Raw genomic sequence first — 110,423 nt, forward strand, 5'->3', positions numbered from 1 at the left:
AAGAGCCAGGGCCCTGCCAGGTTTGCCTGGGCAGCAGCCCCAGCCCGGCTGGTTTTGGGCACCGCGCCTGCCGTGCCAGCCCCGCTCCGCGCATCCCGGGCGGGCACAGGGGCACTGCTGGCACCTCTGCCCGGCCCGGCAGCGGGGCTGAGCTTGGCGCTTGCCTGCATGAATCACCGACTGCTCAAATTGAGAAGCGTGCATATGCAAATGGCGAATTAAAGCCATTAGCATAGTCAGTTAGCCAAGCTGCAATCGCAGCCGGATCTCACAGCAGCGATCCCACACCCATCGGGAGCGCTGCCTTCCCGGCAGCTGCGGCCAGAGCCTGCTCTAAAACCCATTTTTCCTCGTGCAGTTCCAGGAAGGAAAAGGAAGAGCTGGAGTTTGCCAGCAGCTTCCTGAAATCCTGGGGAACGGTACAAACCCAGGAGCTGCCGGGGATAGCTGGGGGATGACTGGGAAGGATGGCAACCCAGGCACCCTCTTCTTTAATCTGCCCATCTTTGGGATTCTGTCAACCCAAACAACGTGGGTTTCCCTCTGCTAGCAAATACTCTGACACAGGAAAAGACTATGTGCCAGATTTTGACTTTATTTACATCGAATTAGCTGAGATAGAATCTGAAACTAGAAACTTTCTTTATAAAGCTACAAATAGCTATATTATGCAGTTTTAAGGGGTTAAGAAAAGGAGGAAATCATAACCACAGAAGTCATAAAGGCAACTTATCCCAAGCCAAATAGTTTTGTTTCTAATGCAGGGCTTTAATTATAACATGTCATATAATGATGACATAGTGCTATAATAGGCAAATATAATGCATTAATCTGATATTATATTCTGGCTTTAACAATAGGTGCAGCGAACCAGCCTTAGTGGATAACTCATTCAGAACCTATCTGCACACTCCACCTAGATACTTATCTGCCTCTTTAATTAAGTGGAGGGAAACTTCTTGAAGCCATACCCATAAAGCCAGTCTCTGATGATAGCAGAGTTACTGGAAGCCTTTGGTAATCGTTTACACCCACGTTTTGTGGTTAGCTTCCAACCTGGGCTCTTTCCTTCTCACTCTGGAAGCACCTATTTATCCCGCAGCGTAAATCCCCGGCTGCTCTCACCAAGGGGGCACAAGGACTGCAGGGCTTGTTTGAGCAGCATCAGCAGCTGCCATTGCCCCTCAGCACCGAGCCAGGCTTCTGAGCCACAGCTCTGGAAAAAACCTTTGGCACATTTTCACTTACCCGTGGCTGCTTGGAGCAGGGCAGCAGGGGAGGGCAGTGCCACTGCCCAGAGCACGAGGTCCCAGGCTGTCCCCAGGGACACAGAGCTGCAGTGGGAGCAGGACTGGGAGCCCTGGACAAAGTCCTCTCTCCTGATTCATGGGCCCTGCGTAGCTTTGTGTCCACTGAAACCCACCCTTCCTGGCTTCTTCAACACAGAGAGCTGGGAGGCTTTGCCCACTGGGAGGGGAACAAAATGTAATATAAATTGTCTCAGAGAAGTGGTTCCTGAGCTGCAGTGCCTGCTCTCTGCTGGGGCTCTTGGAGGGAATATCCTGCTCTGAGGCTGGAGCATCCAGAAGTCACAGACCCAGCAGGGGATGGCACCGGGGAGGAGCTCAGGGACAGCAGTGCCGGGGCCATGGCAGCCAAAGGCCAAGGTGGCAGGAGCACCCAACCAGTGTGACAGTCCCTGCAGCAGCACAGGGCCACTGCACGGGGTCCCTGCACTCCAGCACACCTGGGCTGGTCCACTGAGCGCAGCCAGAAGGGCTCCAGCAGCTGCTGCCTCCTTTTCCTTTTCCTTTTCCTTTTCCTTTTCCTTTTCCTTTTCCTTTTCCTTTTCCTTTTCCTTTTCCTTTTCCTTTTCCTTTCCCTTTCCCTTTCCCTTTCCCTTTCCCTTTCCCTTTCCCTCTCCCGGGGCTCACATCTGTGCCCTCCTCTGGGCTTTCCCGGAGTGAAAGGCTCTGCTGCTGCCCTTTGAACAGTCCGTGTCGAGAATGTCCCTGCAGAGCTCCTTAATCTCATGGTGGCGCCTGGCTAATGCGGAGCTGGGCACTGAAATGCTGAAAAACAGAGAGATAGTGAGATAAGATTAGATACAGAAGTAATTTAGTCACTCATCATACAGAGCAGCTGACATAAGTTCGTTTGTAAAGCCAACTGCTAAAATTGCTTTAGAAGCCCTTACATTTGAATTCTGTTGAAGGCAGAGCTTTGATCTGAATTGTTCTGGTGGCATGTGCATTATTTGAATGGAAGCTCACCTGGGCAGGTAGTACCAGACCGGTCATTCCTGGCATTCCCTTCCACGGGAAGCAGTGTCCATGCAAATCCATCCCTTTGGATAGCTCGGGGCAGGCAGATAACTGAGCATCGTGGAGCAGACAGACACTGAAGGCATCAGCTCCGTGCTATGCTGATATGCAGAATGAATCATGGCTAATAAAAGGTTCAAACAACCATATATATGACTAAATGTAACCCCAAAACACTTTTAAGTTAGGCGTGATCAGAAAATAAAGGCAAAAAATTAATAGATAAGTGTTATTCCTTTTCTTTTTCATTAATATTTATTAAATCACACTGTGGGGGAAACGGAGGAGGAAGGGAAATAAAAGAGACCTGTCCAATTCCCTATTGTTTATACCACTTCTTTATTTCTTGCATTCATTGCAGGGGAAATTATTTACATTTGCATGTTATGTTTTGTAATTTGGCATTAAAAATTTTCAAAGACACTTCCCGGGGCAGTTTATTTTTGAAGTGGGTTATTTGTTTTCACCCTAAATATGAGGCCACACAGAAGCATTGCCAGCTATGGAAGGGGCAGGGGGTCAGAAGGTGTGGAGCTGCTTGGTGCCTGTGCTCCTCTGAGGGGTGTTCCCAGCACTGCCCCGTGCAGGGCTCAGGCCCTCCGCAGCAAAAGCTGCCAGGTGTGGGGATGAACCACAGCTAGATCACTGCAGCTCTTAATTAGTGGCTGCTGAACTCTCGGAAGATTCTGTGGCTGAATTAGGATAAGCACTCAAAGTTCAAATGTTAGGCAAAGTCTCTTTGGTTATAATGCTGGAAGTCACTCTGGAGCTGGCTCGCTCATCCCATTTTTAATATTTCCTGGCTGAACCACTGCACAAACTGCAGCTGGCACAGAAGGCAGCTCCCTGCTTCGTGCCCACCCAAAATCGGTGATTGCAGGCATGAGCAGCAGTCTCCACACAGCCCTTCCCACAGGCTTGGACCCTCCTGTGACAGGGGCTTTAGGGCTGGAGGGCTTGGAGCAATCCCACTGAGCATCAGAATCCTCATTTCCTCCGATTTGGGGAGCTCAGCCTGTTTGTGCAGGCACTTGCCTCTTGCAGTGACAGTGACAGCCAGACCCCAGGTGAGCATCTCACTTTTGTGCCCGCACGCTGGGAGGACCAAGGTGCAGCTGCCTCGGGGATGCTGATGCTGGGGTGGCCCGGCCCCCGCTCCCCCCGATGGGATTTGTGTCCCCCTGGGACAGAGCCCGTGGCTTTTCCTGCACGCGCTGCGCTTCGAGGCACTGCAGCATGGCACAGATTGTCTGCACACAATGCCCACGGACAGTGGTCCTGCAGCCCCTGGCACTCAAACCCACGTGTGCCAAGCGTGCCAAGTGTGCCAAGCGTGCCAAGTGTGCCAAGTGTGCCAATCAGCGCCGAGCTGCCAGGATCAGGCCAGGATGAGGCCAGCAGCTACAGGAGCTGCACCCATGGGCGCAGGGCCTCTGCACAGCAGCAAACACTGCCTTTGCTGTGTGTGGGTTTGACATCTGCAGAGTGGTTCAGCCTGAGAGTAAATGCAGTAAGTGTGTTTTCCCCTGGTGCTCTGTGTGCCAAATATGTGCTAATGGAGCACTAAAGTCTGCTATTGGCTGAGGCAAACATTTAAAAATAGGTATTATGTAGTAAAGTAAAAGAACATAATATTAATTTAATTTTCAAAATTGCCAAGCAGCAGGCGGCTCTTGTTTGTTTAGTTTTGGGTTTGGGTTTTTTTTTTTTTTTGAGAATCAGTCACTCATTTCTGCCTAGACTTTGGAACATGATTTGATATTCCTATTTATTTGAGGAACATTGGCCAAATTACTGGCTGTCAGCTAGGATCTTTATCAGGAAATCTGTAACTGAACATTCCAGGCCAAGACGCAGAGAAACCAAAACTGGGAAGAAACTTGCATGGTGTAGTGGCAGTTACACTGGAAGCAATAACTAGGATTAAAAATTCCAGTTCCATTAAAAAGCCACGTTCAGGAGAAGCAGCAGAAACATATTTTTGTGAACCTGGAATGTGTGTTTTTGTTTGCAGGGGTAAGAGCTCTCCTCCTCATAACACTGTGACTTCCAAAGCTTTGAATGAATAACCGTAGCTGATGAATAACACTACCTACAAATGAAATCTTAATTGCAAAACAAAGGAATAATAAAGGAAAGTTAATACATTTTTGATTTTATTTAAAGCCTAGAAAAGTTTAGGTTGGAGTTTGGGTGAAGGTTTGCTTGCTGCCTTTCCCCCTTTTATCTGAACCAGCTCACTCAGACCTAATCTTCATCATCTAAACCACAGGATTAACACACAAAATAACTTTGGAGCAAGCCAGGTCCAAGCAGGAAGCTGCAAGTGCCATCATGTCTTCATGATATTAGCCAGCAGAATAACTGTGGTTTCTTCAGTTTTTTGGTGGTGTGTTTTTCTGGTCGGTTGTTTTTCTGGTTTTGTTTTGGTTTTGTTCTAATTCACTACGTGTATGTTTTCCTTGAAAGGGCCTGCAGTTTTTGTTTCTTTGTGTTGGGAACATTGGGATTCCCAGACTCCTGGGGGGATGCTGGTTCTCTGGGCAGTGACCCCCAGGAACAGCAACGAGCCCAGGGCTGTCCCTGCTGAGCTCCCGGTGCAGAGCAAACCTGCAGCCCGGGCACGCCGCTCCTGGGGGGTTAAAAGGGAAAGAGCTGCCCCTGCAGCCAGAGGGGATCGCTCCTGCCGCGCTGCATCCGGCCTGGAGGCTCCTGGCCCTGGCCCGGGAAAAGGAACGCTCCTTTCCTCCTCCCAGCACCCCGGTGGGCTTAGGTGGGAACTCTGCACCAAGCTGCTCCGATCCCAGCAGCTCTGGGCATGTCCAGACACAAAGCTGCTGCTGCTGGAAGAAATGTTATCCTGAGCAGGGAGTAACCTATGGAATTGTAAGTGCTTAAGTCCTCTTTTGCATCTGGCCCAAACTTGCAAGAGAGGAAGGGCCAAGTGCTCAGAGGCAGCTTCCATTTTATGGCTCCAAATTGTGCAAAAAAACTTCTGGACTCGAACACTTTGCACCTGTGTTTGTGCTGGAGTGAGGAGAGCCCCTGCCAGGCACGGGGAGGCTCAGGCTCTCTGCCCCTCTCTGCTCTGGGAATTCAGAGGGGAGGGAGCCTCCTGCCAGCCAGCCCAGTCCCATGTGCCTCCCATGCAGAGCTCCGTGGTTGGCACACTGGGTGCTGGCTGGGCACTGGCATGGAGCAGCCTGGCTTCCTTGGAACGTTTCCTCTGCATTGTACTGTTCCTTCCAGCATTTCACAAACCGCCACAAAGGAGACGACAAAACAGAGGGGGAAAAACCTTCTCAAAATGAATTGTGTGTCCCTTCCCTCGCTACCCCAACAGCCTTGGCAGGCTCATAGGAGCCAGGCAGAGCTGGTCTCTGCTGGCTCTTGCTCTTTGCTCAGTTTTATGATAATCTGGGGGAGTTTGGTCATGGAGTGGTAAAAGCACAAGGGGGGAATACTTAGCCTTCATTCCTAGCTCTGCACCAAGACCTGTTTTTATTGGGATGACATGTTTTGGTTGTCCCATTGGCACAAACCTTGTTTTATCCATTTGCTGCTTGCGTTATTTCCAGGGCTTTCTGAGGCTCAAATCAAAACAATAGCAAAACATCCTGATTCATCTGCAAAACAGAGTATAAACCTGAGAGCTGTGACCTCCTTGCTCTCATTCAAAGGCTACTAAAGACAATGCAAAGGCATCCTCTGACTCCTGTGTGCTTTAGGTTGCAGAGCTGCCCTTGATCAGATGGAAAAGAGAAGGAAGGCCAGGAGAAATCAAGGGAGAGTTGGAAGGGCTACAAGGGACATTAATGAGAATTAAAAGACACCCTCAGGGGATGCTGGAGGCAAGGCTTTTGTCAAAGCTTGGCTTGAACACACAAATTTAGGGACTCAGCTTTTGCAGCTTCTTGGCTCATCCCTGGAAGAAAACAGCTTCCTGTCCTAACCTCTTAATGGGAGTTCAGTTTGCCATTCACAGTACTTTTCATACCTGAAAGAACAACTCAGTTCTGCTTTCATGGCAGAATTCCCAGTGATTTCATTGCGAGCACAGCTCACATCCTCTTATTCTCTGCTGTTCAGTGCTTTTCCCATCTTCCCATGCTGTGAGGCTTGACTGGTCCCCTCCTCTCTCCTGCTCGTTCTTGGTATCTGTTTCTTTGACACAGGTGCTAAATCCATCTAAAAATCATATTTGTTTCTGTAGCAATCAAAAGAGTAAAAAGGGGAAATGAATTCAGTGTCTTCTGCAGCTGTTCAGCACCTCTGCTGAGTGTGTTCCCTCCTGGGCTTTCCCAGCAGCTCCAGCTGTTCCCAGATGGGTTATGGGGGACAGGGCCCCTGGACTGCCCCACAAGCAGCTGCCAATGGAGCACATGAACAGCCCAAAGCACGGATACAAAAATGGAGAAAAGGAAGAACCAGAAAGGTATGGCTGTTCTTGAGAAGGAAATCCCAGGACTGCATTCTCTGCACTGCTGTTTCAGCAGGGTGGGTTCCACAGCAGCCCTGGCTCTGGGCTCCTGCTCTGAGTGCCTGGGGTCAGTGCCTACAGCTGCCCTGTGTGCCTCTCACCATCCCCTTTTCTTGCTTCCAAATTGCTTCCAAACAAGTGTCAGGTTGTACATAAAACCTGGAAAGTTTATCCAAAACCAGATTTTTCTGAAGTTATTCCAAGGCTTTTATCTAAACAAACCCTGCAAAGATCTGTAACCACGATCCTCTAATAACCATGTCATGCCTAACCCTCATGCCATCAATGACCACCTTCTGTCATGGGTGATGGAAGTGGAAGAATATGAACACTGATTATAAAAGGAGATGCTCTGAGTTGTGATCAGAGATGGTTCGGTTTCTAGCAAGATACTAAATTGGATTCACTAGCAGCAGTGACATAAAAGACATTTGATAATTTGATCCAAATATTTAATTTTGCTTTAAGGGTTTTTAAAATACAATTGAGCGCTAAACTAAAATGGAAATTAAATCCCAAAGCTAAAATATTTCACTTACAAAATGTAAATTTGTTCAGAATCTCGGGGTGATATAACCACACCAGTCAGCTGAAACTGGTGCTAGTTCCCCAGGCTTTTTCATTTTCCTGGATTTGACCATTCTGGCTGAGATTCCCTGACGGGAACTGGGGGAGGAGGTGGCTGGGAAGGAGCAGGGTGTGCCAGAGGCAGGGTCTCCGTTCAGCAGGCAGGTGGCTGGCGCAGGGCAGGGAGCTCCAGCCCAGGGTGGAGCTGCTGCACTCCGAGTAAGTCACGCTCTGCTCCGGTGTGTCATTAGCACGGCAGAGTCACAGCCAGCCCAGAAACCCCACCTGGCAGCACAGCACCAGGCACATTCTGCTGCCACAGAAATAAAGGGCCGTAATTAGAACTGTGCTTCTTTTCCCTCCAGATTTTCTTTAGGCCTGTCCCCAGAACTAATCCCAGGCAGGTGATTTATTGTTTATCCACGTGACATTTAAACTCAGTTTAAATGTCTCAGTTTAAACTGACTCAGTTTATCCATGTGACATTTAAGCAGCGTATTTAATACAGTTGCAGTTCATACTTTAAATTCAAACACAGCATCAATCCAACAATTTTTGGCAATTAAAAGGCAGCAATGAAGTGTCAGGAATCCAAGGAGACCCCGACCTAATTTACATGGTGTTGCTCTCAAAAGCTGGCAGCGCAGAGCGCATCTTTTGAAAATGTTTCTATTAGAAGCTGATGTTTATGATCACTCTCAGCTTGGCACAAAAACATTCTTCTAAACATTTACATTTCGCATACTTTAGGACAGTTGAAAAATGTTGGCTTGCAGTTATCCACGGTGCAGAGAGGCTGTGAGGAATGTTATAGTAAAGCATTAATAGCCTTGTACTTTTCTTGTTCTTTGATTTACTGTGTGGTAGTTTTTATCCTGGTTGTGTTCTTGATGTTGCCCGTGCTGAATTGAGTTTCACTCAAACGACATGAGCCAGCATTTATTTTTCTAGCTAAAAAACCCAAAGTCAATTAATTTATAAACAATAATTTATACTCATGTTATAGTCACCATTTGGAGACATTCCCATTGGAATATATTTCCTAGATACTCTTGCAAAACTCCCCGCAGAGTCAGAAAGGGAGTTTTTCCAGGAGATGCATCCACGAAGGAAAGACTGGTGCCGTTCCGGTTGTCCAAACAATGCTGCCATGTTCTGGTTTGCCTCTGACTCTGATCACAAGGTACAGAATCAGCACCAAAATTAATAATACAGCAGAGCCCTGGTCAGTGCCTGTGGCTCCAAGGTGAGCACTTCCATGGGTGACTGCCAGGCTGGGTAAGGCGTTTGTGCTCTGGCTGCCGTGCAGGGCGCTGGGAGCTCCCCAGACTGTGCCATCAGCAGCTGGACTGATGGCTCCTTCCTGCTGCTCCCTGCTGCTCCCGGGCTGCCCAGCCCCACCCAGCCTCATAGCACGGCAGAAATGCTCAAAAAACCAGCATTGGCTTCATCCTTCCCCAGGAGAACCGCTTCCAAAGCTATGTTTTTAAAGCACAACCAAATTGCAGACTGGATGTGTATAACTGTGCTCAGCGTGTTGCCCATGTCCCAAATCATTTCAGGATGTGTATGGGCACAGTTAAATGGATTAGGACTGGTACTTGGAAAACAACAAGGCCCTGAACAGTGCCAGCTGCTGGGCAAGGCACTGACCACTGCTGGTACCTGCAGAGTGCAGGATGGACGAGTGCAGGGATGCCCCCACAGATGGAATGAGTGCAGGGATGCCCACACAGATGGAATGAGTGCAGGGATGTCCCCACAGATGGAACGAGTGCAGGGATGTCCCCACAGATGGAACGAGTGCAGGGATGTCCCCACAGATGGAACGAGTGCAGGGATGTCCCCACAGATGGAACGAGTGCAGGGATGCCCACACAGATGGAACGAGTGCAGGGATGCCCCACAGATCTCCTTTTCTGCAAATGCCCTCCATGCAGTGCCGGGGCAGTGCCCGGGCGAGCCCGTCCTGTGGCACAGTCGCTCCTGCCCCGGGGAGCTGCAGGACCAGGCTTGGTGCTGCGTGCTGGACACCTGGGCACTGTCAGTGCCATTCTCTTGGCCCAGCTGGGGACAAGCCCTGCGAAGGGACACGGAAGCCACGGTGGCTTCAAGTCAGCAGCTTCGGCTCTGCCCTTTGTGCTGCCAGCTGGAGACGGGTGCCTGCTGAAGAGCTTTGTTCTATGGCACTGGGGGAAAGAATAAAATTTGCTGTATGCCTTGTTGGCAGCAGTAGTAGAGAACTCCAGGCAAGGGAATTTTACAAATTGTGAATACAAATTGTAGGTGTGAAGTCTTAATTGCTGCTCATAATTAGGCAACAATACAAACAAACTGTACACATATAATGCCCCTCATCAGAGGAATTCAGGCAGCTCGGAGAGTTCATTAAGGTCTCATGAGGCCATGTTGTGGCAGTGCCACAGGAGACCCCCTGAAGCAGCTGTAAGGCACCTCTCCCTCTCCGGGCCGTGGCACCGAGCCTGGCACTGGCAGGTCAGGAATGTGCTCGTTCCGGCAGCTCCCGGAGCTCCCGCGAGCCCAGGGCTCGTGGTGTTCAGGGAGAAGCTTTTATCCAGCAAGATAAAAGCTGGGACACTCTGGCTTGCATCAAACTTGTTTGGGAATATTTGCAAACTCATGGAAACAAAAGACAATGTCTCTTGACAACACATTTTAGTGTAATTCTGTGCAAGAACACTCTCATTCCAGAATGAAAATGACCACACAAAGACTGACTCAAAACTAACTCCCTGCCAGCCTTTAGAAACTGAAAGTCCCATTTTAAAGTTGAAGGCATTTACAAAAAGCCCATGTTTTTATTTAGCTTGTTGTTTCCAGTGTGTTCATCCCCCAGAGCAAGCACCCCACATCCCAGCAGTCGGGGGGCTCTCGAGGGGCCCAGGGGCAGCTGCCTCACTTCAAACAAAGCTCCCAAAATCAACACAGCCAACAGGACCTCGAGGTGCTCAGTGGCTCCTTTCGGGGCAGGCAATAAAGGTGAAGGTGTTTTGAGGGGTTTTCAGAATTTTAGCCTGAAACTGGGAGAGAGGATGAAGCTGAGCAATTGCTGCACTCACAGACAAGTCCTGCCAGAACAACAGCTAGCGATCAATAATCTCTGTTCATACAGAGGAGCACATACAGGAAACTCCTCTATTGGAAACTGGTAACAGCACAAGCCATAAGTTACTAGAATCTGTGTAAGCAGGGCCTTGAACAACAGTAATAACTCTGCATACAGAAACAAAGGGAGCAGCTCAGAGTGGGTGGGAAGCAGCAGCCAGCAGGCTGGCTGGGAGGAAGGCAGAAATAATAAAGCACCTGGTTCCCAGGAAGGGCCAGAGGTGTATTTACAGCAGTCACACTCCTGCTGGTCAATTAAGTCTAAACCCAGGGGAACCGCTGCTAAAGTATCCATTGCTGCTGGCTTTGGGAGAAGTCAATTAGAGACCCATTTATATTATAAAACCTAATTTTAGGAAATAAAGGAGTGGAGAACTTCAAAGGGTTGTCCAAAGAAGGCTGGAGCCCAGTGTATGTTCAGCCTGGGACCAATGGATGCCAGTCTCTGAGCATGTGAGCACTCTTTGAGACTCCAGGGGAGAGCGATTAAAAGACTGGCCCCTGGTTGCAAAATTGAAGCCAGAATTGAAACATTTTATATTTGTTTACTTCACATTTTACTTGTTTACTTCCTCCCTGCCTAGTATCTAAATGCTTGATTTTAATTGTTTCTAAATAAACACTTGCTCAGCCTGGCCTTGGGGGAGAGGTGAGTGGAGCCAAAGCTGTGGAGCTCTCGGGCAGGGAAAGCACCACACACAGACAGCCTGGGCAGCCCAGCACAGCCCCGGCACTGGGAGTGGGCTTTGCCAGGCTGCACAGAGCCAGTGCAGGAGCTGGCAGTGCCAGCTCTGCACAGGGGGGCCTTTGGTGGCCCTTTCCGAGGCGCAGGAGCCTCCCCAGGGCTCCTCCAAGTGCTGCTGTACCACGAGGAGATCAAAGCCATACCACGGGGTAGTGACAAAGCTGAAAAGAATCCAGATTGCCAGCTCCCTGTCCTAAATACCAAATGTGGTCCTGCCTTCCCTAGGATAAAAGCATAAGGAAAAATATTCTAAAAGCTTTCAAGAAGGAGTGTGGATTTTGCTGTTAAAAGGAGGAAACATTATCAAAGGATCAGAAAATTCCACAAAGTAACACAACAGTTACTATTGCAAAACTCTGGGGGATCTCTTCTGTGGTATGGAGTTATTCAGTGGCTCAGACTCACACCAGTGTTTCTTCGTCCTCCACAGTCATAAATTCTTTTTCCTGTTTTGGATAAGTTCAATAAATTCAACCCTTTTGGCTTCAATGAGAGGCAGACCTTGCCCAAAATGTGACATTTTTATTGTCCTTTCCCTAGAACATTTACGCTGTGTTTATCAGGTTCATTTCTCTCTTCATTAGAAGTTAATCGCAGCACCATTAGCACAGCTTTAATGTCATGAGAATCACACTCTGTAGGGTGCATCCTATGACTGCCTCAGAAATCTCTCCCTGTGGATATTTTGTCTCTGTGAAATAGTCTGGTTCCAACTATTCATCTTTGCCAAGAAGAACAATGTTACCAATTATTCCTACAGTGAAAAATAATCAGAACAATCATTTGTTTTCCTGCAGTTGGTTGTACACGTCCTTCATCAGAAGAAATTCAGCTATGAATTAGAAAAATGTTCTTTCACCTTCCCAGGCTCTGCAGTCTGTGCAGGATTCATGGTATGTCTATGCATCAGATGAGTTATTTTACCTGGGAGGTAGGAATTGTTCCAAGTTCATACCTGCTCCAGATGTAATTCATTTTTATGAAGGAGACTGGCAGAAAGCCTATCTACAAAAAATCTCCACTGTTATTATGTAGAGCGTAGAAGAGTTAACAGTGACCCAGTAAAGGAATATAAAGGTGGTTTTGTCAAGAGAAAAGATCTGTCATTACTGAAAAGAAATGAGATAAAATTACTGAAAGAGCATTTCTGATCATGCAACCAAGGAAATGTAGAACAAACTCCAGAGCATAAGAGGGGCCTGTGAGTCCTAGCCTGGGAAGAAGGTACTACAGATTCTTCTTCAGAAAAGGCCATCTCAGAACCCAGGCCTGAGCTCAGAGACTCAGACATTCTCAAAAAATGCAACCAGATCATGTTCTGGGACACGAGCAGCTTTGGAACCTGGCTCTGGGGTTCTGCTTGGACATGCCATTCATACAGATAATCCCCAGGTGCCATCCCCTGGCAGCTCTCAGGGTCGGAGCAGATGCACCCAGGTCACCAACAGCTGCTCTCTGCACTCAGGTGGGAACAGTCTGCTCACACAGCTCTGCATTTCCTTTCTCTGTGCCCAGGGCTTGTGGAGGTGTTGTCCGAGGTGCTGAGTCCTCGCAGGTCACTGCAAGGCTGGGGCTGGCTACAGGTGCCACTGAAAAATCTCGTCATTGCCTTAATCATCACCAAAGTCTCATTAGCAAGATTTGCAGCTGGTATCCAGTGAAATCTGAGATAGCAGCTAGTTCTCAGTAACTAGTAATACCAGTTTTTCTAGAAAATTAATAAATGCAAATGTTAAGTGCTCTAAATTCACTTAATAAACAGGTCACCTGGAAAGATTTGTGGTTTTCATTTGAACAGAGAATATAAATAGAAGAGGAAATGGAAAGTCTGATGCTTGGTGTCCAACAAACCCCACGATGTGGCTGAGCTTTTGCAGGGCTCACTGGGCATGCAATGAGATAATTAGCAAAATCTCATTGCAGTCTTCAATCACTGTAAAACAGATTTAAATGCTTTCTAAGAGTGCAGCCCACTAAGGAAGTGACTTCAGTGCTGGGCTGGGGCTGCACTGCCCAGGGCAGGAGCACGGGGCTGAGGAGCTCCCAGGAGAGGTTCTCATCCCAGGAGAGGTTCTCATCCCAGGAGAGGTTCTCATCCCAGCTGGGGACACGGGCACGGGAGGACACTGCCAAGTGTCTCATCCCACTGAGCCAGGGTGTCCAGGGCCACTCAGACCCCTGGCCTGGGGCTGAGTGAGCAGAGGAACCTGAGGTTCATCCCCAGTGCTGTGCTGAGTCCTGGTGCTGCTCCCAGTCAGGCTCTATCCCCAGTACCCCAACTGGCTGCCCTGTAACTGGCAGATCAAATTCCCAAGAAAAGCTTTGCTGTGAGTGCTCAGTGCTGAAAAAACCCCTCTGCCTCTCCTGAAGTTGTCTCTTGGAGACAAGCATGGATTCCCCTGGAAATCTGCCCAGACCTGAAGGTGCATATGGAAATGGGTGTTATTGCCTGCACTCTGTGTTTGTGACCAAACGCTCCCTTGCCTGCATTTTCCAGATTTTTCCTAACTTGGATGAGATTGTAAATCGATAATAATTGGGTGTCATCTTGATAATGAATTATGGATTGAAAATGAGTCTCATTGAAAGTTTGAAAAATTATGCACTTGCCTCCAAAGGAAAAGGAAAAAAGACACACAAGGAGAACGAACCTCCTGTATCACAGACAAAATGTCTCAGCAAAACTAACTCCAAGGGCAGATTGTTTTGTGAATCAGAGCTCCTGCAGTGCCTCGCCATGTGCCACCTTGGACCCTGCTCGGCAGTGTCAGGGAGCAGCTGGCACGTGTCCTGTGCCCAGCCAGGAGCCCCCTGCTCCCCCAGGAGCCGACTCCGCTGCAGCTCGGCGTGGGCAGCAGCAAAAATGACCCCGTTGACCACCAGAAGGAGTGCAGGGCCCAGCTGGGAGCATCAGGTGTCCTCCTGGAGTTCTGCAGGGCTCCCTGAGTCTCCCTCCCCCTCTGCATATCCCTCTGCATCTCGGCACTGCAGCAGGAGCCGCCGGAGCCAGCCAGGAAAGCCTCGTGTTTGTGCTCTCCATGCAAATGCCTCTTCTGCCTATATATTAGTTACTGTGTGTGGGTTTTCTCTCTCACTCTGCCTTGCCATATGTGTGGGAGTTGATGGCATCAACTTTATGAAATCTCAACACATGCCAAGAACAGCTGGAGAAGTTGAAACAAGTTCTGGGTGAGGTGAGTTTCATGGGCAGGGACTGGAATTAGCCAAGGTCCCGTGGCTGTTTGCCATGTCGGGAGTCTCACATGGAGCACGTGGGCTTTGCTCGCTCCAAAAGCAGATTCCCCATGGAAAAAAGGGTTTGATTCAACTTAGATAGTGATAATGGCAGAGATAACTGAGCTATAAGAATCTGTCCACCAGGAGAGACCATCTCTGCACCTCTTCCCCGACTGGTTCATTATGTAAATATAGAAATTTAATCGTGAGGCTGAGCTAATTAAGATCTTTAGCCAGCATGTAGCACTCCTCATCTTCAAAACACTTTACTAACATTAATAATTAATCACCACAACACTCTGGGAAGGCTATCATCCCAATCAATGGGTAAAGTGAGGCACAAAGATCTGAAGTATCACAGCAGGCCTGTGTGCCAGCCTGTGTCCCAGAGCCAAGCCACCTGATAGGCTTTATGATAAGGGACAAACCACAGGGAATTCCAGAAGGGGAGAAATAGAAGTCCCTTCAGACTGCACAGAGCCTGTTGGCCACTGGCTGCTCCCTGCGTGCCTCTGCTCTCACACCCAGGATGTCTGTCCTGCCCCTGGAACATCCCCCTGCTTCTGATCTCCCTTCAGCAGTCCCTCAGTGAGAATTCCTGATGTGGCAGATACGCTCTGGTCTCAGCCTCGCCTATGACTCAGTATTTACATGCTCTTTTTTTGTATAGTGTTAGATTATAAGGAGCTAATAATATATCTGATGAATTTTAGTGTTATATATCATTTAATAGCTAGCATGTGTTTTTAAAGCACTTTACACATCTGTCCTTGAAGAATGTCCAGGTTTTGCCACAGTCTCATATAGAAACATTTGAATCTGGTTCAGCATTTGGTCTTAAGTTGTTAATTTTCAGTCAGCAAGGCTAGCTCAGGCCAGGAAATGCAGCTTTTCCTGTACCAGTTTCTGCCATTAGTCCCACCTGGATGTCTCCCCCAGGTAACACGTTATTGCTTAGGTCTGGTGTTCCCAGAGAAACCTGTGCAAGCAGTGACCTCCCTGCCCAAGTCAGAAAATGAAGCTTCAGCTCAGCTTACAAAACACAGAAACACACAGAGCACATCTGAGAGAAAAGGCTGCTTGTCTTGAGGCTTCATGAGAGGGATCTGACAAATGTGGCAGGCTGTCATTAAAAACAATTAACCTAATCAAAAATCCCTTTTCTCTTCTTTCTGCCTAGTCAGGTGAATATTAAATACTAGATTTTCCAGGGACACAGAGAAGAGGAAATCAGCATCTGTGTTTTCAGTCCAGCAGGTGCAGGAGCAGCAAGTACAGATTTGCCTCTGTCTCCCCAAAGCATGCATGTCATTAGCTGAGTGCAGGGCAGCCACGGCAGCACGGCCCCTGCTCGGCTGGTGGCACTGCCAGTGTCCCCTGCTCAGCTGGTGGCAGTGCCACTGCCCCTGCTCACCAAGGTGGCAGTGGCAGTACCCCTGCTCACTGTGGTGGCAGTGCCAGTGTCCCCTGCTCAGCTGGTGGCAGTGCCACTGTCCCCTGCTCACTGTGGTGGCAGTGCCAGTGCCCCTGCTCACTGTGGTGGCACTGCCAGTGTCCCCTGCTCATCCTGGTGGCAGTGCCACTGTCTCCTGCTCACTGTGGTGGCAGTGCCAGTGCCCCTGCTCACTGTGGTGGCACTGCCAGTGTCCCCTGCTCATCCTGGTGGCAGTGCCACTGTCTCCTGCTCACTGTGGTGGCACTGCCAGTGCCCCTGCTCATCCTGGTGGCAGTGCCAGTGCCCCTGCTCACTGTGGTGGCAGTGCCAGCGTGCAGCCTGGCTGTCCCGGGGCACTGGGCACAGCTGCCTCTCCCCAGCCCGGCTGCCCTGCCCTGCTGTGCCTGTTGGACAGTGCTGGCACTGCCCAGGTGGCTCTCTGGCCTGCTTGGTTCGGAGCACACTGCCTGCCCGTGGTGTCGCTCCCAGCCTCACCAGCACCAGCCCGAGCACAGCAGTCTCCTCTGCGCTCCCAAACCTCTTTTGGGTTTCCAGAAGTGGAGGAGGCAAAGAGAAACCCTGGTTCCTTTGAGGTGGGAGCTCACCCCCGGGGGGAGGAGAGGGAAGCTGACCTCCCTAGAGCATTTACTGATCGTATTTATTTTTAAAGGCACTTAGCCATAAGCCTCAGCCTATGGCTCTGCTTCCTGCAGGCACACCCTGCTTGTGGCTGTGCAGGTACTCACTAAGCACTAGGAACACCCAGCATTTATATAGGGCTTTTCATCTTCAAAGCACTTCCCGAACGTCGTTTAATTAATGAATCCTCACAGCCCTCTGTCAGGTATGCACAGTTATTACCCCCACATTTTACAAGGGAGGAAAACTGAGGCAGCGATTAGCTGAGGCAACACTGTGGGAATTGGGGTTAGTGCTCAGAGAAGCGGGGGTGCCTGGACCCCCGTCCCGCACAGCGATTGCCCGGCTCGCTCACTGGGAAATAAAAGACTTCTCAGTCCACTGTAGTACCTTAAACACAGCCACTGCTGACCCCTGGCTGCATCAGCATTTGGCCTTCCAGGCACGCATGGGTTTTCTGTGAAAAAGAAAGAAAATTTATTTTTCATCTTCCAGGGCAAGTTGCAGCTGCTGCTGTCACCGGAGAGCAGATTGAAACACGGACACTGGGACTGAGGGTCTGGCAGAGGACGGCCCCGGTTACCTATGGCAGCACCTAACAGAATGAGTGCTGCTTTCACAGAGGTTTCAGAGGGACACAGGGGGGACTTTCACCCAGACACCCGAGCACTGGGTGGACAAAGGACGGTGCTGCAATCCCCGATCCCGGGATGGCTCTGTGCAGTCCCACCCGGGCTGGGCTGCGGCTGAAGGTCGGATGATTCACGACCCTCATCCCACATTCACATTTCAGTGAGTTTCACTCACATCCTCCTCAGTAGCTGCGGGTTCCTCCCTCGAGAAGCCCCAGGGTATCCCAGTTCCCAGCTGACAGGGCAGGAGGGGCTCAGACTTCCTGGTGGTGGTGGCAGCAGGGAGGGTGAGAGAGGGCACCAGCCATGGGGGTTAAACCTGGATGGTTCAACCTCGTCAAACCCGAACATCCGAGAGAACCTGCAGGGCTTGGTTCCTTTCCAGCCCTGCAGGGCTCTCACGGCCCTAATTATGATTGTTGTTGTTGTTATTGTAACAAAACATTCATATACTGCCATAAAACACAAACTAGATAATACACGTTCTTGGCCTGAAGAGCTCGGGCTTCAGACGGGCTGGACACTGCAGTGGATCCCGCAGGAGGGACGGGGAAAGCACAGCCCTTTCCCAGCAGATTCCCCTCTCAGCTCCTTCCCACTGTGAGGGGCAAGGAGCAGACAAGGAGCTGCCCGGGAAGCGGCAGAAACAGCACAGCCACAGCCTGCAGCTGGAGAGGGGAGAGGGGCTCAGGGCTTGGGGTTGGCACTGCCACAGGACTGGCGACTAGGCTTTAACTGGGGAGACTGGGCTTTAACTGGGGGCACTGGGCTTTAACTGGGGGCACTGCCACAGGACTGGGGGCACTGGGCTTTAACTGGGGAGACTGGGCTTTAACTGGGGGCACTGGGCTTTAACTGGGGGCACTGCCACAGGACTGGGGGCACTGGGCTTTAACTGGGAGCTTGCTCCTGCCTCTGGCTGCAGCTCCCAGCTGGGAGCCAGCCCTGAGCAAGGCTCGGGGTGCAGGGGGAGCAGCTCCCAGCCCCCCAGTCCCAGGGGCTCACAGGGCACTGCTGTCCCCGGACCGGCCGTGCCCGAGCCCCATCCAGCTCCTGGCTCCGTCCTGCCCCGGCTGGGCATCCCGGCCGTGCTCCCAGAGCCCCCGGCCCAGCCCACGGTGCTCAGCTCACAGCGGGCACTGCCCTGAGCGCCCAGGGCCACCCGGGGGTCACAAATGCTCTTCTGGCTGAGCCTGACGCCTTTTCCCATCTGGGAGATCCCTTCTGGTCCCTCCTGACAGCATTGCCTGGTCTAGTCTGCAATGCCATGAGATATGCCAAGGGAGAAGTGGAAAATGTTGCAATTGCTGAGCTGCACTTTGAAATGGAACAATAATACTTGTAAATAATAGTAAACTCTAATGGGAAAAAAAAAAAAAATCCCTGTTTATTGCCATAGAGCCGCAGGTAGCAGCAGGGTGCCAGGCTGGACAGACTCACCCTCCTGACCCTGTGTCACTGGGCATGGTCCTCAGCAGCTGCACCAAAGCCAAGACAAGGAGCACTCGAGGCCCTTGGTGTGTCTGAGCACCAGGGAGTGACCCCTGGCCAGTCTGTGCCAGCTGAGGGCTCTGAGCCAGAAACTGTCCCCGCCATTGATATCCATAACTCATAACACAACCAACCAAACAAACAAAAAAACCCCAACAAAACACATTCATAATGAAGAAAACATTTCTCAGAAGTGCTGCTGTTTCCAATCCCTGCAGTGCTCTGTGTTCCAATGCTGTAATGTTCCCTGGCTGTTTGGGCACAAGAACTGAGCAGACACTGCTGAAGTGTTTGAATGCTGAATCTGACCTACCTCAGGCCTGGCACAAACCCAGAATAGGGGCACACCCGACACACTGTTAAGGGCTGTAAAGTTAAAGTTCTGATTATTGTTGAACCCTAAAACAATTCTCATCACAAAACCTACCCAGCGGTGGGGGAACCTCACTGGACACCCGGCATAAGGGCAACAACCCCACTGCCCACCCCTAAACCAGTTCCACTTTTCCCTGTTCTCCATGCTCCTTGTCTGTCCCCCCACCGGGCTGTGTTCTGTCCCTGGGGGTTTTGCTCCTACGCACAGATAATGACTCAGGGCTCAGTTTATCCCAGCTGCTCTGCCCCTTAATGAGCAGCCAGCCCCAGACTGTCACATTCCCCTGGAGGGCTCCGGGCTGGAGCCCTGCCATGCTGCCACCCTTGCCAGCCTGCTCTGCCCACTCCTTGGCTGGCACCAAGGGACCCTTTGCCCTGCCTGTCCTTTGGTGGCACGGCCCCAGCAGCTGCTGAGTGCCAGCCACGGCCCTGCCTGTGCAGGGACACCTGCCTGCAGCCCTGCACACACTGCTGCATTCCAACACACCAGCAAAGCAGGATTCCTCTTTTTCCCCACTGCAGAGGTGACCCAGACAAAATGGCTAATTTTGAAGTTAGCTCCTCGTGGCTTTTGCTTCCTGCCATGGCAATAGTTGTCAATCAGGCAGAGCTTAATCTTAACTCAGGCATTGGCTTGAACACAATTAATTCTTGGCAGCAGACAGCGAGGGCTGTGAGCCCCATCTCTCCTGATGGTGATAAGGCTGACTGTCAGGACAGGCTCTGCATTCACTCCTCAACTTTAGCAAGAGTTAGATCAAGTCCATACAGACTAACAAACCAAATTACATTGCTGGCATCAGCAAGTGCCACTCTAAAAGAGTCAATTGGTTTCTGCCTCATTGTGCCAACCAGGCCCTTCCTCAGCTCCCAGAGGCAGCTGGGATTTTCCCAGTAGTTTTCAGGAAAGCAATTCACAGTACAGTTGGGTGAGCATAAGGAGTCCACCACTAATTATGTGGGGGCAAATATTTTGAGAGGGATCCACAGGCAGAAGCACCTTCCTGTTATTGGGGGTATTCTGCCCAAATATATCTGACTGGGGGGAGGCAACGACACAAGCTACCCAGGTGCTAAAACTATGATATTTAAAATTAGTTGTTACATTTCACCTCCCTTTGGAGGACTGCTTGGTCAAAAGGCCATCTCTTCCCACAGAAAACCAGCAGGATTTTTTTTCTGCCCATTGTTGAACAGAATCTTTACTGAAAATTTCATTTGATTTGTCCTGCAAACAATCCTCAAGTCTGCCCTGTTTTATAGAGCCTTTGGATATGCTGGGAGCTAAGGTGGCTGGTGCCTTATAGACTGTGTCGTGTAAGGTGTTGCCTACTTCTATTTTGCACATTATTGCAAATATGTTTTTCAAATTACTGAAACAATAAACTGATAGAGTCTCACTCATGAGAAAGCTTTGGAGTGGATGTGGGGAAAAACACAATATTATGATTTTCCTGAAAAGAGTTTTGATGACTTTTATTCTGAAAAGCACTGTCTTGCTAAAATTCATATGGATAAAAGCCACATCCACTTTCTGAACTAATTTTGACAAGCTTCAAATCCAGTACATGCCTGCAATGATGCTCAGTGCTGCTTCCAGAAGTGCAGTTCTGCAAGTGGCAGGATGGCCATTTCAGAGCTACTTCACTTCTGCTGAAACAATTGATGCAAAAATCACTTACGAAAAAGCACTTTGTCAGTTTTTTATTTCACAAAATTATGCAGCACTTGCCTTAAAATTAACTTTTGTTTGTAAAATCCCAAATAAATGCAGATAAACAATTTATCTTATTCAAGAAATTAATTCAGTTATGAACACTTTCATGAGTTTAAAGATGTTTGGGAGACAGTTAATCCTCAAAAATAGTCTTTTTATCTAATACACCATATATATGTGAGTGAGGACAAAGCCCTACAGCACATGAGTTATGTAATTAACCCTTCGATAAACAGGGTACATACATTAGTTCAACTAGAAACCAGGAGAGCAGGCATGTTATATTTGCTGCTTTGCAAGCATTATCTCCAGCAAAATAACCATCAGGAGCACAAACCCAGATTTACAACTGAAGGCTTCGTAGGGCTACTCCCCTTCCACAGACAGGCAGGGCTTGCTCTCAGTGTTCCAGTATTCCAGGCTCTGTGTCCAAGCGTGTATTCTTGGTTTACATCTGTGCTGGGCCCTGCTCCCCTGGGCTGGGCTCAAGGGAGAGGTCCTGGCACAGCTGCACTGGAGCTTTCCCTGCACAGGAGCAAGCCCACCCATCTGCAGAGATCACAGATCTTCCCCTGCCTCAACAACTGAACTGTGGAGCAGCACACGGAGCTGTGCTGGGATCCACTGCTCCTGGGAATTGCTGGGTGTGTGTTCATGGGCAGCTCAGGTGGCAGAGCAGCCCAGAGTGGTCTTGCTTTTACTACTGAGTTACTCCGAGATCTTGTTCATCTTTCAGTATCTCATTTGGTCCTCGGTAGCTTGGGGAACAGCTCTTATCTGCTGCACTGAGGTCTGTAACAATAACTCTGACCTGTTTGATAAGAGATGCTACTGAAAGACAAAAGTGTATTACTGCAAAATTTTGTGGGTTGGCAACTTATCTAGTGGCACTGTATTGCTCCCAGAGCCCATTTGGCTCCTCACAGTGAAATGAGAGTGGGGGGAGAGGAAATCAGGTCAGAGTTTTGGCAGACCTGTTCCAGGTAAGCATAATCCAGCTGATTCATTATGTGCCGCAATCATTTCTGGCAGAGGCTCTGAGGTAAAGTAGCCTGCAGCCCTATTGCAGCTCGGGTCTGCGTGGGGGTGTCCATGCTGCACACCAGGGAAGGGCGTCACTGCTGGCTAAACCCAGGGGGTGAGGGCTGCACTAACAACAAAAGGGCTCCACACAAGGGAGCAGCACCAGCCTGGCGCTCCCTGCCGAGCAGCCCACCCTAGGATGCTGCTCCCCCTCCCAGCAGACACGGAGGACACCCCTGAGAAGAGCCTTGGGATGACTCGCACCATCTCTGTCTCATGAATCACTGGCACTGGGATGTCTTTGTGGCATAATCAGAGCGCTGCTTATTATACTCATTGATGATAAAACAAGTAAACCTTAATGAGTTGTGGGAAAGGAGACAATAGGGCCCTCTGCCAGGTCCCATTTACCTTGACAACACGCCTACAGCCCAAGCACAAAGATCCCCATTGTTTATCCTCAGGATTTGTGAAGGGGCCAGACAGTTCTCATTTCCCTCAATCTGAGGCTGCTCTCGTTATCTCTGCCTTAGCATTTCTAAGGTCCCTATCGCTCGGCTATCTAAGCATCTCAGCTTTAGTCCAAGGTTAAATTTATGGTAAATAAACCACTTGGACAGCCTTTGAAGGTGAAAACTGATATATAGTTAAATAGTGGTAAATGATCCCATTTACATAGAGACTCTTCTTTGACTAAAAGGACAAGCAAAGACTTTGTTGTTCACGTTGTAAACAAATCCTCTGCGTATGATTCAGGCGCTGAGGACCTGTGTCTGTTAGCTCACAGCACAGCTAAGCCATCACCTGCCAGTAGCTCTGGCCCAGCTGAGCTGGGAGCTCTGGCCCAGCTGGACTGGGTTCCCTCCTGCCAGCCTGCCTGTCATGCTCAGGGTTACAGCTCACCCCACTCCTGCCCAGAAGAGCTGCAGCAGCGGGATTCTACGGAAAACAAAACAGATAGGAGAAAATGGGCTCTGTCCCTGGCAGTCAGCGCTGCTGACCTCGCTGCAGCTGCTGGCTCTCCTTGCCAAGCCAAAGCCCAGCTCGGCATGGCCTGGGAAAGCTTCACTTCGTCATCTGCAGCTGCTCGGGACTCTTCAATGGAAAGGACTTTTAAACAGAGGAAAGAGATCTCTATCAAGCTGCATTTCTGTAGGTATTTTTTAAGAAAGTGGTGGCAGAGAAAGGCTTCCCGGCTCCCAGATGGATTAGGAAGAGCAGCTCCTGAAGGACACTTGCCAGGGGAAGGGAGAACCAGCAGCAGCAGCTGGCGTGCCCCTGTCCCAGGAGCACCAGGAGCTCCTCTCAGCAGCACAGGCGTCTGCCCTGGGTGCTGTGCAGAGCATGAGAGCATGGCAGCTCCAGCTCGGTGTGAATTCAGGAACATTCTCCAACTTCTGAGAAGCTTGTCAGGATGGCAAAACGCTTCCCATTCAGATCTGGAGATAAGGGCACATTTCAAGCAAGAAACAAAACACAGACCCTGACATTTAGCTCTCCCAGTGAATTCCTTGGCACAGCAACAAGAGAAAAATCTTTCTACTTGTGCCGTAACTAAATCAGAGCAGTTGCTGATTTATAATGCTAAGCTGAAGGAGCATTAAAAATAGTCGTTTTCCCCCTCGATATTGCCAGCCTCAGGGAACTGCAGCTAAATTCAGGATTGTTGACTGTTGGCCTCTTCCACAGGGTTTTGTGTTGCCACATGTTCTCGCCCTGGCTGGTTTTGTTGCTGTCAGCTGGGGAGCTGCTCCCTGACTCACCTGTGGAAAGACAGGTGACAAACCTTTCCCTAAGGACGGGGCAGTGTCACCTCCCCACACAGCTGTGTTTGCCCCCAGCAGGGGCTCCGTGCAGGGTTGATGTGATGTTGGTGCTTTTCTGGTGCGCAGCAGGAGGGACAGGAGGGGACAATGACCAAGGAAGGTCCTGCAGTGAGACTGCAGCCAGGTCCTGCAGCAAAGCCCTGAGCAGGGCACACGGAGTGGCTTTGGTGGGGAAGGTTGTGTAATCCACCAGATGCTCTTCCACCACATGGGAACTCACCAGCCTGACAAGGGAGGGGGCTACAGCCCTGCAATTTCCTTCCTCTTTCCCTTAAGGAGTCCATCGCCGGGACAGGCTGCCTAAGGTCATTTCTCAAACGGGAGGACTTGCTTGTCTCTGGATCCTTGCACAGAGAATCCTCCCGATCACATTCTTTTCACATACTGAACACAATTATTTACTGATAGAAGACACTCGAGAAGTAGGAGCTTAACAAGAGGGCTGAGTAAAAAGCAACCAGGCTAAAATGAGCCATACACTGCCCCAGCTTGCTCACTTCTCTGAGCAGCAGCAGCCTGGAGTCTCTTTTCTCTTGCATGGAAGTAAATTAAGCAGCTCAGATAAGATTACAAAGCTTTCATGAGTTACAGGAGAGTCAGATCCACTGTGTAAGCCAGCAAAATAGTTTTAGTGCTCTCTCATGGAGCAGTGACCCTCCCAGAGCATTTAGCAAAGATCCAGAGAGATCCAGGGCATTTCTGCTCATGGAGGACACAGTCCTGGGCAGGATCCTGTCCCTGAGTCACTCAGAGAGCAGTGCTGTGTGCTCCACAGGGACACGGAGCATCCTGTGGAGTACAACATTCATCACTGCTTCCAGGGACCAGGCCAGTGCCAGAACAGGCAATGGCCATGGAATTCAGTCCTCACTTCCCAGGGAAGCTGGGAAAGGGCATGTCTTACAGAAAGGTAGCTGCTTGTGTCCACAGACTGAGGCATTTCTTTCCTGACATCCTCTCATGCCAAATAAATTCACCAGACTACACAAAAACCCGGGGCTGAGCACTTGCCAATGTGTGCATGCAGCTGGAGGTGCTCAGTGTGTAATTGCATTTGCCATCGGGGTAATTGTGCATGCAAAAATTGTGCAATAAGTATTTTCTACACATGCACATGCTTTTAACTTTCTTTCTTTTTCTTTTTTTTTTTTTTTCTCCAAGAATCAGGTACTGTTTGAACAACTAGTCAAGTAAAATAGTTAAAATTATTGAGCATTATTCTGACTTGTTTTAATTATGAAGCCAAAAGTGAACCACAATACTGTGTACTTGAATGACACAAGAGAGACACACCACATCACTGCTGGGTCATCAGGATCTGTGTGCAGTTCTTTAATTTGCCTGCAGACAGATGGATTCCTTGGACTGAGGCTAATTTGTTACACATTGTCTGGAATCGAAAGCCAATTAAACACTGATCATTGTTACTACACAGTGCTTGGCAATTAACTTTTTTTTGAGGATTCATTTAATTTTATAGCTGGGAAAACCAGGGAAGAAACCCTTCTGCCAGAGGAATTCCAGCTGTGGCACAGAAAAGCCCAAAGCACTCAGATCTACCCTGAGGTAGCTCTGTACAGTGTACAGTGGCTCTGTACACTTACAGAAAATAAAGCACAATACAGACAGATCCAGCAGATCAAATGAAGACAGATTTCTACAGAAAATAAAGCACAATACAGACAGATTCAGCAGATCAAACGAAGCCCAGTGATTGCTTTCTCCAAGAGGAGAATTCCCAGCTCCAATAGGAAATTGCCAGACTGGACAGGGACATCAGTGCCTGGCAAAGCCGGGCTCTCAGCACACAACCCAGGGACAGGAATGAGTGCCACAGGCCAGGCTGGAGAGTGCCACTGCCCCTGCACGGCCCCGTGCCATGGCACTGCCCAAACAGCCCCAGAGGGCACCCAGGACACCCAGGACACCCAGGACACCCAGGGCACCCAGGACCCTGACAGCCCAGCCTGGTGAGGTGGTGCAAAATTCCCTTTTGCACTGGAGAACTGTGGTTATCCTGCTCCAGTCAGCAGCTCGGATTTGCACAGGCTTTTCACGCAGCTTTATTCCTTTGCCAGTGGTCAGTAGGAAAGGCAGCAGCATTCCCTGCCGTGGAAAAGTCCCAGCCAGCGCTGGGCAAGCACCTGGGCACGTGCAGGCAGCACATGCACAGAGCCAGAGTCCTGCACTGCCCCAGCACAGCACACGCCTGGCACCAACCCTGCGGGTCCCACCCACGGCTGCTGCTCCTCCCGGGCTGCCTGGGGCACTGCAGCGGGCGTGCACACACCTGTCTGTGCACACACACCTGTGCTCACAAACACACCTGTGTGCAGCACACACCTGTCTGTGCACACACACCTGTCTGTGCACACCTGTGCTCACAAACACACCTGTGTGCAGTTCACACCTGTGTGCAGTTCACACCTGTCTGTGCACACACCTGTCTGTGCACACACACCTGTGCTCACAAACACACCTGTATGCAGTTCACACCTGTCTGTGCACACAGACCTTCCTGTGCACACCTGTGCTCACAAACACACCTGTGTGCCCACAGGATCCCGCACGTGGTGGGACGCACTGGGGGCAGCACTGGCAGCCTGGCAGTGCCTGGCACGGGCACACACTGGATCTGTCCCTGACACACCCGAGCTGTCCCTGGCATGGAATCACTCCAGAGCTGTCCCTGGCACACCAGAGCTGTCCCTGGCATGGAATCACACCAGAACTGTCCCTGGCACACCAGAACTGTCCCCAGCACACCAGAGCTGTCCCCAGCACACCGGAGCATCCTCGCCGCAGGGACACGGCCGGGCCGGTGCTGCCCTGCCCAGGCAGCTCCCGGTGTGCCGGTGCCAGGCTCGGGCACACGCCCCGTGCCCAGCCAGGCCCTGGTGCTGCCGGGCACCGCTCGCTGCTGTTTGCACATGGATCCTCATGTCACTCCGTCCTGCTCCCCAAATAATGCCGATTCCCTCTTGTGCCCAGCCAGAACGCCGGGCCCGAGTCACTCTCTACATCCCTCTGGGCCAAGGCAGTCGTGTGTTGTGAGGAGCAGGGAGGGTGCAGGTTGGGTTGCTCTGCGTGTCCCTTCACCCCTGTGGGCTCTGCACATTCTTGCCCAGTGCTGTCTCTCCAGTGCAGGGCACGGGCTGCCTGGTTTATACAGCCCCAGCTTCTGCCAGGCTCGGGCCAGCCCTCACAGCTCTGCCCGGGACTCCTCTGTGCAGGGCCACGTCCCACGGCCACCCGTGGCACAGTCCTGGGTACACACAGCTCCCAGCTCCGGGAGACGGAGCTCCCTCAGAGCACAACCTCCAGAGAGAGCTACTTCCACTGCAGTCTGGCAGTTTAGCCCCTCATATTCTCCAGCTTCCCTTCCCCTCCGTGCCCCCGAGCCCCTGAGGATGCTCTGGGACACGGAAGCTTCCCAGGGCTGCCTGGACTCTGCAGATTCTCAAGAGCAGCAGTTTCTGGGAAACAAACCCTGCTGGCAATCTCTCCAACTGCTGGGAGCCTATCCAAGCTGGAATGAGCAAGAAGCAAGAGTAAGGAAGGATGTGTGGGTTCTCTTAATCCAATCACTTCACTCTGTATTTTCACACCCATACAGCTATCTCTACAGAAAGACCCCAATCCAAACCCATAAATATCACTGAATTAACAGGCCTAAATTAACTTGCCACAAGAAGTTACATCGATAAAGGCCCCTTAAAGGAAATGTAATTAGAGTTATCCTACTTTATCTGTAAAGTGATACAAACAATCCCTCCCCCTTCATGTCCAATAGGTGTTTCTTCAGCTAAAGCTGTGGGCAGAAACTACAGTGAGTGCCACCCCACAGTGTCACCCAGAGCAGAGGAGGATCTCAGAGGTCCTTGCTATAGACTTACCTATGCTATAAAAAGCATATTATCAGCCTTGCTGCACACATCATCAGAGCGCAGCATTTGCTAGTGTTCAGTAATTACCATGAATGTTTCATAATACTGAGTGGGAAGAAAAGAAACATGAAATAGTTCTAGGGATTTTTCTAGTAGCATATTGCTAGGAAGATCTGTTTCCCATGGCTAAATTAGAGACACAAAGCAACCACTGCCTTAACCACTTGAAGGGAAGTGAGCCCAGGGCAGCCAGCCGAGGAGATGACAGCAGTAACACAGGTTGAACGTTGGCTCTCAAACACAGCAACAGAAAACAAGACAATTTTCACAGGTTTCAGTGATTGCAAAACCCAAGTCAGAGCTTTCCTTCTAAAACAGACCTTAATGACACATTTTATTGAAACAACTAAGTGCTTAGAAACAGAATACTAAGAAGGGCCATAGCCAGAAAAAAAAGAAAACATCTCAGCATTTCCAGGGAGAGGAGAGCAGGTGGGTTAAAGTCCTTTGGAGTGATTGCTGCTTTGGTGATAACAAGTTTTCCTACTGAGCTCTGCTAAACTTCTAGACCAGCTAAGCAAATTTTCCCAATTAATTTATGAATAAAAACACAACTGAAGACATATTGTCACTCTCTGTGTTCACCCCAGCAGTGTAGCAGGGTTGTGTACATTCAGCCTTAGACTCTTTTGTTACCCTACCAATTCCAAGAAAAGCATCCCAGAACTGGGAATTAGTTCATTCCATGATCCATGACAGTGCTAAGAACGCCTGACTCTGAATTCTCATTCTCAACCTTCCCACTTTGGTTGCTCCTCACTCTCCTGGGAAATGGATGTTGACACGCACACTCCCATTAATCCGTTTAATCCTCCAGCCCCACAGGAATTCCAGCTCACCATACCTGTACAGTCCTTCATTAATATGCTTAGTGCAATAACACTGACAGATTAACAGCAGTAATGGGATTGCAGAGGTTTTGGGCAACCCTGGGGTCAGTGGGAAGGGACTGCAAGGTTGTCTGCTCCAGTTGGTCAGAGGTGCCTTGGCCTGTGTTTTGTCATTCCTACTGCACCCTATCTGCAGGGCAGGAGAGGGAGGTGATCTGCTGCCTCAGGTTTAGTTTTAGTCTCACATCAGGGCCTTGTTTTAGCCACTGCAGCTGACATTCAGTCTCTGTGACACAACCTCAACTGAAAAGAAGCACCAGAGATTGAATATTTTCCAATTTGTAAAAAAATAAGGTAGTTCTAGAGCATCTTCCAGTACCAAGAGCAGGCTGCTGCAATTGCAAACACCAAAAAACAGCCACCTGCACACCTATACATCATTTTAGAATGTATTTTTTGTAAGAGCTTTTAGCTAAGTCTGATATCCCCACATGACTGCAACATGGGGACACTTCAGAAAGTGACTTTTGCATCCAGAAAAAGTCTCTTTTACTGTAAGTTAAACCACTTTCTTCCTGCAAAGTACAGGTACATGATTTAACCCCAAAGCTGTTTCTATCATAGAATCACAGAAATGTTTAAGCTGGAAAAGACCTTTAAGGTCATCATGTCCAGCTGCTGACCCCGCACTGCCAAGCCCAGCACAGCCCACGTCTCGTGGTTCTCCCTGTGCTCATGAGCCTCTTGTCACACCTGTGGCACAGTGACAAACTCCAGGGAGCACCAACAGAGGAGCTGTGACCACAAGAAAAAGGCTGATTTGCACATTGAGCTATTTTGATTAGTAAGCAGCTTTAAAAATCTGCTTCAACTTTGGATTCTTGGAGTGGCAGCTGGTTATTTGCACTGCTGTCCCCTGTCTGCGTTCTCTGACCTTCTGACACACGGCTGCTGCAGCCTGTTGCATGTGTCCCCAAGCAGAAAGCAGATTGGACAGAGATTAGATAACATCGGGGGCTCTGGGCTGGGTACTTCTTTTTTTTCTACCAGTTTCCTGTTGATAGAATCACACTGATAAGGAGTTTAGTTGGTAGTTGAAGTATGAAACTGCAAAAAGCTGCCTCCTAAAAGACACGTTCCAACTGGGATGTAGATGCTGCCAAAGGATAGTCAGGGCTGTGTGTAGCTGGGCTCTGGTGCTTGGGCCATCAATGTGAATTTTACTCAGGAGCAAGGAGCGTGGGTGCACAGCTCAAGGTTTTCAAACCTGTTTACAAACATGGTTAGAGGAGCAGTGCAGAAACAGAGGAAACTGTTTGAGCTGTTTCTTCACACTGGCTTCATCTTTCCACTGTGTTTCTGAAAGTTATTGCTCCACAGTGCTTGAAGGGAAGAGGAGTTAGCACAGCAGTGTGCATTTGCCTCACCTGCTTTGGTACAAAGTCATCCACGTTGCCTCCAACTACCTCAAAGTTCAAGTGAGGCTTTGCCTACAGCTGAAGTGCAGCTTTAGGCAAAAGCCTGCCAGCTGTGCTCCAGAGGCATGAGCTCTGGCTGCTGTGGGAACAAGCACTCGTGGGCAGAGCAGTTTCACACCCACAGCGTGACCTGCTGGGATCCCATGGGGATCCAGGGCCCCGAGCGCTGCCGTGAGACCCCAGCCACAGCTGGGGACGGACCCTGGGACAGGGCAGCCCTCAGGCACACTGCAGTGGGAGGTTTTGATTGCAAATGCCTGCGCCCCGTGGGCTGCAGAGCTCCTGGCTGCGCTGCCCCCAAGGTCCATCTCTGCCTGAGTCCTGCCCGAGGGGCCGCTGGTGGTTCGGTGCCGCCGCGCGTTTGGGTTCAACCAGGCAGGCTGTGGCTTCACCTCCCATGCCCGCCGCCCTCCACACTCCCCGTGCTGCTGGCACAGCTGTCTGGGCAGCTGCACACTCCACCAGAACAGCTGAAAAATTCCTTTCAGCTGACAGCTCCGTTTACCCCACGACCGTGGGGAAAGGTGTGCTGGTCCTGAAAGGAGCAGGGCAGGAACTGCCACAGCTGGCTGCAGGGAGAGAAGTGGCACTGCAAAAACTCATGGATCTGCTGCCCGCGAACTGGGCTTGTCCTGGAGATCTTGATAGGAAAGCCCAGCACAGAAAGGGTCAGTCTACACATGCAGCTCCCTCTAAGGCAAAAGGGAGTCACAGATATGAATTGGTGCTGTGCAAGCAGCAGTACAACGTAAAGCAGATTTTCTTTGATTAGCCATGGCCTCTAATCTCTCCTATGCCCCCCTGCAGCGAATTCCAGAGTTCAACAGCCCCCACTGGACTTTCCTGTTAAGACTCAAATCATTAAAAGTATTTGTTTAGTAAAGGCTAAAGCACTCAGGTCCCAGTGGCCAAGAGCTCCGCGAGGTTAAATGTTGTGGACCTTTTGGACACAAGCCATGTTCCACAGGGTCCCTGTGATTCTCCAGTGGAGCTGTACAGACATTTTATCTCCAGGCTTCACCCTCCAGCTCCTGGCAACAGCTCAGGAAACTGCTGGGACCAAATGAGCTCCTGAGGTCCCAGACAGGAGGGAGCATGGCACAGCCTCTGCCAGGGCTCTCACACATCTCTGTGCTGGCCGTGGCTGGGAAAGGGTTAATTTCCTTCCCGGTAGCTGGTGTGGGGCTGTGCTTTGGAGTCGCTGCTGGAAACAGTGCTGATAACACGGGGATGTTTTCCTCACTGCTGAGCAGCCTCTGCGGAGAGCCAAGGCCTTTTCTGCTCCTCACTCACCGCAGCAGCGAGGGGGCTGGGGGGCACAGGGGGCTGGGGGCACAGGGGGCTGGGGGGCACAGGGGGATGGGGGGCACAGGGGGCTGGGGGCACAGGGGGCTGGGGGCACAGGGAGGTGGGATGGTGACCCATTCCTCATGACCCAGCAAAAGTAGTTTGAGTATTGTGATTCTGACCCACACCAGCTTTGACTAAATACTGATGCTTAGTGCAGAAGGTGTTCAAGGAAGATTTAATTCCCAGAGTGATCCAGCAGGCAATTCATCTCTAGCTTCCAAAGAATTCATATTTCTCACAGAACACTCCTAGATGCACCCTAAAGAATATTTCTCATCTGGCGCAATTCCAATTTCAAAAGCTATTTCAGTGAAATTGCTGTGAATTTGTGGCCACATGCCCATTCCTGAGGGACAGGGATAGCTGGATGCAGTGAGGAGGAGCCAGCTGCCCTGCAGGGAAAGGCTGCGGGCACCCGGAGCGCCGAGCCGGGCTGGGCAGAGCCCCGGAGACCCCGGCAGCTCCTGGCACACCCCGCAGCTGGAGCACAGCTGGCAGAGCCCTGCGAGGGGCTGCAGAGCCCGAGCAGCTGCCCCTGAGAGCTCCAAAGAGGACGGGTGACAGCCAGAACCCCGGCTGGGCTCTGGCTCGCAGCTCCCCCTGCCAGGATCCCTGGGAGCTGGGATGGTGAGCTGGAAGGAAATCAAGCAGGTTTTCAAACCTGCCTGGCAGGCAGTGAAAATCCTACCTGGTTTCTGTCAGTTTTGCAGAAAATGTCATACTCTGCCAAGCATCCAAGCTGAGATCAACAGGAAATGCTTTTCCTTTCCTGTGAATATTTTTGAGATCTCAGAAGATTTTCTGGTACCTACTTTGAAATTTAAAAAAGAAAATTGGGATGGACTAAAAAAAGATGGAATGGGTCAATTAAAACTTTTGTTTCAAAAACATGTCTTGGTTGTTTTATTCCAATACAAACCGCTCACTGACACCATTTCTCCACCTTTCAATTCTTCAGTTGTAAAAATCTGACATATTCAGAAGAATGTCCAACAACAATTGTACTCTTACTTTGAATGTGTGTCTGCATCATTTAGCTATTACTGAGCATGCAGAAAGTTGTAAAAAGCGGGGGTTAGTTCTTAAGCCTTTTTGTACCAGTGTTTCTGTACAATGTCTATGGTATTTCCAAGAAAACAGCCCTAAAGCCCAGACCTCCCACAAGTATCAGACCCCACAGAAAACATCACCGGCACTGGACTCGCTCGTCTACAACAGGCAATCCCTTACTAAAAATGCCACCCAGGCTATTGCCTGGAAAACAGGCTAAGAATGATCCACTGCAGGTCTTTTTCACCCCGGAGAAGTGGAAGGGTTTGTTGGTCATGAGCAGTTCCTCCCTTCTGTCACTCTGCCAGGTGCCCCGCAGAGGCTGCTCCAGAGAAAATCCCCGGTGCAAAGCAGAGTCCAAATCCTGCCTGGCCCACTCACAGCCCAGAGGGGCAGGGTCAGTGCTGGGAAGTGCTTACTAGGGAACATGGCTCGCTGCAGCTCCCAGCACTCTGGCACGCCTGGAAATCCTACCAGAGCCAGGCGCTTCTATTAGATGGGAGCCCACATTTAGGCAGGCAGACTGCGGCATTACAGAAGGTAATGTGGCCTCGGGGAGACACAACCAACTTCCACTTTGGGCACATATTTGATGAGAGAAATCACTAAAGGAATACCATGCTTTTGACCAAGACTTTCTTTTTCACTTCCCCTCTGGCTCAGCCCAGTTAAAGATCTGACTACAACTTTTACCTCAAAAAAATCATTACGTCTCTGACCTTTACAAACAAAACAAGAAAACAAACCACAGAGTCACAGCCCACTCTTAAACAATGCTTGGGCTTGGTCCAGTCACTGCTTTCTGTTTGGAAAGGGAGAGTAATCTCTGCGAATGCACAAGCCAGGCTTTGTGTAAGTACAGGGGAGCATGCAGGGCGCTCCCACCAAAACCACCACCAGCCCAGGTGTCACAGAGCAGCTCGGGACTATTATTTGTGATGACAAAGCAATTAAACAGTAATTGTCCTTCCAAAGAACAAAAATGAGGGTGATGATTTGGTACCCAAGAGCTGTAATTTGCTCTTCCTGACCTCATCATTCTGCTGGTTTCTCCTGGTGTAATTTGGCCTGAGAACTACATGAGCAGGACAGTGCCTGGGAGCTGTTTCCTTTGGGAGCTGTTTGCTCTGGAGCTGATGGTTTGATACTGTGTGCACTGATCCAGACCCTTCTAGCACCTAGGGCAAGAGCCAAGGAATTCTCTTCCAGAGGGCAATTCAAAGGAAATTTATCCTTTTCCCTGTGGGGAGCCCTGGGCACATAAATCTGGACGGTTTCATACACCCACCTCTCCTCTAGTCACCCTCTGTTGATTTTTGTGCAGTTTCTATTTATAGTTTCCTGGATGTGACGGAGACCTTGTTTGTCCTTCTGCATAACACGAGGCCATGGAATTTCACCTAGTTTCCACTGGAATAAGCACAATATGGTGGCTGCTGCGTAACAAAAACAAACACATTTAGAAATGCACAGCCAGGTGCTGAGAAGGAAGGGGCTCTACAGAAACAAGAAATGCCCACAGGTGGTGTTTAAGAGGATCAGGGCAGACCCAGCTGGAAGAGCCAGCGCACAGCCCTGTCCCAGTCCCACTGCAGCTCTTGGCTGGAGGTGGACACTGCAGTGCTCACAGCAGTCCTGCCATGGGAAAGCGCAGAGAGGTTCTCTCCATCAGCAGCAACATGCAGAGAGCACTGGGAGAGGCTCACCAGACCCACAGTGCACACCAGGAGAACTCTGTGCAAACAAAAACCAAAGAAGCCTTCCAGAACTCGTGGGGCCTCAGGCACAGAACACCTGGCTCTGGCGTGCCATGAGAAAGCTTGGATAAACAGTTCTGGAAGGATTCTGGGACCAGGGAGAGCATTCCCAGAATCTCATGTGATGTTTAAAGGATGGTCTTGTGCCATGCATTGATGTCTGGGGAGGTGAAGGTTGCAGAGGGGGTGATAGGCACACCCTCCCAGGGAGCAGAGCAGGCTGCCAACCCAACTCTGCTCTCTTTACCTGCTGTGGAAGGAGGGCTTGGCTAAATATCGAAGGATAATCACTTCAAGGCAACCCCCCCCCAAAATAGCCAAACCCCAAAATGAAACCCACCAAGCCTAAGTAATTTTTATCCTATTTTGTGGTGCTTTTAGGATTATCTACATGTATACAGTACATTTATAATGTAGTAGTGACAGACAGACTGAAAACACCATGCAAAGCAGATGCTCTGCAAATAGAGATCCAATCAGGATGTCTTTGGAGTCACATTCACTGGGACAGACACAGAATCATGGAATATTCTGAGCTGAAGGGACAGCAAAGTCCAGCTCCTGGCCCGGCACGGGACAGCCCCCAGAATGCCCCCATGTGCCCGAGTGCACACACAGGAATTAGCCAAAGCCACCCTCACCCCCAACTGCTCAGAATCGCCTCCTGCACCTTTCTTTGGAAAGGCTCGGTGGTGCCGGGGGCTCTCCAGGACCGGCGGCGCACCCGGGCACAGGAGAGCGGCTGGGGGGCGGCCGGCTCCGCTCCGGGACACAGAGCTCGTCCCTCGGCGAACAAAACCCGCAAGGCAGAGCCAGAAGGGTGGCCCGGGGGCAGCGCAGCCGTCTGCCGGCTCACGGGGCCGGGCTGACTCCGGCGCGGCCCGGGCGGTGCGGGCGCTGCGGGCGCTGCGGGCTCTCCGCGCTCTCCGGGCTCTCCGTGCTCTCTGGGCTCTCCGGGCTCTCCAGACTCTCCGGGCTCTCCAGGCTCTCCAGATGCTCTGGGCTCTCCAGACTCTCCAGGCTCTCCAGACTCTCCAGGCTCTCCAGACTCTCCGGGCTCTCCGGGCTCTCCCGGTCCCCGTGCGGAGCGCAGCGCCCGGAGCCGCTCGGGGGGATCCGCCCGAACCAGGAGGCCGCAGCACCCGATGGCTCCAGTGAGAGGCACTGGCTCGGGCTAGTGAGACCACATCTATGGAATTTGAAAGAGAAGGGAAAGGAGGGGAAGAAGCAGAACTGTGCTCCAGTTCATGTTCTGGCTGTGCTTAAACAAAACATTGCATGCTGCAGAGAGCTGAAGGGAGAACCAAGAACTTCCTTGCTCAACTTAGAGAGCTTATATGTTCCCAAGATCTCAAAATTCAGTATGGGAGTTCTAGATGGGAGGGAATTTCCTTAACAATAAGTATTATCTAATGATTCTCACATGAGCCTGAACGGTGTTTTCTATTCCCAACAGCAAGTGGTTCTGGACAAATAACTGAGCTGCACTGTGCCTCAGTTTCTCTTTCCACAGAATGGGGGAATATCACCTTTCCTAAAGCACTTACAGCTGTTTGGACTAAGTACAAATGTGTAAGTTTAAACCACAGTCACTGATATTAAATCATTCATTAGCTGGCCTGGCTGTGACTGTTTCCCCCCATCCCAAGGTCACAGAGGAACATCCTGACAAAAATCCCCTTGAACAATCAATAACCAAGTTACCCATAAAGTCTGCATTTCATAAAAGATCACTCAGTTTACTGCTTACGGGGTGTGGAAAGCAGAGTTGGCCAAGGAAGATCATATTGGAGGATAAATTTCTCCCCTGTATAAAGTTCAGGTTTCCCTGAATTTTGGAGCTGAGCAAGAGGCCTGTCATGAGCCACATCCCTTTCAGGCTGTTCAGGAGATTCCCATCCAAACCTCCATGTGTTACTAGCCCAGGGACCTGTCCTTGGGAAGGAATCTAGAAACCACAGAACAAATTCAGCAAAATGAAGGGGAGTAGTAAAGCCATGGGGGGTTTGCATTGTCCTTCTCCTCCATCAGTGACCCTGTGACAAGGCTGTGGAGCTCATCCTCACCAGGAGAACGGAGCTCTGGCTCTGCTGCTGGGATCTGTCTCCCCTCATCCACTTGATCTGAACCAGAAAACACTTCCACCAGAAATGACCCTGGGAAAAGCTTTCTTCCTTTACCCAGTCAAGAGAAAAGCTAGAAGACCAGTGACATTTTTGGAATGAATATCACCAGGACACTTTCCAGAGGCCTAATGTGTGCAGATGTTACACATCTGCATGACCAGCCCTTCCAGCACTATCTGCTTGTTAATAGAACACTGCAATTCCAAATCCAGGTTAAATGATGGAGTTTGTTGTCTTTGATCAGCTTTCACTGCTCTGTTCAAGCTGGCCATTCCAAAATCTTCCACGCACATGTGCATTTCTGTGGGATTATCTTCTACTCCACTGCAAGGCTCCATGTTCTAACTGCCAGGAGACCTTCCAGAAGGGGACATGCTAATTACAGTTGTGCTTAAAAGGCTGCCATGATCCTCACTGGGGCAGACCCGATGTTCCAAACAAAGGGATCCTTCAACTCCCTAATTGGGAAACACAAGATTTAATGTCCTTTACAAGATCCATTTGTTAGCCCTAACTCTGGTGACCCTGGCCCACCTTAGGCCACCAGAGTGCCTTGGAGCTCACGGGGGTCTTGCACTGGGAATCCAAGATAACTGCTCATGGAAGAAGGGTAACGCTTTTTGGGCACAAACTTTGGAAGCAGTATTTTGTGCATGTGTAGGAGTTTCTAGAGGAATTCTCTAGGACAGAAAACATTTCAGGACTTTCAAAAATTCTGGTCTATTTTACTCTAGCCCACAAAAATGAGGCATATAAATGTTTTCAGTTCAGAGGCCATGGTTGAGACCCGATGAACTTCATGAATGACAGTCTGAAAAATGACAGTGTTCAAAGGGTAGGAACTACCTGAAAAACAAGTTAAAAAAGGCAGTATCAAGAATTTCATCCATGGCAGAGCAGAGTTATATTTTGTTGGGAGGTGGCCCTGATGGGTCTTGGGCTGGGTTTCTGCCAAGGCAGGAGGGAGGAGAGTGGGGGAGATTTGTCTTGGTGCTCCAGAGGTAGAACAACTGCAAAGAAGCTGCACTGAAAAGTCAGACCAGCAACCCCTCACTCTGCATCTTAATGCCTGAGGCCAAGGCTGCCTGCAAGGGGGGAAGAAAGGTCCTGCTTGAGAACAAGGAGAGAAAAGGCCTGGGGCAGGGTCAAGCCTCCTGAACACGACAATGACATATTCTTGAGTTAAACAAAAAGAGAACTGAAAGAAAAAGGAACACAGAAGAGTCAGTCCACCCACTCAGCCATCCTTTTATACTAACAGTGTGGAGGTGAGGGCAAAACATATTTATTTTTAGTGCTGTTGTTTGCTTCCAAACTGCAGCTCCCTGAAATACGAGGTCACAAAGGTAAGAGACGGGTTACATTCTTTCAGGTAAGGCTCCATCCATGTGAAACTTTCTTCTCTTGTGGGTCCTGACATGAGCACAAATTTCAGAGATTTAGAAAGACTGACTAAAATGATCTCCTTTCTCCAAGGCATTTTACCTCAGAGTCCAGTGGATTCTGACAGAAATAGAAGAGGAAATAAGCAGAACTCAAGTTCTGGATTGACTGGGTCCTTTAACACAAAACAGATGGTAGAGGTGTGTGGGGAGAACAGGGTTAAACCCAGATGGACAATGATAGGAGGGAAGAATGAAAATCTCCCCTCAGTATCTTTAGGTGTTCTGGCCAAAGTCTGGAGAGGGCCTTGCTGCAGATTGAGATGAGATGAGATGAGATGAGATGAGATGAGATGAGATGAGATGAGAAATGATCTTCAGCCCCAGGCACATCAGCATCCCTGGGGGATCAGGGGGCTCCTCACATGGCATCAAGGAGAAGGCTTTGCCTGAGTCCCAGAAGAAAATAATGCCATGGGGATCTGAAAGAAACCAGCTGAACTGTACCAGGTCCCAGACATGAGTATTAGGAGCAATTACACTCACCAGGGCTGCCACACACGGATCATGAGTAAATGGGAAAGAGGAAAAAGGAGGGAGGCTCTCCTACAGTCAGCGCTGAGCAAAGGAGAGGATGTGAGCACCAGGAAAAAATGATTCACCAGACCCTCCCCAACAGCAGAGTGTGGACAAACAACAGGGAGCCCCCTCACTCTGAACTTCCCCACCCGCTGAAAGGCACCAGCCAAGGCGCCCAGATGCCCCCGTGGCAGCGTGCATGGAGTCACAGCCTGGGTCAGGGGCTCTTCCTTCTCCTTTCCTTGCCCTGCAGGGCCCTGCCTTGGCTGAGCTGCCTTTTCCTTCCCTGATTCTTTGGGCTGCTGACCTAACGGTTTCCTTTTTTTTTTGTAGTGAAAATATAGCAAAGAGTAGCCCAAGCCTGACCACAGGGAAGAGGGGTGGGTACTTTACCAGAATCCTCGAGACCATTTCCCCATGACCATGATTCTACCATGTGATCGTTTCCAGAGAAGGCCAGGCAAAAAAGAGGGAGGATTAATGATGAAAATTGGGTTATCAGTGTGGTGAAACTTCAGAGTCTGTTTTTGTTTGCATCTCAAACCCAAGAGAAGAGAGAGGGAAGGACAAGGAAGATGTAGTGAAGCCTGATACCATCTGCCAAGGAGAAGGGCTCTCTATGGATCAGACAGACCTAACTCACAGGGCAGGGAAGAAGGGGAATGAGGAAATGCCAGCCATAGATCAAGAAGACCTAATTCATAGGGCAAGGAAAGGACAGAATGGGGAAATGCCAGCCAAGACACTCGGTCCAAAGAAGTTGAAAAATACATCCATCTCTATTTCTAATTTTAGTCACTTTCTGAGGCCATCAAACACAAGATTCTATTCTGCTCACCAAACCACAAATTTAGGAAGTGGCTAAATCCTGAGAAGAGTGTGATACTGCTCTCCTCTGTGCATACAGCAGTCACATGCCCACCAGGGCCATCAGCTGGGCAAGGACTTCTGAGAAGGAGCAGCACTGGCCTGTGTTACTCACCAGGGTCTCACCCCTTCTCTCCCCACTGCTGAGGCTTCAGAGTGAGCCATGAGTGGCAGAGAACTCCTCTTCTTTGTTTACCTTCCCTTTTGTCATCCTTCAGAAGAGTGGGAGGGAGGCCACCGAGCCTGTCACCCTTGCCAGTGACTGGCTCTGGAGTGCTCATGACCTTGGGGTGCAGAGGATCTGGCTCAGACTGGGATGAGCCGGCTGGGAGAGCTCACACGCCATCATCTGTCATCCCCAGCCTGGCTTTGTCCCGAGCCCACGCCGTGCAAGCAGCTCCTGATCGGGGCCAGCGGTGGGTCATCATCACAGGCTGACCTCCCTCAGCTCTGAATTTGAACTCTTCATCCATCACCCCCTTGGACAGCTCTTTTTGGTCAAATGGAGAAGCACATTGCCACAGGACACTGCTGTAGTCAGAATTTGACAGCACCCGTGCATTAGATGTGAAAGAATTAAAAATATTCTCCAGTCATTAAGGAGAAATAAAAATAATACCGTTTTGCTGCAGTGCTTGCCAAGATGTTTTAAGTTAGAGAGATGCTTCCTCTTTCATCCTGGGGGAGCGTCTCATTTACCACAGGGTAAAAGCAAGAGCAGGAGGCAAACCACAGCACCGATGCTGTGCAGCAAGAGCACACCTCACGTCACCTTAGCCCACAGCAGCACATCTGCATCTCCATACCCGGAGAAAGAATTCTTTTTAATACTCCCTAGGCAGCTTTTACTAATACATTATGCTGTCTAGAAGAAATTTAAAATCAGGTGATCGATCTCAGTGGTTTAATATGGAGAAAGCCTTTATGCTCAGGGTGTTCTGACTTTCTGAAAGCAACAACTGAAGCAAGTGACGTTTCAAGTATCTGTCCCATCTTGCTGTGGCACTCTGGGACACCCACAGAACTCTGGGTTTCAAGACCTTTTTTTTTTTTTTTTTTTCAGAGGCAAAAGCTCCTCCTAATTAATTCCCTCTGTGGATGCAAATTTGGAATCCACTTTGGAAGTAAGAAAAATTAATTTGCATTGCAACGCTTACATCTTGCAAGCACATCCACGTTACAGCGATCCGTTTAAAATTCTCACATAGATTTAATATAAATTAATGACAGTATGAACAAATAATTTCTGAGGCACAGGGAGAAAATCCCCGCGGTGCCCGTGGGCACCTCCCGGCCCCGGCAGCTGCCAGGGCAGTTCGGAGCGGCAGGGCCGGGCTGGGCAGCGCCGGGGACTTCCCGCAGCCCCCGGGCACCGGGCACCGGGCACCGGGCACCGCACGGCCCCGCCGGGCCACCGCGGCCGGCACAGCCCGGCCGGCCGGGGCTGCACCGCATCCCGGAGGGTGGGATCCCGGAGGGTGGGATCCGGGAGGGTGGGATCCGGGAGGGTGGGATCCGGGAGGGTGGGATCCTGGATACAACCCCGGAGGGATGCCGGGGGATGCCGGGGGATGCCGGAGGATGCCAGGGGATGCCGAGGGATGCCGGGGGATGCCGGGGGATGCTGGAGGATGCCGGGGGATGCTGAAGGATGCCGGAGGATGCCGGGGGGATGCCGGGGGATGCCGGGGGATGCCGGAGGATGCCGGAGGATGCTGGAGGATGCCGGAGGACGTGCGCACACACCAGCACTCACGGTTCGTCCCTCCTGGGGGCTGCACTCTCACATCCACGCCCGCACTTGGATTCTGCCACTTCCCATGCAGGCAGGAGGGCAGCGCCCGTCACTCGCCAGAAAACACGAGTCACACATGAGCTCTGGGGCTTTTTGCGCTTACAGCCTGACATCCCCTCCCTCTGCAGACGTGGGAATCGCACGGTGCAGCTGCTTTCACTTTTGCATTCGGCTGACCTACATCGTAAGCAGTCACTTGGGATCACGCTGCCTTCCAGCCGATTTGGAGCTCAGACTTTCGGCCACAGGCTCTGTGTTAAATCCTTTGCTGCCCCTGCTTGCCGCGCTGCCACCGGCCAGGCAAGCCTGCTGCTGCTCTCCCTGCTCCCGGACGCAGCTCCGGCTCGGAGCCCGGTCATGAGGCACCGGCACCGCGAGGGCGGCTCGAGAATTCCCCTGGGCCGGGGACCGTGGGGAGCCGGTGAACCCCGAGCGCGCCCCGAGCCGGCCCGGCCGGGTTCCGGCGCTCCCAGCGTGAGCCGGGTGCCCGGCTGGCCAGGCTGTGCCAGGGCTGCCCATCGCCGGCAGCTCCTGGAGCCCGCCCAGGGCTGTGATGGGCGAGGCGGCGATGGACTGCACAGGAGCTGTGAGGCAGTGATGGACTGCACAGGAGCTGCGGGGCAGTGATGGACTGCACAGGAGCTGCAGGGCAGTGATGAGCTGCACAGGAGCTGCGGGGCAGTGATGAGCTGCACAGGAGCTGCGGGGCAGTGATGGACTGCACAGGAGCTGCGGGGCAGTGATGAGCTGCACAGGAGCTGCGGGGCAGTGATGGACTGCACAGGAGCTGTGAGGCAGTGATGGACTGCACAGGAGCTGCGGGGCAGTGATGAGCTGCACAGGAGCTGCGGGGCAGTGATGGACTGCACAGGAGCTGCGGGGCAGTGATGGACTGCACAGGAGCTGTGAGGCAGTGATGGACTGCACAGGAGCTGCAGGGCAGTGATGAGCTGCACAGGAGCTGCTCCAGGTCGCCCTGTGCCTGCCCCGGCTCCCAGCGCAGCTCCAGCGCAGCCTGGCAAGAAGGAAAAGGAAATGCGTCTGTTCACCTGCGTGCTGTGTATTGCTCAGATGTGGTGATGTTTGGCAGGAAATGCGAAGAAGAGTCTTAATTTTCGAGTATTGTTTCCCAAACCATTTGAAAATTGGGGAGCCTAGGAGTGCAGGCACATTTCCCTAGGGATTGTGCAGCGCTGGCTCTTCAAAGGCACTTCAAAAGTGAGTAAGCCTCACATTTGCATGTGCAAACAGCATTCACACATCCCCGAATCGGCCCCGGGTTCTGAGCTGCTCTTATGCAGTCAGCATGCCCTGAAATTACTGTAATTGTGCTTCCAAAATAAAGTATGCACCAACCCTTTTAATTTGTATAGAGATCACTGTTTAATTACCTGCACTGTGCTGTAATCTGACTTCAAGAAAGAAATGTCCTGTAACAGTAGATACAGGCCTACAACCTCCTGTGTGTGTGCTGTGTGTAAAGAGCATTAGCTGATTAATTTGGTCGGGCCAAAGACAGTGAAGAAGTCTGGGATCTGCACAGCACTGCATGCAAAAATTAAAATAAATTAGTGCCCCAATGGAGCCTTTAATAAAACATCTAATGTAGGGACAGTTACATGCACTCTGTCACTCAACACTTATACCTTTTTCTTTTCTTTGGAAGGTGAAATTAGAGCTGAATTCACACCATTTTCTTGTCTGGGAGCATGTCTAGAAATCTCCATGATAATTTTTACCTTCAATCACAGATGCATATATTAAGAAGAAAACTAGTGCGATTTGTACAGAAAGCAAAGGCAATTTTTGTACTTTTCTAGCAGCTTCACAATCACAGACAAATCCAGATCACTTGGTTTGAGAGATGACATGATCCATCTAAACTACACTGAGGAAAGAATCCCAGATTTTAAGCCCTGCAATTGATGCATCCAAATACTAAACAATCCCTTTCTTTATGGTCTTTTGTCCCTATGGGAAGTGCTCCCAAACACTGAAGGTGTTTGACAGCACCGTGGCACAGTCCCATGGACAACACTGCCCATCCTCAGCACTGGGAGATGGGAATAAACTCCAGCCCTTGTGACACAGCTCCCAGGCTGCAGCTCCTCTCTTCATGCTCCTCGTGGGAGCTGAAGGCCAGGGCTGCCTGTCCAGAGCCACCTACACAGATCCCACTTCTGGAGCATGAGGGGAAATGAGTTTTCCATGCTGGTCACCAGTAAAGCACATCGTGCCCCACACCTGGGCCCTGCTGCTGTCCCTGCTCAGGCACCTCTGCTCTTGTGCAACGGCGCAGATGGGAACAGAATTCTTTCTTAACTCTTGCAGCTGAACTCGCTGCCCTCTGCAGCATGGGGCTGGATCACACTGTTCATTACCTTATCTTCCTCAGCTGCATTACTAATGGTCTAAAAATCAGCCAGGCCTTCTGTAAAAATCCACCCACCCAGCCGGGGCCTTTGACTCAGCAGAACGGCAGTGCTGGGGTGACCCATTTCAAACCCCACATTCCCCCGAGTGCAAAGCAGGGTCCCCCTCCCAGGACCTGCTGCTCAGGGCCAGCTTTGGCTCTCTGTCCGTCCTACACCCAGCTGGCAGCTCAGGTGGGCTCTGGCACTCCTCAACGTGTTCATCATCCATAGAAATAATCCAGGTGTGCCCAGCTGTGGCAGGGGCATTTCCCACGTTCAGACAGAATGATTTGAGCCAGCAAGGTGCTGAGCACTCCTGGCATGAAGCTGAGCCTGCAGGCTTTGCTGGGAGATGCAGCTGGCGTTCCAGCAGCCTGCAATATTGATCTCTTTTATTAGAAACCTAAGCTGCAAACACGTTCATTTCAAACCACAGCCCTTCAACTTCAGCAGACTGAGCAGGGGGCTCAAGCATAACACAGCACACCATCCTCTGTAAAAACCAGGCTGTTCTTGAGAGCAGAAAATAAAACATCAGCTCTGTCACTGACAATTAAATACAGCAAGAATTTCAAAGCATTACTATAGTCAACACAATTAAGTGACAAATAGATCTAAGAAGACACTGAGAATACAAGGTTAGACATCTTTTGTCTTGAAAGTGGATCTCCAGGTGTGTTTTCAGGTCCTTTTTAAAATTTGTGATGACAGATGCAACAGGAAAAAATAGATTGATAGCCATGGCACTTGGAAAGCTCAGACACATGGCAAAAATAAAAGAGCGCATAAGAATAATGTAATTTCAGGCAAAAAAAAAAAAAAAAAGCAACTCTGGTTAGCCATTGAAAAGTACGGTTGTAGCAGCTCCCAGAATCATGTGTCCAGCCTGAAGCTCTGCAGAAGGGAAGGGTTTTCATCTGGCTCAGAGGTGGGGCAGGAGGTGATTCACAGCCACGGGATCCTGGGGTCCAGCACAAGGTGCAGAGCTCAGCTCAAGGGTTCCCCATGCAGGCAGGGGTTCCTCTGGCCGGGGAAGGGGCTCCTGGCAGCCTCCCCAGTGCTGCCTGTGCCCCTGTGCCCTGGGGAGGGGGCTCTGCCCCTCCAGGCTCGGCTTGAAGAGCTGCTGCCTTGTTAGACTGTGTTTAGCAAAAATAACAGGGTGAATGGGCTGAAAAACTGGTCCCTGGAATTGCCCCCGGGGCTCTGGGCAGGTCACACAGAAGGAATGGGTCTCCAGATTGCTTCACTGGGACAGAGATACCCGTCATTAGTGCTGAACAACACCCAGAATTGCTCTGGGACTGACAGAGACCTGCTGGGCCAGGGCAAAGGCAGGGCTGCGCTGTCTGGACAGGGCGTTGGCTGGTCCATCCTGATTTCCTGTAACCCACAGGGCCCCACTTCTCCTTTCCTTCTCAAGGCTCTTGTCTAACAGGAAAAGTGCCCCTGTGCCCTGTTGGGACACTGCTGGCTGGGCACAGGCCGGTTGCACAAGCTGCAAGGGCACCTTTGGTACCTTCATCTGCCCCCTCCCTCATCCATGGGTGCTCATGGCCTCCTTTCCTTCCTCTTCTCCATTTCCTTGCTGTTGCAGGAGACCAAACACCGAGGGAGTGAAGAAAGCACTCAGAAAGGAACTTCAGACAGGGAAGCACCATGGTGCCCTGCTTTGGGGCCGTTTAGGGAACCTGCTGTCCCTCAGAGATGCAGTTCTCAGTGTGCTGTCACACATCCCCTGTTGCTGCCTATTACTTAATCTTTGCTTCCTCAAAGAGCACCCAGAGTTGGGTAACAGGTTTCCTGAAAGCGACAGAAGCAGGGAAAAGACAGCACTTCAATGATAAAAATGAAAAGGTTGTCAGAAGGGACTTGGACCCACGTCCACGACTGAAAGAGGAGAGGCGTGGTCGAGTATGCATGAGGTTCACAGCCACGAGGAACACGAGGAAAATTCCATTCTTGATCTGGAAACTCAAGGAAAAGGTGCCCCACCAACCCCTGTAATGGTCTGGAGGACAAGCTGGCTCCTCTGTGCCCGCACACGAACATCAAACGGGGCACTGGGGGGCACACAGCGAGGGGATGGCTGCCAGCAGCTCCAGCAGCAGTGCCTGATCCTTCCTGGCTGAGGGACAGCCTGGCCTGGCCCATGTGCACCCAAAAATCTCCTCTGCTCTGAATTCTTTCTCACCAGCAGCAGGTCTGGCAAGGAAACAGCAATGTAATGCAAAATGAAGGGTGAATTTTGAACAGAAAGCACTGGAACAGCCTTGTTTCTTCAGTCCAACATCCTCAATGCCCACTGAACATGTTGCACTGAAGATACTGAACAAGGCCCTGTGGGTTTTTTAATTAACTTATAGATTTAGAACAGATTTTCCCAATATTCAACCCTCCTGGGAGACAGCAGCTGGCAATAGGACTGAGAATCCCATAAAACTAATCCTTCAAGTACCTATGTCTCACTGACAGATTTAGTTTGGATCAGTATTGCTTTTAGATGTAAGAACAAGGACCACAGTGCATAACTCATTATTTTCTGTAAGAATAGGTATCTTTTCTACCTCAGCTTCAGCATGAAGACTTCTTAGGTTTAAAGACATGGCAAGCAGATTTATTTGTTGAATTCCTGTTGGCCAAAGAGGAAGCTGTCAGATGATTTGCATTTTTGTTGCTCTTTTTGAAAACACTGGCATCTTGCTTAGGTAGAAGTCAGGACTGACTTTCAGCTACAGAAACTCATGATGCCAGGAATACAAAAATTAAGATCTATATTTGAGGATAGACACAAGATCTAATATCTTTAACCTACAAAACAGACTGGAAGGAGCAGTGAGAGGCCATCCTGCTCATCCCAGCAGCTCTGCTTGCTATGGAGAATGTCTGCTCAGGAGCTGAGCAAGGTCTGCTGGTGTGCTGCAATCACTCTGGCAGCATCTTGGCAGCATTTCCAAAGCTATTAATTAGCAGATTACTCATCAGTGGAGCTAGGGCACCCTGTAAACCGATGCCCCATTGACCCTGCTGAATTATTTCCCCATAAATAAAGTACAAACCTCACAGGTTGGTCTCCACAGGACAGATTTTTTTCCCCTTCATTTTCACAGTCAAAGCAGCTATTCAGAATGGTATAAAAACACCTGCTCAGCAAACCAGCACTGAAAGGGATCCTTTTCCTGCAGCCTTGCACACCACGTGTGCCACTGGAACCAAGCAGATTGAGCACACAGCTAAAGGTGCCACAGCATTTGCAGGCTGCTGCAGTTTGAGCATTGGAATGGAGTTGTTTTAGAGGGGAAATGCTGACAAGGACACTGGGATTTGTTCCCTGCTTACTGAAAAGGTAAAGGAGGATTTTTAATTCTACCTGAAGGGCGGAGGGGTTGGTCTGGCCCTGGCAGAGCAGCTTGGGTAGCACCCACAGCTGAGCAGCACATTCCTCTCACCATGTTGTGAGCGCAGGCAGGATCCAGAGCTGAGCAAAATTTCACTTAAACAACTGGTGGTTAATTCTTTGCCAGCAGTAATTAGCTCCTGTAAAGAGTTTATAACAAGAAACCACAGAACAGTTTTATTCTGATGAAGCTGATGGGGAAAAGCCGTGTGCGTGTGTCCATGGGCGAGAGCTCCGAGGCTTGGCAGCAGAATTGAGGCTCAGCCTTTCAGGCCAAAGGCAAAGAAAGCTTCCCTGAGCTGAGAGCAGCTTCCTCATCAGCACTGCCTGCATTGCTCAGCATCCCTGCCCTAGCCAGGGAGCTGGGTGCTGCTCCCACCCAGGAGCAGCCAGACAGGCAGGACCTTGCTCCAAGCACACAGGGCTGAGGCTGTGCCTTGGCAGCACTGACACCTGGGCTCAGCCCTGCGTATGTCTGTGCCAAGGAGATTGCTGTCAAAAGCACAGGATAGGGGTTTTAGTCAATTATTACTAAAGACATGGTACTAGGTAATGGTATTGATCTTTAAAGAGCAGAGAATGTACGTTTAGTTCTGCAGCTGGGATGACTTGTAGCATTAATTTCAGTGGGACTACATCCATTTATAAAACTAAAGCAAGTGTTCCTGGTTTTTTCACAGATTCTTGGATTAACATCTGTGTTCATATCAAAAGTATGCTGAAATAGGATTCTGTTCCATTCTCATTGGAATGAGCTCTGGCATTGTACAAAAGAAAAGCCCGAACAAGGACTCGTAATAACTTTGCCATAACTTCTGGTTACAGGCATCTTTCTGAACACAAAAGGGAACTGGGCAGTGAAAAAGTCAGTGTACAACTGACTACTCCAGAGGCGTGGGGTCAATACTTGGCTTTTCCTGACCAAGCTCTGTCACCAGCTCTGCATCCCATGCAGATTATTTCCTGTCCTTCTGCCTTTGTTTCTTTTTCTCACTGTTTGTTTTATTCACTCGTGCTGTTGTTTCTCTCGACACGTTCTGAACAGCATGTGGCAACAGGGTCCCAAACTCAGTCCAAGATTTTGGGCATGGCTGTGGTGGAAACAAACAGTAATTCAAATTTGATACTGTTGTTCCTTGGAGTACACGCGCTCCCTGCCAATAGAAAAGAGCAAGGAAAAAGAGCTTTTGTTTTCCTGCAGTCTCCTGTGTCTCCTGAGAGCAGCAAGGATTTAGTTGCCTGGGTTCTGTGCAGGTGCCCAGGACTGATACGCTGGGCTCAGGGCACTGCTGCCCATGCTCACCCCTGTGCCGCTGCCTGTGCCCAGAGCCAGCACTGCACAATTGTGAAATTTCAATGTAGCAAATGCACTCTAGGTGTAAAAATTTCCTGTCCAACATCCCCAGTGGCCCCATAAGCTAGGTAAGAATGTGACTTTATGTGACAGCAGTGGAGCAGAGCAAGGCTGGTCATGGGCCATTAGTCACTGGCTTGTTGCTATCAGATTTTACTAACAAGAGGTGGCACTGGTACCTTGTTGTTCTGAAACTACTCGAAAGCCATTAGCTGTGATGTCCAAGCCAGAACCTACTGCATTTCCTTTTGTCATCAGCCAAGAGACCGTGATTAAAAGAGATGCATAATTAGAAATGATTTGACAGGAAATGGAAGAGAACCTCTAATCACTGTAACCCTGGTCTTTATTCCAAAGACAAAATCAAACAGCAGGGCTTGACTCGTCACGTGTTCTAAGCAGTGCAGTGCTAAATCCAGTGAGTGTCATAAGCAACCAGGGAAGGAGAAGGCTGCAGATGGCTGCGTCCCCAGAGGTGTGCAACAGGCTCCCTCCAAATCCTCAGCCTGCAGGAGAGAGGAAGGGCCCCACGTCTCCATCCTGCTGGAGGCATTCTGCCTGTGGGGAGGGAGACCTTCAGTGCTGTCCCCCAAAAGGCCCTGTGCTCCTGGCAGGGATCACTCTGCCTGTTGGGAAACACTGGGCTGAGCTCTAGGGAACAGGATCACCCTGCATCATTTGGGGGAAGCCTCGTTCAGCCCGCAGGAGGAGGCAGGGAGGGAGGGAGGGATCAGCCTTTGCCCTGCAGGAACCTTCTCCAGCCCATCCTGGAGGCTCTTGTGCAGCCACATCCCAGGCCTCCACAGGGGAGAGGTGCACACAGGGGCAGAATGGACAAACCTAAGGGCAGGTTTTAGTTACAAGGTTATTAAATACTCCACTGACTGAAGAACTCAAAATAAATGATGTGGAGCCACCAGGTTCAGGTCCTGCAGAAGAGGAAAGAGCCCTGGGCTGTCTCTGGGCCTGTCTCATGGCACTGCTCCAGCACGTAGGGCATGCCCCTCTTTCTCACTGCAGTCACTGGCTGGGGAAGCCCAAAAGCCAGCCAGGCTTTGGGAGGGCACAGCAGAGACTGCTGCTGGGCAGTGCCCCTGCTGCTGGGCAGCCCTGAGAGGGGCAGAGCAGGGGGCTCAGAGCTGGCAGGGACATTCCCACTGCTCCCTGCTCCGAGCAGAGCGGGGTCCTGCCGAGCGCCCGCCCAGTGCCAGGTCCTGGGCACCTCCAGGCTTGCTGCTGCCCTGGGGCACTGCTGGCATCCCGGGCTGCTGGCTGAGCCAAGGAGGGCTGCCAGCCTCTGACTCCTGTCACCAGCTCTGTGCAACACGTGGCAGGACCTGACTGCTGCATTTGCATTTGCCTTTTCCTCTTGCTGAGATGTATCCCTGTGCAGAAAGCAGCTTTTGGGAGAGATGGGGAATGTGGCTGAGAATAATTTGAAAGGCAAAGAGGGCTAAAGTATACTGTCATGATGTTTCTGAGTAAATAAAGATAAGGGCGATGGAAGCTCCTCTGGCAGGGACATGAGCAGAGCCTCAGCAAATTAGTTTAGCACTAGAAAATTGACATGGAACGGAAACAAGACATTCAAAGCAAGGATGTGCTTTCACTAGGCACGGAGCCGAAGTTATTTGAGAAGGAGAAGCGGAGCTGGTTCCAGAGTAGCTAATTCATTTCTCCTTATCTCCCCTTGGCAGAGGCTCACTGCCTAAAGATGCTTGATGTATGCCTGCTGCTTCCTCCCCTCCCCTGTCCTCTCACGGCTTTGCCTGGCACAGAACAAGAATTGGTTCTGTTGCAAATGACTCCAGTTCCCCATGCACTGCAGAGAAACAACTCCCAGCTCACTGGGCACCGTGTGACACCCTGGCACTCTCAACCACATGGCAGCACTTGCTCTGAGTTCAGCCCTCTGCTAAAATATTTGCTGGAATACAAATGCCAGTTATAAACACTTTTTCCCATAACATTTGTGTGTTGGTAAAGGCCCAGACCGATTCACTGTTCCAAAACAAATGTGGCTTAATTTGCTTAATGAACCTCAACTGCCCACCAATCTTACTGCCTGATGACATTGCTGTGGTGTAAACCCATTACAAATTTCAGGGAGGTACTAAAACAACAGGTTTGATATCTGCAAGATATAACCCATCTTATTCTCTGGTAGTCAGACTCATTTTCTCAGCAGTTCATTTAGCAGAGCCAGAATTCTATGGACAGAGATACTGGAACATCCTGCTGGACCATTTTGACTCTCCACGCTTGCATTTAAAACCAAGTGGTCCCTGTTTATGACACTTTATAGCTTAAGTTTCAAACGTGTCAGGGCTAAGCACAGGCTTTGGCCAAGCTGGGAATCGAGCTGGGTTAACCTTGCAGCTTGAGGCCCAGCAGCTCCTCCAGGTCTGAGCTGAGCAGACATCAAAAAGCTTTGCAGTGTGTAACACTGGTGAATAATAAACATTCTGTGATAACTTTAAGCTGCTGCTGCTAGAGCCCTCCTGTAGCTGCTGTGTGTGAGGAGATCCTGCCCCCTCTGTGCCTCTCTGCAGCCACGCTGTCCTGCCAGGGTGAACCTTTGCACCTCTCCTGCTGCAGCTGTGCTCCACGTGTGGGGCACGTCCTGCTCACAGAGGTGCAGCGAGGTTTTCCCAGAGCCCCAGGGGCAGGGGGAGCACTCCTGCCAGAACTGCCCCTCTGCTTCCCAGCCATGCAGCCTGGCATGTGCCACTTCAGGCTGACGCTTTTTCTGGATCTTTGCTAGATTTTTGGAAAAGGTGGGAAAAAGTGAACTCAATCCATCCCTCCTAGTTGATGCTGAACTGAATATGTGTCAGCAAAGATGATGAGAACTCAGCCTCTGATTTTATCGTCTGGTGGTTTCCAATGAGTTTTCAATAACCTCTAAGAAATATTCTGCATTGTTCATAATTCTAAGCTCCTCACTCTTTTTTTCTCTCTTATCACCCTTTACTTTGTAATCTCCCAACAAGGACTGATTCTGCTACATTCATCTGGCAGCAAACAGAATACATTTTGAGGATTAAATAAAACTAAATGTTTATAATCACCTGGGACACAATCTTCAGCAGTTAAAGAAAAGCAAAGTGGTGGTTAGAGGTGAGTTACGAGTTGGAGAACTGTCAGATTCTGCTACAACAGCAGCATCCACGAATGATTCCTCAGTGGGAAATCTGGGTTGTCAGCTTATTGCGAGCATCTGTTTTGTCACTGGCAGTGACTTTTCAAAGCATAAAGCCCAGTTGGTAAGCTGCTATTTTAGAGCAGAAGTATAAATTCAGCACACTTTTATCAAACCCAGAGCATACATGTAGCAAGCTGGAACTCGATGTCAGCAGGAAGGATTTGTAACAGGAACACAAACACAACGGGAGAGGGGTCAGTGGCAATCCTTTGGTAAGCCAGGCCTGGCGAAGCTGGGGGCAAGAAAATGTTTCCTACTAAGCTTTCTTGAATGAAGAGACAGCTCCTTCCCCAGGGAAGGGCCCATGTGTACAAATCAAAACCTGAGAGTGGCCTTGCCCCGACGTGGTCTCAGGCAGCATCTTCCTGGTGGAAGAACAGAGCAGCTGGGGCAGGATGTGTTTGCTCAGCCCACAAAGCCTGAAATGCCCAGCCTGGGGAGGGCAGGGGCTCCTGAACTCGCTGCAGCCCTGCCTTTCCCTCGTGGCTGCAGTGGCAGTGCCAGGGGCACCCGGAGGACGTTCCTGAGCAGAGGCAGGCAGCCCCAGCGCCAGCAGCAGCCCAGGGCACGGCCACGGCAGCCAGAGGGTTAAATGCTCCAGCCAGCCTTTCAGGAGCTGAACGGGAGCTGGGCAGAGCTGTGCTGGTGCTGCCTCCAGGGAAAGAGCTGGAAACCAGCACAGGAGGATGAGGAGGAGCAGGGGGAGGAGGAGGAGGAGGAGGAGGATGAGGAGGAGGAGGAGGATGAGGATGGGGACAAGGACAAGGACGAGGATGAGGACAAGGAGGAAGGGGATGGGGATGGGGATGAGGATGAGGATGAGGATGAGGATGAGGATGAGGATGAGGATGAGGATGGGGATGAGGATGGGGATGGGGATGGGGATGAGGATGAGGATGAGGATGAGGATGAGGATGAGGATGAGGATGAGGATGAGGATGGGGATGAGGATGGGGATGGGGATGGGGATGAGGATGAGGACAAGGACAAGGACGAGGATGAGGACAAGGAGGAGGAGGATGGGGATGAGGATGAGGATGAGGATGAGGATGAGGATGAGGATGAGGATGAGGATGAGGATGAGGACAAGGATGAGGATGAGGACAAGGAGGAGGAGGATGGGGATGAGGATGAGGATGAGGATGAGGATGAGGATGAGGATGAGGATGAGGATGAGGATGAGGATGAGGATGGGGACGGGGCAGGTGAGCAGCAGGAGCTGGCACAGAGGCAGGAGCAGCTCTCCCTGCTCAGCCTGCTCGCTGGCACAGGATTCTCCAGCTGCACCCCCACAGGAGCCAGGGCCTGTCAGATGCAGCCTGGTCTCGTGGCCGAAGCACAGGACAAGCAGTCAGGAGATTCAGATTCTATTTATTGCTCTCCCAGTGGCTTCCAGAGCAAATGTGGGGAAATCACTTTGCTGCTTTGTGTCCTGTTTTCCTCCGAGATACGACTTCACCTTATTAGTGGAATGAACACTCTTTGTTCATGTTTATAAAGTGCCTTTTGTTCTCTGGGTGCAATGCTAAAGCAGAACTAAACAAGATGTATTTACACAGAATTTCTAAAGCTTCAGAGACAGCTGGTCAGTACTGCTGGATGGTAAAGGTCTGTAAACTCTACCACAAATAACTCCAACCCAATCCAGAAGTCCCTGTGCTCCTCTCTCCAGCACACTTCAGACACCGAAGAAGGGATACTTTAGAGTAATACTGGAATATGTGAAAAGAGGCAGAGAAATCAAATTTGTTCAGAGGTGAGCCAGTACAAATGGCTCCACATTTTGGGAATTTTTGGATTCCGCCCTGCGTTTTTCAGCTTCTTATTGGCATTGGTAATTGAATAGTAATTATAATAGTAATTCATTGGTAATTGAATAGCATTGAAAAGTCAAGGTACCCCTTTGTATAATGCATTTTTTCCCTTCAGAATAAATCTTTAAGGGTTTTTGCTAAATCAAAGCACTGCAGCCCTGCAGAACTCATTCCATGTGAGATTTCTGTGAACAGCCCTGGGTCCAGGATGGACAGTCCCAAACACCACTGTGCCTTGGGTGCACAGGAACTTCACAAATTGTCCCTGCAGAGTCATAGAAAATTCAGATAAATTGATACCTGCTTAAATATTCCAAGAGCTCCTTGGCTTGCACTCTGGGCTCAGCCCTGAGCCTTTATTAGAATAATGGAGCAGATCATGGATGGGTCTCCCCTGAGAACACTTTTCTAAAGCCTGAAAACGTTGTTTAATAGAAGCCACTTGTGGAGCAGGACTGTGGGGTGAATCTGCTGCCTGCTCCAGCGCTGCCTTGCCAGGATGTGTGGAGAGGAATGTCCCTCCATGGCACTCCAGAAAAAGCCTTGTCCCCTCAAATTAACACTGCTGAAGTCCATATTTTCCTGTATTCTCTGCCTCCCGCTGAATAACTGTGATGGGTCCTGCTCCTCTCCTACCTCCATGGGGTTGATTGTCTATACAAGGAAAGCAGTCCAGCCATTTTTGTGCTTCCTTTCAATTCTCTTGTTGTTATTGGGACCTAAATGATTTTGTTTTTGTTTTTACTTCTCTGTAATGAGTCACTGGCTTATTTAATTTAATTTTATTGTAATTGTTATCTTTTCATTCTTGTTTTTTTTCCAGTCAGTTACTCATAAGACCACAAGATATAAACAGGACACTGTTGCTTGGACAACTTCTGAGGGTAATTTTTTTCACTGTCACCCAAATGCAAAGCCATTTACTGAATGGTCCTCACTTCCTAAGAACTTTCTCCTCAGTCCATGTATGTTTTTCCCACATGTCCTGTTTCTGTTGATCCTTATGTTTTCCAGTGAAAAGACATCAGTCTGTCTAGTTTTGTTGTTGCTTGGAAACCTTTTTGGGCTTTCTAACTGGCCAAAACTTTCCATGGAAATTTTAGTGATAGAAAATCAAATATAATTTTATATTGTTTATTTTGTAGCAAATAAATCCTGCCAAAACATTTTGATTGAAACTTTGGGAGAAACAGTTATCCAGTGAAATGTTAAATTTTCCTTTGCCATGTCCTCCATTTTCATGCCAACCTCGTCTTTGGCAGAGCATCCTGTGGTGACTCTTTCTTGCCAGATTTCTTATCTGTGACCTGATTGCCCAAGGAAATAGGATTTATGTTGTTGTGTTATGTTTGCATATGTTACATATAGGTGCTTCTTTATTCATCAGTATAATTTCAAAGCAACTGGCAGCTTTCCACCAGATGTGATATAAAGAGACATTTGGAAATTATATTAACGTTTTGTGCTTCCCTGTAGTTGTCAGATAGAGAATAAATTTCACTAATGCATCTGTGAAGGGAAAAGCTTCAGGAGCAGTGGCCTTGTGCTCACTAGCACAGCAGGCAGGTGAGACAGAGCAGTAAATGCCAACTATGAAAACCCCACTGGGCTTCACCCCCAGCACACAGAGCCACAGCAGGGAGGCACAGAACAGCAACTCACTCCTGCTCCTTCGGTGCTGGGAATCCTCAGGACCTGTGAGGCTGACTGGGAATGTGCCCCAGTTTGACTGGAGATGGTTCATGTCTGGGGCAAGGCAAAGAGCTTTTGTTGAAGGTGATCTGCAGCTCTGCCCTGGCTGCAAGCAGAGAACCAGGGTCTGAGTGCTCCTGCTACCTCTGCCTCCTCGAAGAACTTCAGGGCTCCCTGGATAAGCCACAGCTACACCTTCCAGTCACAGCTTTAGGCATTCCCTAAGATACAAATTGTTTGGCATGAAAAAGCATCTTTTGCATATCTATGTGCAACTTCCACATGAAGGGAAGTTTCTGCAGCACCCAGAACTCCAGCAGCCTCTGCAGAGGATGTGCATCAGAGCAGGAGTGATCACAGGGCTGGCACAGGACTGGCCATTGTCCAGCAGCGCCAACAGTCTGGATATGCCATCTGCAGGAAGCTTTTCTAACGAGGAACCTTGGAATAGCCATGACAAGGGATAGCACAATTGAGGTGAGGGCTTTGAGAAACTCCAAAGCTGTGGAAGCAGCTTCAGAGGTTGGCAACAGGGTTTTCTCTGAGTCAGCAGCGAGCCAGCCCACCTCCCCACGGTAGGAGGTACCAGGATGTTTGGAATGCCATCCCGAGGACAAGAGGTCAGGCTGCACTTCTGACCAGTGTGATCACTGCAACATTTGAGGCTGCTTTTGCAACAGTGAACGCCAGTTAACTGAAGTCAGATCCCAGCTTGGGTAATTCCATTCTACCTCCCTAAAATTCCCCATTTATTTCAAACAGATGTAGTGTTTTTCACTTCCTCCATTGTAGGCTGCTGAGTAGCTCTGTGTGTTGTGCTGAGCACTTGCTGTGTTTCACCCCAAAGGTGGCTACAGCAGCCAGGGAGTGACCCAGCACGGAGCTTTCTGCATCCAGTTCTGTCTGGGGGACAATGCTGGTCTGTCTGTTCAGGGTGAGAAGTGCTAAACCTTCTCCCAAGGGCCGTGGTTGGCAGCAAACAGCCACCAAAAGGCAGCACCAAGGACTTTGTCCTGTAGAGCATGAGGTACACACAGCCTCTGGCTGCAGCTCTTCTGTTTATCTCAAGTAGCAACTTGGTCACTTTCTAGTAAGGGCAAAAAGCACCTTAATTTTACATCAGAATAAGCTGGTTTGGACCCTTAATTTCTGTGCCTCAATACTCATTAGTACCAGTGAAATAGCAATGCTCATTAATATTTACTATAATGGATGCTCTGTAATCACTTTGAAAGGGACATGAATTCCTGTTTCCCATTTCTTCTGACACAGACAGCTGATGAATGAACAAATGGAGCCGTTTATACCATACACCGTGCTAGACAGCTCCCAGGGCCTGATGGCAGCAGAAGCAAACACAGAAGTGCAGCCAGGAGCATTAATTGAAAGCATGTTCAGGGAGACACAACTGCAGCTTGGTCTTACTGAGTGTGTGGTAGAGATAATGCAAAAGCAATTACTTTAGCTAAGGCAATTCACTGAAGAAGTATTTTTTTACAGGGCACCAACTTACCCAACTGGTGGGATTGCTGCCAGGAGACAGAGCCACTCGGTGCCCCTGGGGACTGAGAGGTGCCCACCTGCCTGCTGAGCCTGGCACAGGACTCCTGGGTGGGTGCACGTTCCCTTGCCAAGGTTCCTTGGTGTTCTGGTGGAATCTGCCATGCCAAACAATAACCTGCACCCGCTGAGGCGAGGCACCCACCTGGAGTTTCTCTCCCACTCACCCACACGGGTGGGTTGCCCACGCCAGGTGCTCCAGTCACCTGAGCCATTGGGGCAGGCTTGGATCTCTCTGCTCATCTCTGAATTTCCACCAGCACCACTGAGGCACAAGTACGACCCTTGGAATTCAGATAACCCTACAGTTTACCAACAAGATGGAAAGGCAACTGGAAAATGTAAATGGAGGGTGCACTTGGGTTTCCTTATCGAGGACAACTGTGAACTGGCAGTGATATAAAAATCAACAGGAAGAAAAGATAACCCTGTGTGCTTCTGCTGCCATTCACAGGATTTCTAAATTCAAGTAACACTCACAAACTTTTAAATAAAAAAAATCAATGTGTAGCCTTTTGGTTGCAATTCAAGTTCTAATAAAACTGTTTATTGAACTCCTTGACCCCTTCCTGGAATCTGCTGGAGCTTCCCAGAACTTTGTGTCATGTGGTTCTCGGTCATTAATAACCAAGTATGACACAGCACTTCAGACGCACAGCAGTGAGCGGGCGCCAGCCCGGGCTGTGAGTACAGAAACACCCAGTCAGGCTGTGAGCAGAGAAACACCCCACAGAAACACCCAGCCAGGCTGTGAATACAGAAACACCCTACAGGAACACCCAGCCAGGGCTGTGACCACAGAAACACCCTACAGGAACACCCAGCCAGGCTGTGAGCACACAAACACCCAGCCAGGCTGTGAGCACACAAACACCCAGCCAAGCTGTGAGCACAAAAACACCCAGCCAGGCTGTGAATACAGAAACACCCTACAGGAACACCCAGCCAGGCTGTGAGCACACAAACACCCAGCCAGGCTGTGAGCACACAAACACCCAGCCAAGCTGTGAGCACAAAAACACCCAGCCAGGCTGTGAGCACACCAACACCAGGCTGAGCTGTGAGCACACAAACACCCAGCCAGGCTGTGAATACAGAAACACCCTACAGGAACACCCAGCCAGGGCTGTGAGCAGAGAAACACCCCACAGGAACACCCAGCCAGGCTGTGAGCACACAACACCCAGCCAGGCTGTGAGCACACAAACACCCAGCCAGGCTGTGAGCACACAACACCCAGGCAGGCTGTGAGCACACAAACACCCAGGCAGGCTGTGAGCACACAACACCCAGGCAGGCTGTGAGCACACAAACACCCAGGCAGGCTGTGAGCACACAACACCCAGGCAGGCTGTGAGCACACAACACCCAGCCCAGCTGCAGGGTCCCGTCCCAGGGCAGCAGTGCCGTGGTGCAGCACAGCACACAGAAAGGGCAGAGGCAGGAAATGATTCACCAGTACAGTACAACACTCAGAACAGCACCAGAGAGATCCCAGCCTCCAGGCAGGACGAGCACAGCGCTGGGCACGCGGCTCTGGCCCCAGCCTGGATCTTAGATCTGTTTATACAGAAATACTCCTCCACCAGCCAGCTGTGCAGTAAGAGCAGCATCTGCTGCTAAAGAGGGTCAGTGAATCTGAATACATGGCTGATCTGTTCTGTCCACCCACTCATTTACGTTTATAAAGCCCTTCTGGCTTCTGCCTGGAAATCTTTGGCCTTCAAAGCAGAGATCTCTCCAGCAGTTCCCCTCCAGCTCTTGGCCTGCTTTACTGTTCCCTGAATCTGTTTAGCCATTTCCCTGCCCGTTCCCAGCCCTCGTTCCCCTGTCCCACCCCAGCTCGTGGCTAATTAATCATCTCTTCTTCTGACAACTGGACTGTAGCTAAGAAATTCTGAGTGCCACTTTCCAAAGAGCAGAGCTGTTGTGGCTGCTGCAGCAAGATACATGCAGGTACATTCTGCCTCACCAATTATATGCTTACAAGAGAAAGAAAGGGCAGGGATATTGCTATTTGGAGAAACAAATCACATTCTAGGGTGAGATGTGTGCTTCAGCTACAGCAGAATGAAAGAGACTCATTGTGAATTGATTCAAAAGTCTTATCTCTGCCAAATTTGGATTTAGTTACACATGTGCATTTCCTACAAATAAAAGAAAAAACCTGTGTGGACTTACTGGGGAAATGGGTTTCATTTTGATCAAGTTCCTTGAGCTGACAATCACTGTAATTTCACTGGAGGAGGCTCAATTTTGCTGTAGGAAGTTGGATGGGGAGAGAGATGGAAGAGACAAAACTGAAATCTCAGTTTAGGTGGGAACTAATACATTAAATCATTTTTTTTCCTTCTTATTTGTGCCCTAAGCTGCTTCTGCTTACTTCTCCCTGTAAATACTCCCCCCACAGTATTTACAATGCAGATTGCCAAACACTGTAGCCCTGTGTGCTCACTTCAGTTAAAGTTCATTTGTTAAGGAAATGCTTAACCTGTTAAGGGCCCTGCATCCCTGGAATAGACTCTCCAGCTCCTGAGGTCCTACTCCAAGCATCAGATGTGCTTTGACACACCTTCTCGAGTCAAGCACAGTGCAGGAATGTCATATTCCAAAAAAAATGAGACTGCAGAAAGGAAAACATTTGCTTGCAAGCCCAGTTCTGCCTCTGAGAGAGATCAAGATGAGCTGGACATGCCAGGCTGATCGGTGCTGCTTTGTGCAAGGCTGGCAGGCATTCAGAAGGGATGGTGAGGGGTCTGGTACTGACCCGACTCTAGAAAGGACCAACATTCATTTCAGAGGAAAAGGCAGCTCATCTAGAAAAGGAGATCATATTTAGTTTAATCTCTTAGTGCATCTAAGTCAGTCCATTTAGAGCAACCCAAGGCTCACTGCCTTGTCTGCTCCACTTTAGCTGGTGTTGGCCAAGACTCCCCACACCCTGGTCTAGACAAAGCCTAGAAGCAAGGGAGACAAACAAATGACACAGAGAGTGAGGATGAAATGAGGGGAGACACAGTGAGCAAAGAGCAGACAGAGAGGAGGACAATGGAATGGAAAAAGCCAACATTATCTTTCTCCTGAACATGACAGCTGGGCTTTCGAGGGGTGCTCTTTTCCCTAATCCATAGCACATGCTGCTTCTTAACTCCAGTGATGTGTTTGTTTATTTGTTGTGTGTTTTTGTAAAATGAATCACCCTTAGGAAAAACCCATGGACTTCAAATTACCCAGGGCAAAATCTCGTTGTACGTCAGCTACTCTGGCACAGCCTGTAGGTAGCTCAGGAGGAAAAGCTACTTGGGAATTTTCTGGTGAAGGGTTTCTCTGTAGGTTTCCTTAAAGGAAAATTACAGTGCCTTGGACCTGAAATGTGCAATGGGAATGTGGCATTGGAGCCGTCCTGTTTTGTATAAATATTAAATAGGCATTGAACTTGGTCTCCCACAGAAGTACTCTGAGCATTTGGGGCTCAGAATGATCTTTTCATTTTGGTCCAGTGAGCTGCTGAATTTTTAATGAAAATTGAAGATCACAACAGGAGAGCCCTAAAGCAGCCACTGCTCTGGTAAGAAATAGCCTCACATTAAGACTTGGGGCATGAGTTCTTCTCCTGGGTTTGACTCCAGAAATCTCTCACATCACTGTTAAAGATGGGCTGTTAAAGATTTTGGGGTGATGGCAGTTCCAGTGGATATGTATCACTGGTATAGTGATTACAGTGAATTAGTAAATATGAACTACCTGTACCTAAGGTCAACAAAACATCCCTCATATTTCTAGATCCCAATTATAAACACATCTGGAGAAAATTTTCATGCTTTATTTTGCCTCTTAAATGTCACATGTAAAAATAAGCAAACACATCGTTCCACCCAGTGTCCTTGCCCAGCTGATGTGAAACAAGCACTAAAGCAACAAGAATGAGACACAGCCACTATTTCTGTGTGCTGAAACCCTGCTGAAGAGAAGAGCTGGTCTGCCACCTCTGCTGATCAGAGTTCTGCCCAAATGCTCCAGCCCCTCTCCATCCAGAAGGAGCACTCTCCCTAAGAATACGAGGAGTCACATGTGGGAATGAAAAATCAAATTTGATCAAACAAATACTCACTGGTCAATAACAGTGGTGATATTAAGGCTGAAGTTAAAAGAACCAAAGATGTTTCCCCCACGTTCTCTGGGGAAATGGGCCACCTGCATTTCTGTCACACGGGATTTCACAGAGGAATGTCTCTGTTTTCATAGAGAACAGGCTGCAGGCACTGGGGTCGGGCTCTGCTCGATGCTCTCCTGGGCACGCGTCCCTTGGCAGGAGTGGCAGCAGGAAGCAGGCAGGAAGTGCTTGGGAAATTTCACTGAACAGTTAAAACCTCTACGTGAATGAAGCCTTCAGCCTGTTTTGCTTCAGACAATGTTCCATTCAAAGTATGACTCAACTTTTGGGGCCTGATCCAAAGCTCACTAAAGACAATGAGAGTTTTTCCATTGACTTGAGCAGCCTTTGGATGAGGGCCTTGGTCCTGATCCTGAAGGCCTGATTCACTTGAGAAAGGCTGCACAACAAAGATGAGGTCTAGAAATCCCTGTTGAGGCTGTAGCCCATCCTTTCCTAGGTGAGTATTCCAAGCTAAAGCAATGACATCAGGTGAGCCTGATGTCTGCTCACTGTCCTGAGCCTTGGTCCCACACTTCCACAGAAGTGTTCGTGTTTGCACAGCTTATTTGGAGCTTTCCTTCCCCTCTTGACTTTGTTTTGTCTATTGGTGTTATCAGAATGTAGCTCATGAACCACCGAGTGCAGACTTCAGGAGATGCCACACAAGAGCCTAAGGTCAGTTTAAATTAAAAGCCCAAGATTCAGTTAAAATTACAAGTGTCTTCATTACTGAGACCCAAGGTATTGAAACTATAATGAAGGCTAAATTAATCTGACTTACTTTTGGTAGATAATGCTTTCATGAGCTGGTTTTCAGGGCAGGGTTTTTTAGTAGGAAAGGTATAATCTTTTTCAGCCCCTTTGGATGATAAAACAGGATGTTTGGGTAAGATGTCTTAAAACACCATTATTCAACCATAAAAGAAGAGAAAGACCAAACAACGCAACATTTGGACCTGGCAAGTTCCTCCCTGTTGGCTTTCTTTTCAAAGCAAGTGTCATCTGAAATGATTTTGTACATTCCTATACCATTCCCAGATCCTGTCCTTGCTGCACAAACATCCTTTATTGATGCTCTCTGTTCTGACACCTTGCTCAAAACACATCCCCAGAGCTCCGTGAGTACCAAACCCCTTGCACCCACTCAGCAGGGCTGGGCTGTGCCTGGCAGAGCTTTTCATCCAAAACCTCTTCACCCTTCCCTTCAGTGCTCACCATATGGTGCATAAATAATATTTGGTTGTCCTGGTGGAGTTACAATTAAAAAAAATGTTTTCACCCATCTGGTTTGTATTAACTTTACAAGGGAAATGCAGTATACAGGGGAAATTTTTTTTTTTTTGCTTGTATAACCATGTCTACACTCTGGCAGCTGCCAGGCCCATCCTGGTCACCCAGGGAAAGCTGCAGCCCTGCCACAGACGGGTGCAGCGTGGCAGGGCCAGCAGAGCTGCTGAGGGGAGCTGAGGCTGCCTCACCTCCATGCCCAGCCCTGCAGAAAATCCACTGGTGCTTTCTGTCAAACCTTCTCCTTGCAAAGCTCTGCTGCTGCATTTTTGAGCCCAGCCAAAACCTCAGATTGCCTCACAGAACTGAGTGGTCCGGGATCCATAAACGTCATTTCCCAGGATAATCCTTGACTTTTGTTTCAGTCTGTTATTTCCCACTTAATACCCACAGCTTTTTAATTGGTTTTTATTATTTCTTATTATATTTGAAAATTTTAAGAGTCTCTTAAGAAGCAAAAAGGGGTCATAATTAAAGAAAAAACTCAGAGAATAATCAAAATGTAGCGTGACTTTACAGATGTGACAGACATTGATTCTTCTGGGAGGGAGACAGGAAACTGTGGTGGCCAGAGCCCTCAGCCCTCAGCTGACTGCAAAATGTCCCCTCAGGATTAACTTTGTGAACTCCAGGCACACAATAACCACCAGCAGCTCCTGCATCCAGCTCCACAGTGCAGCCCAAGTTGCTGCCAGACAATATTTTCCATTATTCTGATGCTGTAATACAACATTTATTTACCTGATTGAAAAGCAACCATTGACCTGCCACATGACTTCAGACACATTACTTCAGTGTGCTGGATTTTATCTTCTGATGACCTTTCAGACCTTTAGTTCCTCTTCTCATCATAGATAAAATACAGACAGTGATGACCAGAAAAGGGAAAGATGCAATAAGAATACTGATCGTGGTGAATGAAGAAGGTGACACAACATGTTCAAATTTTTAATGGCATCAGACCCAGACTTGATCCAAAATCAGGTTCATTTCATATGTATGGCTTCTTCTGCACCTAATTTTGAATGTTTAGCTCTTTTGGTTGGTTTGCTACATCAGTTCATGCATTGCTGTTATACGTAGTAGGTGCAAGACCAAACCTCAGCTTTAAGTGACATTATATTCAAATAAACAGAGATCAACACAAAGCTCCTGCCATTGACTTTAGTGGGTACTGAGCTCATCTAAAAACGTCACTACTGTATCCAGATGGGTACAAAACTTCCTATGCTGGACTCCAAACTTAACTATAGTTTGTCATTATTGCACTTAAGGCTAGGCAGAGCCAGATCCTCAGCTGCTAGATCTCCCACTCAGGGGGCTGTGCACAAAAACAGCCAGACAGGCTGGACAGAGACTCTGACTAAAATTCAAGCTACCTTTCAAAGTACAGCTTTGAGTCTGAAATGTTGCTTATCATGAAGAGAGGATCTGTAGAAACAGAAGTGGGAAGATGAGGAGGATGAGACTGGCAGGCACAGAGTCCCCCAGTGACTCCCAGTGCTGGGATGAGCCCAGCTTGAACAACCAAGATGGGTGACTTGGTTATGAAAAAGGCTGGTAAACAAGGAAAGATCAGGCATGGAAAAAATAAACACCAAGGGCTCGAAGGGGCAGTGCAGCAATGCCGGGCACCAACAGCTGCCAGCAGCGTGTGACACACTCACACCAGGGCAGCCGGGCGGGGTGGGTCTGATCACCCTGATTGACGCTAATGACACTCCCCAGGGGCTGTGGCTTCCCCCACACCGCTCCCAGGAGGCTCAGAGGCACATTCCTCCTCAGTTCCAATGTGAAAAAACACATTTTGAGTCGAGTTAAATGATGCCAGGTGTTCTCTCCGGTTGCCTGACTGGAGGAGCTCAGCCTGTGCTTCCCAGCAGTGGGAGCTCAGCTCTTCAGACAGCACCGGTCACCTGCTGGGGCTGCAGCCCGGCTCCCCGGGCAGTGCTGGTGGCAGAGATCTCACAAAACCCCCCTGTGATGCTGTGAGACAGCAGCCCTGTGAGTGTGGGTGCCAGCCCCGCAGAGCCCTGCGGCTGCCCTGTTTGTTTGCGTTGCCTGGATCCCCACGGAGGGATCGGGTGTGTGTGACAGACCCAGGCCTAAAGCACTGCACGCTCCTGGAGGGGTTTGTTACCTCTGCTGCTTTTGTCCTGACCGTCAGGAAAAGCCTTCCTCCTGCCAGTGACAAAATGCACCAGAAATGGAGAGGGGAGTGGGTGCACGGCTCCAAATCCCACAGCGCAGGAGCCAAAGTGTCACCCAGTCCAGATCACCAGAGCAATGTGAGAAGCTGAAACCTCATACCCAGCTAAACTCGGAACTTCTGAGCCCAATCCCCCAGGCCAGTGAGCAAACCCTTCCTATAAAAGAAGTGCCTACAAACACACATAAATGCATTGCTGATTTTGAAAGTGGAAGGTGAAGTTTTTAGATGCTCTGTGCCTAAAGAGGTCACTGCAATACACATTCAGCAGGTCCCAGAAGAGCTACTGGCAATTGCTAAAGCTCAGAATTCCTGAAAATCTGAATCTTTCTGTGTTAGGACCCTACTTCAGGAATTGCAGTCTATAAATGACTAAATTCATGGCATATTTAAATTTAAGAATGCTAAAGCATCCAGCAGAATCCATGTGCCCAGGACTTCCAGAGGCAGTTTCACAAGAGCTCTGGAGGCTGGCTGTGAAGCTGTGTCCATGGACTCACGCTGGCTGTGTTCCTCAGCCTGGCAGGGCTGGTGCTTGCATGTTCCATCCTGCTCTGCCTTCCACCCCTTCAATCTCTCACCAGGATCAGTAACAACCCTCTGGGAGCAAAACACAGACCAGCCTGGATTGCTCCAACACCTCCAAGTGGGTGCTGCAGCAGGGGGATGCACGGCTGGAGGAGGAGTGGGATGGACAAAGTCCCAAATTCCATCCTGCAGACCCTGCCCACAACACAGCCCATGCAGGCCTCGAGTCCCAGTGGCAGCTTCATACAGCCAACCAGAACTCTTTCAATGAGACATTCCTTCAGGTCTGAAAAGCTGGCTGAGGGTGTGAGGGCACATCTATTTATAGCAAGACAAGTATTTGTGTAAACCTGTAGTGGAAAAGAAGGCAAATCTTTAAATGAGAGCACAGTCTGAGAAAGGGAGATTAAATAGTGAAAAACTTCCACATTTGTATTCTGGATTAATTTTCTGGAAAATATTTACTAGAACAGAGATCTAGATCAGTCTTTTAACAGTATCTTTCCAAATTTTCCAAGAGCACTTCTTTTTCTTCCATTTCCCTGGTGACCCAGTCACACATATGCATTTTCTCAGGATTACCACAGCGATTCCTTTGTGATGATTTCTTTATTCTGCATTCTGCATAAGGCTGAACATTGAGGCTTAGAATGTTAATCATGAGAAGAAGAATCACAGGATAATCAATGGTTGCCTGCAGAGCAGTGAAACTGCAAATCAGCTGCTGAGGATAAATACCAGACACAAACAGGTTTCAGGAGCAGTTCTGAAATACTTAAACACAATATATTTCCCTTAAGGCAGCCCTTTGAGGTCAGAATCTTTTCTAAACAAAGGCTCTGCCATGCAGAACACCCTCACACCTTGGTCAGGCCTTTCAGAGCAAAGAGGGGATGGGGCAGAGCCTCCTCTGGGTGCTGGCAGCAGGCAGCAGGCAGCTGGTGGCACAGCTCCTGTGCACACTCCAGAGGCAGCTGGGCATGTTCGACCAGCTCAGCCTGGAAGGGAGCAGTGCAATTGTGTGTCCAGCTCTTGGGCAGACTCCTGGACCCTGGAGTGTTTCCCCTCTGGGCTCTGTTCCAGCCCAGGATGCACAGCACTGGGAGCAGGAAGGGTCCCCAAAATCTGCATCTCGCAGCCCGGCTGCAGCCACCCACCAGCTACAGCGAGGGCAGGAGGTTTGGGGGCTTGTGATCTGCCTCTTCTCATCGCTCTGCAAATCTGAGTCAGCCGCAGAAATAAGAGGGGGACAGGAAAAAATAGAAAGGCAGAAGCGGTTAAGGCATTCCTGTGTGACGCAAATGCAGTGATGTCAGAGTTGGAGACCACAGGCACCTCTGCCAAAATGAATGGGATTCCAGCAGGCTCCAGCTGGTCTCATGGTTTGTGCATTCTGTGTTGTTTCCTGGATACCAGCAATTCCCAGCTGTAAACTCAGCAACCATTAACCCTTCCCTGCTGCGGGCTTCCAGGCACTCGCTCGCGGGGAAGTTTTTCCCTCTGGTGAAAGATTCCCATATTTCATAACCAGGCATCTTGTATGAATCAATGGCCAGCTTAAAAATAACCCCTTGACCCCAAGTGTCTGGGACAGCCATTGGAACATGGAAAGGAGAACATTTTATACAAAGCAGCATTTATTATCTGATCTTTCAGCTGCATCCCTGTGCCCTTGAGCTTCATTCCACAAGCACCCATGTGACTTACCACCTTTATCACTTTTCCTTTCCTACTTCTTTTTTATTTCCTTTTTTCCCCCGTTCCTTCAAGCTAATTTTTCATTTTTTCCTTCCTACCTCTGCAATGAGAAGATGAGGCATAGCTTTAGTGCTGAACTTACTCTGGGAATAGATCTGAAATCCTGGATCTGACATACAACTCCCAGAAATTTTTGGGAGGCAAAGCATCCAAATTATTAATCTGGTTGCTGATTCCTCCTGGCACAAACTGAAAACCTAATTTTGGATCTCAAATGCCTGAACTTCCCGAAAGTAAAAATCTAGGCATGGATTTTTTTGGCTGAACTAGCCCTCCCACAGCTGGGAGGGAACAAGAGCTTGAACTCAGGCCAGAGCAAAATAATCAAATATCTCATTTATTAATCTCTACTAATCAAATTGGATTTAAGCTGCAGGGACAGGTCCCCCTGCTCTTCTCTCCAGGTACTGATAGACAATGAAAAACTTAAGACAGACACATCAGAACAAACCTCATGGACTGAGGTGACAGCAGAAATTGTGAGTGCTTTTGAAAATTGGTAGTGAAAACACAAATGTATCCAAAATCAGAGCAAGTTCAAATGCACTGATTACATTCTTCAAGAGTACAGGCTTGTCCAAAACATGAAATGGTGAGTAACCCCAGCAAGGGCTGAACTGCATTTCCAGCTGCTCAGCACAAAGTGCTGCTGCTGCCACGGAGGACCCTGATTAACTTAAGGAGAGTGGGGCAGTGCTCCCAGCCCAGGCTGGGGCTCTTCCCCTCGCTCAGGGACATCCCAAAGGCTCCCCTGTCCCCTCCTGACCTCCCTGCAAGGCTTTTCTGCTCCACCTCTGCCACTCTCACCAGGGCAGAGCTTGGGCTCCTCTCGATTCCTGTCTGAGTTCTGAGCTCTTATGGCTCATCCATTCAAATTTTTCTCAACTAACATGAAAATTGGTATTTCTCATCCGTCAGGAAAAGCTCAACTTCAAGAAAAATAATAAAATAACAACATCTAGAAATGCTGATACTGCAGGCAGCTCTTCCTTGGGCTGTGGTCAGTGCCCGTGGTCACATCCCTGCTCACAAAATGGGCTCAGTCCCCAGCAATGGATCACAGGACAACTTTCGTGGAAGCTGAGCACAAAGAGAGCCATTCTGGCCCCATTCCTCTCTTAGGCTACAGCTGCAGCACAGCCAGAGAGACTCTCAGCTTTCCATCCCAGCCTGCAAATCCCTGTGCATGGGCCTGTTTGCTAAGATCAGCCCTTATTCTGCAGAACATTTTATTTCTTCACACTTTATAACATGGATGTATTATTTACCACAAGCTCAAGCAGTGTAAAGGGAAGTGTAATTCCAGTCCCTCAAGTCTCCAGAAATAGTAAAGATGAATTTTATTTGAGCAAGGGAGTGATACAAGAAAGAAGGTCAGTAAACCTAGCAAAATGAAATGTAAAAAAGAATATGATTTATGGCTATTAATGCATCAAGGGAAATAGGAAAGGAAGGAAAAGAACAGATTGAGCTAAATACTGCTGTTGGAGTAAGAGTAAATAGGCATGAACTGACAACTAACAAACTCAGGCTGAATGAAGATTAGAAGGCTCCCAGCCAATTCAACAACCTGATTCTAGAGCTGTCAAACATGGGAGCAGCAGGGGCCAAGCTCTGGTTTAGGAATAAAACTGCTAAGGCAACAAAGCCAGTTGTATAGCTTGGTATTTCTGAGACGAGCCCCGAGCCAGCATCCCAAGCAGTCCTTTGTAGCCCCATCTTTCTGAAAGTTTCCCTTGGTTTCTCAGCTGCTTTTGCATAGCAGACAAGCATTTCCCTTTCGTGGCACTTGCAGGAACGTTTTGATTTCTGAGAACAAAGAGGAAGGGGAGAGGTTGTGTTGTAGTCCAGGGGCTGAGACATTAAACCCTTGGCCAGGTGGGTTCCTACCCCTTCTGCCCAGCCTCTCATCACTGACTTCTTGCCTGTTCATCATCCTGCTTCCACACATCTTGGCTCAGCTGGAAATAGATCCATATTCCATCTTTCTGCTGGGGAGTGCTGCAGAGCCAGCCCCACTCCTCATGTGGAATACAATGCCCACCCTCCAAAGTGTTTGTTATTAGGTGTATAAATAATCAGCAAATGCTGTGAGTAAGCATAAGACAAAATGAGTTGATCCTCTACAGCATGATAAGGCTCCTTTGTGTGCTCTGGGAACATCTTGGGGACCTTTGAATCCCAAAAATATGACACCCTTGATACAGATTAAATTATCTCTTTGGGCCTAAAGATGCACACGCATGGCACTACTGGCAAATAACTAACATTAAACACAACTTTGATATTTTATCCTGTGAAAACAGGATAAAAATCTGAAGTGTGGAATTATAGGAGAGTTTAGGCTGGGAAAGAGCTCAGGAGGCATCTAGTCCAGCTGCTTGGCTCACAGAGGGCTGGCTCAAGTCACCTTGAGTAGGAAGGGTCTCTGACAAGGCAGATGTGCCAGGACGGGCCTGTGCCATTCCTCGATTGCCAAGGAATGGACAGTCCTGCATGCCCCCAGCAGCTCCTCCGCCTTTGGAATGCTCACCGTGATGTTCCTGCAGAGCTCTGGTTTCCCAGCTTGGTAGAGTTAATTTTGTTTGAACCTTGCTCTTGGAATCCTTGGTGGTGCTGTGATAATGATCAGTGGAACCCTGTCAGCAGAGCACGGAGTGGTCGGGGCTGGGAGGCACCTTGGAGGATCATCAGTGCAAGCCCCCTGCTAGAGCAGGAAGATGCTGCCAGGGCAGTCAGGTCAGTGCTGTCAGCGTGTTACAGAGCAGCCAGCACGCCAGGATTAGTCAAAGCAGAGATGAAACAAACCTGCTCGGCCTCCTTCCCTTTGCTCTGCTCCGATGTTCACTGATAAACCCGTGCGGGAGAAGCTGGAAAGAACTGAATGTCCTGTGGGAGCTCTTATCAACAGCAGGAGTGAGCAGCCAATAACCACTCAGCAAGTCACCTTCTAAGTTTAAAAAGCAGCCTGCTGTTTTAAAGTATGTTAGTCATCAACAAATTGGCTGGGGTGTTATCATTGCCTCAGTTTCCCCCCTCCGGTCTCGCTCTGCTGGGATGAGCCAGCTGTTTGTCCTTAGGGTGTTTCATGGACAAGAGCAAAAACCTTTTACCACTTTTAGGATCTAAATTGTGTCACCTCGTCCAGAAGGCTGCCATGTGTTTGTTCTATCATTGTTTGCTCTTCCTGCTTTGAACTGTACCCTCTGGGGACAGGGACTTTTTGTCATGCAGTGTTTGCCCAGCACCAGCAGAACCCCTGAGCCTCCCTGGCACCCCACAGCCACTCCGAGCTACACAGGGTTTGCTTCTGTATTCCTCAGCCCTGGAACAGCTGAGCTCCTGGCAGCCAGAAGCTGGCTGGGAAAGCCCACCACGATGGGGATGCAAGGTGTCTCAGGAGATGTCTGTCTGGGGGCCAGGGCCCTTCCCTCTCCATTCCCCTTGTGCCCAAAGATACAAGGGAACATTTCCCAGTACAACTCGGTCACTTTTTTCTTTCCACATTTCATTATTTATGAAGAATAGGGTGCATGATCTGCAGGGTGGGTTGATTGAGGCATCTCTTAAACAATTTATTCCAAAGTGCAGACCTCAGTTTCTGGTACCCAGCCAAGCTGGCCACAAGCCTCTGGCCAGACCCTGCCCTGCTGCCCTGCCCTACTTCCATACCAGCTCTGCTCTTCCCAGGATAGCCCAGATTGTTAGCAAGTCCTGCTGTTCATCATCTGCAATTTCAGAAGTACAGATGGTTTGCCGAGCAAGTACAAAATACGGAGTTGGCTGGGACAGCAGGAGGTAGACACTTAGCAAACATCTCTACCCAGAGCTCTTATCTCGGGTAATTCTTCAGAGCAGCCTCTCATGGAGGCTGCGATCGCTGATTAGGTTTTAATTTGCCGGTTTGTAGCGTTGGACTGCACGGTGATTGCAGGACCAGCTCCTCCCGGGGAAAATGCCACCACTGCCCTCTCCTGTCCTTTCCCTGTCTCCCGTTTTCATCCCTTCTCTTCCCGGTTTGTGGCTCTGCACCTACAACCTCCCGATGCCTGTGACACAGAAGAACGCCCAGGAGATTTTTGGTGCCCTGTCCTTTGTCCTGTGTCGGAGCTGGGGACAAGAATTGGCTCTGCCCTGCCTTTGCTGTGGGGCACAGGGCACAAAGGTCCCGCGGGGGCTCCGAGTGCCGGGGCAGCTGCAGCGCTGCGGGGCTGCAGTGCTGTGGGGCTGCAGCATTGCAGGGCTGCAGAACAGCTGAGGCTGCAGTACTGCTGGGGCTGCAGCACTGCTGGGGCTGCAGCGCTGCCTGCCCAGCCCTCAGCCCTGCAAGGACAAGGACACAGGACTGGCAGACTCGGCTGTTGCTTCCTCTGGCATTTCACCCCAATATCTACTCCTGCCAGCCTCTTTAATAGCACCTGGAAGAACTTTGGGAAGCCTGTGTTCTTCATGGAGCAAGAGGATCCTTCTGGGAGTGACAAGGTTTGGGTAGCATCCCTCTCCCACTGGTTCTTGAAGATTTGGGTCTGTGCTGAATGCTGAGTTTGTCTGAGAAATCAACAAGTTACAAAATCTGTGGTAAATCGTGACAGCACAAAAATGTGAAAAATCACAGGCCGAATACGCCACAAAAACAGAGGTCAGTGAGCACGAGAGAATACAGGCACTGATCACAAACACAGCTAAGCACAAATACAGCTCGTTCTGATTCCTTGCACAGACACAAGGCCTTAGCTGCACAAAATCTGGGAATCACACGTCAAACTGTGCCACAGCTGCCACAGTGCACGTGCTGTGCCTGCCAGAGGCTGCTCCGGGCAAGGAAAGCCCTAAAAGTACACAAGTATCAGGCTCCAAACTCCTTTGGAGAGCTGTTACACAAAGACAGACTACTGAATAGTTAGGAAAATATCAATCAGCCGTAATACAACCAGAGTTTCATTTTGTCATACGTAAAAAGGAGACACTTAGCATTTCAGTCTAGCCTTCACCAAAATGGTTGGGAAACAGCAGATTCCACATTCCACCTGATGATAAAACAAGATTCAGGTGCGCAGAAGGTATGTGTGTATATATATATATATATATATATATATATATATTTATTTATTTATTTATATATTTTTATATTTATATTTATTTATATATATTTATATTTATATTTATATATATATTTATATTTTTATATATAAATGTCCCTTGTGCCTGTGGGAGGCTGGGCAAAACCACACTGATGATGTTTCATGCTGGGACCAGCTGGAGGTCGGGACATACCCTGAACATCACCCACTGTAAGGAGTCATTTCACCTGGAAGGAGAAATGCAATGAAAAAGAAGGTGTTCCTGGTTATTCCCAATTCCATAAGCAGGAGTTCCTAAAGAGGGAAGGATCTCAGAAGATAATTTCTGACCACGTGCACACCAAAGCTCAGTAGACTGGAAGCCAAGAAAAGGCAGCTAAATTCCCAGTTATGTTTCTGGGAAAGCAGAGTCCTGTAACACAACCCTAAAAATGCTACCTGCTCTCAGCACATTAGGAGCAAAGGGAAGGCGACAGAGCAGTGACATCCTGAAACCCCCAGCCCTCCCAGCCCAGCAGAAGTTTCTCTGAAGCAGATTTATAGAGCCAAATGCTGAAAGACGTAGAAGGGAATATCATGGTCCTTCAATTTGTCCTGTACACAGAGGCTGTAATTCTTCTCAGGGCTAAACTAACAGATATGTTCTCAAAATGGATCTAATTCCATTGTGATTGTTCAAAACCTGGTGAAGCCACTGCTGTCCCTGATAAACAACCACAATGTTTAATTAATTCACTGCTGGAAAGTTGTGTATTACTTATTTTACAGAGACATTTTTTAACATCTGCTTCTAGCACGAAGCCTTGTCCTATCTTTGTCTGCAAAACTGAAATGCCCAAATTATCACATGACTTTGACTGCAAAGATCAGGGTGGTCAAATAATTTCTGAAATCCTTCCTTTGAGGTGAATTTAGCTTCCAAAATTTGTTTACCAGCTACTGGGTTGTTTTTGTCTTTTCAATCCCCTTTGGAATTATTGCATCCTGGTTTGAGTAAGTGGACATCAGAGCATTGTATTTAACGAAGAGCATTCCTAACATGGAATCATTTTTGTTTTTCTGGAGGTCGAATGGCTTTGTAGCCCATGAACAACTGTGGAACTTCAAGGGACAGCCTGACTTTTCAGCTACTCCTGTTTCCTGATCCTGGGTGTTGAAATTATGTTGTTTTGGGAGGTTTCTTTGTTGTTTTTTTCTTTCTTTTCTTCATAGAATTTTTTTTTGTGAGCTATGAAAAGAAGCTCTTCATGAAAAGTTAGAGAACAATCTCCCCTGGCCTTCCTCCAGTTCCTGGAGGTAAAAGCATGACAAGCAGCTTTATTCCATAAAACTGACAAATAATCTTTGCCAGATTTTTCCCAATTAGGACCTATCAGTCTTTACAATGAAACCCTTTATTTGCCATAAACAAAGTCCAATTATATCTCCCTAGGAAAAGGAGGAGCAGGTGCTTCCCCAGCAGAACATGAGCACTGCAGAGGTGGAAGGCTTTGGGTTTAATTAACCCCTTGCATTCTGCACTTGTGCTGCAATGATGGTGGCTTGGCTGCAGAGAACTGACCACAGAGACACTGAGGAGCTCTGATGGTCCCACCCCAGAATCAGAGAACACCCAAACCTTCCTCGCCAGGGCTTCCCCGAGGCTTCTGGCACCATTTGTAGTCAATAAATCCCCATGCAAAGCGCAGCTGAAATCGTCACTGGGGCGGGTCTGAGGCTCTGCTGCTCCAGGCAGCACCCAGCTCTGCGCAGAGTTGACTCCCTGCTGCCTCCGGGGGGATGAGCCCTCGGGGATGGACCCCCCCAGTGGGACAGGGCAGCTCTGGATGCCAGGGGAAAGCCAGGGAAACGGGATTTGGAAAGTGGCCCACGGCTTGTCCTGAAAAGCACCTCCTTTCTGCGCTACCTGAAACACTCCACTGCACTGGCCCAGGGGAATTCCCTATGCTTGAACATTATATCCTGAGGTTTATTATTAAACACAGAGTATCCAGAGAGCTTTGCATCATAGCTGTCATTTTAATGTCCAATAGTTCCACTGTGAAATTACTTTTTATGAAGATACAGAGTCACAAAACTTTGAGGGACTCTCTTCTGTCACGGAATGTGATTCACCACTCTATCCATACAGGCCATGATTCATTTGGGCTGCTTTTAATTATTATGAGTCTTATTTTAGCAGCTTGGCTGTCCTTAATCCATTTGGATTTGATTTGCCTGCAAAACTCATGCATGGGATAACTATAACCTGTCACATAAAGCACCCGTTCACCCTTGTGTTGGGGAGGTTGGTTTTTATTTCAGCTTATTGAAAAATTACAGTGCATTTCTTCTCACTTTGTATTTTCTATTTGACACATTAGAGAGGTAAACATTATGTAGCATGTGCTTTAAAAAGAAAACTCTTTTTCTCATTTATATTCAGAAGGAAAGTCACTTCACTGGAAGTGGAAAGTGCCCAGTGTTTCTGAGGTGCAAGGCCACAGGCTGGCGTCACACCCCAACATTTCCTGAGTCCCCCTGCCCTGCAGATTTGCGTGCTAGCCCTCTGCAGCTGGAGCCACACATCTGGGAGCCAGAATTAGAACCAGAAGTTAAGCAACTTGTAGCTTCCCGGCTCTGTAGCCAGAATTTCCAAAGTGACAGGATGTTGTGGTATCTCCTGAAAGCTGTCCTCACCTTGCTGATGAATTACAGTTCCTGTAAGTTTTGGCCACTTGGCATCACAGGACCCCATGATGTCAAATAGATTCACCAAGAGCATCGCAGGGGGATAACTCATCTTGGCTTGTGGGGACTGTGAAAAGCTTGCTGATCTCTGCAGCGTGCATGTCAAAACATCCACTACAGCTGGGATTTGTGTGACTGAGCTTCTCCCTTACAAGAAACTAAATATAGATTTAAATGCACTGGGTAACCTACTGAGCCAGAGTAAAAGTGTCCTGAATCAAAAATGGCAGTGGAATTGGAAACATACAGCTGTTCCCACTGGTCCAGTTGGATTTCTGTTCCTACGGGCCAGTGAAAAGAATAGTAAAAGAGAAGTGGTGAGATGCAGGCTGCTCATGCATTGCTTATAGCCTCATGGCAAGAGTTTGCATGCATTATAAAGACTACAGGAGTTGACATTCCTTTTGTTCTTTGGGTTTTTTAGGGATTTTTTTTTTTGTTTCTTTTTGTTTGTTTGCTTGTTTTCTGATGATAAAAACTAGAGGAAAGGGAAACAATATACTGTATATTTAATGTTTCACTTGTCTTAGCAAGGGCCTAACAGCCTGGAGTACCTGGTTCAGAGCCTGGCTGCTCAGGGCAGTCTGTGGTAAAAACTGGAGTGCAGAGCTGCTTCTCTCACCACCTCCCTGCTGCGAGCAGTGAGAGTGGGGCTGCTCTGCTGGCTGCTCCTCGGGGTCTGGGCTCAGAAAAGAACTGCAGCAGCCCAGGCTGCCTTTGTCCCTCCAGCTGCAGGAGGGGATGGATGAACTGGAACAGGAATGGAGCACCTCGGTAGTTCCATAGTTTAGCCTGCTTAGGAGCTGGAGCACTTTTGCACCAGGGCTTTGGCACCTGGGCCAGATGCCAGGTGAAGTTAACTGCAGCATCCCAGCTCTCAGAATCTCAGCTTCCTAGATTTGGCATGTTTGCTCTCAGCAGGGCTGGCTGGGTGAGTCTGGCAGCTCAGCTGCAGGGTGGGACTGCACAGGCAGCCTGTGCGTCCCTCCAGCCCCCCTGAGCAGGGCTGCTCGGGGCTCTGGCCCCCAGCCCCGAGTTTGCTGCTCAGGCAGGGTTGTCTCTGCTCAGCCCTGAGCAGGGATGCAGCTCCTGAGCACAGCAGCTTCCAGGCTCGGGGCTTTGCTGCCCTTGCTGCTGGAGCCAGGGGCAGAGAGTGAGCCGGGGGAGCTCATCCCAAACAAACCAGGGGCTGTGGTACAGCACACGTGTCTTCCCTCTCCTTTCCCAACAAACCAAGCTCAGACTTCATGAGGTTGCCCACACTGGCCAAAGCAAGGTGTTTATGCTGTGGGCGTTCTCATTTGGTACAGAACAATGGCCAGGCCATCAGGGCTGAAGTGCTGGATGTCCCTTCTCAACGTGACGTGGACATTGCAGTGTCACAGAACAGCTTGTGAAAATTCCTACAGACTTCCCAAGGAAAACAGACTTTACAAAGAATCTTCTCACTCTCAAGCACTCTGGGCAAGAGTATGGCATTATTCAGAGAGGAAACATACCCACAAACCAGACAAAGGACACTGGCTTTAATCCTGCCCATGCTATAAACACCCAGTGGAACTTCAGAGAGATCATTTATATCTCATTTTTATTCAATTTGCTATGGATTTCTGTGACAGCCAATATCTGTTTGATTTGTCGCTAGTTTGTGTGTTGTTTTCCTTTAAAAAACAAGTGACTGGATCTGAAGAAATCCTGCGGAGGGAGTGAGAAATTGCTTCTCCCCTTGAGGAGCAATTGAGGCTGCTCGGGACAGAAGCTTCCAGGGCAGAAGAAAGAACACACCAGACAAATGGAGAGAGACAGGCACAGCAAGGAGCCCTGAGAGGGACGATTGAGCAAGCACCAGGCTCAGAGGTGATGGGAAGGCAGAGGAGGAGCTGCTGCCCAGGCTCGGGCAGGGGAACTTGTTTATAAGTTCTTTCATTTCTATTCTGCCTTAGCTAATTTGGAGTTTTCTTCATTGAAAAGGTTAGGCATTTAAATTTCTGTTCTAACATGACTTGGCTTTTTTGGATTTGTTTTGTTCTGGCTAGTGTGGGTCACTTGGTAACAAGATCAAAAAAGCTACCACATTGCAGAGAATAACTGGAAGGATTCATTGGTGCTTTGGAGATGTCTGAGTCCTGCAGATGGAAGAGCCTGACCCCTCAGCTCTTGCTGGCAGGAGTACAAACTCAGAATGCTGCTCCTTCTAAGAAGTATTCGTTTGTATCATGATAAGTGTCTTCACTTTTAATTTCTTTTCTCTGAAACGGCTGGTTTTTGGTGCTGGTTTCAATTACTGAGCTGACATAAAAAAGCTGCAATGGATTTCTGACAGAGCTGGGTGGAAGTGAGGACGAGGGCCTGGGCTTTCAAAGCCTTTCCTCGCTTCTCTGTCCTCCTGGCTTGGAGCTGACTGAGAGCCTGGAGCACCCAGCCGTGGCTGCCTTTTCTCCTCACTGACACAGGCCATCATGTTGAAAGACCCACCATAATTTTACAGTCCAGACCAGAAAATGAAGCATTTGAAGAGCAGATCTCCAGCTGATGTTAACAAGTGACTGCAGGCACTGAGGAGAAGCAGCTCCTGTTCAGGGGGATGGAGCTAAATCCTGGGAGGAGATTCAGCTCTCCTTTTGCAACTGCTGTGTCAGAGCACATGTTCAGGCTCCCTGGTGGCCCCGTGGGCTATTCCTTAAACAATTTCTGGACCAGTTTTCCTTGGTTCTACATTGTTTTATAGAGATTTACCACAGCTTTCTTGCAGGACACAGTCAGACGCAGTCTAGTTTATGCCTCAGCTAAATAATGACAGTAACTCCAAGTTCACATTGCACTTACAAGAAAAGCCCATTGTGTTCCTCACTCATCTGATGTATAAGCCCTGCTACCATGTTTTTCAGGTCCCTTTTTAAAGACTGAGCACTGGGAACCAGGATGAAGCACTATGAAATACCAGCAGCTTAGAGCCTGCACAGAGAGCCGCCTCACCAGCTGCCACAGTTGCTTGAAAATCGCTCAGTTTACAAAAAACAAAGTGTCATTTTCCCTGCAAAACACAGTACAGCCATTTCCTCCTCTAGCTTCCTATGGAGCTCCTGTAAACTCTTAGCTTTATAAAGTCTTTTTTTCCAGCAAGCATGAAGACAGCATCAAAAATTCCAGCAAAATGCAAAACCAGCACACTCCTCAAATCTGCAAATATCTTTACAACATGAGAAGCAAAATCAGAGTGGAACTTCCAAAGAAATGTCCTGAGGAGAATTCAGCTATATCCTTCCCTATCTTCACAAGAATCTTATCATAGCATTCACTACATTCCAGGTTTTTACACCACAAATGACCTGAGCTGACATTTAGAATATTTGACTGTTTATTCAGCAGTAGCCTATTAAATGTAGCAGTGTCAACAAATATGGCACCTGTGCAGGGCAATAAGAAGGCAGAAAGGCACAGACCAAGCAGCTGTTCATGATCAATGCCAATCTCTCCACAGAAATACACTTCACCCCTTGCCCTCTGATTAAAGATGTCTTGGATCCCTTAGTCTTTTATTCAAGATGGAAGCAAAAATCAAACCCACACTGATGAATTGAAAAATGAGCATTGGATAAAACTGGAACAACTTCTGTTTATCCTTGTATTTTTCTCAGCCACCTTTAAGCGTGGGCTTGATCCCCTTGCACCAAAGGGAATGTGGGGACTGCCTGGCAGGTGCTCTTGCCTGGCTCCCTGGGAGCCTCCCACGCCCATCCTTCCTGCCAGCAGGTGCTTGAGCAAGCACTGAGTCCTGCCCCTGCCCAATCCAGAGCAGCTCTGGGGATTTCCATCCCAGAGCAGAGAGCAGCCCCTGCTGCCAGCACAGCACTTAGGCTGTCAGGATTTGATGTCTGAGCTGTCACACACTCATTAACTCTTCTGGTTCCTCCTTGCATAAAACCTGAATGTTCCTGTGAGCAGTAAAACGCCACAGGAGAGTGCTAGCCCAGGCACAGACATTTTCATTTCAGGTGCCATTGTTTGCCCTGGCTACAGGCTGTTGCTGCCTGCTTCACCTTTCACTTCTAATTCAGTATTCCATTTCCCCTGCAGTTTAACAGACAAGGAGTCTTTAGGCTCCTCCACAGCAAACCTCTCAGAAAAATGGTTTTGTGGTCTAGATTAGGGGAATAACAAACCAGAAGAAAACAAACAGACCTGTCTAAGGGGACAGCACACGTTTGATACACATTTAATGGGCCACATCATAAATGGAGGTTACAGGGCAGTCTTGGACAATGAGACCTTTTATTAGGTACAAACAGGAAAAGATTTTCTGTCCCAGACAAGTTCCTGACATAAATCACAACATCCAGCATCTGCTCTCTGTGTGGCCCACATGGACCTTTGGGCTGAGAATTTCTGTGGCAGTGGCAGAGTCCTCGTGGCCAGGTGATTTCCCAGGTGCTTGCAGAGCTCAGCTGGAGGGGTGTGTGTGTTCTCTGCAGGCACATTTAGCCCAGTGCTCTCTAAATAAACACTTGCACGGCAAGCTGGGCACTTCAGACATATCCATACTTGGTAAGGAGTCCCTCCTGACCACAGGGACTGCCACAGGATGGGAAAGTCGTGCACAGAGCCTGGCTAAGAATAAGGACACAGATCCTTGAGCAGAAATCCCTGAGCTGTGCTTCCCTGCTGGGCTAAGGGAGAGCTCTGGCTCACAGCACAGTGCCACCTGAGCGAGGGCGATGAGAAAAAGGAGCCACCCTCTGCTCTGCAGTTGCTAAGAAGTCTGAAAAAGAAACTTTCAGCTTTACCTTACATAAAAGCACCCTTACATCTCAGATTTTGGCTTTTTTTTTCTTTTTTTTTTTTTTTCCTAAATATCTGGACCAAAATGTCCATTCAGAGATGAAATCTCAGTTCTGCAATTTCAGGTGCTCTGTGGGAGAAGGAGGCTGTGTGAGAGGAGCACACATCGGGGACCTGCAGAGCATCCTGTGTGAGAAGGGACCAGCAGGGCACCCTCTGGAGAAGGGCCATGGGCAGGCTCACCCAGAGCCACGCCTGGCACCCTGCTCCAGGCACGTGGAGCAGCAGAACTGGCACTTGTGCTTCACCCATCCCAGCTCAGGAGTGGAATGAAGGGCTTCTACAGCACAGGGAAGATAAACACCAGGGCAAACATTCCCCCTCAGCTCTCTCCTCTCGGCCAGCTCACAGGTTCCTTGAAATTCAGTCAGCATGTCACCAAAATAAACAGGCATTTAAGCTAGAGCCTGACCCAGCAGGATTTATAGCAGTATGTATTCATTACTCCCCTTCTGTAACAGATCAGGACAGTATCTTTCATTCTGGAAATATTTTAGATCAAAAACTCAGAGTGCCAAAGCTGATCCTCAGCCAGAGTGAGAAAACATTGCTGCAGTAAAGTCAATTGTGCTAAACCACAGGACTGCTGGAAAATCTGGCCACAGCAAAGCTACAGCTGAATAAGAAAATTCTTTTTCTATACAAGCTATGAGAAGACTGAGATCACTATTTTTTCCTAATAGAAAGGAACAATAGCTAAGGATCCACTTGCAAAATGAAACCCACAAACTGATGGGCTATTCTGTGAGGTGGAACAGACCTTCATGTCTGGTCTCTGACCTTCACTTTCACTTCCTTCATTCATGTCATTAAATGCTGCTTCTTCCATGAAAAAAAAATATATTTATCTAACAGCTTATGTGTGTAAGACAGTCATAGGGGCACAGCTGTGCTTCAGCAGGCTGGGAACAGATCTGGCTCCTGCCAACCAACCTTTTTGTTGCTTTCAGAACTCTCCCAGTGCTCCAGAGCTGTGAGAATGATTCCTTCATGTCTGCTCCACTTTCATCATTAATCTCTGGATATATTTACTGTTGACTCAGGCTTATATTTATCTTATTAAACATGGAGACCTATTTCTAAATTTAGATTTTCCCTCAAGCTGTTTTTCTCCCTCAGAAACTCCTTTCTTCTTTTCAAATCCTGGCAAGACCTCTCAATTCTCTCTGACTTCACGCTGAGAATTTTCTACTGTTGCATTGCAACCAAATTTACTGTTTGCACAACAGCAGTAGATGTGCATGTCAACACCCAGAGACCCCAGGTGATAACACCTTTGCATTTCCCCAGGTTCCTGGTCACCACGAGGTGTCTGTGTGCTGCCCCAGAGCATCCCTCGGGGCTGGGCAGGGTCTCTGCTCCTCTGGGGTCTCCATGCAGCTCCCACCCCAGCAGTGAGAGCATCCCTCGGGGCTGGGCAGGGTCTCTGCTCCTCTGGGCTCCTCTGCAGCTCCCACCCAGCAGTGAGAGCATCCCTCGGGGCTGGGCAGGGTCTCTGCTCCTCTGGGGTCTCCATGCAGCTCCCACCCAGCAGTGAGAGCATCCCTCGGGGCTGGGCAGGGTCTCTGCTCCTCTGGGCTCCTCTGCAGCTCCCACCCAGCAGTGAGAGCATCCCTCGGGGCTGGGCAGGGTCTCTGCTCCTCTGGGCTCCTCTGCAGCTGCCACCTGAGCTCAGCTCAGACCTGCTGCTCACTGGGCACAGCTGCAGAGTTGAACCAGCTGAACCCATGGCACCTTCTGTGGGATTGTCTGCTCGCTAGCAAGGCTTGAGTTTGGTGTCACTGTTTCAGAGAGAAGTTTCTGCACGGGAAGCTCTGGGACTCTTGGTCCTTGGGCTGATGCTGCTGTGGCACTGGGACATAATATGACATAATATGATCTTCCACACATTTTGCTGGTGGGACAAACAATATTTGCACTAATTCAGGGTCACTGCTGAGAGAGCTGCAGGAGGCTGGACACTGGCATAGGGCTGCCCACTCCATAATTATTCCCGGGCTCCTGGTTTATTCTTTCATGGTTTGAAGGCAACACCTTCAACCTCCATGCCAGGACTGAAGCAGGGGATGCCACGCCTGAAATGAAGGAACCCTCCATTCCCACTGTCCCCACTGGGAAAGGAACCAGCAGCCCTAACCAGTAACATTGAAAGCTATGATCACAATTAAATTTAAATAACATTTCTTATAGCACAGTCTCAAGTGCCAGTCCCACCTTGTTTAAACCAGCTGTGGGTAAACAATTGCAGCATTTGGTGGGGAGCTGCAAAGAGGAGGAAAAACAAAAATCAAAACTGAAAAGCCAAAACTGAAGAGGTTTTTTTTGTTGTTTTCTTTTAAACAGCAATTTATAAGCACAAATTCTAATTAATAAGAACCACAGAAAGCCCGAAGGAAAGGGCAAGGCAAATTCAACTGCTCCCAATAGGATCAGAAAAAATCCATAGAATGCAGAGTGTCAGGTCTGGCTTTTGATTACATTTGCTGTTCTTGTTGTTTGCATCAGCTTATTTTTAATTGCTGGTTGCCGTGTTACTGCGGCTTCAATGTGATTTCCCACAAACCAGGATTTCACCTAAAAGGCTTTTTAGGCAGGTGGAGGAGAACGAATGGAACGGTACGATTTTAAGGAAATATGCTTTCAGTAATTAAAGACAAATTAAGTATAATTTGTGTGTATGTAAAGGAGATGTTAAATAATATAAATCTAAACTGTCTGAACCCGTGTGTATAATAAGAAAGGCAGAGATCAGGGCTTGAGAGTGCTGGGAACTGTAGGTACACATGATACAGACACACATGTATATATGCCAAATGTTTTTGAGCACATACATGACAGCACTTCAGAAATCTCTGCTACTTTAAATTATTTTGTATTGCCTTAATTGCAGCTTCAAATTGTAACTGTGCACAGAGTGGATCATATTGAAATACAGATAAATGAGAATAGAACATTGAGACTATTGCTTTGAATCCCTGTTGCTTGTGATGGCTTTTAATACCTGCCTAAAGACAGTAAAACAAAAAATTCTCCACTGCATCAGTATGTATGCTTATATTCTCTCCATCATTACAGCTGAATTTTCAGGAGTGACAGGAATTACAGCAGCAATTGTCAAAAAGGTAAAAACAATACTCAGATCTCAGGCAGTCACAAGAATGATGCAAACCCAGGAAACCACTTTCGTTCAGCTTCTAGTTTTGATTTATCTACCTTTTGATTTTTAAAATCCACCCCCTCACCCTTCCAAGTTTTGCATCCCATTTCATATTACCAGCCCCCCAGGAGATTTTTTCATCCCATTTCCTATTGTTGGTCCCTCAGGAAATGCAGAGGGAGGGCAGTGTTATTCTGCAGGGGCTTGTTCACACCTCTGTCTGCTTCTGCATCTCCAGATCGATCCCAGCCCTGCATTTTCCCAGCGAATCAGTTCTGCAGTGTCCCAGCACATGCTGCCCTTCCCATCCTTTGGTTCCATTAATCCTCTCCACAGCAAGGGGCGCAATGGGGATGAACAGAAAAAGTGACCCCAGACAATCTCAGGAGTAGGGAAGGGGAGAAGTGACCTCGGCCTAGATTCTGTTTTCCCCTTCTCTTTTGGTAGGAGAGTTCCCTGCTGGGATGCTCCTGAAGGAATGCCTGCCTCTCATTAAGCTGAGCTTACCCCCAGGTAGGTCTGAGCTATTCCAGAGGGCAAAAGCTTCTAACGTGGCAAGTCCTGACTGGGCCACTCACAAAACAAGGCAGTAAATCATCAGCATTTACAGCAGGGCTGTCATTCCCTGGGCAAGGACGCTGTGGGTCATAAACCGCCCTGCTGGAATCACAAACCACCATTTACATCCCAGAGACTGAGCAAACAGGGCAGCCTCAGAAATGTCAGTATCAACATACATAAGGAATGCTTACAAGAACAAAAGTTAAATAAGCGATGTTAAAAAATATTGAATTGACTAAAGAATGTGGCCAGATGAGGAACGAAGACACAGCACACATGACTCAAAGCTGATGGAAACAAATTAGTCAAACAAATACTTGCCAGTGGTATTCACCCAGCTCTTGGCCAGATACCTCAGGGTTTTGTTCTGTTTGGCAAGATTTGAGTGTTTCTCTAAACGTGATCCCTCAGAGGTGTCCAGCTGGTTGCTGGACATGAGCTGCACCATGGACTCCTTCCTGCACTAGATCTGTCCAGCATGGGATGAGCACCCAGGGGCACATTTGCTGCTGCCAAGATGATGCACATTTTGCCCACCCTCAGCCATTCTCACAAGCCAGATCAATCCTTGGTCACACACATGGCCAGTGAGGGGCAGATTGGCCTCTCCCACTATATAAATGCAGAAACCAACAGAAACCCTCATGTTTCCTAGGAGAAGTCCAGTCTTCATGAAGGAAAGGAAATACTCAGAGTCAGTTTTTAAACTCCAGTTACAGAAGGTAAAGAACAAAACCCCATAATTGCCACCACTGAAATATCTTGAGGCTTTGAACCCAACCAAAATTTGATGAACCAGGCCCTTCCAATTGGAACAGGGGCTGGCTCCCCACATTTCATCCCTGCCTTGGCTGCAGCACTGTGGGGCAAGAGCAAGCCTTGACACACGTCTCGTTCCCGTGGCTGTTTTGCTCTCCCTGCTGCCAGCAGGCCCAGGCATGGGCTGTTCCTGTGTGTACACAGGCTGGTATTGATGGAAACAAACAGTTGAGGCTTGTGGGACAAGTTCTTCAGGTGGCTTATGGGAAGGTGCTTGGGATTTTCCCTGTTCCTCTTCCTTCTCATTGTTAGAACTGACTCCCAGTCTCCTCAGCAGAATTTAGCTGGGAGTCACTCCATCCCAGAAACTCTGATACTGTGCCCACTGGCACTCAGAGGTGGCTGGTGACATTTGCTATTGTTTATCCAGACATGGCTGATTTAGCAATTTAAACCAGAGGCTCACTAAACTGGGTTTTCTCTTTCACCTTGTCAAGATTTCTCTCATTGCAATTCTTCTATCTGGAATTTCCACAATTTAATTTCTCCTCCCCCAAATGAACCTATTTGCATAATACATTATTTGTACCTTTAAACTGTTTTGCTGTGAATTCCAGCCTCTAGTTTTATTAGTTTACACTGACATGACTCAAAGACAGAAAGGGCTATCTCTGTTCTGGTCTGACCCCTTCTAAACCATGGGTCCTTTGCTATCACCCCAGTAACACCTTAATGTGTCCAGTAATGTTGTTTGGCCACAACATGCCCTTCAGAAGGGTTCCAGTGCTCCTCAGAGTCATGGAGAATTTTCCCCTGTGTTTGACAGTTCCAAAAGTTTCAACACTCACTGCTAAAACCATATTTCTGTCTTAGACCTGGGTGACTGACTTAATATTTCATTCAGCTCTGGTTTTAGTTTACTTCACATCATAAATATTCTACTACTGGCCCTTTCCCCCTCTGAATTCCTCTCATACCCTGTTAGGAAAAGAGGGCAGAGCACCCTCCAAGGCACGGAGGAAGGTGCAGCAGCCAGCCTGAGCTGCCAGCCCTTGGCTGAGACTGCAGCAGCAGTGGGAGAAGGCTCAGGGCACCACATCTGTCCAGCTGCTGCCTCCCTGCAGTGGCCTGCTGCCCCAGTGCCAGCACCTGGGGGCAGGGGGAGCAGGCATCCCTCTGCTGTGCCCCAGGAGCAGCCCAGGGACACCCAGGGAGCACCCCACAGCTTGGATGGTGCTTGATGTGCCAATAGAATATTTCCTTCAAAGAGAGCCCTTAGAGAATACACAAACTGAAACTTTTCAAATGGTTTTTTAATGCTCCTACGAGGTCTTCCATATCTATTGCACTGCAGTCATTCTCAGTTATTAAATGATTCATAATCATACACACACAGTTCTTTGCTGATAATGTTTATTCACTGGGAGTTACTTTGGAGTCCTAGTATGACATCATATATTCCAGTTTAAGAGACAATAGACCATGCCTTTTTCCTTTCTCTTTTTTTTTTAATGTGGACATGGAATGTCTAAGGTCAGGTCCTCTAAGGAGAATTTGGCCTTTAATGTTTTTGTTTCAGACTGTGATTCCAATTATAGCTGTAGTTCCACCCAACTTGAGTATTTTTGTGTTTAAAAAAAGTTACGGGCTAAATTAATTTCTGGTTTAAATCACTGTACATGCATTGGGATGAATTTGGTTTGGTGAAATAATGATGGCAAAGCAACTGAACCACATGATTTACTATGCTAAATACAAAGGCTGGATCTAACTCTTTCTCCCAGTCCTTCTTTCTAGACATGTGAAAGTAAGGAAATAAACAAAAGACCTGCCTGGAAGAAGAAATAGAGCTGTAACAGAGATGTCAGATGTTGACTGCCAGGTGATTTTCATAGCCTTCATTTCTGTTTTTTCTGTTTGAAATACATGGAGAGTGTGGTTGTCTCTGCCTTGATCCCCAGCAGATTATGTTAAATTATCCATATTTCTGATAAGCAATATAAATAATTAGGCAAGAGTACATGACAAGAAAATTACATTTTGAACTACTGCTGACATGCCTTTGGTAGAGTTGGCAGAAGCACAGGGTTGTGAAATGGAAGCGAGGATGAAAAGCCCAGTGAGAAGCTGGAGGGAGCACAGCTTGTTCAGTGCCACTGGTGCTGCCAGGGGATTCCTGGGAGCCCAAAGCCCCTGCTGCCCCCAGCACAGCAGCCCAGAGCCCAGCAGAGCTGCCCTGCTGCCCCAGAGCAGGGCACAGCACTCCTGGCACTGCCACTGCCACTGCAGCAAGGTGGCATGGAAATCCTGCAGGCTGCAGAGAGCAATGGATACGGGACAGAAATGAGAGCTGCTTTCCTCTCAGCAGATCCTGCTGCTTTCCCCTGGGCAGATCCTGCTGCTTTCCTCTCAGCAGATCCTGCTGCTTTCCCCTGGGCAGATCCTGCTGCTTTCCCCTCAGCAGATCCTGCTGCTTTCCTCTCAGCAGATCCTGCTGCTTTCCTCTCAGCACATCCTGCTGCTTTCCCCTGGGCAGATCCTGCTGCTTTCCCCTCAGCAGATCCTGCTGCTTTCCTCTCAGCAGATCCTGCTGCTTTCCCCTGGGCAGATCCTGCTGCTTTCCCCTCGGCAGATCCTGCTGCTTTCCTCTCAGCACATCCTGCTGCTGCCTCTCCAGAGCCCTGCAGCTCTGCCCTGCCCAGGTCTAGCTGGGCACCCTGGTGCCTGTGGCTGCTGGAGTGGGCACCAGCACAGACCCAGTGCCTGCCCAGGGGGATCAACACTCAGCAGAGTGTGAAACCTGAGAGAGAAACGCAAGGCAAGTCTTTGTTTCAGAAAGTCCTGCTCTGTTTTAAGCCACAAGGCCACATAGTAAATAAATAGTGAGGACAAGCCAAGGCCATCATTACATGAGTAAAAGTGTATAGAACTGGGTCCTTCTACTCGTGACCTTACATAACATCACCACCTCCCCCAAAAAACCTAACTACCCAAACAAACAAAAGGAAAAAATCAAAACTAAAAGAAAAATCGCAACAAATACGAGATCAAATGCTGCAGCTGGCAGTCAGCAGGGCAGTGGACCATCACCCACAGCATGGCATCCTGCTTTCAGTCACCAGCAGCCCTGTGAACACTGCCTGCAGTGTTATTCCACTCCCCAAAGTGGCACAAATGCTGATGGTCCAAGTGTGGCCAGCAAATGGTCCCAGCCTTCCGTGCCCCCCGGAGCAGAAGGGATGCTGTGGCACAGAGGGTGTCTGTGAGATGTGACATGGCATTGCATGCTTTCCCCTGCTAGGAAAACATCTCTCTGAGGCTTTCAGTACAGCAGGAAAGGCTTCATTCATCTTTTCCCTGAGCTGGTGTGGAAAACAAGCCAGAGAGGCCAGCCAAGGCCTGCAGAGAGGGGCAGGGGCTCCGTCCTGGTGCCCAGGGAGGGGCAGCAGCCCCAGGGCTGCCCCAGGCCGTGCTGGGCAGCAGCAGCACCCCTGGCCTGAGGCAGGACAGGGCTGTGGCACTGCTGCTGTCACAGGGCACATTTACATGGCTCAGACAGCATCACATCCTGCTGACAAACTGTTTCAGTGGTTTTTGGGGACAAACAAAAGCAAACCTTCCCCTGTGGAAGTGTTGGGGGGACTAGCTGACACTTAAGGTCTCTTCCAACCCAAACTATTAGTTTTTATGGAATTTCCTCATGTTAACTGGAAGAACAGCTCAGAACTGCAGTTCTGCCTGCAGCTGAGTATTTCACAAGCAAGCCCCTCTGACAGACACCTTCAGGCATCCAGAACTTGCCAGCTTGGTGCTTTTGTCTGTTCCAAATAATCTCTTCCACTGAATGTGCCAAAATGAATTCATCCCACAGGGATTAAATAAGGCAGCAAAGACTTCAGGAGAACAGATTTGTTCCCTTTTCATCATTATCAGTTTCAGGACAGACCAAACAGACCAAGAATAAGATTGGCACGGAGGAAATAAGTTCGTAGCACCCATTCTAAGTCCCTGGCTGCACTGGAACAAAACCTGTAGTGTTTTGCAAAGGCAGAGCCAGTCACTGCCTCACCAAACCACATGGATAACCTCAGCCACCGATGGGAGCAAGGCTTAGGAGACAGGTCAAAAACCACCCAGTGAAGTGTTAAAGTGGGACTGCTTTCCCATTTACCATCCTGTGAGAGAGGGTGCAGAGCCAAGCTCATTCCAGGTGCTTGCCAATCATTTACCATTACTGTGCCACAGTATTCTCTGGCAGATGTTTCACTTTGCCCCCACCTCTTCCACCTCCAACAAATTTCCTCTTCTTCACGGAGAACACAGTATCACGCGTTTCCAAGAATTAATGATTTATGTTAAACAAACAAGAGCATGTCACTGAAAATCTTATCAGAAGACCTGGAAAATGCCATGCACATGTCAGATTGTTGCAGGGATCTGCTTGAGTGCTGGGCTCTGGCATTGAGGGCTGCCCTAGCCAGAAGTCCCAGGCAGCTGCCAGGTGCAGCAGGGGTGGGTGAGCCTTCTGGAGCATTGCAAGCCCTGACTTTTGGCACACTGCTCACCTGAGTAGCCCTTGCCCAGTTTAAGGAGTGGCTGAGGGAGTGCACTTCATTCTGTTACAGCCAGCTGATTACTAAATCTTATTTCCCAAAGCAAATAAAAACAAATGTTTCGTTTTCAAGTCATCACCACAAGTGTCACGGCTTTCAAACAGATTTCACTGAGCTTTTCCCCTGATCCTTGTGATCAGTGCTAAGGACCTTGGCCATTGGCCTGAGCTGAGCATGAGGAGAATCTAATCTAAACCTAGGATCAAGATCCTCTCAGGCTTCAGTGATGTTTCACTACAAATGTATGTGAGGTGTAAATGTCTGTCTTTATTAATGCTCTCTATCAACAACAGGCAGACTGAAGCCATGTTCCATAGTTTCTACTTTCATTTCACTTTTGGAAGTGGAATTTGTCAAACACCTTCATAATGTTACTGCCAGTTTGAGGGTTTGTATTTTGTTTAATCTGAGTCTGTGGTGAGGTTCAGGCAAAACAGGTCTGATGAATCCACAGCTTCCTCTGGTACTATCGACCGCTTGTCAGCACACAGCACCCACAAATGTCATTTATTTACCTAGGAGGTGGCCTCCAGAGGGTTACATCAACACATCTTGTGCACACACGCAGCTAGATTATGTGAACCTACGTCTCTGTGGTTATCTCTGGTGGAAGCTGACTCCTGGTATCACAAGCTGACACTGCCCCTCTCTAGTACAAGGTTCCTGTATTGATACTGATGATTTCAGATTTTATCCCACATAAACATTTAGATTCTGAACAGATGTTGCCTTGAGATTTACAATTTACATGAAAACAATATGAATTTGAAAGGTTTCTCTATTGGTTTTCCATAGCTTCACTCTTTAGTTTTATTATTTCAGGTTTTCATAATGAATCCTTAAGACCAGTATATGAAAACACAGCCACATAAAGAGCTGGAAGTCAGTATCAGCTGTCAAAAATTAAGTAAACAGAAATATTTGTAAACACATGTAAGCAGTCTTGAAAAGCCAGCTCAGATCATCTGCTTATCTCACGTATCTCTCTCCTGGATATTGAAACCAACACTTTACAAAGTCAGTTAGCAAACCTACCAAGGACCAACCAAACAAAACCCCATGAGGGCAAAAGGCAGCTAAAAGGTTCTAATGTGACAGGAGTAGCAGCCCATTTATGTTGCTTGCCTTTCCTGGTGGAGCCAGTTTCACCTTGTTTCACCTTGCTTTGAGATTTTGGGTTCCATCCCCACAGTGCTTCTAGACTGTTTTCCTCCAAAACTTATTTTATATCGAATATATTCTGCTAAATGGCACTGTGAGCTTCTGGTCAGTCCTGAAGTACTTGCAAATGAGGTTTTGCTATTGAGTCTCCAAACCCAGAGGTACTATACTCTGAATGTTATTGAACCAATTTCTATTTTATTAATTTGTAACATCTGAAGCATTTGTGTTTTCCCAGACTGGGCGATCTGGCTCAGTTCATGTGCTGCCCTTGGCTGGCAGGGTGAGGGCACACAGCATCCCTGGAGCTGAGCAGCTCCTGAAGAGTCAGCCCATGCTCACCAGGCCACGGCTGCTGGCTCTCATTCCCCCACCAACAGGGTAGAGAATAACCTTGCAGACAGAATGATTACTGGAAGCCTCTTTTCCTGGGTTCTCTTATCCCAGAGCCTGTAATTGTGCATGCACTGCAGAACCACAGTGCTGCCCACTGACACTGAGAGCTGAGTGTCACCCAGCGCTGGGCAGTGCAGAAATCAGCCATCAGTATGAATGCCAGCTGAGCAGCTGAGTGTCACCCAGAGCTGGGCAGTGCAGAAATCAGCCATCAGTATAAACGCCAGCTGAGCAGTGACCAAAGCTCTCACCCTGAGCAGCTGAGTGTCACCCAGAGCTGGGCAGTGCAGAAATCAGCCATCAGTATAAACGCCAGCTGAGCAGTGACCAAAGCTCTCACCCTGAGCAGCTGAGTGTCACCCAGAGCTGGGCAGTGCAGAAATCAGCCATCAGTATAAACGCCAGCTGAGCAGTGACCAAAGCTCTCACCCTGAGCAGCTGAGTGTCACCCAGAGCTGGGCAGTGCAGAAATCAGCCATCAGTATAAACGCCAGCTGAGCAGTGACCAAAGCTCTCACCCTGAGCAGCTGAGTGTCACCCACCGCTGGGCAGTGCAGAAATCAGCCATCAGTATGAATGCTAGCTGAGCAGTGACCAAAGCTCGACTCCTGCACACTGGTATGGATCAGCACACACAAAGAGCAGAGCAGAGCCTGACTGCCCTGCCAGCTGCAGCTGCCTCCATTTCCCAGTCCTGCTGGAGTACTGCAGAAAGGCCTGTGAGCAGCCCCTGCTCGTCCTGGCACAGCACGAGGTGTGAGACACCACACCACAGCACAGGCACTGACAGGAACCTCTGCTGAGGTTTCTAGCCCTGTTAACAGGTCAGAGGGACATCCTGCATAACCTGACCTGAGACAGAAAATCAGCTACTGATTTCTTTGAGTTCAATGAATACATCTACTTTAGAAAATATTTAGAAAAATATTTCTAGAACTGTGTAAGCAAAAAATCTAATAAAATACCTGTCATTTTTAAAACTGTTAATATGTTTTTCATTGCTCACTGAATGTCTGACTTCAGATCCCAATATTGATTCATATTGTGTAGCATATCCAACAGTGAGGGGTCTTAAACCAGATCTGGTCTGGTTTGGGGTATAAAATAAAACTAAACACATCACTATGAATTTCATCTTTCAAATACTTCAGTTCTCTTCTTAGTTCTTCTTAAAACTTCTGTTGGAAAATACTTATTTGTGAACTGAAACAACTGAAATTGGAATAGATATGGTTCCAAACTGACCATAAAACTGTCTTTAATTAAGAAATTGGTTGAAGTCCAAATCCAGGGCGTGTTCTCTGCATCTGAGACAAGCAAGAGAAAAAGTTTTAAAGCCACATGCCTCTTGTGACAGATAAGCATTTCACTAGAAAGAGCTAAGTGCTTCCTTCCTTTGCTCTAATTTCAAAGCAGAGCAACACTAAAAAAAACACCTGATAGTAGCTCCTGCACTGAGGTCAGATGAGCCTGTGCCCAGTTTCTGACCTGAAAAGATGTCACACATGTACTCCCCAGCGAGCAGGAAACTGCGTGAGTGCTTCCTGTGGGTTCCAGCCTCACATCACACTCTTGGCAACGAGCCTTTACGAGCTGCCTTTACATGATGTGGGTTTTTTCCAGTCATTGGCCTATTTTCTGTACCAGGGCAATGAGCAGGTTATGGAGAGGCACAATTACAAGTGCAGTAATGGCAGCAGTGGGAAGAGAGGCCTGAATTCAGTGTCCCTGTCCCCGGTGTCCCTGTCCCACGTCCCGGGGTGCTCAGACAGCCCTTGGAAAGCTGCTGCTGCCATCCCCCAGCACTGCTGCCCCAAGGCAGCTCACCAAGCCCGCTCTGGGTGGGTGCAGACGTACCCCAGGGCTTGTTTGAATTAGGATCCCAGCCCTGATTGCAGCGGAGCAAAGTCCAAGCACCTGGCGCAGATGTGACCCCAAAACCCTGCTGTGCTGGCTCCAGGGGCTGCAGCTCTCTGGCACAGCTGTGCCTGCTGGGAACACCTGGGGCCAGGGACAGAGCACCCTCGCTGGGGCACGGCTGCAGCCGAGCGACACGTGGGCAGAGACTGAGGCTCAGCTGGCTGGACACCAGTGCTTCCAGGGGGACTTGATTCTGAACAACAACCCAGTGCTCACAAACTGTTTGGATGCTTTTACTGGAAATAACCAAGTAATATCCTTGGCAAGATTTGCTACTCTGCATTTTCTCATGTTCAGAATAAAATTCGAGAAGAATATCCCCCATCCTTCCCCCTTTGTTCATAATTCAGGGAAAGAGCACTCACTGCCCATCCAGGCACAGCTCATTCACGCTGTCATGGTGCTCAGGGCTTCTCATGGTGCTCAGGGCTCCTGCACACCTGCAGCAGCTCTGCCTTGGTGGCACAGCTCCCAGGAAGGGCTGCACAAAAGCAGGAGCGGGGCACACTGCTCACAGCTCGCTCTGTAGGGAGCAAGCCTGGAACACACACCCTGCCTGGCTGGGAGTGGGAATTTTTGGCAGGTAACTAAGAATGAGCCAAACCAGTTTACAACAGGAAAATAAATACAGCCACAAAAACACTGGGTAGGTGCAGAGGTATCAACGTCTTAACTTTTTGAGTCACATTCTAAAATTTTCATGGGGCTGAGAGTTGTACCCCTTTCTATCCTCAGAGCCCCTTATTTCTCTACAATAGATCCCACTCTCATATTATCCTCTGTTGCTAGCTCCCTAAGCCCCACATTCCCACCTCTCCAATTTTGTATTCCTTGTGTCTGAAGACAATTCCTACCTCACAGAGGAAGCAGGAATTCTCAGGCTCAGGAATATCCCATCTATGGACGATAATGTCAATTTATTCTGTAAGTCCCTGCATGGAGGTGAACTCTCCCCTCCCTGCCAGGTGCAAACTCAGCACAGGTGAGGCCGTGGCCCCTTGCCCCTGTGCTGGATCCCAGACATGGCTCAGGAGAAGAGCTGGAGGACCCTGCAGAAAATTCTCCGTAGAAGATTCTGTGTAGGAATCACATAACCCAAAAAGAATGTGATCTCACAATTTTTTTTACCAGTGGGGGAAGAATTTACTGGCATCAAGATTTGAACCCAGATGTTTTCATCAGGCACAATTTTGATTTTCTTTGCATTCAGTCATGACACTGAGTACAGCCTACAGTTGTGTTAGATTAATGCACTTACAAACAGGCAGCATTCCTTACACATTTTCATTTACTCTGCAATATGCGTTGACTTAGTTCCAGCAACACAACAATTTGCTCTGGCACCACTTCAGCCCAACGGCTCAAAAAGACTCAACTTTAGCTGAAATCACTGCACAGTAATTTCTCCTGCCTTTCCCTTCATGTCAGCCCCACTGGTGACCACATACAGAGGCATACAGATGTGCCTGCATATTCAAAGATTTCTAAACTGGTCAGGTATTTGAAACGCAATAAAAATGAATTCTTGTTCCAAAATTCAGCAGCTGGTCAGAGTTAAGTAGATCTGATATACCAGGAAAAGAGGCAGTCAGGGGGATTACCCTACAAAGCTAAACACAAACTCTCTCAGTCCTGAGAGAATAAACTTCAAATTCAATTTCCAAATGCACTCAGACTAATACATCTCCATAGAAAATCTTCTCAGGAACCCTTACTGAATAAGCATAAACCAACCAACTGAAAGTCATTTAATGACCAAACCAAGGTCATTCACAAGTATTGGGGAAAATATACACAAATACTTCATAGTTTTGCTTCAGCTAGTAAAAAGTCAGGAAAAAATCTAAATAATTAAATACGTAAATATTCCATGTTTCCTCACAGAACAGCAGAAAATTGTATAGAATTCAGCGTGCCTTTAAGAAACATACAGCCAGTGAAGCTAGCCAAGTGCAGGAAGCTGCTGCAGCTCCTGGAGAAAGTAAAGTTTACCCTCCCAAGGCTGTGCTGTAAGCACAAGGTCACAGTGGATGTTGGCTCTGCAGTGAGGCCTTCTGCTGCAGTTTTCCTGTTCTGTGAGAAACACTAAACAGGCCCCCAGAGAGGATTCAACAGAAAAATTAATTTTTATTGAGGAGCATGAAGATGAGTGGAGTTGGATGCATCACCCATTTCTGTCCCCCACTGTGTCTGTATTGTGGTGGTGTGGCAGCAGCAAGTCAATTAACAGGATAATTAACAAAACCAATGGTGCAGAGCACCCGGGCTCACCATGCCAGTGTCAGGAGTGTCCTTGGAAGGGTGAGATGGACAATAAAGCAAAAGCAATCTTCATTTTAGACAGCTGGGAACTTGTCCAGCTGAATTATCAAGCTGGACTTTGCACATGGTACGATCCCAATTTTCGATCAGCTCTGCAGGAGGATGTTCCAGAGCAGGGAACTGCTGCACCAGGATTCCCTGGAATTCTGTGGAAGATGTGCCAGCTCTGGGTGCAGCACTGGTTGTGCTGCACCTCCGTTTCTCAGAGATCCCGAGGATGTATAAACTGTTCTGGTGGCTCCCTCAAACTAGTTGCAACTAGTCTTTCATGAGAGAAAAAAAATAGGCCTTAATAAATCTAGTGTTTGTGCAGAAAATAACTTCCCTCTTATTCAAGTTGTGCCCTGGCTGATTCCAGAACTGGTCTGTGCTTGTGCTACATGCACTGAGAGCTAATAAAAACTGCCTTGGATTAGAAATAGGACTCTTTATTCAGCATTCCAAATGGAAACACTGAGATGGCTGAAGAGATCATTTTGCATTTTGATTTTATTCAGAAGCATTGTTTCCATTGCATGCATTTCTGAACTGGCAAAACCCTCCATCCCAGGGTCCTATGATGGGGTTTTCACTGCTGTTTCATCCATACCAGCAAAAGTGATCTCTTCAATGCAAATATCCCAAATATAATAGTGGAAATGGAAGTGTCACCATTTGAGGTGTGCTCAGCTGGATCATGGCCTGCTCCCCACCACGCTGGCATACCTGATGTATTCCACACCATGAGTAGAGAGTAGAGCGAGTTTTCTTGAATTTAGTCTAGAACTAGACTTTCATTTTACATAAGTGCAGATTTTTAGCACTATTTTTTTCTTTTTTTTTTAATGTTTATTGTAGCACCACCTCTGCCTGCAGACAGTGAACACCCCTACAGACAATCTCAACATTTCATGGTAAATTGTCCAATCAAAGCAGCCCAATTCTCCTCTCATTTATAGTGGTGTAAATGAGGGTGGCTTCAAAGTAGCAGCTGAAGCAATACACGTAGAAACGCAGCAGAAGGGAGTGGAAAACAATTCCTCACAATTTGTAACTGCTTGTAAACTAAGGAGTTCTCAATTGATATGGTTTAGAGTAAAAATCTTTGTCTCAACTGACAGCTCTGTCTCAAGTGACAGAAGCACTGCTTATACTTCCCCCATGGCAAAAAGCAACATGGAAATGGTGCTTCACCCCCAGGGAATTTTATCAGTCAGAATGGGTTTGTGTTCATGCAAATTAAAGCTCAGCACTGTCAAACAGCTCCGATTTTTGGCTGTACAGCGACTCCTAACTCTCACTTACACCGTGCAGTGACCCAGCTCGCCCGGCTTCAAGCAAAGTCTGGAACAAGTTTCCAACAACGGCCGCCTCCAAGCAGTTATCTCTGTTAGTCTCTTAGATAAACACTACACTGACATCTTGAAGAAAACCCCAAATGTTCACGTGCCAATAGAAGGAAATGTTCATGTGTCAATATGCCAAGCCCAAATCAGGCGGGCAGTGGGCATGCAGTAAAACCTGCAGAGTCTAAAAGCACGTGCTCCAAACTACTGACATCTCCCATCTGCTCCGAGGCAGCTGCATTTTTCCCTCTCTCAAGGCTAGCTATGCTGTAAGTCCCATTACTTGCACTTTGCATAGGCAAAAGTCCCTATTAGTACAATATTCCACAATTACCATAATGATACGTGTCGGTGTTTGAACTCCGTGAGCTCACTTCGCAGCAAACCTCAAGGCAGCCAGCTGCTCTGCACTACAAACCCTCGCCGTGTTTTCTAAAATCACTCGGGGCTCAGTCAAATCTTCCCAACACAGCACTGCTCATTATCACCCTGCTTCTTCAACATTCCCTCCCTCCCAGCCCGGCCCTGCCTATCTTCCCACGGGGCCACACCTCGGAGCCCCGGAGATGGAAAAGCAGCGCAAACATCGTCCCTGGTGTCCGAGCCCGGGCACAGTTGGCACAGCTGGCACAGCTGGCTCGGGACACCCTGCCTGACAAGGTGAATGGCTTTGAGCATTTTCTCAAAAACTGCGTCTCATTATCAGCGCCCAGAGGAGCGGCTGCTCTGGCAGCAATCCTGGCCTCACTCCTCTCCTCGGCTCCTCCAAGAACATATTCCAGGGAGCCGTGGGGTTATCCCATCACAGGAATGCTCTGCTTGGATACCTTGCTGCTGATCTGGCTTAACACAGAGCTCAGCTTTTCATTCTGCAGCATCTGCCATCAGAAGGGGCTGGGAGGTTGTAACACATTTCAGGCATGTGGTCTAATCTATAAAGGTTTCATGTATAAAATTAGTTCACAATTTTAACCACTTCAGAGCTTCAAAGCCAGGAGACTGTTTTTTTTTCCATTCAAATTAAAATAATAACTGCAGTCCTTGATAAAGCAAGTTTACCTAATAAACAAGTATTTACCTTTCAGTGTTCATTTTTCTCAGGACAAATCTCAATATGCAGAGTTTACCTCTGAGTTCTACAGCAGCAGGAGGAGGTATAAGACAGGAATTGTTCCCATCTCATTCATCATCTCATTATCAATGACATGTACATTTTTCAGTGGAGGCTGCTAAAGCAGCACACGTTAAATACTTGGGACATTTGCAGGACCTGCCCAGCTAATTTTTGCAGTTTGTTTGAGCACATAAGTATGAGAGGTTCATGTGGTGATAAGAAATGAATGTTACACTGAGTGATGAAGGAAGGAAAGAATTCTGCTCTGGGTGAGAGGAGGTGAAGCCGGGACGCAGTGACAGAACCCAGGGTGGAGAAAATAAATTGCTTCTGACTGGGTCCCTGCAGGACACAGGCACGCTGGGGCAAGCTCCTTGGCTGTTCTGCTGGACAATTCTGTGCCCACAGAGAGACTCCAGGAAATGATATCCAACCCTGATGTGAAGGTGTCTGAAGCTGCTGACAGAAGGCACATAGAGAGTGATTTCCCAATCTCTGTCTCCTTACGCTGAGGCCCCCCTACATCACTTTGTTTCTGCAGAACCTTCCCTTGGGGTGGCACAAACTGATTTTTCCTCTTTACACTGCAGTGACCCTAGGAAGGGAATGCTCCTGGACAATGCTGTTACAGGTAACTCAGTGCCAAGTGAAGTTTCATATCTGCCCCTGCAGGAGACTTTAGTGCTAATTTCCTGACCTGTTGCTCTATTCAGTATTCAATTCCAAACCACAGAGCATCCACCAAGCAGCCATCAGTGCAGACTGACACAGACACTCATTCCAAGCATGGCAGCCTCAGCTTCATGGGGGTTTTGCTAAATTTGCAAGAGAGGCATATGAAAAACAGAAATATTGGTACATGCACTTGTAAGGGCTGTCCCACTGACAGTGAGCAGCAAAAGGATAAATAATACCATGAGTATCTTTTACACATACAAATGATGAGACAATGTAGAGTTAATGAAATCTCAGACAGCTATCTCTCTTAAAACATGTTGCAAACACTTGAATTTCTTCTTTTCCCAGCTCTGCATTCTCTGAAGAATATTATAATTTATTGTCTCAAGCCATATTTGGTATTTAGTGCCTCGAGAAGCTTGTGAAAAAAGATCTGTTTGTTACATGAAAATGAAAACATGTTGTGGTTTCACCTAAATTTCTTTCCTTCTCCCTTACTTCTAAAGAGAAGAGATAATTTTAAGAAGCATGAAAAGTAAACAACTCAGATATAAAAAAAATACAAACACAAATACAAACAAAAACAACTCATAAGTTAGGAAAAAACTGGAACTTGTGCCTGGGGTAAAGCATGTAAAAAGTGATGATTTATTCAAGGGCAGAATTTTGGCATTTTCTTTAGCTTCAAGTAAATAAATAAGACAAAGAAAAGTCTTTTCATCTGATTGTTTTACAGTGCCTGGGGCTATGTACGTTGGACACTGTTTGCAACTGTTTTCATTTAGGGATGAGTGAAGTGGTTCAATTAAAACATGAGCAGTTCTGAACCTTTGCTATGAATAAATCAGAATATTTCTCGGAAGGTTCAAGGAAATCCAGCTAATAGTCATTATTAAGCTCTTTGTAGTCGTGTGTGTTGTGACACTGTCTGGATTCAAAAGTGCCACCATATAGCCCAGCCCTATTATCAGCTGACCAAAACAGATTGAATTGCTTGGGCCAGCAGCATGGAAATTTGGGGGAATGAACACAAGTAAAAGATGAAGTTTTGAGGTCCACCCATTGCAAAATTCCCACACCCACTACTGCTCCCTTTACTTCTGGGGGAAAAAGGAGCTGTGGGACCTCTAAGGAGAGGAACCTGGAGCATTAAAGCTGGAGGCTGGGTCTGACCACCCTGCGGAGGTGAGAGCTGTGACGAGGGGCACGAGAAGTGCTTGGAGGAGCCCATGGGGGAGAAGCAAAGCCGTGCCCAGCCCTGGGCTGCTGAGAGCTGAGAGCTGGTTCCCCTGGCAGGAGTTCTGCTCTGCCCCTTCCCTGCTGCCCACAAGGCTCCGGTGCTGGCATGGGGACACTGCAGAGCTGTGGCTCCTCGGCTGCTCAGGATGGCTCTCCCAGCAAAGTCTCTGTTGGGCCACCAGCAAGGGCCACCTCACTGCCAGGGACCTGCCTCAGTGAGCCCCAGCCAGGGCAATGCTCTCCTCTGCTCTCCACCAGCGCTGGCAGCTCCCCATAAAGTTCATTGTCCACTCACACTCCTCTGTAAAAACCGTCCTGCGAGCTACAATGTCAAAACTCAGAAAATTACAGCCAGGACAGCCAGAAGTGACTGCAAGCCCTCCTGGGATCCCAATTTCTGAGAGAACGGGTGCTCACCAGCTGACAGCCCAGGTGCAGCTAGGGGCAGGTTGTACCCACAGACATCCCAGCCAGGTTTGTCACAGATCACACAAACTGGCACATTTTCACTGCCAGTGGCCTCTGAGGAGATCTACTGAACAATTCAGCTTTGTTTGCTGCTGGTTTCTTCAGAAGAGTGTGGAAGCCACTGCTCCTGCCTGAAGAGAATTGTCTCAGACTACACCACACTGCATGAGAAGAATCCTGCACCACTGCAAGGGCTCTTGGTAATCGAGCTGGGCCAGGAAAGCAAAAGCATTCATGGCAGTCCTACTTAATTCACAAAACAAGGTGCAGAAGCAAATGGCATCACCTCTTGCTTGAGGGACTATTGTTCCTTTCATTATTATCCTTTTGTTATTCAAATTAGAAAAAAAGGATAACAAAAGAGCTTTTTCTTCCACTGTCCTGGCTAATCAGATGGATACTGTAGAGCATGGCCATGGTTTCAGAGGCTTCTGTTTAAACCCAGGCTTTTCCAGCTCATTGCAGCAGTTCCTTATGTGTGCCCTTAACACTAGTACAAATACTCCCAATTTCAAGAGCATGGCCCAAGTGAGGGAGGCAAGCACACACATAAATGTACATTATGCCTTAATTAGAGAATTTAGTCACTTACATGGAACAATGAGTTTTATGTATCTTTGGGTTTATCTGGCATAAAAAATGAATTTGGCACTTTACACAATAGTCAGGAAGTCACGCTTTCTCTGAGATGCATGAATCCTTTCAAAGAAGCATGTAAATACATCCAAGAATACAGGTATTTTTCTACAAAGGGGTATTGTGCATCTCTTGGATGCCAAAATAGTTATAATCGTTATACTGCTTCCTACTAAGTGGAAGAGTTAGAAGTGCACCTTTATATTCATGGAAGAGTAGCAGCAATTACCAAAATTAATTTAGAAGTGTGAATTCTTTTTCAGTCTGGACTAAAGTGTCTTTAAATTGTGTAACAGTAAAACATTCATTCTAATACTCTGAGTCCACAGAGCGTTCAGTGCTGCTCTTCACTGTGTGTCATGACAGCCCTCAGTCCATCAGCTCCTGGTTTTGCACATCAGAAGGGCCCAGCTGGAATGTTATACCACATCACCCATCTGTGTAGCTTCCATATGTGAATTCCCTTAGCCCTTATAAATTCCAGACTGCGCTCTGTTCTCCTGCCAAAGCTAGGCAGTAGCTAAACGTCCCATTTACTCTTTCTGTGCAAACAGCTGTTGAAGAGCTCCAGAGAATGAAACTGAAGGCAAGCAGGTACAGTACTGTCACAGGAAGATTGTTTCTTCCATGCAAGGCTGGGCATTAGAGAGGACATGGGACCTGACTGCAATAACTAAAACTTCGTTCAGACAATGATGGTGAATCCTGATTTGAATTTTGATCATTTCGATCCCTTCGTTTTGCAAATGTACAGGTAACAGAAGTGTATTGTCATGCAGAGATAAGGGCATTATGCATTGTTACTATGTTAGCTCACAAGAATGTTTACAATTTGGAATGTGTGGTCTGTTTCAGCTTCTGAGCACTGGACAGTAACTATTCCAGGCTCAGACCTCTTCCACTTACTATATTTAGAATTTAGCCGTCACTTTGCACTGAATCACATTTTTCTTCCCTCATGCTTCTCCTAATTATTCCCACTTCTGAACTAGAAGTTTATCACAACATTCTTCCCGAATTGCTGTCCCCGTTGTGAATCCCCACTGCAGCTCCTGGCAGCTCTGTTAAGGAATGCTGGTAAATGCACATCAGCCAGCTGACTGAGCACCCCACGAGGATCGCTGGCTCCAACGGAGGCAGCTACACTGTGAGCTCAGAAATCCACCCATCATCCATCCATCCATCCATCCATCCATCCATCCATCCATCCATCCACCCATCCATCATCCATCCATCCACCCATCCATCATCCATCCATCATCCATCCACCCATCCATCATCCATCCACCCATCCATCTATCCATCATTCATCATCCATCAATCATCCACCCATCACCCACCCATCCATCATCCATCCATCATCCATCCATCCATCCACCCATCTATCCATCCATCCATCCATCCATCATCTATCCACCCATCCATCATCCATCCACCCATCCATCCATCATCCATCCACCCATCCATCCATCATCCACCCATCACCCATCCATCCATCATCCATCCATCCATCCATCCATCCATCCATCCATCATCCATCCACCCATCCATCTATCCATCATTCATCATCCATCAATCATCCACCCATCACCCACCCATCCATCATCCATCCATTCACCCATCCATCCATCCATCCATCCATCCATCCATCCACCCATCATCCATCCATCCATCCACCCACCCATTCCCTCCTTCCCAGCAGCATTCCTTGGCCTGGAGCCAGCTGCCATTTGACGTCACGGCTCTAACCAGGAACAAAATGTGCTGGCACTGGGACAGGAGCTCTGCTATGGAAAAAAACAGCAACCAGCACAAGCTTATCAGGGTGCCTGAGAAGAGGGAGTTCAGAGAACGAGGCTGAGGGCAAATCAGCAGAAAATTCAACCAGCTATGTCACATCCAATGTTTTGCTTCTGTTTTTCTGCACAGCACCTTCTTAGCTTACTACTCCAACGCACCAATCCTATAACACAGACAGCACACAGCAAAAAGATGTCCTAAAATACTTAATACCTTCCATTCTACTCTTTGCAGATCTTGCTGAAGAGCTCCAAAAGGTCTGTTCTTCCTTGCTTTTTACTTTAAATTGTTTGAAACACAATAATCCAAAGATTTATTTTTCTGGTCTGCAATTGATTTGTATTTTAAAAATATCTGTTCTGTTTATTTGAGTTAAATATTAAACAGGTCCTTAAGTAGAGACTTTGCAGTGTTAGTACACAAAACTCAGCAGGTGGTTTAAGGACAGAAAAACAATCTTGTAAGTCTCTTCATAACCATAATAGAGGTGCTGGGTAAAGAACAAAGACCGACAAGCATTCAAACTAACTACTAAACACAGAAATAAAATAATAATAAATATAAAAAGGACTAATAAATATTTGAATAGCAACAACTGCAATGGGTATTGCTGATATGAATTTAGAATGCCTGATTGACAACCACCAGAGTTCCATCACTGATAGCCACAGCTGTAGCTTTGCAGTCATCGACTTATAGAATTTTATATGAGAAACCTCCTGAAGTGTCTGTGAATCTTAGGATAGTCTATCATGAAATTAATTTTGGAAACAAATGTATATGTCAGTAATTTAAAATGAAATTCTCAATAAAATCTTCTGAAGATGTCCATCACCTTCCTGATCGTTGGAGTTCTTGGGCTCTTCACAGAAAATGCTGCATTTCAACTCTCTGGAATTTGAGGCTGCTCAGCAAATGCCAGCAGACAACTCTCTGAATTTCAGTGCCTCTCCAAGGATTCTTCCTGCTCACTGCAGGCAGGAAGGACACTTTGGGAAATGAGCTATGCATTTCCTTCCACAGTGTGAGGGTAAACTAGACTCATGAATACCTCATGTACATTCCAGAGGCCAGTTTCAGCAATTCCTTTTGGCCCAGGTCATCAGACTCACAGCACCAGTGACTGGAGAGTCCAAATCTCTTTTCAGCTCAATCTACCCAGTCATCGGGGACATTTGAAGTGAAAAAAGTTCACAAACATTATGTTACATTGAAATCTGGAACCACTTAAGCTGAAATGAGACAAATCTGGACAATAGCATCCCCACTCCTCACAGAAAAATGCCCTGCCCAAGCCCACATATCTGTTCCAGGGAGAGTTTTTGAACTGGGCTGCCAGTGTCTAATAAACCTCTCATACCTTGCTTATCCCATTAGCCAAGTACTGCTAATCAGCAGGAGCAATATGGGCATAGTTAATAATGACAGCTGATAAAACTGGGTCCTGCTGAAATACCAGGGGACTGTAGTGTCTGTAGTGAACTGCAAGCTCCACCTACCCACATCTATACACAGATTAACAAAAGGGAGTTTTTGTCAAGTCACATTATCATTGAAAGATTATCCTGGCTTCAGAAATGACAGTTTGAGTTAAAACCCCAACCTGGAGAAAATATTACCTATCAATTTGACATTATTTTATGACTAAATTACAAGTTGTTTTAGTTTTCTAATCTCATAACACTTAAACCATAATTGTAATATTATTTTTTCCATCCCCTTTGTAAGTTGTTCTTACTGACTGCTCTTAGTTTGAGCAATAAAGAGTATTTTCAAAGTAGTCACAGATTTACTTCTTAATTTGTAATGGATGCTCTGCTAGCTTCACACCTCATTGAGCCACTTCTCTTTGACCAAAGTTTCATTTCTGAGCATTTACCACTCTTTGGTCAACATCAACTGCACTCAGCCTCATGCATTCATCCTTCTTCTATGCCTGGCTTTGCATTCATAAAAGCTGCTTCACAAGAGCAAAAAAAAAATAATTTAAAAAATTAACAATTATTCAATTCAACATTTTCCATACTTTTAAGCTCTAATGCAAAATCTAGGCTCACCTCCACTGGATTTTGCATGCCCACAGTTTGGATTTTCTCTAATCCCTAAAAAACTGCTGTATTGCAAAAACAATTGGTTGGATGCCTCTTGTGAAATCATTAATTTGACAAGTTCTATGATATTTTGAATAACTTATTTAATGGATTTCCTCTTGTTCATTATTTACTTGGGATCAATGGCTTATGTGCAGAATGTGCAAACCTAAACACAAACAAGCCCCAACTGTCTTATTGTCCCAACACACAATTTTGGTTTTGGGTGTGCATAGCCCCACCTATTCCAAGCAGGGACATGGTGCCAGAATTCCAGGCCATGAGGTGGATCACGCATCCCATGGCTCTGCTCATCTGGGCAACACATGTGGGACAAGCAGGGTATAAACCCTTCCAAAGAAGAGTACAAACCCTTCCAAAGAGGAGCACAAACCCTTCCAAAGAGGAGTACAAACCCTTCCAAAGAAGAGTACAAACCCTTCCAAAGAGGAGTACAAACCCTTCCAAAGAGGAGTACAAACCCTTCCAAAGAGGAGCACAAACCCTTCCAAAGAGGAGTACAAACCCTTCCAAAGAGGAGCACAAACCCTTCCCAAAGAGGAGCACAAACCCTTCCAAAGAGGAGTACAAACCCTTCCAAAGAAGAGTACAAACCCTTCCAAAGAGGAGTACAAACCCTTCCAAAGAGGAGTACAAACCCTTCCAAAGAAGAGTACAAACCCTTCCAAAGAGGACTGAAACCAGGATGCACAGTGAGACTGCACACAGGTTGGAAGCGATTGGATGCAGCCACTGTTTGAACCACTTGAGCCTGGTCAGGAATAAATATCTGAGAAATATCCTCAAGTATCAAAATCTGGCTGTGTTCCAAACTAAAGATCTCCCAAATCCTTTCCAAGAGGAGAACAGGAGCACAGAACCCTTGTAACACGCAGGCACATCCCAAAGAGCCAGTTCTTTAGGACACTTCTCTGAGGCATGGGAGGCACAAGGCAAAGCTGGGACTGCCAGCACTGACCACTGGACCTCTCCATCTTCCAGAATGGGAGGGTCTCACATTCTCTTCCTTTGGCTACAAATTCCATCTGAGGCTCAGATGTCTTTTGTAAAAAGCCCACAAGTGTTTTCTCTTCCAGAAACAGCATTTTTAGACAAAGGATGCTTTGCTAAAACATTCCCAAGCAGTGCTCAATCCCTGCTCTTCTAAGCTCAGCTACATATTTCTATTTCAGATAAGGAAACTAAACCTTGAACTCCAGACTATTGTGATTCACTGAAGTGTTACATGGTGGAATGAATTTCAGAGATGCTGCTTCACTGAAAATTGGCAATTTCCTGTGAAAACACCGCCCTTTCCTGCACTCCAAACTATGCTCTGGAAGCAGAAATTTTTCACTTCATAAAACAACATGTTCTAATTGAAAGCATTGAAAATGCTTTGCTGTAGCAGAAATGAAGTCCCTTGTTTCTTTTTAAAAGTTCCTTGTGTGAAAAAACCCAACAACTGAAAAGCTAAAATTTCCCTGAAACCAACTGTAAAACAGTACAGAAATTATCTTGTTGGGAACAGATCCTCTGTGGATAAAGGTGGTTTCTGTTTTTTTAAGGACCTTAGTCCTTAAAATACATATTAGTTTTGGTTGCCATGCACACCTGCTCCCTGAGAGGTCACTGTGACCCATTCATATTGATCTACATGCAGATAGGAGTGAAATGTTGATATTTTGTAAGAGTTCCATGTTTTCACTGACAACATTTTTCATATGAACCAGAATAAATTGCTTTGGTTAAATTTTCTCCTATTTTATCAGCTACAAAAGAGAGATTCATTCCTGTTGGAAGGGTTTTCTTTGTAAAGAAAAGCTTGTGATTCAATTCCATATCACAGGCACTCAGAGAGGATTCATACGTAGTGTGCCTGATGCCACAGACAGAGAAAGTAACAGATTTTTACAGACACTGAACTGGCACAACAATTCTTGGAGCTTCCTTTGGAACAGAGCAGCTCTGAAAGCCAGAGGTGACAGGTTAGCAAAGCCCTTACAGTCAATAGATAAGGTATCAACAGGCTGAAGGAGAAATTACAGGTGAAGTACAGCCATTTCCATTTCCGTTCAGCGTTAAGGGAGCTTGATGTCTGGGCTGAGAACAGCTGGTTCAGGCGGGAGGCTGGAGGCACAGAGCAGATAACTCATCTCAATCATCAGCCAGTGCACACTGAGAAGGGGTTTGGTTTGGGTTTTTTTTTAGCGCTTTAAAATATTAACAAAGACCTGAAAACTCTGCCTCTGAAGGCATTTTCCAGGCTTTGCAGAACCAGGTAACTGTCACTGAATAACGATACAGCTGTTCTCTAATTTACACTGACAATTGTTTCACCTACCTGGCAGGTCAGAGAGAGCACCAGCAGCCCTCCATCACCACAATTATGGATTGTGCAATTTCGTTTTCATTTGCGAAAACATGGATAGATGCAAGCGGATTTCAGAAGAGCCAGTGTGGGTGAAACCATTCCCTCCCCAGTCCCACCACCCTGCCCGTTCTCCAGCGCAACGCCTCCTCCTGCACACGCACAACTTCTCCCTTCTGTTTATTTTTTGTTTTAAACACTCTAAGCAGAAATTGACTTTGGCTGCTTTTCCTGAACTCTGAAGTGTTTGAGCAGATAAGATTCAGATAACCCATTAGAAGAAACGTTCCTAGGTCCCTCTTCTCCTGGCAGGGGGTCACCAAGGCCAGCCATGCATCGAGGTTGCTTTGCCCTGCAGAAGGATTTTTCTGTCTCATTTACTTTTCAAATTGGGCCAGACTTTTTTACTGTATCTCACTTGTAAAAAATGTTCCAGCTGAAAGATACTTGTTTATGTGCAGTGCTGGGGAAACACAAAGTGTAAATCTCCCTGCTGCCATCCCAAATCCGGTGCTGGTTTCCCAAGCAGTTTTATTGAGCCCCTCGGACTCAGCAAAAGGGAGTTGATCTGAGCTCCTCTTCCATTACAGAAAATAAATAAAGAGTGAGAAAACTCTCACACTCTAAAAGCTCTAAGATGTGCCTCCAGAAAGAACTGTTCTTTAGAGGACAATATGAAAATAGTCACACTTGTTTCAAGGAAATACTGATTAAAATAGATAAGATTTTATTTTCCTATTTTTTTATCTTAAAGGCTTACCTGAAATGAGAAGGCTTTTGTTCTCTTCCTAGACAAAAAGGAATTCAGGCTGTTCTTTCCACACAAGATATTTGTTGTAACTACAGTCTTACTTATGGCTGGCATGCATTTTGTCACAAAGATAATAGTAATAATAATAATAATAATAATAATAATAATAATAGTTGTTATTACTGCTGTTATTACTGCTGTAATTACTACTACTACAAATAACAACAAATTTTAGAACACCATGGATCACTGAAATTATAGAATTAGCTGGGGTGTCTCAGGATGGAGTCTTGAGTGGTAATACTGGTTTATGGTACTGATATTTATCTTCTTTTCTCCTCCTGCCCCAGCATCAACGTGTTCTGTAGTTCTGGAAATATTGTTTATGTGCCAATGTGGTTTACTGTACTAGAGACCTAGTCATGCCTAAAGCTAATCCAGAAGAAAAGTATTTTTTGTGGGGTGTGGTTTTTGGTGGTGGTGGTGGTGTTTTTGGGGGGATTGGTATTTTTTGAAGTAGCTGTGTTCCCACCTCCATTCCCAAGTGCAGCTGCATGAACACTGGGGCTGGCAGAACTGCAGGGGTGGGATGCCACAGAAACCAGCAGCGGGTGCCAAAGGAGGGGAGGCTCGGTCGCTGCTGCTGCCACACACTTTGCCTTGGATACCCACCTCAAGGGCAGTCAGAAAATCATAAATAAACTCCCTTTGCTCCAAGCTAAGGCTGCTGGCAGCAAGGAACTCGGGGCAGACTGCAAAACCCTGCAGGAATCCCAGGCAAATCTGCAGTGACACCAAGGACACTACTGTCTCAGCAGGAAACCTTTGCTGTGTCAGTAACCACATTTGAGCTAATGCTCCCTGCATTTGTAAAACCAGCAGCCACAACTTTGAATGAAATGCAGACATTGAACATCTTCAATGTGAGGGAAAAAATATTTCTGCTTGCCAGACTAGAGATGTGCAGACTGGAGCACTCACCGTTCTGCAGCCCGGGGAAGCACGGGTGGAAGTGATTCCAGACTCAGGGATGCTGCATCTGCTGCAAGGAAAAAGGATCACTTAAGGAAAAGGTTGCTGAAAACATTCTCCCATTAATCTAAAACACTACATAAAGGATAAAACAGTGACTGAAAGCCTGGGGATAAATTACCTTACAATCATAAACATACACACATCTCTCCTGACACTAGAGAGTCCATCACCCCTGAGTCCCAACTGCATTTGGAAATCTTTATTTAAAAAACTAAACAATCTGGCAAGATTTCAACATAGACCTCTCAAAGCCTAATGCTGTGAAACTAAAGCCAGCTCTGCAAGTGTAATTTTACTCTATTATCACATTAGTAATAAAAAAAGTCTTCCTAATCGTTACTACTTGACTTAAAAATCCTGTGTACGAGTGAAATCCAGGCTGTGATGGCAACGAGCAGTAAGGGCTGGAGTGCCATCCAACGGTGAGATATAGTCACTAACAGCTGATTAAAGATCTCTGCCTCCACCTGCTCCTGCCACAGCAGGGTATGAAACGCCCTGTAAAACCCACGGAGGCTCTGAAAGATCTGAACCAGCAGAAGCTGCCCAGGCACACACACACACAGAAGTTATTTTCCTTTAACAGAGGCAGTAAGCAGAGTTTTTGGTATTCTAGTCTTGTTTGCAGCACTCAAGTTCCATCCCATCCCATCCCATCCCATCCCATCCCATCCCATCCCATCCCATCCCATCCCATCCCATCCCATCCCATCCCATCCCATCCCATCCCATCCAGAACTTCTGTTTCACAAAAGCTAAAGCCTGGCAGCTGCCAGAGCAGCGAGCCCTGGGGCTGGCACACCCTGCCACTCCACAGTGCAGTTCGTGTATTTGTGTATTCCCAGCTTTCTCCATCAAGATCCTCTGAGCTGTGGAGGATGAAGAGAGGATATGAAATGTAGGATTGAGTTTGGACAAGCACCCGCCTTTTTTATGAAGTAGAAATAAGTAACACGATCCAACCCTTTCCCCTGAATTCTCATTGTCATTTTAAGAGCCAGGCTCTAGTGGACAATTTGAAAACCAAAACCTCTGAATCAGGCTACACTGGGATGAAAATACAGTGTGCCTTAAGTTGCACAGGTTGGAATTGTTTTGGGAAGGGACTGCCTTTCTCTGTGCAAAGTGCAAGAAGGGTTGTGTCCTGAGAGCACAGAACATTTTCATTTACCTAATCCTCCATTATTATATGGATCTGAGTTACCAGTAAGACTTTTAATCTCTTCTGTGTTTTATTTCCTGCAATCCTTCGCAGATTTTGCAACTTTTAGTATTTTGTAAGGTAGATCATAAATTTCATAAAGGCTCTTAGGAAATTTTTTGCTGCTCTGCATATGTGCGGAGGCACAATTTGAGGATTAAATATGTATTAAAGGGTGAACAAGTTTGTAGGGCACAGATGTCTGATCCAAGTGGCCATTTTCAGCTCATATTCTTGGCTGGAATGTATTTCAGACCTTAAGCTCTACTGGGACAGGTATCCCTGGCACATGTATCCAAAAGCGTGGAGCCAGTTGAGTCCAATTCAGCACTTGTGTAAATCCCCTCTGGCTTCAGCTGAAGTTATAAATCCAGAGATTAATTTACCCTTTATCCATTGCAAGCCAGGACTGAAAATTTAATGAAAACAGACCTTCCTGTAACAATTCCAATCCAGACATTCCTACCACCTTTCCTAGTCTATCCCAACCATCAATAAATTTTATTGTAAGATGTTTATTTTTAAAAAATCTTATAATAATTTATACTGTGTAATATTATATTATTTATACAGTATAATATATATTATTGTATAATAATTTATACTACAAAGTTATATACATTTTTATACTAATTTATACTATTTGTATATCATTTGTACGGCTTCCTACTAAGCAGGAAATAGTTCAGAAGCCACCAAAGAAACCTTACAGAAAAGCCAAACTATGCCAGGGCCAATTTTCCCTGCAATTTTAGACGGAAATACTCGGCCAGCGGAAAAGTACATCTTTACGAGGAGGAATGGGAAGAACTAGAGTAAGAACTCGCAGGAGGAGCTGTGCCCTGCCTCCGGCGCTGCTGCTGCGGGAGGAGGCGCGGGCGGCGAGCGGGGCTGGGTTCCAGCACTCCCGATGGAGCAGTGACACCCAGCGGCTCCTGCCCGCTGCGGGCTGCGCTGCTGCACCGGGCTCTGCCGGGGCTCGCTGCTGCACCGGGCTCTGCCGGGCTCCTCCGGGGCTCTGCCGGGCTCTGCGCTGCTGCACCGGGCTCTGCCGGGGCTCGCTGCTGCACCGGGCTCTGCCGGGCTCCTCCGGGGCTCTGCCGGGCTCTGCGCTGCTGCACCGGGCTCTGCACCGGGCTCTGCCGGGCATCTCCGGGGCTCTGCCGGGACTGCCCTGATGGAATGGGCTCTGCACCGGGCTCTGCCGGGCTCCTCCGGAGCTCCTCCGGGACAGCCGCGGCTGCGGGCCAGGGAAAGGGGACCCCGGCCTGAACATTACCTGAGGGACCCCGGGCATCACACACCTGAGACCCCAGCCCAAACACACCTGAGAGACCCCGGCCCTCACACACCTGTGGTGATCCTGGCCATCACACACCTGAGGGGCCCCTCAGCCCTCACACACCTGTGTAAGTTCTCAGCCCTCACAGACCTGTGTAAGTTCTCAGCCCTCACAAACCTGAGAGACCCCTCAGCCCTCACACACCTGAGGGACCCCTCAGCCCTCACACTCCTGTGTAAGTTCTCAGCCCTCACACACCTGAGAGACCCCTCAGCCCTCACACACCTGTGTAAGTTCTCAGCCCTCACACACCTGAGGGGCCCCTCAGCCCTCACACACCTGTGTAAGTTCTCAGCCCTCACACACCTGAGGGACCCCTCAGCCCTCACACTCCTGTGTAAGTTCTCAGCCCTCACACACCTGAGGTACCGCGGTTGTGACGTGGCTCGCTGAGCCTGGCATTGAGTCCCCGTCTGGCTTCTGATTGTCGCATCTCCTTGTCCTCACTCTCATCTCTGCTCACCTGCCCTGTGCAGGTGTGTCCCAGCCGAATCCTTCTGCCCGGTGTCCCCGCTGCCAGGCTGTCCCCACTGCCGGGGGACACTGCCCGGCTCCTGTCCCGCTCCTGGACACTGAGGTGACCCCAGCCCCTCACAGCTGCTGCTGCTCCCACGCTGAACGAGACCATTGTACACATTGCCCGAGGTCCCTCAGGTGTGTGCTGGCCATGAGCTTCTCGCCACCC

General features: G+C 48.3%; 1 long non-coding RNA gene across 1 annotated transcript; it reads right to left on the minus strand.

Annotated features, from left to right (window-relative positions):
• Positions 1 to 2,040: 2,040 nt before the first annotated feature.
• On the minus strand, positions 2,041 to 107,370 carry LOC110475233 (uncharacterized). Its single transcript, XR_002466230.2, has 4 exons — positions 107,314 to 107,370; positions 107,142 to 107,202; positions 2,274 to 2,448; positions 2,041 to 2,072 (listed from the first exon to the last, which is right to left on the minus strand). It is a non-coding gene; the product is annotated as an uncharacterized LOC110475233 (long non-coding RNA).
• Positions 107,371 to 110,423: the final 3,053 nt, after the last annotated feature.

This window comes from Lonchura striata, chromosome 17 (assembly GCF_046129695.1).
Source record: "Lonchura striata isolate bLonStr1 chromosome 17, bLonStr1.mat, whole genome shotgun sequence".
NCBI classification, from domain to species: Eukaryota; Metazoa; Chordata; class Aves; order Passeriformes; family Estrildidae; genus Lonchura; species Lonchura striata.